Genomic DNA, 118,493 nt, shown 5'->3' on the forward strand with positions numbered 1-118,493 from the left:
CAACCCACAGTCAAGTTTGTAGAGCAGAAGTTGTGTCAACCCCTAATCTGCAGACACTTGAGAAATTTAAGATGGAGGGTACATCTAGCCAGCTCCACAAAGGAAGCCCCTCTCTCTAAGTCTGAGGGATTTGTTTCTGAGACATTCTAACTGTTGCCAAACCTGGCCTCAAACTTCTGGGCTCAAGTGGTCCTTTTCCTCTCTCTCTTGAGCAGCTGGAGTCACAGACTGGCTCAAGGGCAGCTTAAACAGGACGTGGAAGGACGGCAGGAAGATAGGACAGGCAGTGGGGGGATGTGGCCTTGAATAGGAAGCCACCATGCTTGGAGTAAAGCAACCATATAACATAGATCAAAGTCAAGAAAGCTATGGCCACAGTGCCTCAGAAATCAAGTTAAGACTTAGGCTGCAGATAGTCTTAAAAGATTTTTCAGTCATAACCTGTCAGATCTTTGCATGAGAAGGATTAAACACTCTGCTTTGTAGACTGGACCAGAAAGCCAGAGAATATAAAATCTTCGAAGTCAATCCAGGAAGTTTCCAGTGAGGCAGGTAAGATGAGAAATTACCAAAAAGGCTTTTAATTTGCATTTCAGGAGTTCTCAGCAGTGCACTGTACAAGACAAATAGCACATTTGCAGGTAGAGTACAGGAGCATGGTGTGTGATAAATGATATATCTGGGCCTAATGTCTGGAAGTGGAGGATGAGGACCTCCCCACATGAGGCCAGGGAGGACTTCTTAGTAGTACCATCTTAGAACGATTCTCCCCCCTACACACACTCTTTCTTTCTCTCTCTCATGCATGCACGCACATGCACACACACACACCTTCCCAGTCAGGAAGGACTTTATCCTCAACTACGATCCTGGTCCTTTTGCTTTTGTCAGGGATTTTTATCCTAGCAACAGGAAAAGTAACTCATACAACAAAGTTCACTGAAAACTTAAGAGTGGTGATATGGTAATTTGAAAGGAAGTCTGTGTGTGTGTGTGTGTACATACACGCGTGTGTGACTCATGATAGTGCACATCTATGTGTTTGCATGAGGACAGCCTTGGGTGTCATACATTCCTCAGGTAATTTGAGACAAGCTCCCCGCTGGCCTAGAACCAGCCAAATAGGCTAGACTGCCTAACCAGAGGCTAGGAGATGGGTCCCAGGGTCCATTTGTCTGTGCTTTTCTAAAGTTGGAAGTTACAGATGGCTTTTTGTTTTTTCCTTTTGAGACAGGGGTTTCTCTGTGTAACATCCCTGACTGTCCTGGAACTAGCTCTGTAAACCAGGCTGGCCTCAAACTCACAGAGATTTGCCTGCCTCTACCTCCCGAGTGCTGAGATTAAAGGCATGTACCATCATTGCCCAGCTCAAGATGTTTTTTTTTAAATGTGTGTAAAATGTGTGTCCTGGGTATTGAACTTGGGTCCTCACACTTGTAAGGCAAGCACTTTACTGAACTGTTTCCAGTCCTGGATTTTTTTTTTTTTTAATGAGGGTAATTTACTTACATGTAAGCAGAAATGTCTAAAGTTTTCATTTCTTTAATCTTTTGAGATTATAACATAATTACATGATTTACCCTTCCCTTTTCTCCCTCCAAACTTTCCCATATACTCCTTCCTGCTCTCTTTCAAACTCACGATCTTTTTGCTCATTAATTGTAGTTACATATGTGTGTGTATATCAAATACAACCTGAGAAAAATTATAAGAGCCAGAGGAACGGGGTTTTGCTGCGAGACCTACAGTCTCACCATCATGGCTGCCTAAGCGTGAGCTGAACAAGAACAACAATAATCTGGGCATGGTGGCACATGTCTTTAATCCCAGCACTCAGGAGGCAGAGGCAGGGGGGTATCTGTGAGTTTGAGGCCAGCCTGGTCTACAGATTGAGTTCCAGGACAGCAAGGTCTGTACAGAGAAACCTGGTGGGAGGAGGAGGCACACTGCTGATGACTGACAATGTTTGGGAAGGCTCAAGAGGCCTCAACCCTACACAGAACCACAGGCAACTAAGGAATGCCGAGAGTGGGAGAAATAGTCTTCCCCAGGGAAGAGTTCGACAATTGGCTATCCAGTACCAACTGGTCAGCCCTGAGAGCATATAACATAAAAGTAATATTGTACAGATTCAGCTGTTCGTTTGTTTTTCATGTATTGGTTTGCATGTTACAGACTTTCAAACTCTAGAGAACTGAATTCAGAATTCAGACCAGAGAAAGTGAAAAACAAAAATTATCCAGACGTCCACCTCCAGCCATAACAACCATAAAGCTCAGACTGATGAACGAGCAGCAGTTTCACTTTTGAGACGCTAGTCAGCCAGGCAACAGAAGGCTGGGAATCGCGAATGAGGAGAAACTCGAAGGCACCCCACACCTCGGATTTTTCTGGATGGCAGTCACGGGGAGATCCACATAGGGCCAGTTGCCCTGCAGATTGAAGAGACTGATTTAAGAATCTAAGTGAAGCTGGGGGCAGCTGGCAGTCACAGCGCAAAGATCCGGATAGAGGGAAGCTGAAAAGGAACTTCCAGAATCCCAGGGAGCGGGAGCCGTGGAGAAACCTGCATACTGACTTACTCCTCAGGTTCATGTTCCTATACAACCCTGGGACCACCCACCCAGGGATTGTACCGCCCACAGTAGGCTGGGTCCTCCCACACAGAGCTGCCTACAGGCCAATTAGATGGCCGCATTTTCTCAGTTGAGGTTCCCTCTTCCTTAATAAACCCACCAACACCAGAGAAGGAAACTCAGAACTCCTGTGGGGTGAGGAGACATGAAAGTGACCAGCCCCAATCGAGCCCTATATGACTCTGTTGGGCATGCAATTATAGAGGGAAGTTTCTGACCCGTGGAAGTCCCCAGTGGGTGTCCCATTCCTTCTCTAGACTTCCTCACCAGAACCTCAGAATGCTGCATGAAGGAATCAACCCATCTGCAAATAATCGGTGTGCCAAAATAGAGACCAGTGTTTATTAAAGGAAGATGGATAAAGTAGCATATCTGTCCTGCATCCAAATTACTAGTCAGAAAAACTGGGAAGACCATGTTCATAGCCAGAGATGAAAATCAGTCAGCAGAAACTAACCTTGAAATGACAGGGATGGAGTTACCAGAGAGGGACATTAAAACAGTCATAAAGATATAGACCCAGCTGGATGGTGGTGGTACACGCCTTTAGTCCCAGAACTCAGGAGGCAGAGGCAGGTGAATCTCTGTGAGTTTAGGGCCAACCTGGTCTACAAAACAAGGTCCAGGACAGCCAGGGCTGTTACAGAGAAATTCTTTCTCAAAGAAACAATAACTAAATAAATATACAGATCTTTAGAGCTAATATGATTGTATTAGGGGAAAATAGAAGATATTTCCAAATTATTTTTTAGACAAATATAATTTCTAAAGATAAAAAAATTGATCTGGAAATGTGGCTCAGCTGTTAAGAGCTTGTATGGAGTTCAATTCCCAACACCTATAACAGGCAGCTCACAACTGCCTGTAACTCCAGCTCCAGGGGATCCTGTGCTTCTGATATCCATGGGTACCCCCACACATGGCATACACACACATATGCACATGATTAAAAATAAAATAAAAATTTAATATATACACATATATATTTCAAATGCAAATCATACTGATAGGCTTTAATTAAAAACAATGTGCAAATTCTTGAAAATTGCTGTGAGTAGGTTTTAAGCTTATCCCAAATAAAATGTTAGGTAATTCATATGTTAATTAGTTTATTTCACCATTTCATGATGTATAAATTAAAACATGTTCTACATGATAAATTCATGTAATCTGACAAATAAGTTTAAAAAATAAAATGTAATTTTAAAGTCATATTTAAAGTGTTCTAGCTTCGTTTCTGCTGTCATGATAAAACACCCTGACCAAAAGCAACATAAGGAAGGAAAGGGTTTATCTGGTTCGCAGTTCTAGTCAGTCGCTGGGAAAAGTCAAGGCAGGCACTTGGAGGCAGGCCTGCTTGCTGTTCCATCCAGTACTGACCGAGGAACTCACTTCACCGGCCAAGAGGCATGGCAGGAACATCAAGAATTGTGCTGATTGGCACTGGGCTATGTGCACCGCTGCACATACTGTCAGGTCTGTAACCAGCAAGTAGAATATATGCCATCATTGCTGTGGCTATAGCTCAGTTGGTAGAGTGCTTGCCTACCTAATCGGTTTGAAGGCCCAGGTTCAATCTCTAATACCATATAAACCATGTGTGATGGCACAATTTCTAATCCTGGCACTTGGAAGGTAGAGGCAAGAAGATCAGAGGTTCAAGGTCATTCTTAGCCACAAAGGGAGTTTGAGGTCAGCATGGGTTACATTTGACCCTGTCTCAAAAATCAAGCTCCAAACCAAACAACAAATAATCCACGTGCAACAGATGGCTCCTGAGGAGATTCAGAAGGCACTTATTCTGAATGTCTGGGTATGTTACTCATTGGCCTGAGGTGAAGTAAACATTCTACATTTTGCAAAACTTCCAGGTGACCATATTTTGAGTGGCAACAAACTGCACATCACACAGCTTCCCATGAAGCAAAGAAGAAAGTGCCTGGTCCATTTAGATGCACAGTAATTAGTGACTGGAGCAGACAAAGCACTGTAAGACACAGAATCAGCTACAAGAGCAGACTGGTCTTCGGCACTGTGGGGAAGAGCGTACACTTTAGTACCAGGCACTGTACAAAGTTGTCGTGGGAGAGGATGTTGGCGTGAGAGGAGAGGACAAGGAGAAAGATGACAGGCACAATACGGAAAGAACAGGCAAACAGCAGGCTAGCCTTTCAGGTGGAGTGACAGGTGGAGGGGCTGAGAGTCCAAGATCATCAGGACATTTGAGAGAGAGCAAGGCTGGGAGAAGCTAGTTGATGATGGGGGCGGTCACTGATGGAGGCGCTGGGGGAATCATTTCCCAGTGATTTACTCCTTGTCTGCTCCAGTCGAGAGCTTGAGTCTGTTGTAAGCCGGCTCTAAGAAAGATGTTTTGTCTTTGAAGACAACAGCAATACTTTCTGCTACGTTTGAGGGCTGTGCCAACTCATCCTCCACACACCTTTCTCTGTTGTAATTATATACTTGCACTGGATGCCAGATTCCAGACATATTGTGAAAAGGTTGGTCTAAAAGCCTCTTCGCTGCCAAAGGTAATTTGCTTTATGCTTCTCAAGAGAGCCGGGAGACGCTAACAAGAACTGATTGTATCACTTAGCTGAGATAGGCCCTGGGTCCTTGTCAACAGATGTTTGGATTTAAGGCCTCTGGACTGTAATTTAAGAGAAATGGGATAGATCATTGTTTCTTCCTTAGAAGTCTGGGGCTGGAGAATTGCCATGGTTAAGCTAACGCTCACCTCTACCTACAAGCTCTGGTTGAGGAAGTACCTACCTGGCTACAGGATTCTAGATCTAGCCACTGCGTTGCACCTGTGGTCTCAGAGGAAGAAAGTGTGAGAGCCTTCCTGGAGCCAGTGTCTGCCCCAGGGGGACTAAGCAGAGGCCACCCAGTAACACTGGTCCCCTCAATGGCCCTGACCATCCCAGAGATTACCTTGTCTTTGACCCTTTGTGAGTCCAGATGCCTGTCGAGACAGAGCTATCACTTCCACCACGCTGCGGTTCCAGCAGGGGCTGCCACAGTCACCCGCCATCACCCCAGTCCCCATGGCAGGTCATGGTTTGGATGACAGAGGAGTTGTTAGTGGGGGATTTGAGGTGCTGGTACTGAAAGGTCATTAAGAACAAAGACTTTCCAGACTGGGGGACTGCTGTGGCTCTCTAGGACCTAAAAATCAAAAACCTTGCTGTCCCCAGAAGTGGTGGTTTCTGAGCCAGGCCTTCCAGAAAATTTCAAGGATTGAGACAAGGCCTCTTTCTTTTGTGGGAAGAGCCTTGGTCGCCCCCGACGTAACTATGTACAAGAGACCTGTATAGCCTGTGTGATGGGAGAGCATTTCTGTGGATCATCAATTTTTCCTGCGCTGGCGACTGTAGAAACTGGGATTGTGTGTTTGGTCTAAGAGTCTCTGAGTCAGTCTTCAGCAGGCCCAACAGGGGGCAGTGTTGGTGGCCCCCAAAGTAGCTAGAACATGCTGTCCCAGAGCTACCCATTGGAGGTCACTTAGGCATGCGCACACAGACCACCTCTTCCCTTCCCATGAGAAGTTTTCTGAGCATCTGATCTGTAGGTCTGGTAAGTGCCCAAAGGTTTAATAGAAAGACGGGGCTTGGGGTGGGGAAATGACTTGGTGGGTAAAGCACTGGCTGTGCCAGTGTGAGGACCTAAGACTGCACCCCCCACATCCACTAGAACCCGGGCTCCCATGATGAGATGATGGGAGACAAGAAGCCCCGCAAGCTCACAGGCCCGCCAACACGATGCGTGCAAACAAGAGACTCTGTTGCGAACAGGATGGAAGGTGAGGATCGACATCCAAGGTTGTCCTCTGCCTTACAGGCACACGTGGTGGCAGTTGAGTGTCAACACACGCATCATCACATCATATACATACACACACACACACACACAAAGAGATGGGGGAAGGGGGGACTTGGGGAGAGGCTTTGATGTTAGCCTTCTCGTCACCCTCTGCGTCGACATCTCTCTGTTTGGGTTCTAGTCCCCTGCTTGAGGTCATTCCTGTGTAGCCACGCTGCTGACTGTTCACATCCACACAGGTGACTTCACATTCCTGTGGCAGCCATCAGATGGCAACTGGCCTGCTTTTCCCTCCCTTTGCCTGAGTAGAGTGAGCTCAGTGAGAGCTAACGATCGTCACCCAGCACCAGGCTCTGGCTTTCAGGCTCCTGGGCTTTCATGCCTTGTGCTTTATTAACATTTAGTGCTACTGATAAATACGACTAGAAAAGAAGCCTGGAACAATTTCTGTTGCCATCACCTCGCCTCTGCCCCCTAGAGGCCTGGGACCCTCTGCAGCCCAGCTTCACAGACGGAATCACATTTCATGAAGATACTTTGTGGTTCACCCTGCTGCACCAGAACACGCCATGAGGTTTGGTGAGGCTCTGAGGACTGCTGTGGTTTCCTACTGTGTACTATATCAAAAGGCTTTGAATTGAAAAGGCTGCCAGGCATATCGTTAAGATCCCGCTGGGCCGTGCTGCCTCGTCCGTTGTCCCGTGTTGTTTCTGTATCTGGCCCAGCATCCTGAGAGATTCCAGACAAAGGAGGATGCAGCACCTGCAGCTGGTTGCCTCAGGATGAAGGTTGCTGTACCCACGCTCCAGGTGCTGATCTAGGTCTACACTGGCTCACGTGCGCCCTCTGTCTCAGGCCTCTGACAACACGGCAGCTCTGGGTCTTCAGAGTGAACAATTCAAGAGAGAGAAGAGAATGCCCAAGGTGGAAGGGATTGCTTTCTTAATACCCTGGACTAGAAGAAGGCTCCATAACCTCTGATGTCTTCTATTTATCAGGGAAGCATTATTAACAAGTCCTCTCTTATTAGGATTTGCACAAGGGCATGCCACCATTTGGTGGGGACCCTTCAGGGGATCATATTGGAGATTGCCCATCACACAGATATTGTACCCACATGAGACGCAGGAGAATGTCGCTCAGTGAAGAGTCCTTTATTGTCAGCAATGGAGAGCAGGCTCATGCCAGAAAGGACTCTCGAACCTCAAGAGGGGGCAGGGGCTATCTCTAAGTCTGAGGTCATGTCAGGTCACTGAGACTTCAAAGATGAGAAAAAGCTGGCCGGGGATCTGCTGTGTTAGCTCAACCTTCTCCCCAGTGCCACTTTGAGATTCTTAAAGACGCACCCTCTGCCGCTGTATTTTCATTTGCATCCCCCTGCCAACAGCATCCTTCTCTTGAAGCTCGCTGCTCCCAGAGAACTTGCCACATGGTCAGATTTCAAGGACCCTGAGCACAACTGTGAACAATCTTAACAGAACTGTTCAATATTTAAAGAAATGTAAAGAATATGTGTTTTTCAGAGATAGTGTAATTTAAGAATAAATTCTGTGAGTTTATTCTCTGGATTCCAGATTCAGCCCTTTCCTGGCTATGTGACCTTGGTGATGCACACAGCATCTCTGAGTCTGGATTTCTTCATTCCAAATGGAGATGTGTTCCAGTCCATCGAGCTGCTGTGGAACTGGATGAGCTAACTCTATAAGCACCCAGAGTGGGTCCTGGACATCTTAAAGGCAGGTTCTCTCCACCACCCCCTCTCTTTTCCTGTTTCCTCTCTCCTGTGCACTCCTGGGATGGAAAATCTGGGTCAAAGTGAGTAGCTGCTTAAGTGAGAGGAATATTGACGAGAAAAACTCAGGAATTATAGCCTTCGGGGAAGCAATAACATTTCACTTAGAAATTGTTTGAGCGAAGACCGTAGACATCTGCAATTTGTATGCAAATAAATGAGACTCTTCTGTCCTGAGCTGAGACATAGCCCTAGGCTAAGGCTTTGCAGAAGGGCCCTGCTTGGGCAAAGAAACCTCTGTGAGCTTCTCTCTGTAGCCAGCTTAAAGGAAAGCCTTCCCCAGTTTGGAAGCTGCAGCCTCCACTGCCTTAGCCCCTTAAAGACTTCATTAATATGTCAGACAGTTAACTCGTGGGCCTTTCTCACGGGGGCTCTCCGCATCCTCTCTGCTGTGTAATCCACGAGCTCACACTCATCGTCTGTGTAATCAAGGACTAATGTGGCATTAACTTGCAAACGCCGAGTCTCCTGCTATTGACGGAAAACGAATTTGCACTGGGTCAAACCTCACCTGGTTTCCTAAAAAGTCACATCAACCGACAAATTAGAAGAGGAAGCCGAGAACAAGCTGGCATGTGTCCTCAGACTCCGACTCGCAGAATCAAGGGACCGCAATTTTATTGCTATGCATGCCCATGCATTTGTTCATCTGGCAAGTAGTTATTGAGTACCTACTGTGTGCCTGGCACTGTACGAGATGCGGCGGATAGGTCTGCATCCAGGGAGTTTGTAATTCAGTAAAGCAACAAACAAACAAACAAACAAACCTGCCGGCAGCTCTAAGAAAACCCTGACTCAAGATGCAGGTAAAGAGCAGACAGCCAGGGTCTAGGAATAGAGGAGCCAAACCTCATGAAACCCTTACCACTTATTTGTTTATTTTATTTATGTAGCCCCAGTTAGCCTGGAACCCACTGTATAGACTAGATTGCCTTCAAACTGTGGGTGATCGTTCTACCTCTGCCTCCCAAGCACTAGGATTACCGAGGATCACAGACAGGACACACCCAACAGTGTTCGGCACCCTTACCTTATCTTCCATCATTTGTCTGTCTCTTGGATCCTTCACTGCCAGACTTTCTCAACCTGCAAAATTGACCAGCTCAGTGCATGCCTGTCTATGGAAGAGGGGCAGGAAGGTGAGCCAGTCTAGGGAACCCAGGCTACCTACCCTTCAGCTCACAATCCTCCTGCCTCGGCTCTGGAATGCTGGGCTTACAAGTGTTTATCACTGTGCCAACATCAATGCGTTCCCTTTTTGATTCGTGCAGACACTGAGCCGGGGCTGGCACCAAGGTCAGACTCAAGAAAGACAGCCTAGTTGGCTTTCTGTTCCAGTGGTAACACACTCAGCCAAAACAGGTTGGGGAGGGAAGGGTTTATGTGGCTTACAGCTCGCAATACTCCGTCGAGGGAAGCCAGAGCGGAACCATGGAGGAACACGCTACTCTCTGGCTTGCTCATGGCTTACTCAGTTTCCTTCCTTAGATACCCAGGACCACCCGCCCAGGGGAGGAAATCATCTACAGTGGGCTGAGCCCTCCCACGTCAATCATTATTAATCGAGAAAATGCCCCCATAGACTTCTCCTATAGGCTAATTAGATGGAGGCATTTTCTCAATTGAGGATCCCTCTTCCCAGATGATCCAAGCTTGTGTTAACTTGACCAAAAAAAACCTAATCAGTACACAACTTTTTTCTAGAAGGATCCATTTTGCCTTACACAGAGCCTCATGCATTCATTCATTCATTTACAAAGGTTTACTGACAATTTGTGTGTGTGTGTGTGTCGCACACTGGTGGTCCAGCCATGAACGAGGCAAATGAACCAGGTTTCCTTTGAGTACCAGGCCCCCTTCTACGCATTTACTTCAGTTCACTTTTAAATGTCACCTCATCTCAGAATAGCTCCAAGAATCTCTGGCCGACCGCAGCCCCTCTTCTTTGCGTCAGGCTACTGGAGACCCGAGTGTATGAGGCAGGGGAGGTACATGAGAGAGGAACCAGTTCTGCTCTGAAGACCTCAAGAGGAAGCCTCCATAGGCTCCTCCTCTTGGCCTCCATATGCCGAGGACATTCAAGGCCTGGTTGAACAGAAGTTCACTGACCAGCTTACTTCTCAAAGTCAAAAGCAACACTCTAGGAAAGCTTTCTTAGTCAGATTATAAATGGCCAGCTCAGAACGGAAATGGATGCCAGGCTTCCCACATTTTCTATTCCTGGCTTACCTTCAGCTCGGGCCACTGTGCCTGAGCTGAGAGGCCTCCCCCTGTGTCTGGGGAAGGTCTGAGGCAGCTGGGTCACAGAAACATGCTCTGATACACTCTAGACTGCTGCACGGGCTTTCCAGGGTAGAAGGCCTGCATGACATTACCCCACTTCTTCTGCCACTGTGCCATTTTTTTTTAAAGCACAATGTTAGTTCAATGGTAGGCCCCAGCTAGGGAAAGGCAGTCTGACTGGGGTGAGGGGTGAAGCTGGCCAGCCAACCAAGCAGCCTGGGGCCTCAGGGCTGAATCACTCAGAGGTTTCGCCTCCTGACTTCCAGAAGGTACCAATGTCAGGCAGATTGCCAGCAGCCACTTTGGTACCTATGGTGAGGGACACCAGGTCCTCAGGTCTGGCTGTTTATTCTATGTGTCTCTGGGCAATTCAGCCTCTCCATTCACTTCTGCATATGTAAAAGATGATATAGCAACTGAGCCCGAAATAACTGAACCTTCTCAGCATCCATCCAGGGAAGGAGATAGGAAGAGGGGCATGGTGGCAGGGGGAGAGCCTCACTGTGAGAATGTGTAAGTTTTGTGTCGGCTTCAGTGTCTTCAACATGAGGATAACAGGACAAAAGTCCCAGGGTCGAGGTGAACTCAGAACCAAGACATACAAAGCAATCAGTCAGGATGGTAAGAAACAAGTATCCTGGGTCAAAATAGTAATTTTGTTTTATTTTCTTTGCTTTAGGGTAGGGTCTATAGCCCAGGCTGGCCTTGAACTTATAGGACTTCTCCTGCCCGAGCCGCCTATCATAATTTTAAACATTTTAAAATGTATTTTTGTGTGCATGCAGTGTATATGCATGGCATGTGTATGAGGTCAGAGGACAATTTGGAGTTCTTTCCTTCCAACCCTGTGGAAAATGGGGCTTATAATTCAGGTCAGGGGTTTGATGGCAAGCCCTTTCATCTCTTAATCTATCTTGCTAGCCCAGATCTCAAGATTTGAGTACTGACTCTGCCTTCTGTTAACTGGACAATCTTTAAAAATTTTAAAGATTTTCTTTCTTTATATTTTATGTGCATATTAGTGTTTTGTCTGCAGGTATAGCTGTGCACCATATATACGCAGTACCTAAAGAGGCCAGAAGAGGGCACCAGATCCCCTGGAGCTGGAATTACAGATGGTTGTGAGCCACAATATGGGTGCTGTGAACTAAACCCACACAGGTCCTCTGCAAGAGCAATCAGTGCTCTTAACCACTGAGCCATCTCTCCAGCTCACACTGGCTAATCTTGAACACATGTGTTAATGTCTCAGGGAGTCCTTTCTTACCTTTGTGGATGGCATGACCTCAGAGAATTGTATAAAGGACTGAGAAAGTTAAAATGGCAGCTCTGAGGTCACTGGGTGAAGCAGCTACAGAGAGGATCCACCTTGTACCTTACAGAGCCGGTGGTGCAGCACTGATTCCTTGATTAATGGGGTCTTTGGGGTGGAAGCTTGTCTAGAAGGAAGTCAGCCACACGTGGCTGCTTTCAGAAGAGACTCATAAATCACAGAAAGAAATGCTGGCATGTGGTAGCTGGCTCAGTCGCAGCCCTCAGCCTGGACTCATACCCACCCCTGCTCCAGAGGGATCCATCACTGTCTAAACCCTGTCGCAGGCACCCTGCTTAGCACATATGAGGCCACAGCACACAGCTCTGAGCCTTCTGCCCCAGGCTGTGGCCCGTAACTTCTAGTCAGACATCAGAACTTAGTCATCAAACCAGCTTACTCAAAAAGGAGCAGGCAAACTGGTACCATGGCTCTAGCCTGGAATCCCAGTGCTTGGGAAGTGGGGCCAAGAGGAGCAAGACATCTTCGGCTCCTTGGCAAGCTGAAGTCAGCCTAGGCTATATGAGAACTTACTAAAACAAACAAAAACCAAACCAGAAAAAGCATGCATCAGAATCTTGCTGAGGTAGCCTTGCATGGTGGCACACGCCTTTAATCCCCATACTTGGGAACAGAGGCAGGCAGATCTCTGTGAGTTCAAGACCAGCCTAGTCTACACAGCAAGTTCCAGAAGAGTCAGAGCTACATAGTGAGATACTGTCTCAAATAAAGAAACACAACCCAAACCACAGCAAATACAATGATACCCTAACCCTCCAGGTTCTCCCTCGCAGTGCAGAGGACAGAAGGCTTTCATAGACGCCTTCAATCACTTGGGCAACTGAGAGAGAGGAATCTGGCCAGTAAGTCTAAGGCAGAGCTAGGTGTTAGTATTCAGGTATCTGTACTGGGGCAGCACATGGGGTTCTGATAGGCTATGTCCTCAGCTGTAGCCACTAAGAGCACCTCGTGTGCACATTCACTATGTTCCCTTTTAAAAGGCCCTGCCCACCTCCCATCTCTTTTGCTTCTCTGCCTATCTCTCTGCCTCCCCCCACTGTCTCTGCCTCCCACCCCCCCCCCATCTCTTCTCTTATGCTGCTTCTGTTCCTAGAGGTCAGTCTCCCCCTCGTCTTCCCGCTATTGCTATTTACACTCCCTTTTCCCTACTAAAAGCCCCTCCAGGTGAGTTCTGTAGCATGGCGTCTTTCTCGCGCTGCTTTTTTTTTTTTTTTTTTTTTTTTCCAATTGTAACATTGGTTCCCTGGCTGGGAAAGGCTCTCTTGGTGTTGCCTCCTGGTCACCAGCAGTTTGGGGCAGGCCGAGATCCTGTAACCCGGCCCACATAGGACAACCTCCTTCTCCAGCAAGTCTCTCCATCCAAAACTGGCATGATTAGTGAGCCCCTCCCGCTTCTCCACCTCTGGCTATTTCCCACGAGTGAGGAGTTGTCTCTTGAGCACCGTTTCTCACCTTTTGACCTCGTTAAGTCCTGGTACCAGGCAACCACGACTCCCTTGGGCTCAGAGCCCTTGGCCCCCACCCTTTGCGTGACGACTCACTGTGCCTCTCGGACCCTTGGGTCCTTCGGGCTTTGCCCTATGGCCTCCGCTCCTTGGATGATGACTCTCCTGGATGGCTTGTGCCTTTCTCACTAGATCCTCGCTTGATGAAAAGCTATTGGATCTCGTTCTGCCTCGCTTATGGGGAAAAAACCTACCAAAAATCTGCTTCCCAGCACTCTATGCCCTGATATTTTACGGGACCTTTGCAACATTCTGCCAACGATCCTGACGGATGGAAGGAGGTATCACCCCTTCATCTTTTTATAAGAAATAAACTCCTCACCTTTTTATAAGAAATAAAACAGGAGGAATCTTAGCATTCAGGCATCTGTACTGGCCTGACCTTGGGGTCCTGACAGGATCCATCCTCAGCTGCAGCCACTAAGAGCGCCTCCTGTACACATTCACTATGTTCCCTTTTAAGAGGGCCCTGCCCACCTCCCATCTCTCTCTCTCTCTTTCTCTTTCTCTCTGTTCCTTTCTCTCTCCCTGCTTCTCTGCCTGTCTCTCTCTTTCTCTCTCTCTCCTCTTCTGCTGCTTCTGTCCCCAGAGGCTAGTTTCCCCCTCCCCTTCCCCCTTTTTACACACTCTTTCCCCTAATAAAACCCCTCCAGGTGAGTTCTGTAGCATGGCGTCTTTCTCTCTTGCTTGTAGCTTTTTTTTTAAATTAAAACACTAGGACCACACCCATTTACTAGAACCTGAAGGGACTCTGAATAGGTGGCCCTCACAAGGCCTTTACTGAAAGACAACTGTCACAAGGCAGGCTTGGTTTTTGGATGGCTTGAGGGGATACCCAGAGAACAAGGAGCAAACCAGTATTTCGTGGACTTCTGGGTTACTCACCTCCATTCTCTCCACCCAGGGCCGCGAGGTCTCCTAGGCCTCCTTAAAGGAAAAGTGGAAACCAAAACAAACCAACATAAAGTCCAGCCCTGGAGAAATGATTACTAGTCCAGGTCTGGCCTCTGAAACTTCCTTCCAGATCCTTCTGCGGGAATGGACTGATCGGAGTCACCACTACATTGTGTACACAGCCAAAGATGCCCAGGCCACCCAGCAAGGTGACCTCTGAATCCACCCTGGCTTCCGCTAGACCTACCCAGCCCAAGGTAGTCATCACCCAAGTCGGAACCTGAAGTTGTTGGGAAGCATAGTTTTCAGAAGGCTAGAGTGTCTTGTTGGCTCACACCACCTTAGGAAAAGGGCCTGGCAGAGAGCAGGTAGTGTGTGTGTGTTCTCTTTACTGGCTACTCTACCAGCAGCTGCTGGCTAGGAGAACACAGCCTCTCCCCTGCACCATGACTAGGCCTTTACTGAGCTCCTGGCAGGGAGGTCTTCTTACCATGAGAGAAGCTGCTTCTGGGAAAAGCAGTTGACTCAGACCAGCACAGGCAGGGAACACACAAAACACCAGAAAACAGTTGGGTGGGGATTATCTATCTGTCCGTCTGTTCGTCCGTCTGTCCGTCCGTCCATCCATCCATCCATCCATCCATCCATCCATCTACCTACTTACCTATTCCCCGCCCCCCCGTGTGTGTGTGCGTGTGTGTGTGCGCGCACGTGTGCGCGTGCGTATGTATGTATGTATGTATGTATGTATGTATGAATGGATGGATAGATGGATGGATGGATGGAGAACACAGTCCCTGCTCCATGGCCAAGTCTTAACTCCAGCAGGGAGGTCCTCCTAACAGGAAAGAAGTTCTGGGTCCCCTCCCTCATGGAAGAGCTGTGATTCAGACACCGGTCTGACTCATGCACAGGGGACAAACACCAAACAACAGTTGGGTGAAATCATAGGGACATTGTGAACTCTGGCCTTTCCAGGTTTCCTTCCCTGGTCCCTGGTGGAGAGGACCACACCCACCCAGGGCTGTGGCAGAGTCCTGGAGACTCCTGATGGGCCGTGGCGCTGTCTGGATAATTTCTCACAGCTATAAATGAGGAGCGAAAAGAAGAGGCGTATTGAAGACCAGAGGCCAATGACTGGGAGCGTATTGGGAGGGAGCACTTATGCTCCATGCTCTGCACCACAACAGCCAATCAACTAACCAGCCTGGGGACCCAGACAGACAGAGAACTGACGCCAGATCCCAGGATCCAGGGGCAGCTTTCTGCTGGGCAAACAGGAGGCTGACCCTAACACAGACATGGCTCCTGTGTCCCCAGCCCTTGACTGTCCTGTAGGCTTCTATGAGAACTGTGATTAATGGCCAGTTGCTAGCTGGGTTTGAATGAAAATGGCTCCCAGAGATGCATAGGGAGAAACGTTATTGGAGGTGTGGCCTCGCTGGAGGAAAGGTGCCACTGGGGCGGGCGGGGGGGGGGGGGGTGCTTTGAAGTTTCAGAAGCTCGTGGCCTCTTCTGGCTGCCCACGGATCCAAATGTAGAACTCTCAACTACCTCTCCAGTCCCATGTCAGCTTACACACTGCCACGCTTCCCGCTATGACAATGATGGACTGAACCTCCGAACTGTAAGCCAGCCCCAGTGAAATGATTTCCTTTATAAGAGTGGCCATGGTCATGGTGTTCCTTCACAGCAATAAAACCCTAACTAAGACACTAGGCTAACTAGTCAATGGTAGTTAGCCGGGCTCCCAGAGGGAATGGAAGGAGGACAAAGGGAAGACTTGCAAACCCAAGAGCTGCAAGGACCAGAGACGGGAGCCATCTTGGGTGCTCTTCGGCCAGCCAGGGATTTGCTCTATGCCCTTCAGTCCCAGGAATTATTATTTTTTAATATATTTATTTATTTATTTAGTATACAATATTCTGTCTGTGTGTATGTCTGCAGACCAGAAGAGGGCACCAGACCTGATTACAGATGGCTGTGAGCCACCATGTGGTTGCTGGGAATTGAACTCAGGACCTTTGGAAGAGCAGGCAATGCTCTTAACCACTGAGCCATCTCTCCAGCCCCCCCAGGAATTATTTTGAAGAATCCCAAGCTAGCTACCCTGAGGTGTGTATGTGTGTGTGTGTGTGTGTGTGTGTGTGTGTGTGGTGGGGGAGGGTGTTGTTAGCTACACTCTGGCCTGTCCACTGCAGTTTATTTATTTAATTTTATTTATTTTGATTTTTGGTCAATACAAGGTTTCTTTGTATAACAACCCTGGCTGGCCTGGAACTCGTTTTGTTAGACCAAGCTGACTCCAACTCCTGAGTGCTGGGGATTTCCACTGCGGTATATGTGCACACCAAGTCCATACTTATTTTTATCTAGGTAGGCCCAACTTCTGATCACAGAAATAGTGGCGTTTGTCTATTGGTTTCCATGGAAACTGCTAGGTAGCGCATCTGCTACCCGATTAAGTAAGCCTAGGCTAGTGGGACTCTTTTAGAATGATGTTGCTGTTTCTACCCAGGAAGATCGTCAAGCCTGAATGCTTTCCAATGTACAGAGCAGGGGGAAAGGCAGGTCTGTGGGACGAGGATGGCTTCAGGGAAGAGAAAATTGTTGAAAGCATACCAGGATGACCCTGTCTATTCTGAGAAGGCCTTGGATTTCTATTTCAAGGTGGAGAAGGGCCTGTGTGAGGAAGCAAGGGATGTGGGCTCAGCCTGACACAGCTTCCTGGGTCCTACCTTCTGGCTCCCCTCAGAACAGCTGTCCCCAGCTAGAGCAGAGGCTTCACCTTGAATCTGCTCAGTTTCTTTTGTTCCTACGGGATAGGGACCCGAATCCCTTCTGGCAGTGGAAGCTAGCTGAATGCTTGCAGAGTCAGAAGCAAAGGCGCCGGCATGCGTGGACATGGAAGAAGTGGTTTTATTCCAGGTGTGTTTCATAAAGACAGTGTCCTCCAGGACAGCTTAGTGGCACATGCTTTGGTCAAGAAGAAAAGCAAAGACAGAGTTGGACTGAGTCCCCACAATGGACAGCTGACAAGCACAGAGCCCGGTCTGACGACAGGAAACGGCGACAGGTCTTCTCAGTGCTGAGCAGAAGTTCGTAAGTTCACAGAGAGAGAAAGGCCCAAGTTCCCAGCCCCAAGGTCTACACTGAGCAGGGTCTAAGTCTCCAGGGAAGAGGCTCTGTCTTGGTCGGCCTCAGTTCTGTCCCTTGCTCTAGCAGGAGGATTCCCAGAGCTTCATGGGATCCCAGGCCAGTCCTGCAGGAAGCAGTATGTATGAGAGACATCGAAACAGGATGGACAAAGCTTGGTCACCATGGTGAGAGGCCCCTGTGCTGAGCCACGGGGTGCGCACAGATTTGGCACAGAACTGCCGAGATGATGCTGGTGAGAGCCAGAGGTGCCAGGAAACTGCTGGAGAACCTTCCAGAATGGGTACTGCAATCCAGGTTCTTGGCTCCTAACCCCTGGCGATGGCCAGGCCAGGCCCAGCAGGGAGGCTGATGGGTGGTAACGCTCATTCAGAGCAGAGGAGCAGATCCTTTGGAAACCAGGAAGCAGGGAAAATCCAGGCTCCACCCCCACCTAGGAAATTGCATCTGTACATACGTATGCAAAACTTCCTATGAATGTGTGGCTGTCTGGTCTATGAGAGACTGGGTTGAAAGTGGCCTCCTTGGGCTGTCTTGCTTTGGGAAAAAGACCCCAAGAGTTCTGGTTACCAACTATCTTTTACCCAAGATTATACTATGGAAGCCAGTGGTGGGGTGAGGGCCAGGATTCCAGGATGATACCAACGTGTGGTCTCTGTATTCTCAGTAGCGAGAGAGGAGAGAGCAGGGAAGTCTCGACACCGACAGAGCTACTAGCCAGCTTTGCAGTCCCTTGCAACTGCTGGCGCTTGGAGAAGGGTCTGAGCCTGAATGAGGTTTGGCTGGGTGACCTGGTTCCTACTGATTGAGAAACGGCTATACTCCAGAAAAGGGGGGGGGGCGTCCTATTCTGACGGGCCACCATGCCCCATAATGCTGTGTTTACAGAGGCAAAGACCTTTGTAAAGGTGGGGACTCTAAAACAGTAAGCGAAGATGAGGGTATTCCAGGGAGTATGACCAGGAACCAGTTAGTGTGGATAGGGTACCAATTGGTCATAAAGCCCCAAGCGTGAGGTCTTGGCCTGACATATAGCTAAGCGGAAGTGGAATCTGCTTAATAATTATGTTCCGGATCCCTCTGCAGCCTCTTGCTAGAATGTGGTCACCTAGAGGGGCCACAGGCATATGTCGGGCTTGGGGCCTGGGGCTAGCAAAGCAAGGACAGGAAGATGTCCTGGAAAGAGAACTCGTTTTTTTCTGGCACTTCACGCTGCTTCTCCGGCTATGTTGTTCTTATCTCCCAGAATGCATCCCTCCCTTACCCACCCACTGACTAAGCCCCTCAACCCTTCCTGTTCTCCAGCTGCCTCTGCCTTCAGCCTCCACACATGCTGCCACCTGCCCTCTTGTGTTGACCCTAGGCTAGCCCTGTGACCCAACATGGCCCCTCTGTAGGCTTTCTGTCCTTGTCCCCACTAGGTAACCAGGGGAAGGCCCACATACCACTGTCTGGGGTTCTTAAAGGGCTAAAGGAGAAGACAAAGGGCCAGGAGCAGCTGTCAAGTCTCTGCCCAGGACAGCTGCACACTAACCATCTCCTCTCCCAGGGTAGGACTGGGGTGGCACAGAGGGCACGGAGCATGCCCCACACCCTCCCTGAACTAGCTTTGGAGAAATGTGTGGTAGGGGTGGGTACTGATGATCCAGTAGAAACGTGAGGAGATGGGAAACAGCCCGCTTGACACGCCCCCACCCTAACCCCTTCCGGTCCCCAAGTCTCATGCAGACGGTACAGGAGGCTGGGGCCACCATCATGTGTGGGAAAGCAGTTGCCATTGCTGGGCCTGGGCGTCTGCTTGACACTTGCTGGTCACCAGCTGGGCAGGTTTTGTCTCCAGGCAGAGGCCGCTGACAGAGTGCTGGATGAAAGAGCCTTTCCTTCTCCATTTCTGGGTGGAAGAAGGAGAGAAAAAGAAGAAGGATTACAAACAGCAACATATGAGCTGGGGTTGGGGCACAGTGATGCAGTGCTTACCCAACATACACAAGGCTGCACGCCCAAGCCCAACATTCACTTCATGTACACATACATGATGCTGCATAGGCCTGGGACACACCACGCTCAGTTTATTTATTTACTCACTGTGTGTGTGTGTGTGTGTGTGTGTGTGTGTGCATGTGTGTATAACTGTATGCATATGTATTTCCTGCACAGGTGTGTGAGCGTGTGCATTCACAGAGGCCAGAGGTTGCTGGCAGTTGTCTCCTTCCATCACTCTATCTGATTTTTTGGTACAAGGTCTCTCACTGAGCGTGGAGCTCACCGGTTCAGCTAGACTGGCTGATGAGTCACCCTGGGTCCTCCTCCCCAGTGCCAAGATTACAAGCTGGACCTGTGGCCTCCTATGTGGGTGCTGGGGATCCAGATTGAGGTTCTCGTGATTATACAGCAAGCACATTAGTCACTCTGCTGTCGTCTCCCCAGTCCCTACTACCCCCCATCTAAAGTGGACAGTGTCCCTCTCTGGGGCACACTTCCTATAGTGTGGCACAAAGTTACTGCATAGATCAAAGGAAGCAACACTGACCACGGGCTGTGTCCACCCCAGAGTTGTGTTTTATTTGGCTTGCATGGTGTTATTTAAAATCCAGTTTAGCCATCACATAAAAATCTACATTTCCAGCCAGGCAGTGGTAGTGCATGTGTTTAATCCCAACAGTCCCAACAGTCGGGAGGCAGAGACAGGTGGATCTCTCTGAGTTCAAGGCCAGCCTGGTCTACAAGAGCTAGTTCAAGGACAGACTCCAAAGCTACAGAGAAACCCTGTCTCAGAAAAACCAACCCCCCTCCCCCACCCAATCTATATTTCCTGTTTCTCTTTGGAGACAAGGCCCCATTTCTATCAGCTGGCTGAGCTGGGGCTCTCCCTGCTCTCTGCTTTAGGCAGGGCTCTTGCTCTCTGGCTCTCCAGAGTCCCAACCTGGTCTTGACTTTTGTACCCTAGCAGTTTTCCTACCAGTTCCCTGCAGGCACCTAGTGAATGAGCCCTGGTCCAGGCGAACCTCTTCTCCATGGGAGAAAAGGCTTTCGTCTTCCCGCAAGCCTACATGCCTGGCCTGGCCTATAATCACGAGTATAGCACCTACACCCTCAAGTGGGATGCAGCTACCACCTTTGCAGTCACGGCTCAGGCAGTGGGGTGAGGCCGGGAGACTCGGGTCCTCCTATGATTGAGTCACAAAGGTGATCCTAGCATTTCCTTCTCCCAAGTTTGACAAGGTAAGGGAGGAAGTTGTTCCCATAGGACATTTCAGAAGATGAAACTGAGAGAGGATGGTGTGTTATCTGAGATATGGAGAAGGGATGAGAGGCCCCGGCTTCAAGGTTTGGAGGAGACTGCATGGCAGCAGATGTTCTGTTTCTTGCCTTCTTTCCTTCCAGCAGCCATAACTCTTTCCTTATCCACCTGACCTTCCTAGGAGGCGGCAGATCTCAGGACCCTGAGACCCGAGCCCATAGAGCTCCGAGGGAGACAGGCTGTGTGCTCACCGGGCAGCTAGGGCACAGAGATGAGCCACATCATCTCATCTCAGAGATGGGACAGTGTTATTTACAATTTGGCTTAGCTTCTGTATGTACGCTGGCATTTCCAGGTTCCTCGGACACGGGACTGCTCTGACACCTCTCACATTTAACTCCACTGGACAAACCTCCAACAGTGTCAAGCTGGGAACACTATGGTGTTTTTTCTTCGGGGAAGGGAGGGGGCTCGCATGGCCTGTGGGGTCTCAATAATATGATGACTGCTCCTTTCATCTCTTTTACCAGGTTCCATGAGAGCCAGACCATGCTCTTCTGTCTTCCCTTCTTGTACATGATCTGTACATTCCTTGGCATGGGGAAGTGATGAGCAAAGTGAATTACCCACTGGTAGGATTCTTACTTCCACTCAGCCTTTCCCACCAATTCTCCCATCCACTCGCGGGTTCCGGCACTCTCCGGTCCCCTATTTGCAGATTCCTCTGGCAGGGCAGAAGCCCATTACTGTATGAGCGAGGAACCTGGAGAACGGCTGAACTGGAATCTCTGACTCCGTTGCATCTTGTCTGACTTTCAGGAGCCTCAAGAACACGTGAAGCCCAACAGGCCCTGGTTGGAATCATAGCCAGTTTGGGACCTGAAAGGAAAGCCCAGAATCCAGAATGTACTGACAGGGAGAGAGCTGTTCATTTGTCCGCCGCCATGGTGGTGAGAGGCAGGACACCCAGAGTGCTGGGGGAGGAGGGGCCGGCGAGGCTTTCAGGAACACAGCGTCTGCAGCTTGTGAACATATGGATCCTGGGATCAAACTCAGGTGGTCAGGATTGGCAGCAAGGTCTCTAAAGTCACAAAGCGCTTTTATAGAGAAGTACTGAATGGGAGCTGCCTGGGAAGACACCAAGAAGCTCTGACCTTAACGCAGAGAAGGCGTTCGTGAGCACAAGGCTTTCCCCTCAGAATGAGATTGAGGCTCCAGCTGATGGGCAGACCGCACCAGCCCCACTGCAGGAGAGGGCAGAACTTGGGCTGCATCTTGTAGGCTGAAAGCTAACTAAAGTGGCCAGCCAGTCTGGCAAGTAGGCTATAGAGTGCTTCCCCGCCGCCTCTCCCACCCTGACTCTCATCCGTAAAGGCTAGAAGGAGAGAACCTGGCTGCTTTTCCAAAACAGAATAGCAAACTTCCACTCACCCCAAAGAAAGAATTGACCCAGGCAAACAGAAGAGGCATTGGAAGAAAGCCTGCAGGCTCAGTCTGAGAGCCAGGCTGTGTTACCAGCAGGGTGGGCAAGGGAAGGGCTGAAGTGGCCCGGGTCTTGGATTCCATGCTCTGGGGAGCAGGGAGCTCTTTTGACCTGAAAGAGCGCAGTCGCAAAGAGAGGGGCTGACGCCAGAAACTCAGTGTTCAGTGCTCTGTCACTGTCACCCCCAGGCAGGTGACAACTTTTTTCTGAGCATCAGTTTTTGCTTCCACAGGTAAGCCTGTGCCGTTTCCTAGGATACACCTGAGTCTAGTCATGTGAGTTTGCAAACCGCTGTCTCTGGACCTCAGACTCCCAGTGAGCCAGCAGTCAAGAAACCCTTCCTAAGTTCTGGCTTCCATCTGGGGGCTTAGGAGTCACACTGACCTGGGTTTAAATCCTAGCTGGGTCCCCCTTTCCCAGCTGTGGGAGCCGCTAACCTGTGCCTAGAGAGCCTGGGCTCACTCACTGCACAGTAGGGCTAGCTGAGAATTGCCTTACCAGGTGGCTACAGGAGAACACACAATGACTGTGAGCGTCAAACATCCAGCCCAGTCCGGGAGTCAGAGCTAGCTCTTATTTGAGCATTGTAGTTGCTGTCAAGGGCTGGGCAAGCAGCATTAACAAGACAAATTGCTCCCGCCCTCAGACCGGCAGGACTGATGTTAAACAAACGCTTAGCTTTGGAGTCTGCTCATGAGTGAAATGATACGGTGGCCTGAGAGGATGCTGGGGGCTCCTTGGATCTTCCTTCTAGAGGGCTTATCTGAGAGTACACCCCTCAAGTGGGGACTCCCTGCTCAGTGTCCCTTGGGGCTCTTGGCTATCTGTGCCCGGCGGTGGAGGCTTACCTGCTTGCTTTCTTTAGGGTTACACACTTGCAGTATTACTGGGGACCCAGGGGAGGACATTAAGGTGGAGGTAGCAGCCAGGCATTTCCCTTGCTGCTGGATGAGGTGGTCGCTGAACAGCCATGCCTGCAAGACAAGGACAGCTCTGGATAGATAGATACGGGTAGACAAGTGGTTAGACGAAGAGACTGGGGACTTTTTCAGACTTTATATGAATAGCTGTAGAAATTAAGGGAGAGTATTCATTACACAGCTTCAATTTTTGTTTCTTGTTTGAAAATGTTCATAATCAAATATGAAGATGAGGAAGCTCAGCTGGAACCAGCCCGAGGGCAGTCAAGGAGGCTCTGAGGAATGCTGGAGATAGGGAGGAATGAAGGGACACAGGACCAGACCAGGTCTACGATGGGGTCTCCACAACCTGCTTTAGAGCTGATATGGGTGTGGCACTCATGCATTTGCTACATGAACTTTTCCTGGAGACCCACAGCCCATCACACGCATCCAAGTTGCACTCCAGCATAGAACCAGACAGCATTTCTTCCTTTAGAAGAGGAAGTAAGGGACACAGGGCTGGAAAGGGATGGGCATGCGGCAGGAGCAGAGTGTGGGGAGCCCTGGGAAGGAGGTTTATTGAGGGTGCAGACAGAACAGCAATGAGCAGAGAGACGTCCTAACACCACTCTTGGCCAGGGTCCTTGGCTCCTGTCCTGCTCTTAGCCCTCCTCGAGAGCCCTAAGCAGCTCACCTGGGCCGGTGGAGGGCTCTTGGCAGACCCTCTGCAGATCCCCATTCCCAGCAGGAGGTCACCAGCTGTGTTCTGGCCCTGGGATTCTAAGCAGTTGACTCCTTGCTTAATGACACCAGGGAGGACTTCCTTTGCTGGGATCCTGAGGAGAAAGGCAGGGGCAGGCTGCGTCTCTGCTCACACTAGCTTACCCACTCTTTCCTCCAGAGGGCAGCACATAGTCATGGAGGTCTCTGTGACTGGCAGGCCTGGTTGAGGGGGGAGAGTGGTGGGAGGATGGGAGTGGGGATGGTGGACCATGAGCAGGATTGGAAAAAGAAGGAGCAGCCTCAGCTCTGATAGGTTCTTATGGAAGTCCCAGGGACACAGGGGACCCCGAGAGGACACTCAGGCCTGACTCATAGCTGATACCTGGGAATCTAAAGGTGACATCAACACCCAACCCCAAAATAACTGGGAAAGAATGATTTTGGAGCAGCTAACTAAAAATGCCCAAACATGCACATATATTCAGTCTCACTATAATTAAATGATGTGTGTTAGAGAGGAATCACTATTTGTGTCTCACATATTTGTGTGTAAGTATGTGGATGTGTGTTTTAAATAATGCCCCGTGTTGGTGACGCCCGTGAGGCTGGATCTTGTCCTACTCCACCAGCTGAGAGCATAAATTAGTTCAAGTTTGGGAGAACAATGTGGAATTAAGCATTAAAGTCCTTATAAGGTGTTTGTCTTTGACCTAAGAATACCAGTTTAAGAAATTTATTCCATTGTGTCTGTGGTGGGGTGTTGGGGGTAGAGAGATGGCTCAGCAGTTAAGAGCACTGGGTGCTCTTCCAGAGGACCTGAGTTCAATTCCCAGCACCCACATGGCAGCTCACAACTGTCTGTGACTCCAGTTCCCAGGGATCTGGCATCCTCACACAGACATACATACAGGCAAAACACCAATGCATATAAAATAAAAATAAATTATTAAAAAAGAAGAACTCGTTCTTTAAAAAGAAGAAGAAGAAGAAGAGCCAGTCGGTGGTGGCGCACGCCTTTAATTCCAGCACTGGGGAGGCAGAGGCAGGTGGATCTCTGTGAGTTCGAGGCCAGCCTGGTCTACAAGAGCTAGTTCCAGGACAGGCATCAAAGCCACAGAAAAAAACCCTGTCAAGGAGGAGGAGGAGGAGGAGGAGGAAGGAGAAGGAAGGAGAAGGAGAAGGAGAAGGAGAAGGAGAAGGAGAAGGAGAAGGAGAAGGAGAAGAAGAAGAAGAAGAAGAAGAAGAAGAAGAAGAAGAAGAAGAAGAAGAAGAAGAAGAAGAAGAAGAAGAAGAGGAAGAAGAAGAAGAAGAAGCAGCAACAGCTTATCCCACAGGAATAAGCTTGGTTTTTCAAACATCTCTGTATCAGAATGACTGATGCTGAATTGCTGAATTGCTGGACGTTCTGGTTATCCAACAGCTGGGATGGGCTAGCTACATCCATAGGATAGAAACCTTGCACCCATTACAAATGACTGCGAAAGAAAGCCTGGAAATGTTCATCCTGCTGCTGAGGCAGGCTTCAAGCTATCACATTATTAAAACATCTCATGTGCCTGGGGAACGCATGTACACGTGTACGCACACACTGATAACCTCTGGCTAGCAAACCTAGGGAGGCTGCCATCTCCAGCCGACCTGCTGTGGGAAGGCCCGTGAATGATGCATCCATTAGAAAGCATCAGGGAACCAGGAGTGCTCAGAATCTGACCCCAGGCCTGATGCTCCCTGCTCCTTAGTACCTCTGTCCAGAGAGAGCCTGGACCCTGGGAGGGGACATGGCTGCCACTCCTTGATGTGGAAACCCTTGCAGTATCTCAGCCAAAGCAGGCCTTCCCCAGGCTGTTCAAGAGCCCATGAACCTCAGAACTGTTTTATTCTTGGGGAGCCTTGGGGAGCTCCCTCCACTCCACCTCATGCTCTCTGGACTTCCCTCAGAACCAGAGTTCTAGCTGGCCAAGATGGCAGCGGTCCTCATCTTCCGCAGCTGCCTGACACAGCAAGTCAGTCTGTCCTGTTTATGGGTGGTGCTCTGTGCCTCCCTCAGTGACTCACCTCTAAGCAGGGCCGCCATTAGATCTTACAATGCCTTCGTAGAAATAGCAGTAGCGGCCACTCCTCAAGTCGCCTTGCTTCTGCCTCCTAGGAAGTTGTTACAGCATGCTATTTTGGTTGGGACGCTTCCCGCCATCTGCTGGAGTGATCGTAATGCTATGTGACTAGCACCCTTCTAAAGGCGTGATTCAGTCTGCACTGCTGTTCAGGGCCGAGCTAATAAAAGCAGTGAATTAGCCACTGAGGCCGGCTGAAGCCAGACCTGGACACAAAGCAGAGCTGCGGCAGGCCCGGCAACGTGGAAGCTCTTTTGTCCTTCTCAGACTCTGTGGTGATCACCTGAGACACGTAGGCAATCTAAGGATCCTCGGTATGGAGGGGCTTTGCCAGCAATCTGACCCACCTGTGACCCCTCAACCTTTGACCTGGAGCTGAGTCAGCTAGACAGGAAGGGACCACGGAACCAACAGTGGGGGGATATTCTCTATTTAACACTGCACACTTAAAATGTTGCTCTGTCCTGGGATGGATCCAGGTTTGGGGTAGAGCACTTCTTCCTCTGGGGTGGGAGTCTGGGGTGTGGAGGGGAAGGACACATTTCTATCTCCCCAGTATCCCTCCCCACAGGCTCCTCAGCTCCTGCTGACCATCCAAATGTAGGAACCTCGACAGTGGGTGAAACACCTCTACTCTCTCTTCCTCCATGTCTCAGAAGTGCCACACAAATGAGCATGTGCCCCTCGCAACCAGGATGCTCCCTTGCTGCATTCTCAAGAGTCCCTGTTCCCCACTTCTCAGCTAGGGGCAGAGGGACTGAGCCCTGCCAGCTTGCTTCCAAAGAGGCTGGTGTAGCTTGGATTGTTCCGGAATTTCTTAGAAATTTCCGGTAGTCAGCTTGGGCTTACTGCTTTCCAGGCAGACTGTATCTGGCACTTTGAGTTGTATCATCTGGGTTCACCATCTAGCTCCTTTTCCAGGACTTGGCTGCAACCTAACAGCGGGAACTTTCCAGACAATAGTTATGCACTCGGAGAACAGAGCTCCCTTCCCCTCCTCGCAGAACTTGTGGGCAGTGAGGGGCGGAGTGCCCCAGAAAGTCAAGACAGCATCATGAGAGAAAGGAGCAACAGAGGATGAACAGCCCCTCAGGGGACTGTTCTAGAAGGAGGGGGCTAACTCCAGACACTCCCCAGTCTCGCCCACTAGAATTTATTTGCTCTCCCGTGTTCCTTTGAAAAGACGCTTACCCAGTGTCTATTTTGTGATAGGCAGTATACCAGAGGAGCTCCACAGACCAAACTGGAGGTGGCTTCTGCCTCGGGGAGCCTCTAGGCAAGTGCAGAAGGTGGCATCAACTTAACCAGGTAGAAGTGTGTGTGAAATGCTGATGTAGACCCCGGAGGAAAGCCAGGGAGGGATGTGCTCTCAATTTGGTGTTCAGACAAAGTGTCCCCGCGGAGGGTACAAATGCGTCAAAATCTAAAGAGGGCGAGGAAATGAACCGTGGGGCCAAGACACCAAAAAGAATTTAGAGTCAGGAAGAAGGAACCTGGGTGGCTCATGCCCTGTCCAGTCCACAGTCGTGGTCCTTTCCCAGCTCCCTCAGTTCCCTTCAGAGCCCACACAGCCACAATCCCATTTGCATTTTGCTCCCTCCTTGGTACAGCAAACGTTTCCCTGTGTTGTCTTCAGTCTCTGTGAATACATACTAATGGATGCATAATATTTGTTTAAATGGATGGATCAGTGATCCACTGGGCCGGACTAAGTGTTAGCCGCATCTCATTTTCCCCCAGCAGACTGGCTCGCAGGGTCTGCGGTCAACAGCTCTGCGCTCTGATGACTTTATCTCCTTGGGATGAGCTTCCAGCAGAGAGAGACCAGGGTCAGGGGTGACAAAAGCAGCCTGGCCACGGCTGCATAATGCAGCGTTGTTTTCCTAGGGAGACAATATCCATTTCTAGTCCGGGAGCCAGGCTGGTAAAAATGCAACCCTATCATGCCTGACTGATAGATAGCTCATGGCAATGCCTCCTCTGTTCCCTCAGAGCCTTCGAGGGAAGATGAACGCTGGCAGCGGAAGGAGGCAGACTCAGGGCATCGCAGGTCACTGGGCCCCAGCCCTGGAAGGGGGCTGCACTCACGTGAGCTCGGGGTAGACATTCTCCAGGTACCAGCGGAAGGACTTGCAGTCCATCTTCTTCCTCTGCTCGATCCGTGTGGCCACGCTGAAGGGAAAGACAAAGGCGGGAAAGGGCCAAGATGTGGGGAGGAAGGCCCCGTGGGACCCCAGAGGAGACTACCTTCCCACATATCTCAGGCGACGAACACTCAGTTCTCCTGTATCCCGGGCCCTCTTTTGAATTCCCGCCTGAGTCCACGGGGGCCACACAGCCCTCAGCCTCTTACTCCTAGAGGCTCCTGTTAGCGTGTATAAACTCCTCTTTTTCTTTTCTTTTTTGCAGAGGACAGAGGATTTCATCAACTCCCAGTTTAGAAGACAGGGTCTAATGTGAACATCTTTCAGGAGTTGGCAGGTCACGACCTTCTCATGTGCCAATGGGACACGCGCTTCAATCTCCCTGCCTTCTGTAGTTGCACCAACCGCAAAGGCCACTGAGGACCCGGGGAGTCACCTCAGCGAGTAATCAGGGATTCCACTGCTAACCTTGGACCTTTGTGAGGACCAAAAGGGGATGCGGAATGCTTAGCCCAGGGTAGAACCTCAATAAAGGCTAAAAGCAGTAGGGCGTGGCTTGTTCTTTTCTTTTTTTAAAGTACTTATTTATTATGTATACAATATTCTGTCTGTGTGTATGCCCACAGGCCAGAAGAGGGCACCAGACCCCATTACAGATGGTTGTGAGCCACCATGTGGTTGCTGGGACTTGAACTCAGGACCTTTGGAAGAGCCATCTCTCCAGCCCCTTGTTCTTTTCTTTTTAAGAATAGAAGATACACTGGGTAGTGGTGGCACGTGCCTTTAATCCCAGCGCTTGGGAGGCAGAGACAGGTGGATCTCTGTGAATTTGGGGCTAGCCTGGTTTTAAGAGGCAGTTCCAGGACAGGCTCCGAAGCTACACAGAGAAACCCTGTCTCAAAAAACCAAAAAGGAAGGAAGGCAGGGAGGAAGGAAGAAGCAAGCTAGATAGAAATAAACAGAGGAGGGGCGATTCGTTTGCAATTGCTCACGAGCGATGCTTTCAAACTTTATGTTCTGATGACCACGTTAACAAGGAGGTCTGCACATCTTACATCCCACAGATACACAGGCTGAGGACACACGGGAGGCTGCACATCCGCACACAATGAAAGGCGTTTCATAAAACAATACTTACCGTAGATTGCAATCACGTCTGATTTTCTAGTCTGTTCAGCCCTAAACTCATCTATGGCGTCTTTCTTATCCTTTTTTTCAACAATGTTGATTGATGACTCACTAAATTGATTTCATAGTCCATCTGCAGTTTTGAAATGCTTTAACTAGACAATGGTCATCGCCGGCCACGACAGGAAAGTAAGCTGACAGATCTCCGGTTTGGATGGGTGGGAGGCAAGCCTGCATTGTCCTTGGCAGACAACCCTGCCAGAGCTACCTCGGCTACTGCTCTTCCTGGAGGCAGCTCTGGATGGGCTACGCTTTAACCTTCATGGAGAAACTTCTCATCTGTCTCTCTGAAGTTTGTAGGCCTAGGGTCTTGGACCAGTTTTGTCCGTGCCACGCACTCCCTCGCTGAGCCCAGAGAACCCAGAAGAGCCAGAACCTGGTTACTAGGGAGACAGTCCAGCGTAGGCTGTTCAGTGTGCACCTACTTTGTATTTTCTGGGCTCTGTGAACATGAGCGGAGGGAGGCAAGCGGGATTTGGAGGGACCCACCTGCCAAAGGCCTTCCCGATGGCGGAGGGCCGGGCCTCATAGTAGTACTGCTTGTACTCATCCATCCACACCTCTGCAGTACGTTTTGTGTTCCTACAAGCAGGAAAGGGAAAACCAAGTTACCAGAGCTGGGAAAGAGTAGAGGTAGGTTCTTACAGTTTCTAAATGTGGTGCTGGGGGCCGAACCCACAGCCTCTTGTCGGCTAGGCAGGCACTCCACCACCTAGCTGGAACCGTAGGCCTCTTTTACTTTTATTGAGATACGATCTCAATTAGCTACCTAGGCTGGTCTTGAACTCAATCTGTAGCGCTTGTAGGCCTTGAAACTTGAGGTAGCTGGGACCACAGGCCTGTACTATCAGGAATGACTGTTTATCGATTAACAAGATACACATAAGAGCTCACCAACACCAGCCAAACTGGGAAGGAACAAGCATAGTATCAAATTAGTCCCTCTGAATGTGGTTGACAGTTGCATGGCCACTGGCACTGGCACCAGGATTTATCCCTACTGCTTGTACTGGCTTTTTGGGATCCTATTCTCTTTGGATGGAGACCTTGCTCAGCCTAGATCTAGTAGGGAGGGCCTTGGACCTTCCCCAAAACAATGTACCTTCTTATCTATCTGAGGAGTAGATAGGGGTATGGGGGGGGGTAAGTGGAAGGATGGGAGGAGGGGAGGGAGTGGGAACTTGGATTGGTATGTATAATGAAAAAAGATAGTTTGTTTTCGTTTTTAATAACAAACAATATACATATAAGAAGAAGAAGATGCGCTCCCTGCAGTAGAGAGCAATGAGAATCCCAGAAGTACAGGCAAACAGCAAACAGCAGCGGCTGGGGTGAAGCGGATCACTCCATGTATCCGGAGGGTGATCCGTCAGGACCCGCGACAGGCTTTCCGCTCAACACAATCTGTCCTATTGAAAGACTATTATGTGGGCAAAAGGAACACACACAAGAATGGTTGCTTAACAAAACGCTGACAGCAGAATAAATGCTCTTCAATAAGAAAATATTCCTATACAACAGAGAGGGACACAGCCCTGAAAGAATGCCGTGGCTACTAATACCGAGGAGGAAGGATGGCTGTGGTATAGTGCCAGAGAGCCAGGCCGCCGGAAGAGTGCCCGACCCCAGCCTGCTAACACAAGCCTATGGAGGGCGTTGGGGGGGGGGGTCTCTGTGTACAAGCTATACACGGGAATGTACCTAACATTCTGACACCATAGAGCAGCAACCTCCTAAGAGCACGCAGTTCTATTTAAAGGCTTTAATGCTAAGTCTCCTGAGGGCACACAGTTCTATTTAAAGGCTTTAATGCTAAGTCTACCAGGAGTTGCTTTTGAAGAGATGAGTGGGCAAATAGGAGAGATAAGGAGTGGCGGTGACTTTCACTTTCTTCTTGAATACTATAGTTATCAAAAATACGATACAGAAATATCATCTGCATACAGAACTTAGTGTTGGTCCCGCCTGAGAGTTTGCAGTAAATCTATATGACTTTGACAATAAAAATGGAATGTAAGGGGACTAGGCGGATAGCTTGTTGCTCTTACAGAGGGTTCAGTTCCCAGCACCCACATGATGGCTCATAACTATCTGTAACTCTAGTTTCAGGGGATCTGGCATCTTCTTCTGGCCTCTTCAATCACTAGGAATGAATATGGTACCCACACATACATTTAGGCAAAACACTCATACACATGACACATGCCTTTAATCCCGATACTCAGGAGGCAACGGCAAGTGGATCTCTGTGAGTTTGAAGTTAGCCTGGTCTGTAGAGGGAGCTCCATGACAGCCAAGGCTACACAGAGAAACCCTGTCTCAAAATCCCCCCCCCCAAAAGGGGGGTGAGAGAAGTCGAACAAAACTTTAGATCATTAATGAATCAAATGTGGAAATCATTGCTCCTGTGCAAACCAGCATGCTAGATGGGGGAAGACGAGGGGAGGAAACACGTCCTTAGGAGGGGAGGTATACTCTGAAGAGTTCCTTCTCCTCCCAACTCCTACATCAGGACCATGGGTCATGGGATAGTCTTCCAGGATACCGTTCACTCTCCTGTGAGACCAAGTGTACTCTGTGGCTGGGAACATGGTCAGATCCCGGGTCAAGTCTATGTGGGGGCACTGGAAACCATGACCAACAATGGAGATTTAGTGAGGACCGCAATATATTGATCATTTGACCATTTGTCCAAGACTTGCTGACAAAGGGAATCAAGACAAGAAAGATCGAGGGGACATGATCCAATTTCATCTTCTACCCTCAGAAATATTCAAAATGTCAAACCTGGGGAAGCAAGTGGAGAAACTAAGAAACTGCTTAGTTTGGACAGGTGGGCAGTCCAAAGGCACAGAGACGGTGACTAACTAGTTGGGGGTGTCTACAGTGAGGGAACCACATGTTTCCTCCAGGGTGTTTCCCATTTGGACCTACCTGATATAGGTGAGGGCATTGCCCTCGGGAAAGTTGTAGGGGTGCCGCTTCCTGAAGACATGGCCCACGCGGCTGCAGGGTACAATCTCCAGGCTGCCACCGCACATCCATACCCTGAAGGAGAGTTCTGCAGGAGATGACAGTGTCAGGAGAAGGACCCCTCCCTCCAGGCGATGGCGGGAAGGTGGAAAGGGGATGGGTTTCTTTCTCTTTGGCATCTCCTTGAATGTATATGCTGGGATATGAGCTCTTGTTGCAAGATAAAATGAGGCAGTTGCACTCCTTGTATACGTTCAAGTCATACAGGTATACAAGCAGGTGCATATACATGACACAGACAGACAGACAAATAGACACACACACTCCCTGTGCCTGAACCCCAGGAGAGCAGTAGAGAAAGCTTTGAAGTAACATAGAGGAGAAATGCACCAAATGGCAGCATTGTTTCTAGTCCATGGGTACAGGCTCCGGCCAGACATGAGTTAGGAAGACCTTGCTTGCTGGCTGACCAGATCTGAGCACCTCCAAGGGCCACCAATGGAACTTCAGGCTGCTCTAGATGTACCAGGCTGGCCCAGGCCTGCCTCTAGGCTCAGGGAGTCTGCACCAAGCTATTCCTGACCTTCCTGAGCTGCAATCCTTCTAAAGTAGTGGTAGAGTCATAAGTCTTAAGTGGCTAAGGTCTCCACTGGTGACAAGAGATGCAAAAAGGGGCCACTCCGCTTCCCAGAGGGACTTCACTTCTGTTCCCTACTTACCAATCTTTTTTCTCACCCCACCTGACAGAGTCTTAGTCTCACTTCTGGCTCCCTACTTTCTTTATATTAATTCTCCAGGTGGATACTCTGTGGTGCTAAAATATCTCTTTCCTTGCACAGAAAATCCACAATTTACAAAAAAAGAGGGGCTGTTCAGAGGACCTGAGCTCAGTTCCCAGCACCCACATCAGGTGGATCACAGCTGCCTGTAGCTCCAGAGTCAGAAGATCTGATGTCCTCTTCTAGACTGTTGACCTTTTCCTCCCACCCACACTAAATAAAATTAAATAATTTAAAAAAAAGAGAACGAGACATTGATCCCAGGAGTGGTGATGCACACCATTAATCCCAGCACTCAGGAGGCAGAAGCAGGTGGATCTCTGTGCTTTCATGGCCAGCCTGGTCTATAGAGTGAGTTCCAGGTCAGTCAGGGCTACACAGAGAAACCATGTCTCAAAAAACCAAAAGAGAATGAAAGTGTTAGATCCAGTGTGAAGCTCTACAGCTTTAGAATGGCCGTTTTAACGTCCCAGAAGTTCATGGAGAGGTACAGATGTTGGGTCTAATGTCACAGAAGTTCATGGAGAGGTATAGATGTTGGGTCTTATGTCACTTACTGTGACCCACGATGTAAATGTCAGATTCTCACAGTAATCCAGAAGTCAGACTATTATCTATCTTTTCTTCATTCTCCTCATCCTTTCTCCTTTCCCTTCCCGCATCCTTCCTTTCTTCCTTTTTTGAAATAAAGTCTTGCTATATATCCCTGGCAAAACTGGTACTCTCCATCCAGCCTGTAGTCCAGACTGGCTTTAAACTCTCAGCAATTCTCCTGCTTTAACGAAAATACTTGGGTTACCGTGTGTACCATGTTTCCTTGTTTTATTTGAGATGGGATTTATATTGCTCAAGCTGGTCTTGAACTCCTGGACTCACGAGGTCCGCCTGCCTCACCCTCCCTGTGCTGAGACAGAAGTACACATCCCTGAACCCAGTTCTGTTTTTTCTTTTTTTAAAGCCTCTCCAAGCTCACTGGATTACTAAACTGCAACACTACAATATAAAGTCCACACTCTGTCAAGCAAGACACACATTGTTTTTGTTTTCTCTCTGATTTGTATGTGTGTGTGGCATGTATATGTTTGCATTTGTGTGGACACAATGGTATAGGTGCCTGTGTGGGGGCACATGTGTGGACACGTGTGGGTACGTGTGCATGGGGCCAGTGGTTGAGCTCCGCAAGTCTTCCTCCATGCTTTCTAACTTACTCATAAAGGCAGGACTTCTTATCACTGATACCAGGGCTACCCAGCTTGCTTCAGCGATTCCATCTCCACCTTTCAAGGACTGAAACTGCATGTGGGCCACTCCACCCACTTGGCATTGATGTGGGCTTTGGGATTTTGGGGATTTGAACTCTGGTCCTCAAAGATGCGTGGCAAGCACTTTGAGCACTCCGTAGCGCTCCAGTGAAGTTCTTTAGTTCCTTTGGTAAATGTTAACTGAGCATCTACCATGTGTCATGTACTGTTCTAGATTCTCTTACGTGTATGTGTGCACACATTCACATGCTTACATATGTGCATATGTGGGGAGCAAAGCTCCTGAAAGCAGGAAACAAAAATGACAAGTAAACAAGAACATGTGACAAACAGGTAGCACATGGGAGGGTAACAAGGGCAAGGGAGAAAGATGCAGCCAGGTGGGGCTGAGAGGGACAGCGGAGTGGGAGTGGGCACTCTACATTTGTAATGATGATTGCTCAAGAATTTTTCTTTCCTTATTTTATTTTGTAGGTATGTGGGTGTTTTGCTTGCATGTATGTCCGTGTACCAGATGCATGCCTGATGCTCGAAGAAGCCAGAAGATAGTGTTAGATTACCCTGGAACCGAAGTTACATGCAGTTGTGAGCTGCCATCTGGATGCTGGGACTTGAACCTGGGTCCTCTGGAAGAGCCGTCAGTGCTCCTAACCACTGAGTCATCTCTCCAGGCCCTGATTTGAGAAATTTTCAACTGGAAAGGGGACACTAGAAGGGAGATCTGAAACAGGTCATGCAACTCTCAGCGGAAGAATTTTCCAGAAGGACAAAAACCCTGAGGAACAGGCATGGCCTGTGAGTTCAGGGTGACAAAGGCCAGTTGAGCGAGGCAGGGCCTGAGGGAGGTGAAGGTGGAGCTCATGCTTGGGTTTCCAGGAAGAGCCTAGGAGCCTGCAGGAGGCCTCTGGGTGTCCTGTGAAGGACATGGGAATCCTTGCATAGTTTGAACTGAGGAAGAAACCCTAGGATAACTTCCAAGGTTTTGGATCTGCCAGCTCCATTCCAGGTGGCCTCTGAGCTCCTGCCTCTCAGGACACAAGAGCATGGCTCAGTCAGGATGGCTCCTGTCTTCTAAGAAAGGAAAGAAAATTAAAAAGCCAAAGCCATCAGAGATAGAAGTCTTGGGACTCAAAACTGGCCCGGCAGCTGACCCTCTGAGGGCCGCAGCCAGCCTAGACACTTCTTTGATTTTCTGAGGAAGGGAACCCTGGCCAGAACCTCGGCCTCAGCTCTGCCTTTCAAGTTCCCCAGGCGGGGAGCCCTTGCCTTAGGCAGAGTTTGAAGTGAGCTATTTGATCATTCACAGGTTTCTCTGTCAGTTCCCAGTCTAAAGAAACAGAGAAAGGAAGGGAGGGAGAAATGTCTGTCTGCGGGAAGGCTGGGTCTTTTCCAGCCTGCCGGGCCTGCTTGGCTTCACAGCAATACTGTCTTGCCAAAGCTGCCTTCAGGCAGAGACGGGTTACAAAGCAGGACACTAGAACTCCAAACACATGAAATGTGTGAGGATACAAGGGTCACTGTGCCCCGGGTCACAAAAGTTATTCCTGTTGAGAGCTGCCTGTTCACGTGGAGAATAATCTGAGGAGAGAAAATCCTGAGCCTATTTCCCCTTGGTTCCTCAGGCCCTCTGTGCACCTGTTTTCCTGATGAGGCAAGAGAGGACAAGGCCCACCTCCTAACATCTCACACAGGCCTTGCGAGTACTTCCCAACCCCTCGGAGGGAGCTCCGGAGCTCTCCTGTGGACACCCGTGGACACCCGTGACATGTGGCAGCACAATTACTCGTGAACTAGTGTCACTGGGGTGAGAGGGCACCAGCCCCACCCACCACTCCAGAAACCTGGTCAGGTGGGAAAGGAGACTATGAGAGGAGCTTCCAGAGCAGCTCCCGAGGACCCTGGGATAGCTCTCTGCCCGGCCTGGGTTTTCATTTAGGAGGCTCCTGTTTAGACTGAATAAGCCCAAGTACTTCCTACCCTGGATGTCCAGGTTCAGCCAGCAGGAGGCAGCAGCAGATAGAGATTGGTGAGAGATCACACACACACACACACACACACACACACACACACACACACACACAACAACAACAACAACAACAACAACAACAACAAACCCCTCCACCCCCACACCAACACCCACACTGCCTGCCACGGGTGCTTCCTTCCCCATCTCTCACATCTGCAGGTGGCTAGCTATGGCTCCCTTTGACCACAGTGCCACCCAGGACTGTGCTGGCCAAGCTTTGCGTCTGGCCCACATTGTGTGAGTCCTCGGTGAGCACCCACGCAGCAGGGGCCTGCATTTGCACCCTGCTGGGGCCTAGTCTAACAAACCCAATCCAGTGCCCATTTCACTAGCACCCTGGGAAGCAGGGTTTCTCCCCGCCTTGATTTTATTTCTCCCAAGTGAATAAACTGGGGCTCCCAAAGTCGACTGCTTCTCCCAGTGAGCCAAAAAACCTGTACTGGAGCCTGGGCCCCAGCCTCACATGGTGACCTCTCCGTGGTGACCTAAGGCAGCGGGGCAAATGACTCCCTCTCTTGTTCTGTTCCATCTCCCTCTTACTGTTCTAGGCAGCCCAGGAGTTCCCTTCCTCGGGGTTGACAGTCTCACACACAGTAATCATGGCCACGGCTTCAGTCATTGCTCAGAACAAGCTCTAAAGGAAACTGGGTCCCAACGAGGTTTAATTTGCCCAGAATCAAATAGACCGAAGAAGCCAAGCCAAGGCCTGTCGTCAGACCTGCCCTGCTTACGTGTGACCAGCATGCCTTGCTGCATATTCCCTATCCCTTCCGTAGAGAAACAGTCACACAGGTAAGCTGTATCCGGCCGGGCACGTGTTCCTACACACACGCCTAGCCATCTGGCCACACACTCCCCTGAACACCTTAACTTCTTTGTGTCTTTGAGTGGACCTGAACAAATAGCTCTCTGTGCCTGATTTTTAATCAGTGAAATGGGGACAATTACCTCAGAGGGTCCTTATGATGGTTAAATGACAGAACAAGTGTCACATCTTCAAGACCAGGGCCTCAAATACAGACTATGCTCTGTCTGACCTACTAGTATTGCTCTTGGGTTTTTAACTGTAATTATTTATTGACTCACCGAAATTCTCTCCTCCCCAGATGTCCATCTGGGCGTCATACTTTCCCAAGTGATTAAACCAGGACTTGTCAATCACGAAGATTCCTCCAGCTATAACGGGTGTCCTGGGGTGGGGGTGGGGGGACAGAGAGTGAAGTGCAATCATGAAACCAGGAACCTCTCTTCTGGACCCAACTTCCTACCTGCAAAGTCCCTGGGACAGGAGGCCTGGCCAGCTCTCAGAGCCCTTACAACTATTCCCATGATCTCCATCCTCTCTGTCCCTACAGGCGGGTCTGATGGCCCCGACAGAGTCGGCACCTAGACTAGGCACCCTCGGGAGCCCTGGGGAATACACCCTCCCAAGAGCCTCCCAGGCTCCTGATGCAGGAAAGAGGGGGGCTCTTCAGAGGTCAAGCAGCCTGACCTGATGGGCTTGGTGGGGTCTGTCCGGGTCATCTTCTGCTCCAGTGGGATCTGTTCCCACTTGAAATGCAGACTCCAGTCGAATCCTACGGGCAAGAGGGTGGGTTCAGGGAAGAGCCTGTTGAGGGCTCTGGACCTTACCCTCCGCCCTTCTGTCTCTTTTGATCAAAGCAGGGTGGTAGAAGCTACTGTTCCGTCACTCACATGAAGACCTGTGCCTACCTCATGAGCTGTCGACCTACTGACCACACAAATACCACAAAGTGTATGATGTGTGCACAGAGATCCACAGTGCTAAAAATGAAGTCAGATGAGGTATCCATATCATATTAAGGTCAGTCGGCGCAGCTCACCCACGGGTTGGTTTTTTGACTAAAGATCTGAATGAAGGCCACAATCCATACAGACATCTGGGGAAAGGGAATTCCAGACGGGGGCAGCAGCAACTGGGTGATGGTTTGAACAAGAAGGAAGTCAGTGGGCTTCTACAGCTGAATGCTTGGTTCCTAGTTGGAACCGTTTGGTAAAGGTTAGGAGGTGTGGCCTTGCTGGAGGAAGTGTTTCGCTGAGGGTAGGCTTTGAGGTTTTAAAAGTCCACGCCAGGCCCAGTTAGCTACGCCTGCCTCTTGTTTGTAGATCAGTTGTTGGCTCTCAGCTATTGCTCCACCGCCATACCTGCCCGCCTGCTTCCCACTGTGATGGTTATGGACTCGTCCTCTGGAACCACGGGTCCCAAATTAAATGCTTTCTTTTATGCGTGGCTTTGGTCATGGTCTATTGTCACAGCAATTGAAAAGTAACTAAAGCAAAGTACAAAGGCCCTGAGGTGACTTCTCAGAGGGGAAACAGCTGGCTTCCCTTAAACTCGTACCCAACTCCAAGGTCTAACTCCTGGTTGGGTCCACTTAGTGGGTAACCATGGACTAAAGAAGAACTATCCCTCCTGCCCGTTAGCTCCCATAACAGACACTCTAGAGCAGGGGCATCCAACAGAGCTTTCTGTAACGACAGACATGATTTATATCTATCTGGTTCAGTGGGGTCACCGAAACCTTGTGTGGCTGCCAAAGCTTCACGTGGGTTAAACACTTGGTATGTAGCCAGGACATCTAAAGAACTTAAGTGTAAATCTTATTTAATTTTAATTAATTTAAAGAGCCACATGTGGCTACTGTCATCTGGATGGGACAGCCCAGTGTCAGGGTTCATAGTTGTCCAAAGGGGTAATAATCATTGGATAATCACCAAGCCAAGCCATATGCACCATAGAAAAGTGTCCAGCAGGGGCTGGAGCAGAGCTTCTGAACCTTCCTAAGACTATGATACTTGAATACTGCTCCTTATGCTGTGGTGACTCCAACCATAAAATGATTTTCTTTGCTACTTCATAACTATAATTTTGCTACGGTTACAAATTGTAATGCAAAAGATCTGACATGCGATCCCAGAGGGGTTGCGACCCACAGGTTGAGAACCACTGGGCTAGAGAGATGGCTCAGCGGTTAGGAGCATCTGAGGCTCTTCAGAGGACCCAGGTTCCATTCCCAGCATGCACACGGTGACTCCCCACCACTGGTAACTCCAGTTTCAGAGGATCGGATGCCCTCCTCTGGCCTCTGTGGACATTGCGTGCACATGGGGACACATGCACACGCATAAAATATAAATAAATGAATTAGTGTTTTAAAAACCAGGAGTTACATGGAAGAAAAAAAAAACCAACATGAGGTTAATTTGAATAAAATGGTCTTAAGCCAGTCCGTCTAAAACATTTCAGCATGCAATCCAAACAGAACACCGGGGAGATCATTTGCATTATGCACAATAAAGTCCTAACCACTGCTGAGGGTTTTATATACTTAACAGCCCATGGCCAATCTGACCAGCTGCTTCAGGGCTCACTGGCAAGTGTGGTGAGCAGCTGCTGTGACCGCCTGAGGGACGTGTGCTAAGAATTCAGGCAAGGCCACAGGCTCTTGCTCTTCCTGTCCAGACAACGTCTGCTCTCCGGCAAGACTCCCCTGGGCCTTTGGCCAAGCTCTTTGTGCCAGCAGCCCTGGGGAGGGGAGGGAGTGATGAATGACTGGCTAGCCCCACCTCTGACTGTGTGAAGCACTTCCAACCCAGGGCTCTCCTTTGTCCCTTCTCATTTTCCCTTCGCGGGGAAGGATTGGCAGTGTGAGACTTGTGGGAGAACACTCGATCCAGGGTTTTCGCCTGCCTCCTTCCAAGCCTGGATGCCCTCTCTGAGGAGCAGGACCCACCTCCTCGGAGATCTGCAGATGCTGCTAAGTAGGCGAAATTGTCCAGGCTGATGACGTCAATGATGGGGCTCACCACACGGGTGTGGTCCTGGAAGAGGAGGATGAGAAGATGTGAGGTCAGGGATTTCTGCACAAAGAGGCCTGGCTGCATGCTCTAAAGAGGGACCTCTGGAACACAGGGTGTCACAGCCTCCCCAGGCTCCTGGAAGATCCTGGAGGCTGGACTAGATCACCACACACACCACGCTGCACGCACAGTGCTGCTCTCCCAGCCTCTTCCTCCTGGGTCACTTTGAGCCCTTCTGGGACGTCACCTGCTCTGTGATGCCTTCCCTGACAGCTTGCAGGACGCCTTCCTCTCCCCATCATGGTCTAGATGGGGCAGCAGCTCAGCCGCTGCACGGATGGCCTCTTCTGCCACAGTTCGGGCTCTTCTGCTCACTGTTATTCACCTCCCTACCTTCTGGAGTTGAGTCTCCCCAAATGGGAACCGACAGCAAAGGGCCAGGGACTTTATGATTCCACTTTAAAGTCAGTCACCTCCCAGGACACAAATCCAATTTCATTTTTTAAAAATATACAGACATTTTTTAATTAATTAATTTTTTTATGTGCATTGGTGTTTTGCCATGGGTGTTGGGTCCCCTGAAACTGGAATTACAGACAGTTGTTAGCTGCCATGTGGGTGCTGGGAACTGAACTCAGGTCCTCTGGAAGAAAAACCAGGGCTCTTAACCATTGAGCCATCTCTCCAACTCCCCACAAATCCAATTTCAAAACATCAGTGTATAATACAAACCTCCATGATTTCTTGAGTGGGGGGCTAAATCATATTGTACACCCCAGGGAATACCTAATCCCACTTGGTAGGCCCTTTTAGCACTCCATCGAGGGGCACAGATTAGAGCCTCCCATTTAGGATTCTAATCCCCTCTTATCCAAACCAGATGTGATGACACACACTCATTTAACCCAGCACTCAGAAGGCTGAGGCAGAGGATGGTGTTCAAGGACAGCCTAGGCTATCTAGCGAGACAACAATAACAAAACTGCTCTTTAAAAAAGTCTCTTAGAGGGGCTAGAGAGATGGTTTAGTGGTTAAGAGTACTGGCTACTCTTCCAGAGGAACAGGGTTTTAATTCCCAGCAGCCACAGGACAGCTCACAAGTGTCTATAACTCCAATTCTAGAGGATCTGACACCTCACACAGACATACATGCAAGCAAAACACCAATCGATGCTCATAAAATAAAAAATAAATAAATTTAAAAATTCTCTTTACATATATTTTTATCTACCTGCCTACCTGCCTACCTATGTATATATGTGTATGCATGAGCATTCCAGAGCATGAACGCGGAAGCAAAAAACTTTTTCCTCTTTTTCCTTCTCCCTCTTCTTCCCTTCTTCCTCTCACTATGTCGCCCAAGTCAGTCTGAACTCATGATTCTCTTGCCTCAGCTTTGAGAGTTTGGGGATTATAGGCACATGGCACCACATCCAGCTGGGGTTATCTCCCTCCTTCGGGTTGAGCTGTGACTGCCTCCTTCTTTTCTGCCATCCCATCCTGATGAACAGCAGGCATTCAGTGGAAACCTCCTGCTCCCTCTGCCTTCTTGAACTCCAGTCTTCTGCTTCTGTCTGGCTTCCCAGCCTGACCACAAACTCCCCCAGCCCAGGACCCTGTCTTTCTAGGGAGATGAGTGGCACCACTCACAGCGTGAGCTTCTTGGCTCGCCAAACTTGCATGCAGTGTGATTCTCACACCCGCAGCGGGGACAAATGTGACAATTATCCCCATTTTGGGGTGAAGCAGCTGGGTGGGGTGGAGTCTCTCAGGGAAAGCAAACCCTGAGACCTCCTACAGTGCCAGCCTAGCTCCTCAGAGAGTGAGGGTTGGGAGCATCAAGGGCATCTCCGGAAGGGGCCCAGCTCCCACAGACGCGGCTCACCTCCATCACCCGCTGTAGCATGGGCTGCAGCCACTCCACGTTCACCTCGCAGTGACTATCTAGAAAGGTGAGAACCGTGGCTCCTGCAACATCTGCCCCACGAACCCGGGAGCGGATCAGCCCTGCAAAAGGAAAGGAAAGGAAAGGGGTTGAGCCAACAGCCTACCAGTGTCCCCCAAAGTCCCAGGGCCCTCACTGCTTCAGGGGCTGAGGTTCTGCGCTATCGCAGCTGGCCACTTCTTCCTGCCTTCATTTGCTGTCCTTCCTCTCTCCCCTTCCTGGTCCCCCAGTGACATTCCCCAAGTGCCCATGATGCTCTAGATACAGATGGGCAGTCAGGCTAAGCGGGTGGGACTGTAGCTTGGTGCTGACAGACCAGATGACAAAACCTTCCTGGTTCCTTCCAGCTGCACAGTCAGATGTGACAGGGAGAGAATCTTGACTGAGCAGAGCTTGAGTTTGTATGCCAGCCCTCACTCTCTGAGCCTCACCGAGTTCCCTCCCCTCCCTTCTTCCCTCTTTCCCTCTCTTTCTTTCCTTCCTTCTTTGCCCCTTATTTCTCTCTTTTCTTTCTTCAGTCCTGGGGAGCAAACACGGGGTCTTGTACACACTAGACAAACACTCTTCCGCCGAGCTACATACCCACCCCTAAGCCTCAGTTTCTCACCTATAAGATTAAAAACCACCATAGCCCAGCCTGTCACTTCACAAAGCAGAACAAGGGGAGTGCCCGACACCAGAGAGACCAAGTGCATCAGGTTTTTCTCTCCCATCTCCATTTCCTGATGGTTTCACTAGTTGCTTGCTAACCTGCTTTGTCTTGGCCCTTCTGCTGAGGACTGGGAGGGGGAGGGTCTGTCTGCCAGGATAGCAGAGACCCAGCTGGTTCTGCCCTGGCCAGAGCAACCACCCACGTCCTGTGTGAACTGTGGGAAGGGAAGGGCCTCATGCTGAAACCTCTGGATATAGGTCACTTTCTAGACAGACTTCCCTGGCCACACCTTCGCTCTTCACTCTGCCTATAACTAAGTGTCCATCTCCCCAAAGGGCCTACGTCCTGTCTTTCTACTTAAAGGTATAGGAAAAGCATCTGCCCATAAATTTTCATTCACTATTGGCAAAATCCCAGGACAACATGTCCCTAAACCTGATCGTCCCTGTTGTACAATGGCTGGAGAGATAGTTTGAAGGTCCTTACGGCTCCTAGGCTTACATGGCCTTTTTTCTACAATATCTATCACATATTTCTCTCACTCAAAATCTCTGTGGCTATGTGCCTTATCAATCCTAAGGGTGTTCTGGCTTTTCAAGGTCCTCTTTCATCTCAACCCACTGTCTACAGCCCCTGTTGACTAGGTGTGAGTTCTCACAGGAAGAAAGAACACCTGGAGGGGGACTAAAAGACCGGCCTCGAGTATGTCACAGACTGGAATCCTGGCTTCTCTATTCACTACCTTCGGCAATTATGGTATCTCAGCTCTCTGCAGGCAGAACAGGAACAATGGCTGTCACAACTACGTTTGAGAGCATCAGCCAAGTCAATGCCTGCCACAGCCCTCCAGGGAAGAGGGGCTGCTAGCACCAATGTGTACCTGTCAGCTCCTGCCTCTGACTGCAGAGTGCTCCGCCTGCCATGTCCTCCCTTGCTCGCCATCACCTGTCTCATGCAGTGCCTGCTACTCCTCCACAGACATCCCTCCTACTCAACCTGCTCTCTCTCCTCCTTCACACTCTTTACAGTAGCATAAACAGTCTGTGGCGAGGCTCATTCTGATCCCCTGGGCACACACTACACACTCCAAGGACAGCAACTGTGCTTGGGACTTCTCTTGTGTCCCCTAGATGGCTGGATGCTATACTGTGCCATCACGGATGCTCCAAAACACCCTTTGATTGGTCACGCCTTTTTTCCTTCCCTTTGGCTTTCGCAAGGCCTTCTACCACAAGGCTCTTGTTCATTCTGACAGCAACCTTGTAAGGCAGGAGAGTGCCAGCACTGCCCCATTTCTCAGAAGAGACAACCAAGGCAGCCAGGTAGGATTTAGGATAGCACAGTGTCCATTGGGAGTGGGGAGACCACCACAACACAGTCCCAGGGTAGGAACCTGTATCCAGCACTCACCTTCCCGCCTGTCATTGCGAAGACACTTGACCTTGGGGATCCTGGTCAGAAGCAAACAGTCTTCAGCTGAGGGCAAAGCATTTAGATACGGGCATCAGATCATACCAGCAGTCATGGCTGAAGAATAGCCCTGTCCTCACTCCTTGGCCAGGTGAGGAGTAGGTGAGTGCCTATGAACCCAATTCCAGCCCAGCGGGCATCAGAGAGCACCTGCCATATTTAAGGGATTCTTCTTCCTATGGAAGTCATAATGATGAAGGATGCTGTGGATACTGTCCCAGGTGTATATGTGTCTGTGTGTGTGCGTGCACGCATGCATATCTATATCTCTCTGTGTATCTGTGTGTCTATGTGTCTCTGTGTGTATGTATGTGTCTATCTGTGTCTGGGTGTATCTATGTCTCTCTGTGTGTCTGTGTCGCTGTGTGCATATGTGTGTACCTGCTGTCTCTGTGTCTTGGTGTATGTATGTATATATGTCTGTGTCTGTGTTGCTGTGTGCATATGTGTGTACTTGCTGCCTCTGTGTCTTGGTGTATGTATGTATATATATCTATGTCTGTGTCTCTGTGTGTCTGTGTGTGTGTATCTATGTCTCTCTGTGCATCTACATGTCTGTGTGCATATATGTGTGTCTATCTGTGTTTGTGTGTGTGTATCTATGTTTCTCTGTATGTGTGTCTGTGTGTATGTGTGTGTCTGCTGTCTCTGTGTCTCTGTGTGTGTATATGTCTATGTCTTTGTCTCTATGTCTTAGTGTGTGTATGTGTCTATGTCTGTGTCTTTGCGTGTCTGTGTGTCTATGTGTCTGTGTACATATGTGTGTGTCTATCTGTGTCTGTCTCTGTGTGTGTATCTATGTCTCTCTGTGTGTCTGTGTCTCTGTGTGTGTATGCGTGTGCCTGCTGTCTCTGTGTCTCAGTGTGTGTATGTGTGTGTGTGTCTATGTGTCTGTGTCTCTCTGTGTCTCTGTGTGTGTGTGTGTGTGTGTGTGTGTGTGTCTGTGAAAGTCCACTTGCCCACGTGTGTAGGCATGGAGTTCTCAGATGTCTTCCTCTTTGTCCTTGACCTTATTTTCTGAGACAGGCTTTTTCACTGAACTTGGAACTCACAGTTTTGTAGACTGCCCGGCCAGTGAGGCACCTACCACCCACACATCTCATTCTCCTGAGCACTAGGTGACAGATGTACATTCTGGTGCTTGGCTTTTCACATGGGCGTTGCATCTCCAAACTCAGGTACTCAGGGCTTAAACAGCGAGCACTTTATCTACCAAGACATCCCTCAGCCCCACTGGGTCAGGTCTGTTTGTTTGTTTTGTTTTTTTGAGATGGAGTTTCTCTGTGTAACAGTCCTAGATGTCCTGGAACTAGTCCTTGTAGACCAAGCTGGCTTCGACCTCACAGAGATCCTCCTGCCTCTGCCTTCCTGAGTGCTGGGATTAAAGATGTGTGCTACCACTGTCCAGCACGAGTGTACATTTAAACAATGCCACTCTTGCCCTTTGTTGGGTGCCAGGATAGGATGCATCTCAGAAAAGACCAAAGAGTCCCTTCTTGACAGAGGGTGTGAGGGGACCAGGATGGCTGCAGAGAGCTTATCTCAGCATTTCGGGGGACAGCGAGGGCGGGGCGTGGAGCGGCACACCAAAGGAAGATGAACACTTACGATCTGAACTGAAGTCGTCCACTAAAATGATTTCCTGGATCAAGTTGGCAGGAGTTCGGTTGAGAACACTGGAGCAGCGGTGGGAACAGAACAGTGGAGTCAGTCTCTCTTACACGTCCCTGTAAGAGCCTCTCCCGCCATGGGGGCTCCTGCTGCCCCCAACTCCCCACAGTTGGGAGAGATGTCTGTCTTTCTCTGGGAAAGGATGCCCAAGCCTCATTTCTCCAAGAAATGCCACTGAACGCTCCTTTCTGAGTCCCATTTTCATCTAAGTGTATTGGGGAAGTGGGATTGGGGCAGGTTAAACTTGTCTACAAACTCAAGCTTAGACTGAGGGCAGAAGGGGCATGTCTCTCTGAGTCTGTAGCAGGTACCTGCTGTGCTGATACTCACCTTTCTAAGGCCTCATGGCCATCGCTGTCTCCCAAGAGACTGCTGAAATGTCTACCCTTGTTTGACCTTGGGTTTGCCTGTTGTTGACTTCTGGGGTCTCCCAGAACATTCACCAGGCCCAGCTCCTCAGAAGGAAAAGACCTACCCTCCCAATGCTCACTGGTTTCCCCGCTGTCTGCACACCATCCCTAGCAACAAGGTCCTGTCTAGTCAGAAATTTCACGAGCCACCTGAGACCTCACGGGGCAGAGCCACGGAGGGTCTTACCTCTTCACTGTGCGCAGGAGTGTGGAGCGAGCCTCATTGTGGAAGGTGATGATGACGCTGGTGGCTGGCAGATCCGAGGAATAGGACAAGGATGGGCAACTGGGAAGAGGGCAGGGAGTCAGAGGCAAGGAGGGGTGGGCAGGGCACGCTTAGGCAGCTCAGGGCTTTTCTGTATCCACTTGGCTGTGCCCTGGGACAACTCTATAAGGTGGAGAAGGAGACAGCCTGCCTCCCACGACATGATGCTCTATCCCACGTGGACCTAGCACCTACATGCTGCCTGGTCTGGGGGTCCAGGAAGGAAGCAGCAGATTGAGGGAGCATCCCAACTCGGCGGCGGGGGGGTCTTCACCAAAGATCTAAAGCCTTTTGGGTTAGGATCAGGTTTAGGTGTAGGTCCCAGGATACAGGAGCCAAATAGCAATGCCACTTATGGGATAGGGTAGGAGGACAAGGTGATGGAGGGAGAGAAAACCATCCTTCTTTTGCTTTCTCACACCCTGATGTTTTTCTCCTTCCTGTCTCCCAGCTCTGGTACATGGCCAGGAATTCTTCCCACTCTGCCTGCAGGGTGGGAGTAGAGGGAACTTCCCTCGCGCTCTCCACTCTCTGGATCTCTGTAGCACCAACAGCCCCTGCGAGAGCCATCAGGCAGGGGCAAACCTGCAGGATAAGCGGCTTCCCAGAAGACACTAAGGGCAGTTCTTGCTACTCTGCTCCCTCCTCAGCAGCCCTGGGCTCCCCCACCTACAGTACCCTATCTTTGGACCCCTGACTCCGGTTCCTCAGGAAGGAGAATTAAAAATCTCCATTCCTGTCGCCCTTCCTCCCTATCGTGTCTGTAAATGTATTCATTCCGAGCTCCAAACCGCTGGAAGGCAGCCGCCTCCACTGGTTTTCCTAAGCGATGTTCTTTATTACAATCGCTGCAGACAGCCCCAGCAATGACTATTTTTTCATTACAGCGCTCACTCCACTGACAGTTGCTCACAGCCTGAATTCCCAGGCCCAGATCCTGCCCTGCAGAGAGGCCGGGTCAGACAGGCAGGGAGTCTCACTGGAGTGAGACCTCCGGGAACAATCCTAAAGAGCTTTAAAATATCTCTCTTTGAAAGGGTTGTGGGGGAGGGGCGTTCTCTGCCCCCCCCCCCAGAAGCCAGGCTGCTCCCGAAGGGGTGAGGATCTGGAAACTGGCGCAAGCTTGATTAACTGGACAGCCTCCTCTCGGTGCCTTGGAACACAGACCTGGGCTCCAGTTCTCGGTCCTGGTCCCCAGCCATCACATGTCTAAGCAGAGAAACTGGATAACAGCATCTTTCTCTCCTTGCAGGAGGCAAACCTCCTACACTTGTCTGGAGGGCAGACACGAACCTCCCACACACTCACATTCTCCTGGGATTTAGATGGTGGGTAGGGCTGCCCAATTCCCAGGAGCCAGGAGTTGTTCAAGAGGCTGTCCATGTCTACGTTTGTGGAGGTTTTCTCATGGTCCTAACAAGTCAGTCTTGTGCAGTTTCCCACTCTTTGTTTCCCTTGACAACAGCGTCCTAGACAGAGGCCAGGACCAGGATCTAGCCTGCAGCATGGAGTCCAGCAGAAGCTGGAGCCTGGGAAGGCAGGGTGTGCAAGAGCACACCGATCAACCAGGCTAGCTCCTCCTCCGCTCCCTCTGCACAAGTATACATGTGCATACACACACCCTGAACCACCTCATCCCTCTGAGAGGGCCCAGCAGCAGCACAAGGTACCTGAGCAACCCACCACTGCCCTGATGTGAATAGCTCTGGCGCCATTCCGGAGACTCAGCTTCTCAGTGAACCGTGACTAAGAAGGTCAAGGTGGGGTGAAGTGGGGAAGGTGGACGGAGATGGCAGTCAAGACATAGATTCCCAAAAGAGTTGAGGACTAGGTTAGCCATGAGTAGGGCTGTCCACCAAAGGCCTTAAAGAGTAGCACATGAGCCTATGGTTGCCTGCAGTGGAGAGAGAGGAAGTTGCCCCCAGGCTCACTGACAAAGGATTGACGTTCAGGGGAGGAGCTGCCAATGTTTGCTCAGCAGTTGAGAGCTGAGGCAGGGAGAGAGTTGCGAGTTTCAGGGCTAGCCTGGAGTACATACAGTGATTCCCAGGCCAGCCTGTGCTACAGTGTAAAACCTTGTCTTGCTCCACCACCCCTGCTCCCCATTCACACAAAGAAAAGGAAAAGAAGAAAGGAAGACACAGGAACATTCCATACTAACTGGAGGGTAAATGAGGCCAGGCACGAGGGACAGGGCTTCTGAGGAAGGAACAGAATGTTTCTGAAGGCGAAGGCAGGAAGTGGAGAAGTGGCTGCAACACACAGTCTGGATGGGATATATGGGACTAAACCCAGCAAGAGGGCTGCTGCCTAGCCGGGGTCCAGTCACACTGAGCAGGGGACTGGGAGAAACCTCATGGACCCTGGTCTAGAACCTTGCCCACCTCCCACAGAAGACTAAGGCACAAGACCAGACTATATTTTCAGGGGCTGCTGGGGTGGGGTGTAGAGCACCACGCCCGTCTGTGCTCTATGCGCCACCATACAGTTTGTGAATCAGGCAAGGGGCTGGAGATTGAAACACGCAAGACTCAGAGACAGAGACACGGGTCATCCTTGAAACAGGAATGCCCCAAGAATGCCCCCTTTATTGTGTCCAGGGGCAGCTTATATAGGGATCCTTAACTGATAGCCACGCCCCAGCCAAACACACCAGAAACCACTCCCCTGCCATCAGGAACTTCTGAGGGTCTCGGGCTCAGAGCAGCTGCAGGCTTTCTCAGAGCAGAGGAAAACAAGTTGTTTATAAGAAATTCAGGATCTGGGGGTTCACTGCTCCCAACAGTGGGGGAAGGCAAGAAAGAGATGGGGCAGCTACAGGCTCTCACCATTAAGGGGGGCAGGGCTGGAGACCCCGCTTCAGCTATGTAGCTCACCTCCTTGGACTTTCCTTGAAGTTCCCTGGCAGGCTGTCCTTGCTGGGGTGCCTGACTGAGGGACCGAGGGGCCCTTCTGGCTTCAGTTGGGGGTTCCCTTGACCTTCCCATTGAAACCCAGGGGGCAGGAGCATGCTGAGGGTGAGGTCTATTGAATGTCTAAGCCACTAGGTGGAGAATGAGGATGTCTTCCATATTTGCAAAATACATGTGATTTGCATGTGTGCATGTTCACACGCAGAGAGACACATGAATAAAATAAATAAATGTAAGAAGAAAAACAATAAGAAACACACACAAATAAAATAAAAACCGAGCCAAACAATACTGGTCTTTTCTCAGTTCTCCCTTCCTGTCCACACAATGGAGGCTATACCTGTAATGGCGAGTGTCCCGGATGGGCCGGTCTGGGCTCAGCTTGTCACTCTCCAGCTGGTTGAAGGCATGTTGTCTGTATGGGTCCTCTCCCGGCTTCAGCTGCTTGGCTGACAGGTATGCCTTCTCATCAAAACCTTTGGAGGGTGTTCCTGTCACCTGCGACAAAGGTCAGCATCAGAGAGGACCCAGGCAGGAGGGTTCCACCGGTAGTAAATGGGGGAAGATACAGTCAGGACATGCCAGGAGTGTGCCAGCTGGGCCCTCTTGTCTCTTACTCCCCCCCCCACTTAGAGAATTAGTAAATTATAAATCTGGATTCAAAATAGCCATTCTTGGTGTTGGAAGGGGTATGAGCACTGGCCGTTGTGCATGTGCACACATGTGCAGAGGCCACAAGATGCTGCTGCTCTGAAACTCACCGATTTAGCTATACTGGTTGGTCAGTGAGCTTCAGCTTGTCTCCGCCTCCTGCACTGGGGTTACAAGCACATACCACTACACCCAGCTGCTGCTTCTTCTAAGGTTCTGGGCATCTGATTTAAGGTCTTCAAGCTTCGTGCAGCGGGCATGCTAAGAGCTGAACTATCTCCTTAGCAACGCACACTGGCCCTAGTTCTGAAGCCAACACTCTCGGCTGGATATGGAGAGGGTATTTCCCAGAGTGAATCAGCTGCCTGGGGTGAGGTCTCCTAAGGAGACTGGAGAGGGTACTTTGCTGATGGACTGTCTCTTGAGAAAGCACTTGAGCCTGGCTCTGGGTTAGGCATATACAGGCTGCCCATGGAGAAGAGCCAGAGCTTGGACAAGCTGCTACACAGTGTTCCCATTCACATGGAGCAAGCCATCAACATGCTAATGCCCCAAGCCAGCAGGACCAAATGTATTAACACAGTGCTGGAGCGTCTCTGGGACTTCTGTTTGCTGCTTCAGTGGCTCCGTGTCTGATGCACTGGGCCCACAGGTTCTGACTGCTAAGCAGAGAGGGATAACATATAAACCAGCTTCATACTCCTTCAACACACCCTATCCTGGGTACCAAAGTCCCTGGACACGGGAAGACACATCAGAGATGAATGGATGGATACATGCATTCTGACATCTCATTATTTGAGTCAAACTGCAGAGCTAAGACACTACCAACTGTGACTACATCCCAGCTCTAAATCTTCTGCCCAACCAACGGCCCTGGGCTGATGGAGGGAGCAGAAAGGAGAGGAAGAATTGTCCACTCACAGATCCAAAGAAGACACGAACGCATGCCTCATTTTATTATTTTTTAATACAATTCTTTATTGATTCTTTGGGAATTTTACAACATGTATTACAATCCCACTCACCTTACAGTCCCTCCATACCCAACCCTCACCCCTGCAGCATACCCCTCAAATTAATTAAAATACAAACAAACAAGCAAACAACAGCAAGAAAACCCACCTCACCCCTCTGTCTTTCTAACACCTCTTCATTCATCCTCGTGGCATCAGGAGTGAGGTGTGTCATGCTGTATGGCCTTTTGTCCAATCAGCCCCACCCACAAAATATTCATTGCAATGAGTCATTGGTCTGATTCAAGGCTTCTGGTCTCTGGCACACCATCATCCCTGGACCCTCACTGAAAATCCTCCTGGACATCCTGCTGTTGCCCCAAGTCATGGAGATCCTGAGGTTATCATTCCACAGGACCAGTCCCTTCCCGCGCTCCAACAGGGTCACAGATGGGGTAGATGCTAGGGTGGGCCAACCCAAGACCCAGGATGTGGGTCTAAGTGGTAGCTGAGCCGGTTGGTCTGGGCCTCTAGGACCGCAGCACACTCAGGCCCTTGAGGGGCAGAGCCAGCTCCTCTAGGCCTGTGCCAGGGGGGCCAGCTCTAATGTGCCCATGGTGAGGGGTGGGGCCATCTTACTCTAAAAGGGTGGTCCCAATATAGCAGTGGAACCTGTAGCATGGGGGACTATTCTGCAGAGTGTCGCTGAGGTCTTTCATCAAGGTATCTATGTCACTCCTTGACAGCCTGCCCTCAGCCTCCCTTGAAGAAATTGTAAAGATCTGGAAGCCCCTAATTCCTAAGTGCTGCCACCCCTGGTACTACCATGTTCCCCAGTGGCCTCTTATCCTAGGGGCCTGCTGGGGAGCCTAGGGGCCCAAGGGGTAATCTGGTTTCCTCCAGGCCTTGTCCCAAGCTGGGTTCAGCTGCTTAGGGTGCATGCTCAGAGGTGACACAGCTGTGGCCGTGACATTCTAATATTCTGAGTCAGTGCCGTGCCAGGAAATGAACAGAAGTGGCAGTGCCCCTGTGGGCTCAAAATCCATTTCAGTGAAGAAAGGAAGTAAAGAGGAGGGAGGGCGAGGGAGGGAAAGGAGTGCTCCAGCTTGAGCCCTGAGTTTCTAGAAACATCCAACCCATCCACCCCCAGCTCTAAGAGTGAGAACGGGAAGGCAGCAGCATTGTGTCCTTCCCACCTGGGACAATGATGGTGCTAATGCCCGCCCCTCCCTTCCCCCCAGCTCTGCATCAGGGGAATGGAAAGAGGCCGCTAGCTCATGGCTGAGGAGCTAAAATTAAAGAAAAACCGCAGAGGGAAGAGTTTTGCAAACTCCCAGAGGGAGTGTATATCACCTCATTATCCTGAAGGTTGGCTGGGGGAAATAACCCTGCTTATTTATTGAGGACTTTTGGCCACTGTGGGCTTAGGAAACCTCTGAGCCTGACCCTGGGCTTGCCCACTGCTCATTCAACACTGACTGGGAGCCAAGTGCCTACCTGCACCCTCCTAAGGGTGCAAGGCCTCGGGACCCTGGGCTTGAGCTTACGAATGTTCAAACCTACACACTCACTCACTCGGTACTCAGAGAAATGCCATGTGCCCGGAAGTGGGAAGGACACTTCTGAGATTGCTCCTTGTCAGCTGCCTTCCCACGGCGCACCCAAGGCCTCCTTCAGGCCTCACAGAATGTTCTGGAAGAATGTCTACTGAGGTTAAAGCCCTCTAGAGAGAACTCTCCCAGGCCATCAAAACCAAGTCAGTCTCAGTATGTTCCTCAGAAAAGCCTTCTTTTCTTTTTCTTTTTTTTTTGGAGGGGGGGTGGGGTGGAGAAGGGGGTGTTCAAGAGAGGGTTCCTCTACAGTTTTAAAGCCTGTCCTGGAACTAGCTCTGTAGACCAGGTTGGCCTCGAACTCACAGAGCTCCACCTCTGCCTCCCGAGTGCTGGGATTAAAGGCGTGCGCCACCACCGCCGAGCAAGAGAAGTCTTCTCACACAACCCAGAGCTACTGTACAGCCTCACTCAACTTCCTATGGGTTTAGGACAAGACCCGCGTCCCAAGAGACAGTTTGCAAAGAAGGAAGCCACAGAACACAGACCCGCTCCTTCTCAGGGGTCTCTGATGCCCCAGCAGTCCCTGAACCAACTAAATAAAGGGAGACTGAGGACGGCAGGATGTGGCTCACAGCAGCATCATGATCTCCATACAGCTTCACTTTCCTCCCCTAAGACCACCCCAGCTGCCATGTAGATAGCACCCCAGCCCTGCAACCTCTGCTGTCTAACTCCTGTTCAGCAGCTCAGGCCGGAACTCATTTCCTTGGGACTCTCCGACTCCTGCTTTGACCTTTGATCTTGAGACATTCGAGCCCTGTCATGTTCCACGCCTCTAAAATCCTCTAAAATCGTGTCTTCGTCAGTCCCTGCTTTCTTCATTCTCTGCACACTTCCCTGTGTTCCCTGTAGCAGAGACAGGCACTCCCATCTCTGTCTGCCAAGCTACACATTCAGGGTCATCCTGGTGCCACCACCTGCTCTGTAGTCTGATTTAGACCTCTGTCTTGGATGTCTCAGCTGGCGCCCGACGACTGGACCACCAGCTCTAATACAGCAAGTATGGTGAGAGGCCGGGAACACAGAAATAGGAGCTGTGAGAACGGCCCAATTGAGAAGGGACTTGCTTTGCGAGCACAAGGATCTGAGTTCAATCCACAGCACCTGTGTAAAAAGCTGGGCGTGGCTGTGTGCCCTTGTGATCCTAGTGCTAAGGAAGTGGAGACAGGAGGATCCCTAGAGCTCACTGGACAGACAGACTAGCCTAGTTAAAGACCAAGGAGAGACCCTGTCTCAAAAGGAATTGTCTTCCTGCACACACACACACACACACACACACACACACACACACATTTACACACACACACACACATTTGCACATGCACCTTGCCCATGAGTACCCAAATACACATGAATAATAACAATAATTTTAAAAAGCTTTGGCCAGCAAGATAGCTGAGAGAGTTAAGGTACTTGTTACCAAAACTGACAATCTGAGTTCGATCCCTGGAAAAGGTAAAGGGGGGAATGTAGGGGGCAAACTCCACCAAACTGTCCTCTGACAGTGTGGCACGCACACACCCCATAGTAATTCAGGAAAAAAATGAAGAGACGGAAAGAAACGCAGAGCAGGGTAGACCCAGAAGAGGCACCTGATAGCCATCTGGACCTTTTCTTGTTCACATCATGATAGGAACAGCTAAGGAAGATCATGAAGAAGAAACTCCCACTTTAAGGCAAGGATTTACAGCAGAGCAACTGGTGACATGGTCCCAGAACCTCACCCCATCGCAAGCCAACTGGGCAGTGACCACAGATGCTGCTTCCCGTCTCCTTCCTGCAGGGGAACACAGTCCAGGATTCTACCCACCTGGCTTCTTAAGTGCAGCCGGGGTGAGGGGAAAACACATCTTTTGGTCCTTGGCTGCAGGGCCATTGGGAGTGATCACCAAACAAGCCTGAAACTGCAGGTCCTGGACATGGAGCTGTTTCTAGGGCCGGTGAGGAGACTGTGCCCTGTGTGGAATTCTTAAGGCGGGCTGGGCACCTGTCGTGTGACACTGACATTTGTGTTCTTCAACTGAGGTGAGGTACTGATGGATGGGGTGGGGCTCTGGAGCTATGAGCAGATGACAGCCACTGTGGGGGGGGGACGGTTGTTCTTCTCTGAGGGTGCTGCCATGGCTACCCATGTTCTTGTAGACGGCCACTGAGGGAGGGATGGTTGTTCTTCTCAGAGGAGGCAGCCATAGGTTACCCATGTTCCTGTGGATGGCCCCTGAGGGGGGACAGCTGTTCTCTGAGAGTGCGGTCATAGGCTACCCATGTTCTGGTGGACGGCCCCCCCATACATGTGCAGCACTAACTGGACTCAGTAAATTATTTGTTTAAAGAGGGTGTTAAGTTGGGAGGGGATTTTTGGAGAGTCAGCAGAGGTAAATAGGGGGTGAGATCAAAATACATTGAATACATGTATGAAATCCTCAAAAAATAAACAAATAATACTATTTCAATAAATTTTAAAAATAATACTATTTTTTAAGTGCTGCTCATTGCCAGGTGGTGGTGGCACATGCCTTTAGTTCCAGCACTCAGGAGACAGAGACAGGCCAATCTCTGAGTTAGGTACAAGCCTGGTCTACAGAGCAAGTTCAAGGACAGCCAGGGCTACACAGAGAAACCCTGTCTTGGGGGGTGGGGAGTACTATGAGTTCTCTTACATCTGGCACACAGTAGGTACTCAACAGGTGCTCACTGAATAGAGGAATGAAGGAAAAACTGAATTAAAAATATATATTTAAATATTGTCCCTGCCATCAAATTAGTAATCTTCCCAGCATCTACATACTACCTCATGACTATAACTTCAGTTCTGGGGGATATGATGCCCTCTCCCAGCCTCCATGGACACCAGACGCCTGTGGTATACATGCAGGCAAAACATTCATACACATAAAATAAAAATTTCCTTTCAATTAGTGTAATCAACCAGGAAAGAAACAATGGCAAATAACTGGGACCCCTCGATACACTCAGCCTCTCCCCTTGCTCCTGCAGGCTGTGTCAGCAGCACAGGCTCCCCTCTTTTCTCCCCGGAAGGCTCTTCTCCCAGTCTGCAAGTCCTGCTCCTTGGCCTCCTGCGGGACTGCCCCACCTCCCTCCGTGAGCAGCCTCCATCCACCCTATAAAAAACCGCAAGCCCCCCCCACCTTTTGCCCATCATCACCTGGAATTCTGTATGTATTTTATATTTCAATCTTCTTCACCACTTCCTGCTATGAGAGTACAAGCTTCGTTCAAACAGGGATTGCCCCCATTGTTTAATGCTGGAACCTAAAGTCCACAGTGGTGCCTGAGTGATCGGCACTTTAAGACAATGGCTAAAGAACAAACGAATGAGAAGTGATATTGAACCCATCTCTCTGGCACTTCACCCCACATTTGGACAAATATTACTCTTTGGGCAAGCAGGTAACAGAGTAGCTCTGACGACTTTATGGTTTTCTTCCCCATTTTCTTGGCCAGGCTGTGACTCACTGCCCCTGTCCCAACACCCCAGTGTTCACACAGGAATAAGCACAGACCTTTGGGTTAGGCCATCTATGACTTCACTCCTAGGTACATGAATATATTAATTGGTTCAAGACTGGTCGTTTGATTCCATCTAGACCAAACAGAGCCTTCCTTGAGATCTACACGACGAGCTCTCTAGCATATTCATTTTTTCTCCCTTCCAGCCCTCCCTCTAGTTACTCTGAATTGGCTGTCCTGGTCTAGTAACCAAGTTCATTGATAGCAGCCCTTCAGTCCCATCGATGAACAGAAAAACCACCTCTAAAAGGAAAAAAAAAAATAACGTAAAATCCAAAACCCAGCAAATGAGCCACTGCTATGGATGACAGTGTACAGCTGTCCATCCCGAGATACCAGGCTGGTCTCAGTATCTGGGCCAGTGACTACAGGCAAGGCTAGGCAGCAATCCCAGCATTCCCTAGCAGGCAAGACAGTGTTCGGCTTTCAAGATGAAGCTTCCATATGGACCACACTAGAAGCCCTTTTGTGTTGCCATGGTGAGGAATGGAGGCTGAGTGATGGGCTGATGAGTTTCTCATTGCCCTCCAGCCCCTGGCAGAGGGTTCTTGGCCAAAGTGTAAGCAACCACCCCTTTCTTTGTCCTTTTATGGAATGCCAAACCCAGCACTTTCTCACTCAATAAGGTCAATCGCATGAAACTGCTTAAGTTAGTAGCTGTGCTGGAGAGCAAAAGGCGGGGGGGGGGGGGGGTTCCTCATTTTGGAGAGCTTTCCCCTCTGTCCATCACTTTGATTAAGCTTACTTCACTTGCTTCAATATTTTTCCATCAAGATTTGCTTATTGCTTCCTGCTGCTAAAATTAGGAAAGCAACAGCAAAGGGGAGGCTTAAAACAAGAAGGAACCATTTTCCATGTCATTTTCATCAAGAACAGTTCAGCTCTCAACCAGAGCCGGGTAAACTTTCCCGTCAAACATACACAGACCTCTACATCTTAAATGTAAACAACCTCAACCCCCTTTAAACAATTGCTGTCCAATTTCCTTTTACTACCAGTGAAACAGGCACCTGCTGGGTTTCCCTTTCAGTAAATTTCAATGAAACTACATATTAAAAGGCTGTGGCCCTGTTTCAACGATGACTCCCGACTTCGTTCTTTTTCCTCCTGAGTCTGCTCTAAACGAAAAACACCTGGCGAACAAAATGCGAGTCCTGCTCTCTCTCTGTGACCCCGAGAGGCAAATCCCATCTGAAGCGCTGACCCAAGAAGAAAGACTGCCATTCATTACCAGAACTGCTAAGCATATCATTCAACAACTCCGTTGCTCAAGGCCTGGGACGGGCTCCCCCGGGTTTCCCTGACAGCTGCCACCACTCCCATCCAATCAGATGGCATGCTGTGGTGGCACAAGACCAGGAGCTGGGTACAGGCGGCCTGGCCCAGATTGGTCCCGTCTTCTATCCTGCTTTGCCTTGGAAGCTATGAATACACTGGCGGCCAACCTGGCCTCCTAGGACCCGATGACCCTGGCATGGCACGCCAGCTCCTGCTGCTGCCTGATCTTGGAGATTAACGCGCCTCATCGGAGGGCGCTTCATCTGGAAAATGGGAATTCTGGGGATTAAAAGAAATGAATACATAATGTATTTAGCACAGGACCTGGCAGGTACATTGCAATAATCATTACTGCTGTAATTAACTACCTCACCTGCTATTTTTACCAGTGGTTCTGAACCTCAGCTTCACCCAAGAAGCATCTAGGAAGATTTAAAAAGCCTGATGCCAAGGCTGTAGTGAAGACCACTGGGACACAAGCGTAGGACTCTGGAGCCATCCATATTGTTCTTGTGTGCTCCGCAAAGCCTTATCTGTGGCTTTCCATGGATAGCTAAGGATGAGGGACTGCCATAAGCTAATGGAATCCCGGGATTGTATCTCTGTGAAGGCCGTAGGGGCTATCTCCTTACAGCCACCCTCACCACTTCTCAGCAAAGCCTCACTTTGAGTTTCTAGTTCTTGGCCTCCATTTGGATTGTTCTAGAACTTCACCACCTGCAGAGTCAACAGGCAACTAAGCTTGAGTCTAGTTACTATGGAGACTTACCACTTTAAGACACTTCCACCTCCCTGCAGAGAGGAGATTCAAGATCACTTATCTACCAAGTGTCCTCTGATGACATTTCTTAGCCTGCATTTCCTATTGCTCTTCCAGGGTGCTGCCGGCTTTGTAGCTTTATGGTATCTGTGCTATTGCTTACTGCATTCCAAAGGATCTGGTGATTTCACTGAGAAAGTCAAGGGGGGGGGACCCACTATACATTCCTTCAGTCACCTAAGTCAAATGGGGTTCTCTGCACAAAGCTGGAACATGGCGTCAGGCCATGACACTAGACAGTTCCTGATCAGATCCAACAGGCTCCCCAGGTCTTCACGTTCCACCCTATGGGCAGCTCTAAAGCTACCTGGGAATAGTGAGATTCTAAGGGTGGTTCCGGCTGAGATTCGTGGTGTGACAGTTTAGTTTGTGGTATGACCTCTTGGTCATTTTGTTCAGTTTGGTTAAAGCATTCCTGCATCTACTAAGAGTACCAAAACCCTGCCTTATCCTCTTAGCCAACAGCACTGCAGCCCAAGGGATGAGGGCTATAGGACCTCTTTGACAGCGAGGGAGATACACCTAATAGAACCTGAAGCTCTGTTAGGTGTTTATTTCCATTTCCAAATGCATCTGTAAGATATGTTCTCTTCTCATCCATACTTTACAGAAGAGGAAAGCAAGGCCCACAGAGGTACAGATGCATGGCCAGGTCACAACACACCCATCCAATGACAGGAATGGGGCTGGAGAGATGACCATCCATCCTCAGAGCCCAGCATGAAGCTTCACTGTGCCTCTGGGCTATTCCTGAACCCAGATGAGCCTGGGAACCCCCTTCCAATGTTGGGGCTCTCAGCTCTGAGGCAGGCTCCTGGCTGCCTTCCTCCTTGGCTTATGATCAGGGCTTCAGACCGGGGCTCACATAGGGGCATGCCAGTGCTGTCACTCTTGGCCTGCACATGGGCTTGGAAGCACTTCTTTGCTTATGGTTCAAAAGAACATGAGAAAAAAAAAGAAACATAAGGAAAAATGCAAGAGTCTGTGTTATTTAAACCAAAATAGCACATAGCTGGAATTTTCTGGACCATTTTGGGCCCTCCCGACTCTTTCCAGCCAGGGACACCCTCAGAATTCTGATAATCCTTGGCTGCAGGCTAACTTAAGAAATGATCCAGTCTCTCTTCAGTTTTTGCTGTGGAATGATCTTTCTGTACACTGTGAATATGTATCCTTCTCATTGGCTAATAATAAAAGCTGTTTGACCAAGTCAGGCAGGATAAGACTAGGCAAAACAATCAAACTCAAAACTCAGATGAGGAGGGGCAGAGTCAAGAGAGATGCTTGCTAGCCACTGAATAAGTCAGATGTGCAGAAAATGAGATAACAACCCTTGAGCTATATGGCAATACACAGATAGAAATATGGGTTAATTTAAATGTAAGAATTAGCTAGTAATAAGCCTGAGCTATTGGTTGAGCATTAATAATTATTTGGAAGCAGCTACAGGATGGGGCAGGACAGAGAAACATCCATTTATAAGTTTTAGTCACAAGAGCAAAGTGTCAAGGTCTATACAGTGTCCTTGCTCTCTAGATACTTCTCAGTCTGAAGCCATTGAACTTGGGCCAGTCAGATATTAATTTAAAAAAAAAAGAAAAGCTATAATGGATCACAGAACACATGACAGTGTTAGCCTTGAAATAGTTGTGGCAATCTCCTGTTCCATTGAAGATCAATCTTAGCTGAGACAGGATCAAATTCAACCAACTAGAACTTAGCAATAGTCCCAATCAGCAGCCAATTGTCTCAGTTTATAACATTCTTCAGAACAAAGACAGCTCAGGGCTGGGGAGATGGCTCAGTGGATAAAGTACTTGCCATGAAAGCATGAGGACTCGAGTCCGGATCTCCAGAACCAGTGCTACCTGTAATCCAAGCACTTGGAGTCAGAGACAGGGGACCCCAGGGCAGACTGATTAGTTAGACTAGCCAGAATCCATAAGCTCAGGTTCAGCAAGAGACCTCACCTCATTAAATAAAAAGGAAAGTGATCAAGGGAGACATCAAGCATCAAGTTCAGGTCTCTATGGACACATACATGTGCCTACACACAGGAGGACACACATACACATATGAACTCACAGCACATGTGCATACACATGCAATGAGAAAGAAAGGAGACAAGATAAAACAAAGACAGAGACATCAGACTAGTGATTGATTGGTGCCTTACTGGTATTGTGAGTCAAGATATAAACTTATGTAGTCCGTGACTATTGAGATATTAGGATATATATATATGTGTGTGTGTGTGTGTGTGTGTGTGTGTGTGTGTACAGACACACAAAACACACACACACATACACATATGATGGAACATAAAGACAGACTTTTTGAATCAGATGTATCATTAAGAAAAGGAGAAGAAGGTGGGCGGGAGTGGTGCACACCTTTAATCCCAGCACTTGGGAAGCAGAGGCAGATAGGTCTCTGTGAGTTTGAGGCCAGTCTGGTCTACAAAAGCTAGTTCCAGGACAGGCTCCAAAGTTTCAGCGAAAAAAACTTGTCTTGAAAAAAAAAAAGAGAGAGAGAGAGAGCTGGGCAGCGGTGGCACATGCCTTTAATCCTAGTGCTTGGGAGACAGAGGCAGGTGGCTCTCTGAGCTCCAGGTCAGCCAGGGTTATAGAAAGAAATCCTGTCTGGAAAAAAAAGAAAGAAAGGAAGGAAGGAAGGAAGGAAGGAAGGAAGGAAGGAAGGAAGGAAGGAAGGAAGGAGAAGGGAAGGGAAGGAGAAGGGAAGGGAAGGAGAAGGGAAGGGAAGGGAAGGGAAGGGAAGGGAAGGGAAGGGAAGGGAAGGGAAGGGAAGGGAAGGGAAGGGAAGGGAAGGGAAGGGAAGGGAAGGGAAGGGAAGGGAAGGGAAGGGAAGGGAGAAGAGAAGGAGAACTTGGGACTTAGTCTGCCTCGTGTGGGTCTGCCATGGTTTGAATGTTGAACCTGCATCACCACTGAGCTGGGGTTAAGAAGTGCAGCCAACAAGGAGGAGGTTAAGCCCTCAGGAGCGGACTGAGGCTCTGGTAATAGAGACTTCAGAGGGAATTCACCTCCTTTTGCGCTTCCACCTCCACCATGTGAGGACAGAGCGCCACCCGTGGGAAGCATGTGGCTACAATGTGCCTTCGTGGGAGCAAGCGAGGGTAGCACTGGTGAGACTAAGCCTTGATCTTTACCCCTGCCTTCAAAACACTGGGAAGTGAATTCCTGTTGTTTCTATGCCGCCTGGCCTGTGGCGTTCTTCTATAGCTGCTAGACCTATCCCCCAGGAGCACCATGGACTGGCACATCACAACCCTGTCTGGCCTGCAGCCCAGCATTTCATCTAAGAACAATGAGAAGTAAAATCTGGAAACAGGAAAGAAATGAATATTTGTTCTTTACAGACAGAAGAACCTTTTTATTTCTTTTGGGACACACCACAGTGTGGTTTTATTCAACAAAAAAAAATAAAATAAAATATTTAAATGTCCTGGTCACAGTATGTCACAGATGCACACACAAGGTACGGATGGATACACAGGCGTCACTGCAGCTATGCAGCTAGGTGGTGTCCTTTATAGTAAACTAGCCTGTGTTTACTCTGACCTGATGGGGCAGACACAGTTTACTCTTGAAAGACGCAGGAATGAAAAGACAGAAATCCTTCTTGAGATCGGAAACAAATCCAATACCACCGGAAGGACGTGGCAGCCATGTTGAGAGTGGGGAGCTTCGGCTGGAAGAGTTAAATATGAGAGAAGAAATCAGGAAATTTGGGGAAAAAATTAAGATGAGGAATTAAACTTGTCAAATATTAAAGACGTTATGAGACTATGGGCTTTACACAGCAGGATTTCTGGCATGAGCCAAGGTGGAGACATGGGCAGGTCGAAAATAGATGCCTGAACTGTGCTGGGAGGGGCTTAGCAAAAGTTGGAGGCGAGAGCTAGGGATAGACTTGGTTAAGACACACTGTATCCTCGTATAAAAATTCCAAAGAATAAATTTAAAAATATATTCAAAAATAAAAAAAAATAAAATTTTTCCTTCACTTATTCACACACACCAGAAAATAAGGAAGAAGGAAGGAAGAGAAGACACTCGGAGAGTTGACAGGAGTAGACAGTGTGAGCTGCACCTTCACACCCCACTTGAGGGAGGGCTAATCAGTTGTCAGTGTCGGAAAACTGACTAGACTGTGCAGAAATCAATAAAGCTGAGCTCGCTTCTTAAAAGACTGCCAGGAGGCTCACAAATTTATAATTGAAAAAGAAATACAAAATATAAAGGAAAAAAAAAACCTTCACATTTTTTTCATTCTCTCCAATCTTGCCATAAAGACCAAATGTTGTAAAGAAAGAAGAAGAAAAAAGGAGGGAAGAGAAGATACTGCGTGAAAGACTCAACATTTTTAATAAAACAAAAATGTCTCAAAGTCAAATACAAAGCCACACTGTGAAAAGAAAATATTAGCCAAATGATCAAAGGAAAGAGTTTCTTTTCTAAAGGTGTATTCCTAATTATGTGGGGAGGAGTCGGGGGGGGGGAGTAGGGGAACAAACACCAACCTGGACCTGGAGTCACAGGCAGCTGCTGGATGTGAGGGACGGGAACCCAACTGAGACCCCTGCAGGAGCAATTCCTGCCCTTAGCCTCTGAGCCAGCTCTTAGTCCAAGACTAATTTTTTTTAATTGTTTTTATTGTTTTCTCTGTTCCCCTCCTTTTCTCTCCCCTCCCCCTTTACCCTATCCCATGGTCCCCATGCTCCCCAATTTACTCAGGAGATCTTCTCGCTTTCTACTTCCCAGGTAGATTAGATGCTTGCATGTCTCTCTTAGAGTTCTCATTGTCCTTGGTGTCTAGGTTCTCTGGGATTGCGGATTGTAGTCTGGTTTGTCTTGGCTTTATGTCTAAAAGCCACTTATGAGTGAGTACATATGATATTTGTCTTTCTGGGTCTGGGTTACCTCACTCAATATAATGTTTTCTAGATCCATCCATTTACCTGCAAATTTCAAGATGTCATTATTTTTTTCTGCTGTGTAGTACTCCATTGTGTAAATGTACCACATCTTCTTTATCCAGTCTTCAGTCAAGGGGCATTTAGGTTGTTTCCAGGTTCTGGCTATGACAAATAATGTTGCTATGAACATAGTTGAGCACATGTCCTTTGCGTATATACCCAAAAGTGGTATTGCTGGGCCTTGAGGTAGGTTGTTTCCTAATTTTCTGAGAAATCGCCACACTGATATCCAAAGGGGCTGTATCAGTTTGCATTCCCACCAGCAATGGAGGAGTGTTCCCATTACCCCACATCCTCTCCAGCATAAGTTGTCATCAGTGTTTTTTCTCTTGGCCATTCTGACAGGTATAAGATGGAATCTCATAGTTGTTTTGATTTGCATTTCTCTGATGACTAAGGATGTTGAGCATTTCCTTAAGTGTCTTACAGTCATTTTAGATTCCTCTGTTGAGAGTTCTCTGTTTAGGTCTGTACCCCATTTTTTTATTGGATTATTTGTTCTTTTGATGACCAATTTCTTGAGTTCTTTGTATATTTTAGAGATCAGCTCTCTGTCCGATGTGGGATTGATGAAGATCTTTTCCCATTCTGTAGGCTGCCATTTTGTCTTATTGACCGTGTCCTTTGCTTTACAGAAGCTTCTCAATTTCAAGAGGTCCCATTTATTAATTGTTTCTCTCAGTCCAAGACTAATTTCTTAAATATAAAAAGATCGCTTATGGTCAATGAGAAAGAACCAAAAATACAAAAGATGGGAGGCAGAGGCAGGAAAATCAGAGTTCAAGACCACCCACAGCTACATAGAGAGTTTGAGGACAGCCTGGGCTACATGAGACCCTGTCTCAAAAGTAAAACAAAACACATAATTCAAAAGAAACAGATGTAAAGGATATGAAAGTCAGAAAAATGAATTTAAATAGTTAATTATAAATGAAAAGAAGTTGAAACTCATTATTAAAGAAGTGCAAAGTAAAACCAGATATAATTTCTTGCTAACTCATCTGAGGACGTTGAAGGATAATTATCAACACTCGGGATTTTGACAGCCCGGAGAAACAGGAGCGCTCCTACGTTGGCGGGTTATTAATTGGTACGACTGTGATTAAAAAGCTGTTTGGCAACCTTAGCATTTTAAAATTTTGACTTAACAGAAATTCCATTTTTAGGTAAAAACACACCTGCTTTCCCAGGAGACAGTCCCGGGTAACACCTGTGTTCTCAGAGGCAGCCCCTAAATTAGCACTTGCTTTGCTTTAGGGGATCTGGTCAACATCTCCAGGCTTTTAAGTCTGCAATTAAACTGACTAGGATATGCAATGCACTACTAGTTCAACAATTGTAGAGTCGGTTGTAACAGAAAATGCTAAGAATGCTAATAAGACATAAGAGGCTTGGAGTGGGAGCACGGTTCATTTCAGAGAAACAGTTCAGAAGCATACGTGTTTGCAAAGGCACAGGTCTGCCTGGAAAGCGCAGGGCAGGCTGCCAGGTTCACGACCACTGCAGACAGCACAGGACTGCGAGTACAAACTGAAGAGCCGCGCCTGTTCCTTTCTACGACAGTTTCATGTACATACAGAAGCATTTCTTCTCCTGCTCCTTTATACGACGGCTTCATGTACACGCATAAGCATTTCTTCTTCTCCTCCTTCTCCTCTTTTTCTTCTTTTCATTTTACTTATTTATTTATTTTGGTTTTCCAAGACAGGGTTTCACTGTAGCTTTGGAGCCTGTCCTAAAACTAGCTCTTGTAGACCAGGCTGCTGGCCTGGAACTCACAGAGATCTGCCTGCCTCCTCCTCCCAGAGTGCTGGGATTAAAGGCATGCGCTACCACTGCCTGGCCCCTTCTCTTTTTCTTCCTTCCTTCCTTCCTTCCTTCCTTCCTTCCTTCCTTCCTTCCTTTCTTTCTTTCTCTTTCTTCCTTTTTTTTCTTTTTGTTGTTGTTTTTGAGACAGGGTTTCTCTGTGTAGCCCTGACTGTGCTGGAACTCACTCTGTAGACCAGGCTAACCTCAAACTCAGAGAGATCCACCTGCCTCTGCCTCCCAAGTGCTAAGATTAAAGGTGGCACCACCACCACCCAGTTCTTCTCCTTTGCTTAATGCTACATATGATTCAAAAATTTATTCTTTCACAATATTTGTTTAATGCAGCTTAGGCTGAGCCTGGTAGAACATGCCTTAATCCTAGTACTTAAAGAGGCAAGAGAATATAAACCCAGCTCTGGCTGCACAGCCCATCTCTAAACAAAACCCTAGCTCTGCTCTTTCTAATTTGTTTATGTTTGAGCCCAGGCATGTTATATGCAGGGGTAGAGGACAGAGGCAACTTCTCAGGAGTCAGGTCTCCCCCTCAGCACACTGGTCCTAGAGATCCAACTCCAGCCATCAGGCCAAGAGCAGGTACCTTTCCCCACGGATCCCATCTCACCGGCCTCCTCTTAGATAACTCTTCTCTCCCTAAGTTAAAGACTGAACTGGTCAGCATTGCCACCAATAGCTCTATTCTGGGAGTCTTGAATAAACTGATGAGATATGTGCTATGCCTCCTCAGATTCTACACCTATGGACAAGGGTGCTTGTGAGAGAAGTTGCTCAGATGTCCTAGACCAGCGGAGGAAGGCAGGGGTGCGGGGAGCAACTCACGGTGACTGAACCTCAGTGGGGGTGGGTGCGGGGTTGCAGGTGGACTCGTTGGTCGCTGACTTCTGAAGCCTAACTGAAACTAAGACGAAGGCTGGTGTGACATGTCTGCATGCCATGTTCGCTGTGGCCATGTCTAGCCACACTGGCAGAGCTGGTGAATCAACCTGTGTCCAGCCATAGATGGGGAAACCATGACATATATGTGCAATGGAATGTCATTCAGTCTTTATGAAGGAGGAAATTCTGTCACTTGTAACAACCTGGATAGAAGTGGGGAACAAGGAGATGGTACTCAAAAGGTACAAAACTTCATGGGAAAGAAAGAAGTCTGATCTTTTTTTCTTTCTTTTTTGAGCTGCCCCATAGGAAGATAGATACAGCTAAGAACTGAGGACTGTGTGTCTCAGTGTCACTGCGAGGGTTAATCCCCAGTGTTCCCATCAAATAATGGAGATAACAGGTGGATTAATATCTTGATTTGGTAATGGTATTAAAAAAAAATCATCACCACTGGGCAGTGGTGATGCACGCCTTTACTCCCAGCACTTGGGAGGCAGAGGCAGGTGGATCTCTGTGAGTTTAAGGCCAGCCTGGTCTACAGAGCGAGTTCCAGGACAGTCAGTGCTACACAGAGAAACCCTGTCTTGAAAAAAGCAAGCAAGCACAATCATAGTGAGACAGGCAGGTGTGGGCAATAGTTCAGCTGCCTGGGACTCCGCTTTACTTGGACTATGCACATACCCTGCTCCAAATGACAAAGCCAGCACTGTGTTGGCAATCCAGGAGCCCGACCTGCACCAGACTGTTCATATGCTTACTTTAAATAATGAAAGTAAGTTATTCCCCTTAGCAAACCTTTGATAACGCCCTGTTTCTATTCAAACAACATTAGGGAACCATGAGCAATGGTCCCAATGGTCTAGTCTGGTTTGGGGTTCTTGTGCACTCAGGCAAACTGTCCTCTGAGTGAGTCCCCTATTTACCATCTCATGCCTATGAATAGCTGGGTGTGCGTATGATTAAAACAGGAAGCATGATGGAAGGGACAGGCACAGTGAGCAAATGCTTCTATAATCCAAGTCTCTTAATCACAGCGGAGCCGCCCAGGCTAGTCCCCTTAGCAGCCAAAGTCCTACTCTCTTCTCAGATCTCATAACAGGAAGCCCCAAACAATAACGTGCTTCTTAAATATCTTCTCTCGGGCCTGCCAGCACCCCTACAGGTTTATTTTCTGACCTGTGCTATCATTTAGCTTGAGTAAAGTTGCCTGGCTACTCTTGCAGTGTGTGTGAGCCTTTATTTGAACTCCTTGAATAAGAGGCCAAGAAACAGCCAGCCCAGACTCCTACCACTGGTAACAATAGCATCTCTCTGTGACCTGTAAATATGGTCAGCTGAAGTTTGTTAATAAATAGTAACAATATCATCATCATCAGAGCAAGGGGAATTGAGAAGGAATCCCAGTCAACTGTCATGGGCCTTGCCTGTACTGAAGACCCTGGTCGCCTGGCCTGATGAGATTGGTATTTAGACAAATGGGTGATTGGTGCCACTTTTTGTCCATACTAAATGTTTATTTTAAAATCACCTTTTGCAATACTTCTGCTATTGAATGCTTAACTTAGTAACCTAGCCAGAGGTTGTGCACAAACCAAGGAGAATTGAAAAGGGGTGTCAGTCAAGACCCTCATGCTGGCCCACAAACCATTCTGCAGGCTGGCTAGCAGTTTCTGCAGCTGCAGAAGGTGGTAACGACACTGCCTGTGTGTGTGTGTGTGTGTGTGTGTGTGTGTGTGTGTGTGTGTGTATGTGTGTATGTGTGTGTGTGTGTGTGTGTGTGAAGCCCTTCAGTGGAATCTCAGCCTGGAGTCCACAGGAAGGCATTGAGCAAACAAATCTGGAAGGTTCTGCCACCTAGATCATTAAGTGATCCGTAATAGCTGCCACTCACTCATTATCATTTCGTGCATTTCTATTGCAGTTCAGGAATAAACAGAACACCAGGCCCGGTCTATGGGGAAGGTCACTGAGGCACCCAGATTCATGTGACCTACTTTAGTGCCTGACATTGCCCAGACAGACACCCAGACATGTTATACATGGAATGTGCTCACTGTGCCCCAGTGACCTGGGAAGTCTCCAGTAGCTCTGATCGTCTCCAACATGGTCCCTCAAAGGGTCTTGAGCTTTGCACAGGAAATAAGAAAACAAATGATCTCTGGGCACACGAGCTCCACACTACGTGGCCCCTGCCAGGTGCAGGAGCTGGGCATAATTGTTGGCTTAGGGTCCCAGGGCAGGGGGGTTGGAGGACAGAAATGTGTGTTATCGCGGTCAGATGGGGACCACTTCATTCTGTCACTACCTTCTCCTGTCACAGCAGAGTGTCCCAGACCACGTATATCCCAGATACCCAGAAGATTTAACTTGAACCTTGGAAAGAGGGAGTGAGAGCCATAAACGCGTCCTCTTAGCTGGATGGCTTCTGGGATGTTTTTGGTTTTAATGCCAGGGATTAAGCTCGGGGTTTCCCACAAGCGAGCAGAGCGAGGCAAGGACTCAGGCAATTCTCCGCTCTGAAGGTTCCTATATTCCATTGGTTTATGACAGGATCTTGTTGTGTTATTGGCAGCTGGCCTTGAACTTGAAATCCTCCAGCCTTCACCTCTCGAGTGCTAGGATTGCAGATAAAACAAACTACCATGCCTGGCTTAAAGTTCCTATTTCTTTTAAATCACAATTCAAATCACTGAAAAAAAATTAGGTACAAAAAAAGCCTTATTTATAGAAATGAAAACCAGAAAACAACCTAGGTAACAACAGCAGGGAAAAGTAAGTAAGTTGTGTCCTACCAGCTACACAGATTACCTGGCAACCACTCACGGTAGCTGCTGTCGAGAAGGGCACTTAGCAGAGAACAACATGGAATCAGATCTTCAGTGAGAGCGGTGTCTGACGTTCATTCCAGCAGGGTGCTTCCCACTCCGAGCCCACAGTCAGTGATACGGCACTGTGCACTTCAAATTCTCTTGAGAGGGTAGATTCTACATTACCCTTTAAAACTCTATTTTTTAATTATCTGTATGTGTGCATGTCTGTGTACACCGAGTGCAGCAGATCTCCCTAGGGCTGGAGTGACATGCAGCTCTAAGCTGCTTAACCCGGGGGCTGGCAACCCAGCTCAGGTCCTCTGCAAAAACAGTGCCCACCCACTCTTGCCGCCTGAGCCATCTTTCAGGCCCCACCCATATGTTTACTTCTTTATTTTTACTACAGTAAAATTCATTTAGGAGAAAGCACAAGACTAGGGCCATGGCTCAGTAAAGAAGGCTATTGCCCAAGCATGAAAAACTGACATCAAATTTCCTACACCCGTGTAAAATACCAACCAACCAATCAGGTGTGGCCACACAGGTGCTGACAACCCCAGTACAACCAGGGTAAGGGGACACAGGCCCTTATTAGCTACAGTCACTAGCTTCAGAGAGAAACCCTGTCTCAAAGGAGTAAGTTTGAGAAGTTTGAGAATGACAGAACAGGATACCTATGTCCTCCTTAGGCCTGGGTGTGCACACTTACCTATTACACACACACACACACACACGCAGGGCAGGAGTTGGCTCCCACAATCTCAAGCATTTGGACACTCGGTCCCTAGGTGGTGGACTAAGGAGGGGACGGCCTTGCCGGAGGACGTGTGTCACTGCAGGGAGACTGAGCTTTCCAGAGATCCATGACATTTCCACTTGCTCACTGTTTCCTGCTTGGAGTCTGAAATGTAAGCTCTCATTTCCGGCCTCAGTATCTGCCATCTGCTGTCACCATTTCCTGCCATGATGGACTTTTATCCCTCTGCCACTTTAAGCCCAAATAAACCTTTCCTTCTATAAGCGGACTTTTCCACGGTGCTTTATCAGAGCAATAGAAAAGTAATGAACATACACACACAAATAAAAATAAATTCGAAAGTGGAAACCATGATAACTGAAACAAAAAGGCTTATATCTTCTATCCATTGGCAGGTGATGTGCTGGAAGTTCCTTCTGTTTTCTGGGTCCCTGTCTCTTCATTTATGAAGTTCAATCATCACAGAGTCTGGAAAAAAAAAAAGCTACGGGGTTCCCTCTAAATAGAAGGCACTGCGGTTATTACAAATCGCATAGAGGACTGGGGATGTAACTCAGCGGCCGAGCACGTGCTTAGCATGCGCAAGGCTCTGGGTGCAATCCCGGGCACCATAAATCTCATCAATAAATAATGTAGAAATGAAAATTTTACCATGGCAGGATGTTCACCAGGCACAGTTAAATAGGGAGAGAAAACAAGCTACAAATTAATATGTGTGCTATGATTCTGTTTGCTTATCTGGATGCTCTTATTTGTCCTAATGAATAATTATTACCTCTGTCAAGGAAAAACATTATGAGTGATATTCTCTCTGAAAACTCTATGGCAGCACAGGAAAACTACCTCCACAGTAGGAGGTGGGGCAGGGTACGGGCTGCATAAGCTCCTACGGCTGCCGTTACATAAAAATTATAGACCTTGACCGGGAAAGCCTAATGAAAGATAAAAACTGTGACTGGTTAAGATGGAAAAATTATGGGTGATTTTATGTCCTTTTATGTTATCTGTGTAATTTTTATTTTTTAAGTCAGGGAAGAAAAACCCTTTGGGGCTGGAGAGATGGCTCAGTGGTTCAAAGCACTGGTTGCTCTTGCAGAGGACCTGTGTGAAGCTCCTAGTACAATGTGGGTGACTCACAGCCATGCATAACTGAAGCATCAGGGGATCTAACACCCTCCTTGGACTTCCAGGAGCCCCAGACACACATATGGTACATGCAAACACGAGCAAGCAAAACGTTTACATACACCAAAAAAAGTAAATATATTATCTAAAAACAAAACAAGACTCTCTCATACTTGGTCCTCTACAGCTTCTGCCATGCTTGGAGAGACTGTGATGGCCGAGGCTGCTTACTGCAAAGAACGCTTGCCTGGTTCACAGCTCGTTGCTGTGTGACACATAGAAGAGGTGGCTTCTTCAGTTGGTCCTGGGCCACATCTCTCTTCTCTCTGTTTCTTATCTCTCTGACCTCTGACCCCTTAACCCCAAGCATTAGGGTGCTGTTGTGCTGACCAGCCCCTCCCTTTGGGGCTCTCCAGGCTCTACTCTTTTGGCCTTCTTTGACCCTGTAGATCAGACTTTGCAGCCTTGAAGTCTCACATCTTGGGGCCTTGCTGGAACAGAATGGCAAGCTATTACCATCTACTAGTAATGGATTCTTGTGTGTTTACCCTGCTCTGTGAATTAGGCTCTCAGAAGCAGTTCTGACAGCACACTCTTTGATGGAAGCCAGCTTTGAAAGGTATCCAAAGGCTTTTAGATGTTCACGACCTCTGATCCAGCAACTTTGATTCTAGGATGCTGTAAAACAATACAGGTATGGTATGGATACAAAGACAAGCCATCTACCTTTCCAAACTGGACTTATTTATGTAATGGATACGGGAATTCATCTGCATGTATGTCTGTGTACCATATGCAAGTCTGCAGCCCTTGGAGGTCAGAAGAGGGCGTTGGATTCCCTGGGACTGGGCTAACAGACAGCTGCATGGAGCCAGGTGGATGCTGGGAACTGAATCTGGGTCTTCTGAGAGAGCAGCAAGGGCTCTTAACTACTGAGCGGTCTCTTCAGCCTCACATTTATGCTTTCAAAAGCAAGAAGTATTTCAAGTACACAGGAATTTATACCGAACAAGAAATATTGAATTATTACCACTCTTTTGTTAAATCTTAACATTTTGTCATTTTAAAGAATAAAATGTCATACACACATATATGAAAAAGTCATATTAAAAATTAGTATTTGGAGCCTTGGAAAAGGCTCAGTTGGTAAACTGTTGGGGGCAGTGGACCCTCAGACCCTGAATTTCCTGTAAACAACTTACTTGCATCTGCTCTGAGCAAAACAACTTCTTTTCCTGTGTTTGTGGATGCTCTGAGCACGAGACCCTGATGGCAGGGGAGTGGGTTCTGATGGCTGCAGCTGAAAGATCCCGAGAGCTGGGGCATGACCAGAGCCCTATATAAGCTGCCCCGAGCACAATAAAGTTGGCACTCTTGTATCAAGGATGACCCGTGTCCCCGTGTCTCTCTCTGTCTGTGTGCTTGTGTTTTTAAGTCTCCAGCCTAGTTCCCGGCTGGCGTACCATCCTGTAGTGCAGGCGTTACATTAAACCACCAAAAAAGACAGTTGCTGCCTAAGTTTAACAACCTGAGCTTGATCCCCAGAACCCACGTGGTGGAAGGAGAGAACCAGCCCTCCAAAGCTGTCCTCTGACCTCTACGTGTTAGCCATGGTGTGTGTGTGTGTGTGTGTGTGTGTGTGTGTGTGTGTGTGTGTGTACGTGCGCACATGCATGCACGTGCATGTTAGTGGGACAGTTAGGGAAGGAGAGAGAGAAAAGACATTAAAGACCAGCTGTTGAGCTGGGGGTATAGGCTGCATAAGGCCCTGGATTTGATCCCCCAACGATAGAGATTGGAAATATGGGCGGGCTTGGATACTTCCACAATGAACTTTCACAATGAACTAACACTTTGACAATCTCTGTATTTGTACTCTTAAAACTGGAAGTGACACTTACTGGGGACACAATGACACCCGTGCTCAGAGAGTGCATTTAAACACAATTTTGCATAGAGTCTCTCCACTTCTTGTTAAGAAGCCCTCCCTAAAGCCTGGATTCTAGAATGCACTTCCTTTAGTTGGCTACTTACCTCACTTTTGAACGGTCCCTAATCATTTGTGGGTAGGGAGGTGGGAACGATTCCCATAGCTGTTCTGAGAGTGCACTTTTTTGCATTTATATATTTATTTATTTATTTATTTCTGTGGGTCGGAGAAGGATGTATGTGGAGGTTAGAGGACAACTCTAAAAGTCAGTTGGTGGCGTATGCCTTTGATCCTTGCACTTGGAAGGCAAAGGCAGAGGATCTCTGTGAGTCAGCCTGGTCTACAAAGCGAATTCCAGGATAGCGAGGGTGGTTACATAGAGAAACCCTGTCTTGAAAACCACCAAAAAAGAAAAGAAAAGAAAAATAAAGTTGGTTCTTTCCTTTTAAAAACCATATGGGTCCCCAGGATAGAACTTAGGTCATCCAACTTGGCGTCAAGTGCTTTTACCTAACTGAGGCCCCACTGACCCCTCTGAAGCCCTATTAAAAGCAACAACATAGTACTTACACCCATGGGTAAGTGTAGCCCTCACCTCTCATCAAGTAAACTTCTCCTAGCAACAGACAGAGACCACTTCAGAAAGCTACAACCAATCAAAATGCAGAGTTGTGGAGCTCAATCCCAACAGACACATCTTTAATACACCACCTGTACCTAGGGATCAGGGGTCATGGTGGGAGGGGGGATGGGCAGACTGTAAGAGCCAGAGGACCAGAGTTTGCTGTGAGACCGTGTCTCCTAGGAATGTCAGAAGCTACAACCGTAAAGTCACATGACTGAGCTGAGTGAGGACGGCACCGACAGACGTGCCAAAGTGGACGGGAGAAAGACCATGAGGCTCGGTCCTAGACAATGGACCACAGACAGCTACGGAATGCTGCAAATGGGAGAAATAGTCTTCCCCAGGGAAGAGCACACCGATTAGATGGTCAGTCCTGAAAACACATACATATAAGTAACGTTATATGTACTGAAAGGTTGTACTTATGAATTCACATACATATACATATATAACAACAGTTAAAGAAAAAAGAGGCCGTGAATTTGAAATAGACCAAGGAGTATATGGGAGGACTTGGAGGGAGGAAAGGAAGGGTGAAATGATGTAACTATACCATAATCTAAAAAGTAAAATAAATAAATTTTTAAAAGAAATAGAAAATTTTTTTAAAAAAAAGAAAAGGCAGCCATACATTCCCACATCACTGAAGGAGTTCACCAGAGACAAGGTTTGGAATTCTTGTAGAAGTCTCACAACTCTGGCCCTCACTGGGGCCCTGACCCAGCTTAGAGCCCTGAGGGTCAAATTGGGTAAACAGGAACTTTGAGAAAAGTGACCAAGTCAGAGATAGAATCCAAGTCAACTTCTGTGGCCCTGGCTTCCAGCAGGCACTTTGAAAGTAATACAGAGGCCAGGCAGTGGTGGTACACGCCTTTAATCCCAACACTGGAGAGACAGAGACAGGCGGATCTCTGTGAGTTTGAGGCTAGCCTGGGCTACAAGAGCTAGTTCCAGGACAGGCTCCAAAACTACAGAAACCCTGTCTCGGAAAACCAAAATAATAATAATAATACAGAGACGTTCTGGGGGGAAGCAATGTATACCTGGCCCTCCAAAAGCACTGCTGGAGCGGGCTCCACAGACAGGCGCCAGACCAGAATGGGACTCCAGAGCTAGGGCCTCTTCTTCCCCTGACCTGGGCCTTTGGGTGGCTCAAGAGCTGGGGAGGGCAATGGAGAGAGGCCCAGGAGTACGGCTTCAATTGCAAGCTGGCTAGCAGCCCACTCGGACGATCTCTCAATCAGCTGCACTGGGTACCAGTGTTGTTTATGGCCAATGGCCCTAAGTCCTTTGCCAGCTGACAAGCCAAAAGAGACTTTGGGGACTTGGGGAGGATATCCAGTGAAGGCTGGAGGGGGGTGCAACTTGGCAGTAGTAGCCAGATGTTCAGTATGTACCCCAGACTGATACTGTGCGGATTCCTCAGATAACTTCGGCTGGTTCTCTGTGTGGTTGCCCCTCTGCAGGCAAATGCAGACGCGCTTTCCTGAAGGGTGAGGATGCCACGTGGGCTCCCTGGAGTGATGCCTCACCCACGGTCATGGCTTCACCATGCCCTGACTCTACTTTTGGGTCTGTGTGTGTATGCCAGAACAGATGTGACCTTGTGTGTGAAGCAGTGTGAGCGGATAACACATGTGTGCCTAGATGTTCACACAGTCGCAGGCTCCGGTATAGACATGGATCAGAGCATATATGCATGTACACAGGTGTGTTTGTGGAGATGGCCCAGATGCACACATATGTATGTACACATGTGCACATATTTTAGATAGAAAAGCTCTTGCTGGGCCTGGTGGTGCAGTCCTGCACTCTAAGTCTGCAGCAGACTTAGGCTGGGGGATCACAAGTTCAACATCTGCCTAAGCTACAAAGTGAGTCCAAGGCCAACCTGGGAAATTTAAACAAGGTCCTTTCATGATGTAAAGAAAGAGTTGAGCATATAGCTCAGTGGTAGAATACTTGTCTAAGAAGCACAAGGCCCTGAGTTCGAGTCCCAACAATGCAAATATATTAATAGTCACTAAATGGTTCTGTGTCCAGAAAGATACACAGGTTTCATCCTAGCTAATGATTTTTTTTACTTAAATATTTTTATTGCATTTATTTATTTGTGTGGGTGCACGCGCCATGATGCAAATGTATAGGTCAGGGGAAGGTCAATGGGAAGGGGTCAGTTCTCTTTATCTACCGTGCCAGTCCCCAGGAGCTAACTCAGGTAGTCAGGCCAGGCAACAAGGGCTTTCACCCGCTGAACCATCTCATCCACCCAAGATTAGCTCGCTTTCTAATGAACTTCTTCTTCCATTAAATATCTGACTACAGGAGGGGTAGCCGGCAGCAGTGCATGAATCCTCTCCCTAAAGTCTGCAGTCTGCACAGTGTAGATGCTTAGAGGCTAGAGATGGGACATCTGTTTTTTTTTTCTGGAATCTGCAGCTTCATTTTGCCTCTGGACCACTTACTGTACCATCTCGGAACAGGCCTAAGAGGCATGGATGCCTGTGGTCCTAAGAGTAGAGAGATCCCTCTCCTCCAGATACCACCTACAACCCACCTAGAGCCCGACAGCCCCACAGTGAAAGGGGACTTAGTGGTCCGTCCAGGGGAGGGTAAGTCACAGGGCTGGACACATGTTTGAAGAAGAGGGTGGGTAGCTGTTTGGGCCACGTAGTGGAAAGGAACAAGTTTGTGTTTGCCTGACCTGGTCTTGTCCTGTGTCTGTTTGGTGAAGGATTTGGGGTTGTGTTTATCAGTCCAGTGCCAAAGCTCAAGAATAGGAGGTCACTGATCGGGGGGTACGCAGAGAGACAAGTGAGCACGCATGATACATCATCCCATCTCCAACGGTTTACACATTGCTATTCATTAAACAAAAGCAGGTATGGCCCTGCTGTGGGCCTTTGAAGACAGGCCTCCTGCAGTTTTGTAAGGGGAACACAGAGACGTGTGTGGAGGCCAGACACTGATGTCGGGTACCTTCCTCAGCTCACCTCCACTTTATTCTTTTAAGACAGGATTTTTCACTGAACCTGGAGAAACCCACGGTTCCATCAAGGCCAGACTGGATGGACAACAAGCTCCACCCCTACCCCAAAATTTGTCTGCTCTCAGAGACATGCCATTGCCATACCTGGTTAGATGCGGTGCTAGGGATTTGAACTCAGATCCCCACGCTTGTACAACAACACTGATCCCTAGAGCCATTGCCCCAGCTCAGACAGAGATTTGGTCATTTTCGTTCTGTGGTTGTTTTTGTTTGTTTGCATTGGAGTCAGGGGTTTATGTAGCCCAGACTAGCACAGAACTCACATGCAGCCGAGCAAGGCTGTGAACCCCTCATTCTCCTGCCTCCACCTCCCTTAGTACTAAGATTATAGGCATGCATCACCTTGTCCATTCTCAGAGTATTTTAATTTTTTAAATAAAATTTTAGGCGCTTGCTTCCAAGTCTAACGGCCTAAATTTGACGCCCAGGGCTCACGTGGTGGCAGGAGAGAACTGACTCCTATGACTGTACTCTGATTCGATACATGGGTACAGTACTGTGTCACATGGATGCATATATACACGTGTAATTAGATAGATGCAGAAAATGTTAAATAAAATAAACATTTATTATTGATACTATATACACCTGCATGTGTGGAGGGCAGAGGACAACTTTTGGGAGTTGTTGTCACCTTCCAGTACTGGTCCTGGGGATCTGAATAGGTCCTCAGGCTGGCACGGCACGCGCTTCAACCACTGAGCCATCTCATCGGCCCCAGCAGATTCTTTCCAGAGATCATGTAGAGCAGAGGTGAGGCTAGGGCCCTGGCTGGAACAACAGTGGACCTGCGTCTCAGTTCCTCACATGGAGCAAGCTGACCCTTGACCTCTGCACCTGAACAACACAGTCAGTGAATGACAGGCAGCCCCTCCCCCTTGAGGGGATCAAGAAGACGTCGTGACATAATGGCCACCAAGCACACTCGGTCCCATACTGACTGGAGGGCTGGGGGCTCATTCAGTTGGTCCAGTGCCTGCCTGGCAGGTGTGAAGCCTTCGGTTTGCTCGTCAGCCCCAGGAAAAACCTGGTGTGCTAGAGGAAGGGAGATTATGAGTTCGAGGTCGTCCTTGGCTACACAAGGAGTTTAAAGCCAGACTGGGATACAACGGCATCCTGCCTGAAGACCTACAAGCAGACAAAAACAAACACACAAAAACAAATTTCTGACCAGAATGGGTTCCATAAAGAATGAAAGGAAATGGCCTAGCAAACAGACTGCCTCCTCTTCCTCCTCCTCCTCCTCCTCCTCCTCCTCCTTTTCCTCCTCCTCCTCCTCCTCCTCCTCCACTTCTCTCCTTTCTCACTACCCTCCTCTTCTTTTTCTTCAGTTTTTGTTGTCGCTGTTTATTATTTTGAGTCAGAATCTCACTATGAGGCCCTGGCTGACCTCTAACTTGCTACATAAACCAGACTGGGCTCAGATTCCCTGGGGTCTGCCTGCCTCTGCCTCCCAGGGGCTCTGATTAACGGTGTGCACTACCATGACTGGTCTGGATCTTTTTTCATTTTTGAAACAGAGTCTGGCTATGTAGTCCTGGCTGGCACTGAACTTACTATGCTCTTCTTGGCACTACTTCCCTGGTGCTAGAGTTACCAGTGTGTGCCACCAATCACCCACTACACAGATCATTCTCCCAAGTAATCTGTTCTATCCACAACGCCTTGTCAGAAAAACAGGGCTCTGCTCCCCCAGGGCTCACCCGCTCCTGAGACCCCAGGAGGATAGCTGCTCTACACTCTCAGCTCAGTTCCACTGACATCTTTTGTGCTTTGCTCAAATCTCCCGTTTGTTCCCACTGGAAAGGCTGCTCTCATAGACACAAGCTAGTTCATCCTAGGGAAAAACAGAAGGGCAAGGCCGCAGCCATCAGCCACATCCCTGCAAGTCTCGGACTCTCAGGCTCTTCCAGAACCGAGGATCTGAATCTCCTGTAACTGGGTTACGTGTGCTGGACTAAAGTCCTGTCCCCAGGTGTCACAGACACCTTCCTCCCACACACACGCTGGCTCTGTCGTCATCCAGGCCTGCTGCAATGCTTTACCAAGCAAGGTGCCTGATGAAGCCTCCACAGCATCTTCACACTGGCTCCCAGGATTTGGTTTATTAAATTGTCTTCTGCCACGAGGACCACTGACTTACAATAGCTGTTGCCACAGCAACCAAGCAGCCAGCCTGCTGTTCTAGGTAACAGCCATGAACCTCCTGCTGGCAATTTGGCTTAGGGACAGCAGGGGAAGACATTCTGAAGTGGATATGAGGCTTGGACAAGGAGCGGAACTTGAGAAGTGAGGGAGAGGGAAGGGCAAGGAATTCGCCACATGCCCAGCTCGGCGCTTGTGGAACTGTTCTACAGTTCAGAGTGGAGAAAGCCGCAAGTGACTGGCACCAGAGGAGTCCCTATATCCTTTAGTGATGCAGGTTACTCCTCTCAGATGCCTCTTCTGTGGGGAGGAAGGGCCCAGGGCAGTAAAAGGGCCACACAGTGAAGAGAGAATGCTGCCAGCACAGAACACCCACCAACCCAGGGACAGTGTGCCTCCAGGTGGATCTTGAGAGTCATGACCCCTGTGCCCACTGACTGGTTCCTAAAGAAAGGACGCTTGTGACTAGGAGTTGGGAAGTACCACAGTACAAATTCAAGCCCTATTTCCTCTACTTGCAAACTGTTTAACATTAGGCAAGTTGCTTAACCTCTCTGAGCCTTGATTTTTTTTTCTCCCTGCTAAAAAATAGGGGAGATCCCATCCAGTGATTTCAAAGTTTGAAGCTAAATATGAAAAGGATACAAACAAGATCAGAGCTGGGCACACAGCGAGCAAGTGTTCAGTAAGTGGAAAATTAATGTTAACATTAACTGATCACGGATGATGACTTTGTCAAGTAGCAAAGCCAGAGACCGGGGTCATGAACAAAAGACTTAAGAAGCTGAGAATAACGACAGCAAACCTCAGTAATGGGACATATAGTATAGAATTTTTTGCTCTTACATATTAAAAATAAAGTTACTAGTGGTTGAGGAGATAGCTCTGTTGGTGAAGCACCTGCTCTATAAGTGTTGAAGACCCGAGTTCAGATCATGCGTATAAAACTCTGGGGTAGTCATTGTGGGTATGTGATTCCCAACACTAGGGTGGGGGAGATGGGAGGACACCAACAGCTTATTAGCTGGTCAGTCAGTCAGGCTGAATCAAGAAATTCAGATTCTCAAAGCATAAGGGCAGGCCGCGACTGGAGAAGACACCTGATGTCCACCCCCCCGCCCCGTGGACACACACATCATATACACCTCCCTGCGCCTGCGCACACACCCGCACAGACATGCACAAAATTACAGGTGGTGGCGTTCTGCTGTTTATTATCTTATTTTCATCGTTGTCTTCTGTCTATTTATTTATTTATTATTTATTGATTATGTATACAATATTCTGTCTACATGTATGCCTGCAGGCCAGAAGAGGGCACCAGATCCCATTACAGATGGTTGTGAGCCACCATGTGGTTGCTGGGAATTGAACTCAGGACCTTTGGAAGAGCAGGCAATGCTCTTAACCTCTGAGCCATCTCTCCAGCCCTTGTCTTCTGTCTTTTACAGCTTTTTAAAACTGTGTAGCCCAGGCTGGCCTTGAACTCCTGGTCCTTCTGCCTCAGCCTCCGATGACTGGGCTTGGAGGGATTGTGCCAACCCACCAGGCTCTTTGCAACTTTTATGAACTAAACATGTATAAATACCATTATTAAAGGCTGTAGGGCTGTAGGTGAGCTAAGGAGTAAAAACCATTGAAGAGAACTTTATTGCATTTTGGTTTTGTTTGTTTGTTTGTATTGCTCCACTGCGCGTACATGCGTGAGCAGAGCTCACAGGACAAGCTGCAGACGTGAGATCTCTCTTCCTACTATGTGGATCGTGGGGACGAAACTCAGCTCCTCAGCCTGTGTGGCAAGGACCTTTACCCACTGAACCACCCCACGAGCTCTGACTGTTTGATTTGTAGCCCAGGCTGGCCTTGAACTCACTGGAATCCTCCTGCCTCTGCCCTGAAGGGATTATAGGATAGTGTACCAGGCCAACTCAGGGGCACAGTTTGAATGGGTGAGCTGTACAGTATGCGGGTTAAATCTCAAAGAACCTATTCTTTTTTAAGCATTAGAATACAAATTAAGGGGTATAAGAACCATCTTTTCATTAGTCATAACCACACCAGACCCAGGCTTCTGCAATCCCTGCCCTCAGGAGGCTGAGGCAGGAGAATCACAAGAGCTCGTAAGTTTGAGACCAACCAAGACTGAACAGTGAGACCCTATCTCAAACAATACTAGTACCGAAAGCGCAAAATGAAGAAAATGAGGTAGGAGCTGGCAAGTAGGGCTATTATATAGAAGTCTGAAAGGCATACAGCTCACTAGACCGGGAGGCCACAGGGACACAAGCTTTCCAACATACAGAGTAGGAACTGGTACAACTGCCAAAGAGGTGGAGCGCTGAAAGCGGTGGTGTTACAGCAGCATATGTATACCTTGGGCTGCAGCAGCCCTGGCATCAGAAACTAATGCTGTGAATATTCTGTCGAGAGAAGTGATGGATGAGAAAGAATGGCGATACAGAATGAATTACTTATGCGAATGAGAGGCTGGAGACGGCCAAACGTCCATCAGCAGCTGGTTGACTGCTGGAACAACTTACAATAAGGCCATGCAATGATGAAATATGTACCCATAAAGACAAATGAATAAAGAAAAAAATCAGAGGGGGGCCAGGAATGTGGTTTAGAGATAGGATGCTTGTCTAGCACGTGCAAGGTCCTGGGTTCAATTTCTCAAACCGGGATGGGGGGGGGGATAGAGAGATGGAGAGGGAGAGAGTGTGTGTGTGTCAGTCCTGTCGGGGCAACACTCCCATATATGCCCCCCAAAAGTATATATATTTTAAATCAGACTATAAACTAACAAAATAAAATTTTCTCAGGCTGGGTCTGAAAGTTTATGGGCTAACCTTTCCTTTAGTTCTCCATATTCAGCCTTCAGAGCTCTGGGATCATAAGAGTTACATATCTGCCCCCCTAGAACAATTGGGTAATCTTTGTGTAAAAAGTGAGGCAAGAGGGTGATTTAGATTTTTGGTTATGTTTTTCCCCTATTGCTATAATAAAATATCCCGACAAAAGCAGATTAAGGGAGGAAGGGCTTACTCTGGTCCTCTGACTCACAATTTGGGGTGCAGTCTGTGGTGGAGGGGGCGGCACAGTAGCAGGAGCCCGAAAACAGCTGACCACAGTCAAGGAGTAGAGAGCTCCATCTCATACAGTCTAGGGCCCTCTGGTCTCACATCATTAACATAATCCCCCCGCAGGCAGGCCCAGCTTCGTCTCTCAGGTGACCTGATTTGTCAAGCTGAACTGAACACTCATACGCAACACGTTCCTATTCCCTTGTATGTGGGTAAAGAGATTCTGGAAGGCTACATGGAACAGTAGGTGGGGGGTAGTGCTTTCTGCAATGAAACCAGGTACCTTTCTGTGATCTCTGGCCTTAGAATCCTTGTTAGAATATTACCTACTCAACATTAGTAGAGACATACTAAAAAAGGGAGTTAAGAGCTCAAAGATACAGCTGAGGTTTGCTATAAAATAATTCAGAAAAAAAATGGCGGTCTTCATGAACAATATAGTATGATGCTCATCGTAGATACCAGTGGTTGATCACAGTGGAAATATTTCATAGCATAGTACAATTTCAGGGATCTTCAAAAAGGTCAAAGGAGAGAAACAATTCAAATTGTCTACTAACCAGCAAATGAAAAGCAATATGTTGGAGTGAGAGATGGCTTGTCGGCAATGCACTTGCCACACAAGCAGGAGTTCAGATCTCCAGAAACCATGGAAAATTCCAGTAGGCCCAGAGAATGGTGTGTAATCACAACATGCAGGAGACGGAGACAGAGAACCCGCAGAGCAAGCCAGCTAGCTGAAATGGTGAGCCCTTGGTTCAGAAAAAGGCCCTGCCTCTCCATGCAGTGTGGACAGTGATTAAGAAAGACAGCTGGTATCAACTTCAGGCCTCTACACACATGCACACACACATGTACACACACATGCACACACACATGCACTCAGACCTACACACACGCTACACGAATCCACAAAGGAAAGACGAACAGTATTCGGTGTATCCACACACTGGAACTCATCAATAGGAAGGAGCACCATAGCACTGAGGATGATGCTGAGGCAGGAGGATAGAGGGTTGAGGGCAGCTTGAGCTACACATTGAGTATTAAGACAATGATGTTGTTTGTTTGAAAGTGGATTGGAGAGATGCTCAGCAGTTAAGAGCAATGGCTGTTCTTTCAGAGGGTCCATGCTCAATTCCCAGCACCCACAGGATGGCTCACATCCAGAACACAGATCTAAGAGATTCAGCATCTTCCTATGGCCTCAATGGGTACCAAGCGCACACATGGTGCACTGACATACATGCAAGCAAAAACACCTACACTCATAAATAAATATATCTTTTAAGTGCAGAAATGGGATCAAGATTTCAACACCAGCCTCAGCTACAGGGTCAGTTTAAGGCCATCTTGGGCTGCATGATACTCTGCGTCAAACAACAAAGGAATGAACTGATAGCATAAAACTACAGTATGGATGAACGGTCCAACCTCATGAGAACTGGAAGAAGTCAATCAGAAAAGCCCACAGCATAGCTGTCCATTAATAGGAAGCTGTCCAGACGTCACCTAGAGACAGTGCATGAATGACTGCCTAGGGCTGGCTAGGCTGGGAAGTGACAGTGGGTGGGGAGGAGGGGTTCTTATGCTGGACACTGTTATTGGACACAATAGCAGTGATGGTTGGGTATCTGCAAACTTAGTGAAAGTCACTAAATTGGGCCAAAGCATGGTGGGAGCCATCTCTCACCCCAAAACATGGGCCAACATGGTGATCCCAGTTGGGAAACTGATGCAGGAGAATTACAAATTTGACTTCAGCATGCGATACAAGGAAGATAAATGTCTCGAAAACCACAAAGGCTGGCCAGGTGGCTCAGCAGGGGAAGACCCTTCCCATGCAAACCTGACATTCAATCCCAGAACCCACAAGAGAAGTGACTTCCACAAGAGCCTGTACCCCAATAAATATACAAATATGGGGAACTTAAAAATAAAAAAGCAAGGTCACTGGATGGTAGGTATAGAGTGGCTGGGAGTTTCATGATGCAAATTACACCTCACTGAAACAGTCATTCTGTTTTCCTGTGTGTATGGTGGGGGGGCAACCATGTAAGGGTACACACGTGTGGGGATGCATGTATGTGCCCCAGATTGATGCCAGGTGTCTTCCTTGATCATTCTCCACCTTAGTCACGGAGGCAAGTCCCTGTGCTGGTGGGAGTGCTTTCACCACGGAGTCATGTCCCCAGACTCTGGTGGGGTTTTGTTGTTTCATTTTGCTTGTGTGTGTGTGAGAGAGAGAGAGAGAGACAGAGAGAGACAGAGACAGAGACAGGCAGAGAGAGATCCACAATGGGGTTGAACTCATGACAATCCTCCTGCTTCAGTCTTTGGTGTGCTGGCATTACAGGCATGAGCTAGGGAGCTTTTGTTTGTTTGTTTGTTTTGTTTCACTGTAAAGTAATGGGGGCTTCAAAGAAATGATAATGGTTAAGAACACAAACCATGGTCTTGGACTCAGTGGGTTAAAGTGCCATATCTTCTGTGTAGCTGGGCACGCTAGAGTATCCTGATGATAATGCATATCCAGGTACTTTGCATATGCTAACCCAGTTAAGCCTCACAAGTCTCTGGTTACAGAGAAGTTAGAAGACTTGCCCCTGGTCACACAAGTCACCCAGTTAGTGTCGGGGGTGAGTGGCTACCCAATTTGGGGAGCTAAGTGCTTCAGCAGGGTGAAGCATTTAGCTCCTAGCGACACCTGACATTACCTAATACAAGTCGTTGGGAAGTAAATGGATTCTCTCAGACGCTCTCAGTGGCTCCCCAGGTGCGGGACAGGGAGAAAGCCACTATTAATGGAATAAGATGACTTCAGCTTGTCTGATTGTATTTGAAGTGTTCGGGGAGGAGAAGGACAAGCCTACTTTAGAAATAGTATGAAAGAAAAGTGCTCAGTTCCACCGAGCAGCTGTAATGAATCCCTTTCTTCTGTGGGCCAGACGGTGAAGGATGGGATTGTACAGCGAAGCCAACACAATTCCTAGTGGACCTGCTGCTTCTCTGGCAGGCAGGAAGGCAGGGGCTGAGAACTTGGGAGTCCGAGCGCCTCTGGTTGTTTGACTGTATCAGTTAAAACAAACCTGCCTCCTGTTGAGACTCAGCTTCCTCGTTTGTAGAACTGGAAAGCAAACAAACAAACCCAGAACAAACAACTCAGTCCCGGTGTCTTGAGGGAGACCTGTAGTGACGGAAGCAGACTCAGCACAGGTTTATGGGATGGGCAGTTTTATCATCTAGTTCATTCTCCCGTCTCTCACTGAGGAAACATCTTCATAGACGGAGATGGATTGCCTGACAGGCCCTCTCAACATGACCGGGAGGGACCACAGGGGACCATGTTGTTCCCAGGAGGCATCTACCAGCCCCCCTCAGGGTAGCCTGCAAGCATGGGCCAGGAGTCGGTGCCCATCTCCCTTGACCAAGAGGAAGATGAGATATTCAGAAGTTTAGAATAAGCAAGGTGTAGGACCCAGGATTCCCCATCGTCCCAGAGAACAGAGAAGCCACAGGGGGTAGGCCTGGGAGGGAAGCTCAGGGTTGGGCAGAAAGAAACACCTGCCTTGAGCCATACCTAAGGGCATAGAAGAAACCCACTTGGTGTCTCCAGGAATGAGGACAAATCTAGAGGCCATCAGAGTTCCCCTCGAAGGGGTCTCTGGGATGGCACTCCCAGCCTCTGACCTGCCTTCACTGGCCTTGGTTTCTTCTTCCAGGAGGAACAGAGCCTAGCAGGTCAGCACCCTAATGCAGGGGACCTGCTTTGATCCCGACTCAGCACAAGCTCCATTGAGAAAAGAGATCCCAAGCATCGCAGCTAAGAGCACTAACTCAGAAATAAGACAACCTGAGTGGGGTGTCCCATACCAGCTGTGCGAGCCAGGGCGGTTATTTCACCTCTCTGTTCTCCAGGACCTACCCCACAAAGGCATGGGAGAAAGACATGAAATTCTGTGTATGAGATGCGTAGCATGCCTGGGCACCCAGTGAACCTTCTGTAACTCATGGCTACAACGCAGTGTTTGGTGAGACCAAGACAGGTGGCCTTTCCCACTTGTTGCTCTGGTGTTGAGAACAAATCCAGGTGTGCCCAGCAGGGACATCTGAGCCCCACCCAAGTCAGTGGGGTCTATGGGGTCATGCCCACTACAGAAAGTCAGGATACCTTCAATAGGAAGGCACAGCTCCTTCAGCGTCTGCAGCCCCAGATGGCGTATAAAGCAATCTGATGTGCACATTTCAACATGAGCTCTTGACAAGCCTGAATGCATTACCACAATACCCACTCTGCAGATGAAGAAAGAGGGTGTGTGTGGCGGGGGAGCTAGTGAAGAAGAGAGGGTGTCTGACTCCTGTCCCACGTGACCTGAAGTCTTCCTGGCATGGGTGAGGCCGGTCCTGCCTATCACACACACTCTCTCTCCTCCTAAGCTTCTTGCTTGGTGGTTGGCGAGGTAGGAGGGAGTCCTGCAGCCTGGGGTGTGTCTGGCTAAGATCAGAAGAGTTGGGCAGGCCCCATTCTCACTGGGTGATGTCTTACATAGCTGATTTTCTTGGGTCCCCCAGCACAGATACACAGAGAGGTCAGAGACTCTATACCAGGCTTTGGAGGCCAACCTCCAATGTTCTTCTACTGGGCTAGGGGTGTGGATCCATTGGTAGAGTGTTTACTTATCATGCACCAAGCCCTGGGTTCACTCCCCAGTACCAAATAAAAACAAACAAACAAAAGCATGCCTGCAGGTGCACAGCTACACTCTGGAAGCAGAAGGATCAGAAGTTCCAGGTCACCCTTGGCCACTAGAGAGTTCAAGGCCAGATCCTATTTCAAAAAAGCTTCGACATTAACGGGGAACCTCCTCCAGCCAATGGCCTTTGAGAGGCTGCAGGCTGGGCGTGGCTTTGGGTACCAAAAGGGATTTCTTTATTCGTATTCCCCTCCATCTGTCGCGTCCCGCTTCACTACATAAAATGTGAAAGACTAGTAAAAAGATACCCACACAGACACATCTTCCAAAAAGCATCTCCCTTCTCCCTCGTCTGTTAGCTCTCATGAAGACTACTGGAGTTGAGAGCTTAGGTGTGAAGAGGGGCCCCATATCAGCAGGTCTAGAAGCCCTAGCCTGAGAGGCTCTAACCCTTCCCTGACCCAGGGTCACTATTTCCTGGGCACTGTGGGTGTCTTCAGGGAGCTTATGGGCACTAGATGCTATGGGGGCTCTCTTAGGTGACATTACCTTCCTCTAACATGGTTGAATTGTCACCTGTCAAAGGACCTGAGTGGACAGTTGGGTGTTGAGCTCTCTCCAGTGAGGGTTGAAATTGCATTTTCAGTCTCCAGCCTCAATGTCAAGGGCTGGTGATTTTCTGAGACCATTTCCATTCAGGCCGAGGCTTCGCTGCGAGCTCAGAGCCACAGTATTACGAAATTTTCTTGAACCAGATTCAGTGGCTGAAGTTGCCTTTTCTTTTTCCTTTTTAGACTTTATATTTAAGTGTTTGGATGTTTAGCCTAGATGTAGGTCTATGCACTGTATGTGTGCAGTGCCTGTGGAGGCCAGAAGAGGGCGCCAGTTCTCTGGAATGGGAGTTAGACAGTTGAGTGTCATTCTACAGATGGTGGGACTTGAAGCTGGATCCTCCAGAACAGTCAGTACTCTTGACCACTGAGCCATCTCTCTAGTCCCTAGAAGTTTCTTTTAAGGGATACACTCTTAATAGACCCAGCAAGCATCCTGGGTCAGTGAGACTTCACAATTTCTGCAATCTTTTTATTAGTCTCTCAGCACTGTCCATCAACAGACGGTTCTAGAGCCCGCCCCTCAGAGCAGGGCCAGTAGAGAGCAGCTGGGATTCAGGCATGATGGATCCAGAAGCCTTTGCCTACCCCTCCTTCCTATTTGCTGCAGAACCGTCCAGCATGGTGGGAGTCTCGGGTCCCTCTCCTGGGAGTACAGAATTCAGGGAAGATAACTACCTCCCAGAAGCTCACCTGGAGAGGAGCAGGTCAAAGTGCAAACTCCAGGTGTCTCCAAACAGCAGATGAAGGTGCCCAATGGGATTCGCTCCTTTCACCATATGGATCTTGGGGACCAAACTCAGGTAGTCAGGCTTGGCAGCAGGTGCCTTTACCACCTCGATCATCTACCAGGCTTTAAGACAGGATCTCATGTGGCCAGGGATGACCTTGGACTCAGGGTCATTCTGCCTCCATCTCGTGAGTGCTGGGCTTACAGATGTGTGCCATCACATCTGGCTTCAAACTGTTTGTTACACATTAGATCCCTGAGAGATCAACAAAAACATGTTCACATTCAGTCAGTTGATAAAAAACAACTGTAAGCAACTGGACCCAAAGGTAGGGGAGCCTCAGAGTCACCCCCAGTGCTGGGAGCACTGGCTTTCTGACAGGTATCCCCAAGGATAACTGTACCAGGAAAGAAAGAACAAGGGTTGGCCACCGCTGTGGAAGCCAGAAGGTGCCTCTGGCCACTTCTTCCTAGCAAAAGGCAACCACAGGATAGCATGCTCTGGTCTGAGCTGTAGCCCTTCATTCTCTAAGTACCAACATTCCCACACCAAAACCCGCTGAGCTTTTAAAAACTGACGCCAGAGAGACCAAGTGTTCACCCCTCTATGGAGTTCTGTTTGGTCAAACATCCTTATGGTCCATGGGGATGTCAGGGCAGAGGGTTCTTGAATCTATTTATCTCCGAGGAATTGCAGATGTGAACTAGCAATGTCTGGGCCCTGCTCCCCAGGCACAGCTAGGTGTTCACTCCATGCAAAAGGAATGAAGGGCCACACTACCAGACAGCCCTGGGGAACACACTGTGCTGGGGTTCCTGGCAGGAAGGCCATGTTCCTCATGGGGGCACAGCCTAGCCACAGATATGAGGGTGGGCAGTGTCCCCACTGAAGTTCACCTACCATCAATTGCATCAGAGGTAGTGGGGGCCAAGCCTGCTCCAGATGATTCCGGTTTATTCTAATACAAAGCAAATGTCCTGTGGCTTTTAGAAGAAGCAGTAGGTGGCCCTGTTTCTTCCTGGGGATCATTGGCTGCACTGACCCACAAGGGTGAAGGGGGCAGAACAGGGTTAGGAGGGCTGTGGGTATACGGGAAAATTCTCTGGGGAGGGGGGGAGTCTCTGGGTTGCCAAGCTTTTGGGAAAAGCTGTCAGGCCACGATAGACTACAACCTCTGATCAGCCATCAATGCCTTCCAACAGCAGAGTGTAGTGGAGAGAGTGGGGCTCCCTCCATCTGCTGGGTTCTGTAGGGTAGCAGTGGGCCAATCTCCAGGGTCAGTGCACTCCTGACCAGGCGGCTCACTGATCCTAGAAAACATTTTAACTTCCTACAGCCAGGTTTCTAGGAAGACTACAGAAGACTTCAGGGAGAATTTAGCACGAGGCTTTCTCTGAGTCCTCCGAATGTCACTAGGAGCCTAGGCCTGACAACATGGAGAACTTCCTACAGGACTGGTCTCTGGCTAGCATTTCTTACGCAGAAGCAGCTTCGCCGTTTTCAAGCTGTAGTTTCACCTCAGACTGGAACACAAGCTCAATGTGACCTAAGAGAAAGACATATGGCGGCAAGGAAGGCAAGCTCGGTGTTGGCCTGCTGCCTGGCAGATTGCTATTTGCCCTTGGGCGAGTCACTTAACCTTTCTGGTCCAGTATTCCTGTCAACAAAACGAGAGGTTGGAAATTCCTGCTCCCCTATTTCTTCTGTATTCTTAGGGTTATAATAATAATTCCAGGCTCACGAAGGTGAGGAGGAGGAGCCCAGCCTCCCTGAGCAGCTGTCATGGCGGCACTAGATTTCCAGTGGCACCACTGGGGTCCTAGGCACATGACAGAGCTTGCTTATGCAGCAGTTGGAGGAGCAACACTTTTTCCTGCACTGAAGCCCGCGAGCCACCCATCTTCACACCCAGCCAGGCAGACACCCGGCTTGCAGCCTCTGCCCACGAGGAGTCCACAGGAACTTCACCTCTGCGATTCCTGCAGCAGAAAGGCCAGCAATGCCAATGCGACTGAACAAAAGGGGTCCCATGAGAACAAAGAAGGCACAGGGACAATCACAGGTCCTTTCTATGAGGTCTGGTGGGGTGTGGGGACTTAGGGAAGTCAAGAGCTGTGAGTGACACTTATGTCCTAGAGGCTCAATTATTCCTCGACTCTTGGATTTTGACAGGAGTTAGGTCTGGGCTAGTCAGAAGCCTGGCATTTTGTAGAGCTCTGGGCACAAGCACTCGGTACTCTGGGTTGGAAAATGGCAAACTGTGGTGAGATCCTGGCCAGCCCTGCCTGTTCACACTCTTAACTTTTCTTTTCTTTTCCTTTCTTTTTTCCCTTTCTTGTTTTGTTTTGTTTTGTTTGACTGGTTGTTTTATTTTGTTTTTTGAGACAGAGTTTCTCTGTGAAGTTTTATCTGTTCTAGAACTCACTATGTAGACCAGGCTGGCCTTGAATTAACAGAGACCCTCCTGCTCCAGACTCCTGAGTGCTGGATTTAAAGGTGTGCACCACCACGACCCAGCTTACACTCTTTTCTTTATAAACTATTGTTAGTATAAGTATGTATGTATGTGTGTGTGTGTGATGGTGTATGATGGTGTGGGGGGGTGATAATGTATTGTGTGATGGTGGTGTGTGTTTGTGTGTGTTATGGTGTATGACGGTGTGTGTGTGTGTGATAGTGTATGATGGTGTGTGTGTGATGGTGTATGATGGTGTGTGTGTGTGAGAGAAATGGTGTATGATGGTGTGTATGTGTATGATGGTGTATGACGGTGTGTGTGTGATAGTGTATGATGGTGTGTGTGTGTGTGAGAGAGAGAGAGAGAGAGAGAGATGGTGTATGATGGTAGGTGTGTGATGGTGTATGACAGTGTGTGTGTGTGTGTGTGAGAGAGAGAGAGAGATGGTGTATGATGGTGTGTATGTGTATGATGGTGTATGATGGTATGTATGTATATGATGGTATATGACAGTGTATGTGAGAAATGGTGTATGATGGTGTGTATGTGTGTGTGATGGTGTATGATGGTGTATGATGATGTGTGTGTGAGAGAGAGATGGTGTATGATAGTGTGTATGTGTATGATGGTATATGATGGTATGTATGTGTATGATGGTATATGACAGTGTATGTGAGAAATGGTGTATGATGGTGTGTGTTGGGGGGATTACAGGAAAGTAAAAAGCCCTGACTGCCCCTTTCAGTAGTCACAACTATTACTGACAAGCTTGCAATGAATGGGAGGAGGTTCTGCTACATTCTCGATCTCTGACCAAGGGAGGAGAGAACAGGGAACCTTCACAAGGTCCTGGGGGAAACCTGGCCCTCTCATATAGCTTGTACAGTTGGAGGCAAAGGGACTTTGGTCCTGAGATTGGTTTCTGGGTGCAAGTCTTGATCTGCCCATACCAACTATAGGATCCTGGGAAAGTTATTTAATTATTTAGCAAGTCATTCTTCAGTGACCAGTTCCTGAGGGGGAAGGCCAGGCAATCAAAAAATAAAGAGATAAGAAAAGTTAACGTCATGTGGGTAGATGTATTGATTGATTGATTGATTGATTGAGACAGTGTCTCCCAGAGCCCAGGCTGACCTTGAACTCACTACTGAGCTAAGGATGATCTTGAACTTCTGATCCTCCTGCTTCTACCTCACAAGCTGGGACTGCTGTCACGTCCCACCACAAAACACCATGTAAAGCTCACTGCACTCCTGCGCTGAGTTGTTTTCCCTCTCTCTGCCCAGTATCCTATCCCAGGAAGAGGCCTGTTCCCTTTGTGTGGGACTCTCTGTTCCCTTTGTGTGGTTCTCTCTGGGCTTCAAGGAACACACAGACTTTCTCTGCCACTGTCAGATGTTTGGACAGCCTGAACCAGCAGCAGGGGCTCTTGCCACCCCACGACCTTACAGTCCATAAGTCCTGCCGGCCTACCCAGTCCTTCTACTGCCCCCCTAGCCTGGGCACTTGCTAAGATCACCTCTTCTTCACCCTTCATTTGTGCCATAAATCACTTCCCGTACCTACCCTGACTTCGACAGACAGGGTTCGCTCTGCCCTGTGAGTTGCGACATCACAGGGCACCCATCATGCCACATGGGTGTCTCCACAGATTTGAAACAGGGGAGTCTGGCCGAATCTGGACTCAGCTGGCAGATAACCTGCCATCTCTGACTCAGGCTCCTTATCTGAGACATGGGGACAGTGACCCACAGCTCCCAGACCTGCTGTGAGGGTTGAAAGGGGTGTAGCAGGTGCAAACTGGCAGTCAAAAGTGCTCTGTCCGTGTCCTTCTTCATCTGTTCTCAAACCAGCAGCTCCCAACATTCCAGCACACAAGCCAAGCAAGGGACACACTAACAGACGATGATCGTCTGAAGCCTTTGAGTCTGGGTGAGATTTTTATGGTAACAACAGACAACGAATAGACAAGTTAACACATTACGACAACTTATGACCACTAACAGCTTGTACAGGAGTGCTCAGAGCCACTCTGCTAGGCTGAATCTTCATCAAAGCCCTAAGAAAGCCCCAAATGTTCTTACATCCACAGCAACCTGCTTTCAAGGAAATAAGAGGGAAGAAAGGGATGGGGGGGGTGGAGCGCCCCTTTCTTCCTACACCATACAGGTTCCTGCTCACCACGGCCTTCTGGCCGTGTTCTGATGACCGAGTTCAAGTCATAGAACCCATGGTGGGAGGAGAGAACTAACTCCCAAAAGTTGTCCTTTGGCTATCACGTATACTGCGGCAACCACACATAGAGCCCCCTACACACACACACACACACACACACACACACACACACACACACACAATAATAATGATAAATAAGATAGATATATTGGCCAGTTGTATCTATTGGATATTAAAGCCTATCCAGTCTGTAAAGGAGAGATGAGTCACTCAGCAAAGACCACCTCACAGAACACTGGACTAGTTCATGCAACGCTCATGTTCAACAGCCCCTTTCCAAGTTCCTTTCAGACATAGCCAATCAATCCCTTTCCCATCGCGCTTGGATCGGGCTTCAGAGTACTCAGCGGCATGCTCCAGCCACCACTTCTGCAAGGTCTGGGCCAGAATTACAGCTGAGGCCTATCTGTCAAACTGCCTCTAACAGGACAAAGTCTAGAGAGCCAAAGGCTTCCTGCCTCCATTGCTCCCAGCCCTCCTCCAAAACCCATTTGCACCACAGTGAGAACTTAGAAGGGCAGAACAGAAATACTGATTTCAATGATTTCAACGATGGGATGAGGACGAGGGCCTATGGATGATGAGGAATTGGGAACCCACAGTTCAGCAGCAGCTGGACTGGGAAAGAGTCATCCTGCAGTCAAGATAAGCAAGACATGGGCCTCACTCCTCCCTTCCCAGCACCCGAAAGAGTGAGTGTCAGGAACTTACGCAGGCCCCAGAACTTTCCAATGGGAAACAGGACACATATACAATACAATATATACAATTCAAACTTCTCTAGTAAATTTTTAAAAAGGGGTGCGGCGGCGGGGGGGGACAGGTAAAGTTAATTTCAATCGTAGACTGGAGGCTGGGGACTCAGCTCATGATACAGCATGTGCTTGGCATGCATAAGGCCTTGGGCGCAGTCCCAAGAATTTGGCACTGAGATGCCTCAAAGCTCCAAATAGTATCATTTCAATACAGAAAAAAAAAAAATAGTGAAGTTATTTGAATCTCTTTTCTTGATGCTGTCTTTGAAATCCAATATATATTTTTATAGTATGTTTCAATTTGGATACCAAGATTTCACTAGAAATAGCCTGTCTTGAGAATTTATAAAAAAAAAATTACAGTTAAAAATACAGATCCCACATATAGATACTCTTTTAAACATTCCCAAAAGTTTTCCAACAACTGAAATCAGTGTCTGTTTTAAAGTTTAAATCAATAAAAATCAAATAAAAAAAAAAAGATTCAGTTTCTCAGTTGTGTAGCCACATTCTAAGAGAGAGGAGCCCGGTGATGACATCAATGACTGCAAACGTGGGTGGGTGGGTCTGGGAAAGGCAGCTCTGTACCTACACAGAGGTGTCAGCCTTGCTCCTGATCTTGTAAACATTCTCAGGACCTTGGGGTTGGCTCCCCCAGGATTCTTGTCCAGGCCTACTGCCCTGCATTCTATTGTCCTACCTCTGTCTAGGCCATTGCTTGGCCCACCTACTTGCCCAGTGTTGACTTCCAGATCCTTCCAGCTCTATACTGACTCCTCAAACAGGCCCATCCCCAACCTCACTCTGAACTCCAGCCCACATTGCCTGTCCAGGTGTGGTACAGGGACTCTACTTCTCTGGGGTTTTTAAGAGATCCTGTATTCTGTTAAACAAAAAAAAAAAAAAGGGAAGATTTGCAATCTTGAGGTACACCCAGGAATGAGCTATCATCTCGAGATTTCTACTGTTCTTGGGGAAAGCCCTGGCAATTTTCACATTCTCACAATGTGGTACCAAGATGCCATCTGTATTCTCCCCGGAAATCCCTTACCGCTCGCTGTTCCACAGTACTTCCCAGGACTGCCTTTGCCCTGTCTTTTGGTTGCTTCCTTATCTACTGTCTTGGGTTGGCGAATGATTTAGAGGCTCTGCTTTGTCCTAACCACTCATGGCTCCTCCAGGCAGCCAAAACCACAACAGACATCACTAATTGATTGCATGTTCTTTCTCCATGGGCCTTAGAGTGAGCTCTACCTCAGCCCCTGGGATACTGCCCCAAAGCCCCGCCTCCATAACCCAATCTCAGAAAGCAGTTCCACAGGAAAGGAAAAATGATGACTCCACACAAAGTAACAAAAAAAGAAAAAAAAACCTGTCAACTCAACTCACAAACACCAGCTCCCCATTCCCATACCCAGAGCTGACTGACTCAGCAATGTTGGGGAGTAACACAGGTCCCCTCCAGCAAGGGCACCTGAAGGCCAGAGCTTCAGAACGTCTTGCAGTGAATCGCCCTGAGATATCAGCAGCTCTCTCTACCTGCATCCAGAAGCAGGGATCCAGAACAGCTGTGACAAGGTAGACATAAAACTGAACTCTGGAAGCAGTGTCTGGAATGTCACGGTTGCCTGTCACTGGTCTGCAACTGACCTGTAAGACCTCAACCTCAAAATAAAGCCTTGCAGTCAGTCAGGAATGCACGAAGCTCATCATCCACCATGTGAGCACCCGGGAAGCCACTTGCAGCTCACTGAAAACAGCTGAGTGGGGTTCCCTGTCCTGCTGGCTTTGGTTGCTCCTGAACAAGTGCCACCTCTTCATCTGGGGACAGCTTCAGCCCTCAGAGGCTCAGGCAAAAGAATCCCAAGGTCCTGCCTGCACTGCCAGAAAACGGATTCTAGCATCTCAGCTGTACCTGAGGAGAATACCACCAAGGAAACAAAGGAGGGCTTCATCTGATACCCCACTGAGGCCCTCTGCAGCCCACACAAAGCCCTCTCTAGAGGCGGGCCTCCCATCCCGCCCCACTCCAGGACTTCAACAAGGGCCCCTTTCTCCTGTGCCCTCCCTTCCCCCTCATGAGTCCCACACCACACATATCACACACACACACACACACACACACACAAGACATAACACATGATACCACAGGACACAGGTCACATCACACACAAACACATGTATAACACGCTTGGAACATATGCCGCACACCCACACACTGTACGTGAGTACTTCACTAATCCCACACTCTAAGGACAAAGTGTTCCAAGCCATAGAACATTAAGAAATAACACTTACAAATAGATTTGATCATCTTGCTGGAAAATGATTCTGAAATGAATGACACAGTTCCCTGACTTGCCAAGCTGGCACACCGAATATAATGGATCGCTTCTTGGCGATTCGGGGATGTATCTCTGAGCCTGTCTTTACCACCACGGCCCTTGAAGCCTAATGATCTGGTCTCCACCTCTGGCTGTTTCCTCCTGGCTCAGGCTGCCCTAGCCAAGGACACCAAGCATTACAACCTCCAGGGATGGGGCTTGCAGTCAGCCGTTTGGAACACACACTCTCTCCCTAGATGTCTGCATGGCTCCGTCTCTTTTGATTCAAACCTCTGCTCAAATCCCAGCTTACCAGAGACACCCTTCCTGGCCCCGTTCACCACTTTTCTGCCCTTCTACACGGCTTTATTTCACTGTCACATATCTGCGGCTACCTATGTCCATGTGCTTACTGTCAGCAAGGACCCACGCTCCTGGAGAGCAGGTTTATTCCTGCTTTTTTAATGCTCATAAGAGTCCTGGCACAGAGGACTGCACAGTAAACAACTGTCAAGACAGTGACTAAGGGATGCATTCGGCATTTTACCAGTGGCAGCGGTCACTCCTATTTCTGGTTGGTTGTCTGCTGCCTTCTGTTTTCAGTATGTCTGCAGCTCCCAGGGATCCCATTATCATCCCTCTGCTGATCCTGTATCTGTAAGCAAGGAAAAGCTAAAGGTGGCCAAGAGGTGCCACTACTTATACTGCCGAACTACTTATACTGATTTTTCTAACCCATGTTTTTCCCCCAGGCTGTGGCCTGAGGGCAATCACACTTCCGTCTTCTTCCAGTGATGATCTGGGTACAGGTCCTGGTAGCTTCCCTCTGGTTGTGAACTGTTGAAGGGTCTAAGTCTACCTGGGGACACTTCTCCAAACACACCCTTGCACATCCCAGATGCACTCAGACACCTTCAGCAGGATCGGTCACATGGCTCCACCAGTCAGTGGACGAGTACTCCTTATATTCCTTATATTCCTTATGGAGATGTCAAAGTTCCCAGCACTTCAGGAGACTGGCTTTGGTATGCCTGGCCCTCTGGCCTTATTTTCTCCTTCAGTAAGAGGGGGCCTTGAGCCCAGAAAGGCTTTGCAGTCTGAGCTGGAAGGGACGGCTGAGATAGAGTGGAGGTGACTCGCCTGAGGACACAAGCCCCTCGGCAGGGCTGAGCTTCACAAACGGTTCCCTGGGCATCCATTCATAGCCTCTCTACATGCCACCCCATGCGCCACCTTCTCAAGCACCAGCCTCAGTTTCTCCTGGGCCTGTTCCCCTGTTGGGCCATCAAGGAACCAGGGAGAATCCAGGAGAGCCAGTCTCACACTCTGGGCACACTAAGAGTTTGTCACCCCCCTGTGAGCCGTGGTGACAATGTTGTTTTTGACTGTCAGGGAGCCCTGCCGCACTCCATGAAACAGGAGGAGGAGGCTTTCCCTGGAACTGACTTACTTCCAAGCCAGCTACATGTTGTTCAAAGGAGCTTTATGCGTAATATAGAAAAACAAAGCAAAACAAAACACAACAAACAAGGGTTCTTCTGTTTGTCCCCTTGCCCAAAGTAACCCTAATCTCCCAATCATTCCTGGTTTAGATGTTCAGCAAGGTCCTCTGGGTGGTCCTGAATCTCAGGCCACACTACCCATGGGTGTGGCTGAAACCTGGAAGATGAGGGCACAGGCAGTCCTGAGCTGCTGCCTCTTCCATAAACCAGCAGTTGTGGGCGGGGGGTAGGGGAGATGGGGGGATTGTGAGGGCTGGGGTGGGCTTGGAGGTATGTGCCAGGCCACATTGTCCTAGAAAGTAAAGGCCAAGCAAAACCCTGGTTGAAAGGACAGGTAATTTGCCTGTGGTACTTAAGCTGAGTCAGGAAGCAGATGTGGGATGCACAAAACTGCCAAGCAAAAAAACACCAAAGGACCCAAGGAGCATCTGGAGCAGGACATTTGCTGAAGCCCCACCCCCTGGCTATTCAGCTGAGCAGAGGACCCTGCTGGCTTCTCCCCCCTCCCTCCCTGCTGGGCTGCTAAGAAGAAATGGAGGGGAGGAGCACACAGCAGCTGGAGGCTCCTTTATTCACCCTCCTCCTCCCAGGCCCAGCAAGCGAGGTCAGTCCTGCTTCTCAGGGTGCCCGGCCTCCTGCTGTGCAATAATTGGGCCCTATTTTGTGACAGTGAGTCTTTTTTTCCTCCCCTACCTGCTGCTATTGGAAGCATTTATCTGCTGACTTGGGCCTGTGGAGAGACACCCTGGTGGGCCTTGAACTATGTAGGCTGATTCTGCAGGAAAGCCTTACCTTCTGTTGCAAAGAAATCTCTCTCTCTCTCTCTGCAACCGTACCCACTGGCCCCTTCTGGACCCCGCACTCCAAAGGAAGTTGGTTCTAGACCCACCTCCAGGTGGCAAGAAGACAATCAACTCAGCAGCAGAACCGAATTTCACAGTGGCCACTGTGGGCACCCATTCACAACCCGCATGTTTGTGGGCGTGTGCACACATGCACACACACCAACCCACACACCTGCCTTTTCAATAGCCAGTCTCTGTTTCCATCCTGGGTCTGTCTTCCTGCCAGCCTATCAAAGAGCCAAAATCCAGTGATGCTCAAATCTCTTATATAAAGTAGCAAAATACACTGTGCCTGCAACCCCAGCCCCCAGTGAGGCTGAGACAGGAGGATTTCTGTGAGTTCCAGGACAACTGAGGCTACAAAATAAGAACCTGTCTCAAAAATAAGATCAAACAGCCGTATCTGCATAACCTTCTGAATACTTGATAGTATGTCTAGCTTCTTTTTTTAATATTTTATTTTTAATTATATGTATCTGTATGCTTCTGAGTGTGGGTTTGTGCAATCTGAGTGCAGTGCCCACGGTGGGCAGAATTGGTCAAGCAATCAAACCTGGTTCCTCTGAAAGATGCTCCTAGCTGGTAGGTCACGTTCCATGTCTGGATTCTTAAGCAGAGACGACAGTGTAAATGTGAGCAGTCCTTCTAGCGTACCCTGTACAGATGATGACAAGGGGGAAGCCTGCACATGCTCAGTACAGACACAATTTCCCTCCGGTATTCTGACTTGTGAAGCCAAGTGCACAGATGTACACCTGAAGATCTGGAAGGTGGGGAAGCCAACCAGGACCTTGCCAGGGAAAAGCCAGCACAGCGGATCTAGCGCGCTCACTCGTCAGACCATGGGGAAGCCTCGGTTTACCCCTGTGCTGAGTGTACATGATGCTGGTACCTAGTTCACGAGGCTGCTGTGGGAGGGAGCTCTGAGCTAAAGCTTGGGAAATACTTGTCCAATGTCAGAAGTATCAAACGCATGCCGCTATCATCAATGTCACCCAGAGCAGGCAGTTAACACAGGCTGGACTGAGAAGCCTGGATCAGTCTCAGAGCCACAGTATGAGATTGTCCAGTGCAAACCTGACGTCTAAGTGAATCAAATTTGGTGCCCCCGGGGTCATTAATTGACCTCACATGAAAGCTTGTTGCCCCTGTTCATTTCTGGAAGGCTTGGGTCTCGGTCTGTCCGTCCTCCTGTGACTTGTCTGCTGCTCTGGGTTCCCCCGTAGAAGCAGGCAGGGCATAAATCTCCAATCTTCTAACTGTAATGAACTGTTTGGCTGCAGGCTCCCCTCTGACCTTAAGGTGACTTCTTCCATTAAAACATGACAGTTCCCTGGGCAGCCACCAGTGCTCCCTCATTGTCCACCTTAAATGGTATTTTTCCCCCCATCTCAGAGCTTCCTCTGCTTACTGAGCTGACAAATACAACCACCACAGAAGGAAGGCAAGTCCCTTAGGCCTCCCAGCATCACTGGCTGGTGGGGGCAACTGTTACAGCACAGAAATAATGGGATTGATGGTGGGGGGGAGTGAGCAGCATCCTAAGATGTGTCCTGCGCCCTTAGGCCTCTGGCATCCCTGTGAGGCCTCTGTCCAGCCTTGGCTGCCTCTGAGCTACCCCCACATCCCAGGAATAGAACCCATGAACACTTTACATCTGAACATGCTGGCAAAGGGAATTGTGGGTATTAGCGATTTTTCTCCCGCTAACCTCTTTCTCATGTATAGCGCCTAGACAAATTGAATGCAAAATCATTTTCCATCATTTGGGCAAATCATATTCCCACAGTTCCAAAATGTACACATTATAAATAGAATCCAAATCCATTACTGAACCTTAGTTCTCAGATAACAGCACCAGAAAAGTCACCACCAGTGTCCCCTTCTACTAGTGATGGAGTTTCCTGAAAGGCCTAAAGAAAAGGTTACAACAGAACCTCCCGACCGCTCATGACTGACTGTACTGTCTCACAGCACCCTGGAGAACCTCCAAAGAGACTTTCCTCCTTCTAGAAATCCACTCTCTGTTTATTAAGGCACTAACAAACCCGGCCAATTATTTAATCCAGATTGAACAAAGACTAGCAAAGGTCCAGAGATGGTATTTTGTCCATAACTACTCAGCACTGTCTCAACTTCAGGATAGGAAACTTCTGTTGAGGTCAACCTGTAGAGATACTTAGCTGTGGTCTTAATATTCAGGGGACTGAGGCAGGAAGATTTTGAGTTCAAGGCCAGCCTGGGCTATGGTGTCGCAAAAAAAAAACAAAACAAACAAAAAAAAAACAAATGAACAACAAGGAAAACGAAAGAAAGGAAGAAAAGAAAAGAAGTTCCGGTTCAGAAAACTTCGTGCCTAAACTTTTCATGTGTTAAATAGTTTTGTTTTTAAACAATGTAAAATGAAATTCCCTGTAAGACCTTGGCCTCTCATTCATGCCTGTTAGAGAACTGGTATGTGGAAAACCTGAATCCAGAACCAAACAACCACAGTCTCCAACCCTGGCTGCTTGGCCTCCTGTATCAGCTGGCATCCTCTACCAGTGTAGATCAGTATAGACTCAAAGGGATGCTTCCAAATATATCCCCTTGCCCAGCACAGGCAAGGAAAAGTGACAAACCTTGTCACGTGGTAAAGTTGCCAGAAGGGTGGAGTCAGCCTCTCCCTTGAATCCTAACTTCCACAACCAAATCTTCACATCTGAATTGGTGACACATGGGCTGAGAGCAAGACAGAATACGGAGACTCAGGGCCTCTCTGAGAAATTTGGCCATAGGGTTGCCATGCCAACAGCCCACAACGCCAAACAAGCTCTCCAAGGTCCAGAAGTAACTTGGCGGGCTTTGAACAGGCCAGGCAACAGGGTGAAGGCAGAGCTGCCTCCAGGATCAGACTTTCACACAGACCCTCCTTTTCTGGCTTTAGCTCTCTGGTTCCCAGGGGAGTGGTGATGTCTGTCTGAATTTGCTCAGCCTCTGACAACAGGGCAGGCCACCTCATTCTCTAAGAATCTGAAATTATGGTCCAACTCAACAAAGAGCTGTTTGGAAATGACTGACAGTGAATAGTTTATCCAAACTTTTAGAAAGCCATCGAATCTTTAGCAGCACCTGCCCCCTTTTAAGTTAAACAAAAAGTCCGCCTCCTGAAGCTGCTTGAGCCTGCATCACCTTGCCTTCCTACCTGGGTCAGGCTGGAGCTGTGGATACGTAGTCAAGGGACTGAAGCTGGAGCTGTTTGTTCACTGCTCCTAGTGAGCAAAAATCTTGTTGCACTTCTCTATCAAAGAGGTACTTATTAAGTCTTGCTGTGTCAATGTGGGAATGCAAAAGGTGTCCAGCACGGTCCCTGCATGCACGGCTTACATTCGGCTGAGAATCAGGTGGAAGCGAGTTACAGGAATACAATGCATCAGGCCCGAGGCTGGCAGAAGAGGCATCCCAGGCTAAAGCCTAAGAATAGCGAGAGAGCTCTGGCTGTGCTCCCAAGTAGCAAGAGAAGGCTCTGCCACCCAGCTCTCTGGATTTCCATTCTTCCCTTTCTGTCCTGTACCTTCACTTCCCAGTCCCTAGGTATCTCCCCAATCTCCCCTTCCACACACACACACACACACATACACACTTTACACTGAGCTTCGGTCTATGCCCCTTACCAGCAACAAGTCGCCTGTAGGAATGAGAGGCAGGTCAAGCCCTCACCTCCGCAACTTCTAAAATATGTGCTGGATCCCACCAACAATGCCTCCAATATACACACATCCCAATCTGGGCATCTCATCCGAGAAGCACAGGAGACAGGTGTCCCAGCCAAAGCCAGGGTCCAGACTTCTGCATCAGAGGGTATAGAAGGTTTTCTGAGATCAATGCTCTCTTCCCCTGTCTCCTAACCCTTCCCCTCCTCCTCTTCCAGATGACAGCTACCTCCTGACAGGTCATCAGAGAAAGGGGCAGGGAATCTGACCAGCTGCCTCACTCCTTTGCTGCTGGCCTTAGGCTGTGTTCCCTAAGACCAGGGCTGAAGTCATCCAGAACTAAGAATAGGGCATCTGAGACTCAGTGTGGGAACTCACTGGCGTTTAGAGTCACCAGTGTTTTTGTTGTTCCTGTTCCAAGCAGTCAGTCCACATAAATCTCAGGGCACTAGCATGTATAGGCTTTTCCTTCACTCTGCCCAAACACTGGCAAGTGTTTTGGAAGCCATGTCCTAGGTACGGGACAAGTGAATCACCTAAGCATTATTTGCTGAAATGCACCACAATTTGGAATCTAGATTCCAAACATAAACCTTAAACATAAACCTTAGGGCCTAAGGTCTTCTCCCACTAGGCCCAGAAAGCAATCCTATCTGTAAGTTTTTACTTCTTTATTTGTCTTGTTTTGTTTGGTTTTTCAAGACAGGGTTTCTCTGTGTAGCCCTGACTGTCCTGAAACTCACTCTGTAGACCAGGCTGGCCTCGAACTCCCAAGTGCTGGGATTAAAGGCAGGCACCACCACCACCTAGTTTACTTCTTTTTCAGTACGGTGATGTGAGAGAATCTGGGGGCAGGATGGGACTGTGGAAGGGTATCTGCAGAACCATCCTCATATTCTTGGACTTCGCTGAAAATACCTGTATTCTACTGGGTACAGGTGTCAGTACTCCTGACCTTGCGCCTTCGGGAGAAGCTCCCGGTCTCCTCCTCTTCCAGGTTCAGATTTTTCCGGGTCAGAATCGCACCCTCCCCCACTCTCCTACTCCCTCACAGTTCTTTGCTCTTCCTTCTGGTACTGGTCGCACCAAGCTGCCCCTGTCCAGCAGTGTGTCCCAAGAGGTCACCTGCTCCCATAGGAAAAACACTCCCTTCCCAGCGGTCTCGCGACGAATCCCAGTCTCTTTCCTCAACAGGTGCTGGGCCTGGTAACATGAAACCATCACCAGCCGACCAGGCCAAAGTGTAGACAGAAACGCCCCCTGCAGGCTCCGCAAGCCCCCACCGGGGGTCTACTGGGCAGCTATGTCCTCCCCCCACTCTCGGCCCCAGTTCTGCTCGGGCTCCTGGAGTGCTACGCCGCTTTTGTTTCCACGGCTAGCTCAGACGTCAGGAGGGTGATCTAATGAGAGGGAATTGCCGAGCCCAGGCGCAGACACTGTCCCCTTCTTCTGCAGACCCTAGTGATGGGGGAGCGCATACAGGACAAGCCTTCTCCCGGTTCCCGGGGAGCCAGAAAACACTTCTGGGGAAGAGAGTGATCAATATCGAAGAAACGGGTCCAAGTTGATCTGGGATGAGAAGGCATTAAGCCAAGGGCTGCTCTCAGCGACCCTTCCATACCCACGCCGCCACCCGACGTCCTTTACCCCAGAGGCTGGAGACAGGGTGCGCACCGCCACCTACGCGCTCTTGCTGCGCTCTGTTCTCACCACCCGCTCGCTGCACTCCAGGGCCAGCCGCCCTCTGGGGATGGCAAGGAGCCCACAGACCCCCAGTCCTCAGCCCCGGCAGCGCGGGGCCGCGAGAGCCGCCACGTTCCCAATCGCGCGCGCACGCCGGGCCCACCAAACTTGCAGCACTTTCTCCCTGCCCCCACACGCTGTCACCCTCCCTGCATCCAAGCACCCTGGCCCCTCCGGGCCGGCACAGGTTGCCATAACAACGGGCAGGAATTCTCGAACATATACAAAGCCTGAACGGCTCTCTGGGCAGGCAGCCCCCGGGCGGGCCCCGCGCCCTGGGCTAACAGCGCGGGGGCAGAATGCGAGCCGCCGCTCACCGGGTGCGCAGAGCGTACTCACAATGAGCGGGATGGTGCGGTCCTCGCGGAGCTGCTCCGACCTCCCGCCGGCCCTCTGCGCGCCGCGGCCGCCGGAGGATGCTGCATGGGCTCGGTTGTCCTGCCATAAGTAGTAGAAAGTGCCCAGGATCCAAGCTACGGTCAGGATGGCGATGGCATTGGCTCGGATCTTCCTCATGGTGGGCGGACGGGCGCCCGCGTGGGGCCCGGGGCCGGCGTGCTCTCAGGGCCGGGGCGGAGGCGCTCACTGCCCCAACTGTTATCGCTCGCTCCGGGCTGCTCAGTCCTGCAGAGCAGAAAAAGGAGAGAGGTTGTGGTGGGGTGGGGGGGGGGGTGATAGGAAGAGACAGGAGCGCGGAGCGATCCTCACGGTCCTAATGCCCTTCAGCCCCGAGCGCGCGCGGCCCCGGGCGCCCATTCATTCGCGCGCCTAGCGGGCTCGGCGCTCCAAACGCCGCGGGCGGCCCGGGCCACTGCGCACCGGCTGAAGAGCGCGCCCGCTGGGAAGTAGCGTGAGCTTTCCTCCCGCACCCGGGGCCTCGGCCAGACAGACGCCCGGGCGGAATGGCGACGGGCCAGAGTCGGTCTCGGCTCCCAACGCTCCGCTACCCCTCTACGGTCCACTGCCCCCGCGCGGTCCTGGTCTGTCTCTCCACCCACACCCACCCCACCGCCGAGCAGCCCTGAGTCGCCGACGATGATGCGCGACCCCTGGCCTTGGCTCGAGTGGCGTAGCGGCAGTTCCGGGCGGCGCTGTGAACTGCGCTCTGGTGTGTGGTTCAAGGTGTGTTCAACGAATCCTTCGAAGGGGGCAAGTCTGGCGGGGAGGCAATCTTGACTCTGCGCCGGAATCCTCAGCAACCTAGCATTCCCAGTCGCCTCGGTGGTCCGGTGGGTGGCGGGGTGGGGAGGGGGCGTGGAAGCTGATGCGCTTGACACTCGCAGAAAGCCAGGGGAGGCTGCGTTCCCACACAACCAAAGCAAGTAAAGGGATGCAATCACTGGACTTCTTTCACTAGCTTGGGGCTCCTAACTTTCTCGTAGCTCCCTTCCACCCCGGCCGGCTTCACTGTTCCCTGAACAATCCTGAGGCATCATCACCAGACCATTAGAATGAAAGAAGGCTATAGAGGCCAAGCCAAAGAGCAGAGCCCTGTCTACAAGCCTTCTGACACTTTGCCGACAAAGTGCAAAATAAAGTGGTGATAGACGTCCTCGAGATTCTGATTCTGCAGAGACCCTGGGGTTGATAAGAGGTGAGAAGCAGGTGTGAATAATTCAGGCTCCAGGCAGAAGACAGGACGGGCTAGGGCCTGTCAGGCACAGGAAGACACTCAATGAATAGCGGTGAGATACCAAAGGAGGTACTGCTGAAGAAGAAACAATTTATTGCAAAGCTGTCTTCAGTAACGAACTATAGAAACGATTCCAGGAAGTATAGTGTTGCAAAGTGGTCTTTAGGAAGGCTTCTCAGAGACGGTGGTGAATCTGGGGGATGGGAGGAAAATCCTAAAACGGCAGAGAAGAGTGAGGAGAGAGCAGGGGCAACCACGGTCCTGGAGATAGTACTTCTGTGGAAAGGAGAGAGTTCTGGATACCGGCAAAGACCTGGTGTGAGTTGAGACTGGCCGTGCTGACAAGTCTGGATTCTGGAAGGTCTTGAATGCCAAGAGCAGAGTAGACGGGGTGGTGCTTTTCGGATGGTGTTGGATATGTTGGTTCTTTGGAAAACCCAAGATGGTCGTCAGGCTTGCAAATGAAGTCATCTGGGGAATGAGGCAAACAGTGAGATCACAGCATGTCCTGCCTCCCACATCAGCATCACCCGGAGACACACAGTGAAATGAGATGGTATTTCTCTGTATTTCCAACACTTGGCACTGAACCCTAATAGAAGCTTGAGATATTTCTACTGAAGGGAAGACAATCCCAGTGTTTTATTTAGGAAAACCCAGGATCGTTATAGAATAGTGATACTTTGCCTTAGAGAAATGTCCAAAAACAGGGCCAGGCACGGAACCTGCCTGTAACCCAGATGCGGGAGACTCATGAGTCTGAGATTAGCCTTAGCTACACAGTGCATTTGAAGCTATGGGACCTTGTCTCGGAGGGGAGGTCTCCAAATGGCCCAGTCAGCAGTGTGACCCTAAGTAAAGATGGTGTGACAGAGAATCTCCCAGTGAGAGAAGCAGGGAGTCAGGCTTGACCAGTGTGGCTGGCCAAATAAGACAGGCAAGGTGATGAAGATGCTACGGACCCTGAGGCAGCGGGCCAGCCTTGCTCTCCCAAGATTCTTGCAGGGAGTGTTTAATCATACTGCGTGGGGCCAGGATTCATCTGCATCTCTGTCGCTTTTAATTTTCAGAGTTTGGGCAAAGAGTGCAGCTCCCGGTGGCAGGCTCCAAACTCACCCCTATGAGCTGGAGCTGGGCCAGGTCAAACTGACACCAGGTTAGTGAGGTTTTGATGGCACCAGGACACTCAGTGAGGAGGAGGAGTGCCAGCGGGGGTGGCCCACGCCTTTAACCCCAGCACTCAGAAGGCACAGGCAGGTGGATCTCTGTGAGTTCAAGGCCAGCCTGGTCGACAGAGTGTGTTTCAGGATACTCAAAGCTACATAGAGAAACTCTCTCAAAAACAAAGCAAATGAAAAACCTAGGAAGAGGAGCTGGAATGGGGCACCCTGAGCTGAGCTCATCATCACACGGAGCCAGCCCTCGGGAGGCCTGCAGGGGCCACATCCAGAGACCAGTGCAGGGCTGTCTGTGCAGGGACCTCACCCACCCCAGCCTGTTTCCTCCTGGGTCGAAGGAGAAGTATGGAGAGAGGGGCTCCTCTGCCACTCCTGCAGATCCCTTCCCAGGTTCTAGTACCGTAAGCATCTTCCATTTGGTATTCCTCTCAGACGCAGTGTGCCTCTTCTAAAGGTACCAAAGTACAGGTACCACTACTCAGAGGGAGCTAAGCAAAATGTCACCAGCTCTGGGTTCACAGATTCTGGTTCTCCTCTGATTATCTGGGTGGGGACCGGGAAGAGTGGGCACAGAGGGGGTTCAGATCAGCATAGGCCCTTGTCACTGGAGCAGGCCAGGTAAATTCAGAGTTGACTGTTACCTATTAGGAGGTGGCTTGGGTCAATTGTCGGCCTCAGTTTTCTCAACTGTACGGTGAGGGCACTGAGTGCTTGGGCATTGTTGGGAGAGATGTGATGAAATGACACATGAGATAGATAGGTTCACCTCAGGACTCCAGAGGTCCATCCCTATGGGCATGCTGTGGATGCCTCGGGGAAGTGGGGCCTGAAAAGCCACCCCCTAAAGCGGGTCCAAAACACATACAAAAGGGGCTTACTACCGCTGCCAAAAAACAGACCCCAGAACAGCTTCACAGCCACACCTGACATGACAGTGAGGACAGAGTGCCCTGCCCCCAGCTGAATAACTGCTTCTCCCAAAGCTTCTGCTCACTGGAAACAACGCAAGGGAGAAGCATAGAGCAGGACCCCAGTCTCCCTGTGACCATCGCCTTTGAGATCCAGGCCCGCTCAGAAGCCGCCTCCCCACTGCCATAACATTAGAAGCCCAGAGGAGTTCTAATGAACTCTTAGGGAGAAACCCTGTTTTAAACTTTCCCTTCTCCTGTACCTGTCTGCTCTGAGCAGGGAGGAGGGCTGGTAGCACAAACAGACCAGATGTAAGCACATAACACACAGTGCTGACACTGATCTCGGAATCCTATCCCTTGGGAAGGCTATATCATCCCCCCCCCAAAAGTGAGGAGACCCATGCCTGCAAAAGTCAGCAGCCACCCACTGAAACACTTGCTACCCACTGCTGGCTAGTCATGCTCAGCATACCAATTGTTGATGTGGGATGCCCTTTTGCATGCTGTGAATATGTCTTATTATCATTGTTTAATAAAGAAGCTGGGGGGGGGGGAGCCGATTTGGCCAGTAGCCAGGTAGGATAGAGCCAGGTGGGAAATGCAAGCAAAGATAAAGGGAGAAAGAAGGCAGACTGGGGAGATGCCAGCAGCCGCAGGGGAAGCAAGATGTGAGGTAACAAGCCACGGGCCTCGTGGCAAACTATAGAATGATAGAAACGGGTTAATTTAAGATGTAAGAGCTAACTAATAATAAGCCTAAGCTAATAGGCTAAGCAGTTTATGATTAATATTATGCCTTAGAGTGGTTATTTGGGAACTGGTGGGTGGGAGAGAAAACTCCAGTTACAAATTGTCTCTAAGGAAAAGGAGAGCACTGCAGAAGGGGGAACCTGGCTCTTTGAAAGGCTCTTCCAGTCTCACCAGTCTTCTACCTCCTGTTTGTCCCGAAGCAATGGCTTTTATGAGTTTCCACCACTGGAGTGCAAACGTCATGAGAACAGGGTCGATTAGCCTCTTGTGTGCTCTTGCTCTCTCTCCCCCTCCCCCGTGTGTGTGTGTGTGTGTGTGTGTGTGTGTGTAGAGCAGGCTTTCTTTTGGCCCACAACCATCTCCCAAATCATGACACAGAAGCTAATTAGTTATGAATGTTCGGCCTTATGCTTCTCCCACTAGCTCTTATAACTTATTTTAACTCATTTCTCTTCATCCATGCTTTGCCTCAGAACTTTTTACCTTTTTTTCTTTCTGTATGTCCTACTTTCACTGCTTCCTCTGTGTCTGTCTGTCTGTCTGGTCTCCTCTTTCTCCCTCATTCTCTCTTCTCTCCTCTTCTCCTCCTATTTATTCTCTCTGCCCACTAGTCCCACCTATCCCTCCTCTACCTGCCTACTGGCCATTCAGCTTTTTATTAGACCAGTCAGATGCCTTAGGCAGACAAGGTGAAACAACAACACATCTTTACATAATTAAACAAATGCCGCATAAACAAACATAACACGCCTTTACATGGTTAAAGTAATAATCCACAACATAAACAAATGTAACAATGTAACAATTTTGCCTGGTTAAAGCAATATTCCACAATGCGTGTGTACCTGTGACATGTGCACATACACGCTTGCCTGCACATACTTGAGTGTGCCATGGTGTACATGTGGAGATCAGAGAGTCTTTTTGAGAGTCTGTTCTCTCCTACCTTGTTTGAAGCAGGGTCTCAAGGTTTTGCTGCTGAGCTGCGTGCTCCAGGCCAGATGGCCTTGAGCTCCTCGGTCTCTGCCTCCCACCTCTCTGTAGAAGTGCTGGGATTATGTGTCCCACTTTTTGACATGGACTCCAGGTTCCTGAACTTGTTCAGCAAGTACTTTTACCATATGAGTTTTCCCCTTGGTCCCTCATGGATTCTTTTTGTCTATTCTTTTATTTTTCACACTTATTAATTTGGCAGGGGGTGGGCACAGGACATGTCATGGTGCACAAGTGAAAGACTCACTATGTGAGTTCTAAGATTGAAACTCATACTGTTAGGTTCGGTAGCAACTGTCTATACTCACTGAGCCACCTTGCCTCATAGATTCTTACGTGTGTTTATCACCACTTGTCCAGTACTTATGGGAATGACATAAAAAACATGCTCTTCAAACATTTGTCAATGGGGAAAAAAATGGAGCAAAAAAGGCATGGATCTCTAATGCATGTACCTCCCTAAGGCAAACACTTGAGAGATGAGCACAGAACCAGAGTCCAGAGAAAGGAGGTAACTTGTTGTAGGGGCAGGGGCAGGTAGTGAGTCCCCTAGCTGCTTCTCTTGGAGCAGCTGGACCTGTCCTCTAATCATGAAGTAGAGGTTAAATCCCGCTGGCCTAAGAGGAGGGGATAAGAGAACTTTTAGGGTTCTGAAAATTGGTACTGGGCTAGTGGGGTATTGCTGTGACAGACATGACCATGTTGTTTTGGGAAGGTTGTGAAAGAACTCTGGAACTTTGGGCTAAAAATTTCATTGTGTGTTGAGAGCTCAGTTATCTGTATAATCTTAGAAGGTAATGTTGAGAGCAAAGCAGATGATGGAGGCCTGGCTTGTGAAATATCAGAGGGAGGCAAAGACTCTATCAGACCATTTGTGTGAAGAATCTGTGGTTCTGGTGAGCAGGAGAAGAATCGGCTGTGATTAACAAGAGACCATAACCACTAAAATAAAACTTTTGAGCTGGACAGTGGTGGTACACACCTTTAATCCCGGCACTCAGGAGGCAGAGGCAGGTGGGTCCCTCTGAGTTCCAGGTCAATCTGGTCTACAAAGCACGTTCCAGGACTGGCTCCATAGCTACTGAGGAGCCCTGTCTTTAGCCACCCCTCCCCTACTCCCAGAAAAAGAAAAGTGTTTCCTCAGGGTCAGGACACAGAAATTGTGGTCCAGAGGCTACAAGGTTGGACTTCCTGCTGCAAATTTGGCAGTCACCCAGGTGGCCCTGGTTTTGAAGGCATGAAGGGGTTGTAGAGAGGAGCTGAGGCTTGGCACCATCAAGAGAGAGCCCAGGAGAAGCTATTGGTGAACGTGAAGCCCAGCTGCAACAGAAGACGCCAGCATTTTGGAGATGCCAGCCCCATGGGACGACCACCAAGAACAGCAGCAGCCGTGGAGTTGAGCCACCTGAGCCTAGAAGACGAGCTACATGTGCTGCTGAAGGCAGAGCTAGAGAAGTGACCCAAAGCCCTCGGCAGAGCCCAGACGGTTGTGAGTGAATCCCAGACATTGGACACTGAGCTATTTACATCATTGGAGTGAGGTCTTGCTTTGTTCAGACTGTGACTGTGCCCTGGTTCTTCCCTCTTGAAGTGAGAAAGTATTTAACTTATTTCTATTTTATAGGAGCCCACAATTGAGAAACTGAATTTTAAAAGGAGATTTTGGGTTTTAAAAGAGACTTTGGACTTTTACAGAGACCGAATGTTTAAAGTGCTAAAGTGGAACTTTTAAGTTTGTAATGTTTTACACTTGTGGTATTTATTAATCTGAGGTCTTGGGGATGAACGGAAAAGAAAAAAAGGTTATGTCTTTAAAAGTATTGTGTGACAAGTTGGCACGGGGTCAGTTGTGCTGGCTAATTGTATATAAACTTGACACAGGCTAGTCATCTGAAAGGAGGGAGCTCCAACTGAGAAAATGCCTCAGTAAGATCCAACTGTAGGCAAGTCTGTAGGGTACTTTCTTAATTAGTGATTGACTGGGGTGGACCCAACCCATTGTGGTCCTTGGACTGTTGGTCCTGGGTTCTATAAGAAAGCAGACTGAGCAAGCCATGAGGAGCAAGCCAGTAAGCACTCCTCCATGGTCTCTGCATCAGCTCCTGCCTCCAGGTTCCTGCCCTGTTCGAGTTCCTGTCCTGACTTCCTTTGATGATGAGCAGTGATAAGGAAGTGTAACCCAACTAAACCTTTCCTCCCCATGTTGCTTTGGCCATGATGTTTCATCATAGCAATAGTAACCCTAAGACAGGGCCTGATCAGTTAGAGAAGGAATGACCTCCATGCTGGTGGACAGCTGATGGATCAATGTATTGATTGTGAAATGAGCCAGCTGTTGCACTGGAACTAATACTGCTGCAGAGGCATTGAGCTAATTAGAAAAGTGTCAAATGTTCTTTATTAACAGCAAACAATGCATTTTTAAAAGAAAAGCACTAATAAAGCCAGTGGTGAGAAGAACTGGTCCTGTAGACAAAGACCTTCTCAAGGCCCCCAACCTCCCTAACTCTACCATCTTCTCTTTCGCCTCGTCTCCACTGCCCTACAGGGCTGAGTGGCCAAGGTTCTCCCGCCTGGATGCCAGGCCAGGAGCTTTCCTAGCACACTGTGAGTCTCTGGTATGGTGCTGAATGTCTCGATATGTTCTAAATATCTGGGCTTAGTAAACAAATGAGCAAATAAATAAATGAATTGGGGCGGTCTGGCCATTCATATGCCACCATTTTCTGTCTCATAAAAATGTCCAGCAGCCTTCTGAGACAGTGCATCAGTGTTCATTTGCTGGTCGGGGTGGTGTTTCTATTTTTTTTTAAGCTTTATTTTGTGTGCATTGGTGTAAGATATCAGATCCCCTAGAACTGGAATTACAGACAATTGTGAGTTGCCATGTGGGTGCTGGAAATTGAACCCGGGTCCTCTGGAAGACCAGTCAATGCTCTTAACCACTGAGTCATCTCCCTAATCCCCGGGTGGTGTTTCTAGACTCTCCCTTTCTCTCTTGGGTGCTCAACCATGCCAGACCCCTATAGGTACTGAAGAATACAAAAGTGAATAAAATTTGGTTCTAACCTTTGAGGGGTCCTAGAACTAACAGCAGAAAAAAAATACAAGAGCCGGGCAGTGGTGGCGCAAGCACTTAGGAGGCAGAGGCAGGCAGATCTCTGTGAGTTCAAGACCAGCCTGGTCTACAAGAGCCAGTTCCAGGACAGGCTCCAAGGATCTATAAAGTGCAGAGGGGCACCATCACCATTCTGAGACAGCAGACTCACCGTGTGTGGGAGCGCAGGAATGGTGTATATGGGTGAAAGGACAGTGGTGGCAATGCGGTGGGCATGGGACAATCTTCTGTGCCCTAATAAATCTGTACTTGTTCAGAAAAGCCAAAATTTTATAACAGAGTGAGATGCTCAGACATGGAGTTTCGTGAGCAGCTGCCGACTACTGGTGGAGGAGCACAGCAACACCGCAACCTTCCCAGCAATGTGTCCAGTCTGCATGAGGGCAGTGACTGGCAAGGGCACAGGAGAAAGAAGAGTAGACTCAAAGGCTTTGGTGATGGGTTGGGGGTAAGAGAAAGGATTTCAGAACAACATATATTTCCTGCCTGGTAGAGAAGTACTTTGGCTAAGGGGATCATGAACTGATTATGAGTCCTCCAGGGGAGTCTGAGAAGTATGTTCGGTTGAACTTGAGCTCTCTGGGTGCATCTAGACCTCAGAAAGCATGCAGCAATCAGTAGGGTAGAGGTGAATGAGCAGGAGCCCAGAGGGCAAACTCAGCATTGAGTGACTATTATGTACCCAGCACCCAGGCATGAGGGGAGGCTGAGCATATCACAAGTTAGGGCTTCTGGATCCCTGAGTGAGGATGAAGGACTGTCGTTTTTTTCCCCCAACACTGCCAGATGTCCTGATTGATGGCCCTGATGCAGGTTCTTGGGAACTGCTCTCAGCACCTGGAATGGGAGAATGGGCCCCTAGCCCTAGGGCTTGCAAACTTTGGCTCAGGGTCAAAAAGATCTGGCCTGAAGCCAAAGAGAATGCAAGATAAAGAGGTGCACTCTCCAGGTCCTGCATTCCTTTAGCCCAAAGGCATCTATAATCAATGCCTCCCTTTTCTTTGTGAAGCTGAGAAGTGGAATCTGTGGTTGGCATATATTTTTGAGTGCTCAGTCCAGCCAAGATCACCAAGGTATTCTGAAGTATAATTTCTATCCCCTTACTGGGCACAATAATTGAAAAGGAAAATATGCTATTGCAGGAGGTGTGTAACACAGGCACGCACTGCCTAGAAATTCGCCATTCACGGAAATTGAGGGTTTTACAGCCAGTATTTACAGCTGGACATGTCCTCTCCCACTGAAGCCACTTCCAAGGCCATCAAAAGGCTCGTCAATCCGGCCTGGACACTGAAATTGCTCTCAGTGTCGGGAGCTGATGCCATAGCACAAAGACTTTTAGAAGGCATCCTGCCATTTTATCAGCATCTAAATCGCGGGAGTTTCCTGGTGGTGGTAAACAGCTGGGGTTTCTGGCCAGGCTCAGCATGGAGCTCAGTGGTGGCATCGTCAGGTACCTCTCCTCATGCCCTCTCCTCTCCCCTGGCACCTCTGCCTGTGCCCATTCACGGCAGTTCTCTTAGTCCAGATTGACACTTCTTCCACAACAAGAAAATACCTGCCTCTGCTTCCCACTCCCATAGGCCTCTGCCTGGCCCCAGATCTCAGCCTGGAGTCCAGAAGGACACAGATCAAACACTCTCTTCAGATTGTGACTGCTGACTCAGCCCCCTCCAAGTGCCTGTGTATTCAACCGTGTGTGTGTGTGTGTGTGTGTGTGTGTGTGTGTGTGTAGGAATGTATGTGGTCTGTTTTTCAACTACAATTGGACTTTATACTTTCCCTTAAATTACTGATTTCTTTCCTGTAATTAATAATTTTTAGTGGCACATAACTGTCCACTGGAGAAAAAATTTAAATCTGTATCTAATTATTTGTTTTTTCTTCTATCTCTGAATCATATATCTTTATCATACAAAGGCCACTATCTAAAAATGGAGGGAGCTGTAGCAATGGACCCAGGTTCAAATCCCAGTACCTACAACCATCCATGATGTGTACTCAAACATTCAAATACATTTAAAACATCTTTAAAGGAAAAGGCTAGTACTTTTTGTTTTAAGTATGATTGGAATGGCCTTTCTAAGACTAGCATTTTAAGATTTTATCTACTTAATATTTAAACCATTTCCTGTCCTGGAAAGAATTATTAGCACTAAACTGGAATGTGATTTTTTTTGTCCTTTCTCTCTCTCTCTCTCTCTCTCTCTCTCTCTCTCTCTCTCTCTCTCTCTTTCTCTCTCTCTCTCTCTCTCTCTCTCTCTCTCTCTCTCTCTCTCTCTCACACACACACACACACACACACACACACACACACACACACACAGTCCTAGCTTTCCTGGAACTAACTCTTATACACCAGGCTGGCCTCGAACTCATAGAGACCTACCTGTCTCTCCCTCCCAAGTGCTGGGATTAAAAGGCGTGTGCCACCATTCTCCAGCCTCCCCCAACATCTTAAATGTACACATATATCTGAATGATTTATAACATCTACTTGATCAAAAATCTGGAACCTAGGGCGGAAAGACGGCTCAATGGTTAAAGTGCTTGCCATGTCACCAAGAGGAGCAGATTTCAGAGTTCTGATTCCACATACGTGCAGGATGGGGTATGGAGCTTGCCTGAAATTCCTGCCTTGGAAGAAGGGGATGGAATCCCTGGAGCAAGCTGACTAGCGAAGTTAGTAGATGAGGTCTGGGTTGGAGCAATCCTGCCTCAAAGACCAATAAGAAGATTCCCAGTATCAACCTTGGACCTCCACATGTGTGTGCACAGATATGCATGTGAACCTGCACATACATGTGCCTACACATATGTGAACACACATATATGCCACACACACAGATACATGAAAAGAAGGGAAAAAAAAGAACCTGAAATCTTTCAGATTATACCGGACTTAGAAAGGCGACACTGGAAACAATTCACTCAAGAATTTGAGATGTTCAGGGATGGCTCTGGGGAGGGAACCTGGGAACAGGAACGGGAGCAAGTCTTTCACCGCACATCCTTTGGTGCTTTTTTTTTTTTTGCCATTATCTCTCTACCTAAAATAATTTTTATTTGTTTGTTTGAGACAGGGTTTCTCTGTGTAGCTTTGGCTGTCCTAGAACTCGCTCTGTAGACCAGGCTGGCCTTAAACTCACAGAGATCCACTTGCTTCTGCCTCCTGAGTGCTGGGATTAAAGGCATGGGCCACCTCTGCCAGGCAGCCTAAAACAATTTTTAAAACTAAAGACTAAGTTTCTTCTTTCCCTTTCCTCCACTGTAGGCCTCTGCACAGCTCAGTTCCTGGGAGAACAGGAGCCCAGCCCTGCCCTCCACTCTCCAGCTGGGCTGGCCTGGAGGAGTTCAATGGATGCACACTGCTGCTGGCCACTTGGGTGCAGGCACTTTGCACAGGGTCTGCTGAGGCGCTCCAGCAAGGGGCTGCTTTTCCACAGCTCCAGCAAGCAGCTGGACCAACCAGCATCAGCAAAGGAGGAGCACATCCAACCCACTGTTCCCTCTCAAAGGCAGACTGCCCTTTTTTGGTTTGTTTTCTGATGATGCAACGTGAAGACAGAAGTATAAAAGAAAAAGAGATAATAGAGCTAGGGACGAATGGAGAGGAAGCATCACAAATGGTCCTATTTTTCCTGGCCTCACCCCACACTGCTTGCCTCCACCTGACAAAGCCAACCTGCTGCATCTCAGACCAAGTCCTGTGCCTGTTTCTTCTTCCCCTGGGCCAGCTCCCCATCAGTTCTCCTAGTGACCTTGAACCCTCACCCAGCCTCCTCCTCCTGTCTCTGTCTCTGACTATAGCCTTGGATGGGCACTGGCCATCACTTTTCTGTCCCTTATCTTTCTCTGCCCTACTCTGGTTTAATTCCTCATATTGCACTGGCACATGGCCAAGAAACAGCTACCATCACTGAGGTCTGTTTCCCAGTCTGGAGCTGTCACTGGCCCACGGCTGAGACTGCTCAAGGTGAGTAATTCTGCCCTAACTATATCTCTAGCACCAATCACCCACTATAGTTAAAAATGTCAGCTTCCCTCCATGAATTACTTCTGATTAGGAATCTAGGGAACACCTTAAGCTATTTCTATGTCTTGTAAGTGGCCTTCAAGACACGGCCTAGCTTATACTCAATCTGCAGTATCCTGGTAATGATGGAGAGCTGACAAAAAAACTCCCCTCACTGGTCCCGGGACTCTTCTGCCTCACCAAGTGCACACAAGCCCCAAAGGGCCGAGGCTGTCCCCCAGGAGGCTGTGGGAATGGGGGCAAGAGGACAAAAGGCCGTGACAATCAGATAAGCGGCGGCAGATGGAGAGGAGTATGTGTCAGGGCAGACACAGATCACAGTGATGGAAAAAGAGAACACAGGAAAAACAGCTCCAGGGGAAGACAAAGCAGAGAGCAAAAACCAATAAAAGTGTAACAAACACTAAAGCCAGACAAGCCTGGGGAGAAACCATCCAGAGAGGCTGGCCAGCATCAGTGGAGTCAGGTCAAAGAGGAGAGCAGAAGGCTTTTTGGAGTGGCGCTGGAGGCAAGAGCATTGGCGCAACATAAATCTCTTGGGAAGGGTCACTCACCTTCCAAGCTGCTGTGCTTATTGGCTACAGCAAGCGGAATCTATTTAAAACAGACCAGGCCCTTCGCCTCATACCATCTCCCTGCCCAGAAAAGGCTGCAGCCAAAGGCAGAGGGAACCAGTCCAGCACACATCACAGGCTGAGTGGGAAGCGCCCACCCTATCTCCAGTGATCCCTTCTTTCATCCCACTGCCACCTCCTAAGCCACCACTCCACTGTTAGCATATTGAGCATGGTCTCAAGGCCTCAAAACCTTTCTCCAAGCTTGTCAGAAGGCAGACGCTGCCCAGATGTGAGGGACGTTGTAAGGGTACACTCAGGGGAGCTGTCCCAGAGGGAAGCTTGAGAGGAGGGATTCGGGTAGTTACACAGAGGAGAGCTGGAAACAGTAAGGATAAAATGGCTCAGGAAACCAAACGGGTCCTGAGTGGGAAGACACCAGAGGTGCCACTCCCTTCCCTGAACTGTGTGAGTCTTTGGAAGTGTTAACTTGGAGAGCTGACCCCTGCCACCTGAAAGTGCAAGGAAAGCTAGGAGGTAGAAGTAGCCACGGAAAGCCATACTTGCTACTTGCTACTTTCCCTCCTGAGGGGGGATGGGAAAAGAGAGCGCCCTCCCCTGGCCTGGCTCTCGGGCCATGAGTGGGAACACTACTCAACACGACTATGTGAGGTTTATGTGCTTAAACCTTGCTGTAGAAATCAAAGTCTTCTTGTCAGAGAAATTGGCTTTTCAAAATAAGTTTTAGGTCAACCCTATGTTCAAAGAGAAGGATGGTTTGGGAAGGTGAATAGTTATCCCAGCTTGTGTTTGTAAATTTCAAGTCAGAATGTCCGATTTAAAGGCTGGGAGAAGGATTCTGTCTAGAGATTCACCTGTACCTTGCTTTTAGGTGGCAGCTAAGCACTGCTTAGCAAAAATGCAAGGAGCTACTTGAGGAGATACTGCTAAAGAATTCTGAATCTTTAGTGGAAATTTCCAAACATACAGAGCAAAGAGGGGGTGGAGAGATGGTTCAGTGGTTAAGAACATTGACTGTTCTTCCAGAGGACCTGGGTTCGATTCCCAACACCCCCATATGGTGGCTCACCTTTTGTAAGTCCCAGTCCAAGGGTTCTGAAGCTCTCTTCCACCCTCTGCAGACGCCAGGCATGCACATGGCACACTGACATAAGTGCAGGCTAAAATTCTACGTGCACATAACACCTATTTTTAAAAATCAACTTCATGAAGCTTTGTGTATTCCCTAAATGTGGAGAAATGCTTAGATTCTGAATATCAAATCTTCAGCAGTTCTGACCTGGTTTTCCTGCTTTAGAGTAGTTTGCTCAGCCTAGTACATATACAGCCTTCTCATCCCTAGAAGTGCGTAACATAAAGACAACTGAAACTCCAGCCTTCCTGCCGCTTTTTAAAAGCCAGACTAGGGATTGAACTCAGGGTCCCCAGTATGCTAGGCAAGTTCTCTGTCCCTGAACTATGCTGCCAGTCCTTATTAATATTTAGATTCTTTTAAGAGAGTGCTAGTCGCACTTGGCTGGTTTGGAACTTGCTTTGTAGACTAGGATGGCCCTGATTCACATGGATCCTCCTGCCGCAGCCTTCCAAATGCTAGGACTACAGACATAGGCCATAGCAGGTTTAATTCTAGCTCTCAAAAGTTATATGGGCACATACCTGACAAAATTCATCACACTGTATTCTTCATATGTATGTTTCTGCTACAGGAGAACTACACTGCACCTCAGAATGGCCCTACCAAACCCCAGGGCTGTGGACGGATGAGCCCAAACATCATTAGTTTGAGGTGTGCTGGGTGGTTCTTGGGAAAGCTGCTGTTTTGAGAGAACAATGCTCTTTGGGCTTTTGCAAAACTTGCTCCTTGGAACCCACTACCACAGCATGTGCTTTTGGTTAAGCATTCCACAGCTAAAACGCAACTCTAGGCTGACATGCCATGAGGATGAGGCGAAATCTTGGCCAAGGTCAAACTCTGCTGATGGCTGGAGAGGGGGCGGCGGCCAAGTGCTCTGCACGTGTATAACATTTTACAAAGAATAGCTCACCCCAAGTCATCGTCTGCTCCTTTTCTGAGCCAACTTTGGTCCTGCTCATTTTATCCAAGAGCTTGGAGGATGCCATATGTTCTACAACTCGGGTTTACAGACCTCCAGGGCCAAACACTGCTATCTTGATTTGAGAGACACAGCCAGATGAAGGCTTTCAGTGGTTCTATGGAATATAACAGGAAT

The 118,493-nt window shown here is 48.9% G+C and overlaps 1 protein-coding gene across 1 annotated transcript; it reads right to left on the bottom strand.

The window, feature by feature from the left end:
- Positions 1-17,168: 17,168 nt before the first annotated feature.
- Positions 17,169-103,736, bottom strand: Galnt16 (polypeptide N-acetylgalactosaminyltransferase 16). The gene is made up of 15 exons (XM_087911696.1): positions 103,408-103,736; positions 49,741-49,898; positions 46,411-46,509; positions 45,751-45,818; positions 44,083-44,148; positions 41,961-42,082; positions 40,009-40,096; positions 37,746-37,830; positions 37,340-37,443; positions 32,148-32,274; positions 29,703-29,795; positions 27,970-28,053; positions 23,742-23,883; positions 22,994-23,119; positions 17,169-19,312 (listed from the first exon to the last, which is right to left on the bottom strand). Exons 1-15 carry the CDS (start codon positions 103,582-103,584, stop codon positions 19,175-19,177), a joined length of 1,677 nt encoding a protein of 558 aa, XP_087767822.1. The 5' UTR covers positions 103,585-103,736; the 3' UTR covers positions 17,169-19,174.
- Between the last annotated feature and the right edge of the window lie 14,757 nt (positions 103,737-118,493).

This window comes from Myodes glareolus, chromosome 11, assembly GCF_982192425.1.
Source record: "Myodes glareolus chromosome 11, mMyoGla1.1, whole genome shotgun sequence".
Lineage (NCBI taxonomy): Eukaryota > Metazoa > Chordata > Mammalia > Rodentia > Cricetidae > Myodes > Myodes glareolus.

Coding starts and splice junctions, on each gene's coding strand:
- Galnt16 (XM_087911696.1), bottom strand. CDS start 103,584: ATGAGGAAGATCCGAGCCAATGCCATCGCCATCCTGACCGTAGCTTGG. Junction 29,796..32,147: donor AATGCCCTCACCTATATCAG/GTAGGTCCAAAT, acceptor TCCTGCTTGTAG/GAACACAAAACGTACTGCAG. Junction 28,054..29,702: donor ATCGGGAAGGCCTTTGGCAG/GTGGGTCCCTCC, acceptor CTTTCCCTTCAG/CGTGGCCACACGGATCGAGC.